Source organism: Gigantopelta aegis, chromosome 3, assembly GCF_016097555.1.
Source record: "Gigantopelta aegis isolate Gae_Host chromosome 3, Gae_host_genome, whole genome shotgun sequence".
Lineage (NCBI taxonomy): Eukaryota > Metazoa > Mollusca > Gastropoda > Neomphalida > Peltospiridae > Gigantopelta > Gigantopelta aegis.
The window spans coordinates 68,807,635-68,924,392 of NC_054701.1; the positions used below are offsets into that span (position 1 = coordinate 68,807,635).

The 116,758-nt window shown below is 34.8% G+C and overlaps 3 protein-coding genes and 1 long non-coding RNA gene across 7 annotated transcripts; 2 read left to right on the forward strand and 2 right to left on the reverse strand.

Moving 5' to 3' along the window:
- Positions 1-5,304: 5,304 nt before the first annotated feature.
- LOC121368971 lies at positions 5,305-33,857 on the reverse strand. Its single transcript, XM_041493747.1, has 6 exons — positions 33,700-33,857; positions 26,030-26,109; positions 11,194-11,693; positions 8,741-8,873; positions 7,665-7,897; positions 5,305-5,630 (listed from the first exon to the last, which is right to left on the reverse strand). Exons 3-6 carry the CDS (start codon positions 11,591-11,593, stop codon positions 5,617-5,619), a joined length of 780 nt encoding a protein of 259 aa, XP_041349681.1. The 5' UTR covers positions 11,594-11,693; positions 26,030-26,109; positions 33,700-33,857; the 3' UTR covers positions 5,305-5,616.
- On the forward strand, positions 31,343-89,646 carry LOC121368970. 4 transcript variants are annotated; one of them, XM_041493745.1, is made up of 15 exons: positions 31,343-31,471; positions 56,534-56,656; positions 58,012-58,440; positions 64,080-64,161; positions 64,967-65,016; positions 65,575-65,615; positions 68,494-68,617; positions 69,319-69,365; positions 72,787-72,922; positions 74,804-74,859; positions 78,719-78,813; positions 82,848-83,003; positions 83,997-84,124; positions 87,826-87,959; positions 89,482-89,642. In XM_041493745.1, the coding sequence occupies exons 1-15, from the start codon at positions 31,417-31,419 to the stop codon at positions 89,542-89,544; spliced, it is 1,719 nt and encodes a 572-aa protein (XP_041349679.1). In that variant the 5' UTR covers positions 31,343-31,416; the 3' UTR covers positions 89,545-89,642. The 4 variants fall into 4 exon arrangements, with proteins under 4 accessions (XP_041349679.1, XP_041349678.1, XP_041349680.1 ...); XM_041493744.1 differs by lacking the exon at positions 31,343-31,471 and adding an exon at positions 42,850-43,059; XM_041493743.1 differs by lacking the exon at positions 31,343-31,471 and adding an exon at positions 46,482-46,659 and having other exon boundaries at positions 89,482-89,641.
- A 7,739-nt stretch (positions 89,647-97,385) lies between these two features.
- Positions 97,386-106,758, reverse strand: LOC121392006. Its single transcript, XM_041523422.1, has 5 exons — positions 106,202-106,758; positions 105,512-105,626; positions 102,424-102,467; positions 100,313-100,369; positions 97,386-99,659 (listed from the first exon to the last, which is right to left on the reverse strand). Exons 1-5 carry the CDS (start codon positions 106,623-106,625, stop codon positions 99,571-99,573), a joined length of 729 nt encoding a protein of 242 aa, XP_041379356.1. The 5' UTR covers positions 106,626-106,758; the 3' UTR covers positions 97,386-99,570.
- A 4,253-nt stretch (positions 106,759-111,011) lies between these two features.
- Positions 111,012-115,836, forward strand: LOC121392016. The gene is made up of 2 exons (XR_005960402.1): positions 111,012-111,237; positions 115,672-115,836. It is a non-coding gene; the product is annotated as an uncharacterized LOC121392016 (long non-coding RNA).
- Positions 115,837-116,758: the final 922 nt, after the last annotated feature.

Sequence of the window (116,758 nt, forward strand, 5' to 3'; positions counted from 1 at the left end):
CAAAATGGATAAATAAAACGAGCATAGAGGGGAGAAAGAAAGGGAAAGAAAGAATTGAAAGGAAAGGTTATACAATTAGTGTTACATATTAAAGAAACAAACAACTTAAAAGGAAATGAGGAATACATATGTATTTATTACCATTATTCTTCCATCCATCCTTTTAAGGGTCATATGGGCAACCTAGGGAGACACCACAGCATCATAAGTCTAATTAACGAGCTACTCTCGATTCACTAATGTCAAAACCTATATTAGCTCTGGAACTTTCTTTTTGGCCGACCGTACAAAATTGTGCCCAATTTCATCAAACCAAATTGCGCACCTTTTCTCTTTGGCATAATACTCTGCTCCATTCCAAATTCAATAGCACCATTACCTCCCGCCTCCGCCTACTACCGACCACGGTCGGGCTGCTGGTGCTCCCTTGCACCTGCCAGTGCAGGCGGTCCCTCCTCTCCCCCTCCCCCACCTTTCCTGTCCTGGACGGAGGAGCCGGCCGAAGCCGGCTCTTGTGCCCAGGACAGGCGTGCGCTACAACAGCTTGCTCTGAATGTGCACGTAAAGCCCTATGACCTGACCTGACCATCCATCCATTACACATATTTCTTTCTATATCATGATTCTACAATGAAAGACCTTTTTGTTTAAAAATTAATTTTCTGTAATTATAAACAATTTTGCGATTGTCCAACAGGTTGACGTCTATATTAAGGCTTCTCACAGCAGTTTACAAAAATACAATATTTCTATCAGTATGAGATGTACATGGTTTCTCTAGAATGTTTACATTTTTGGAAAAAGGGGAAAAAGAAGAAGAAAAGGTAGAGAAGAAACATAAAGGAGGAGGAATGGTTCACAAAATAATATATACATTTGATATACTTTGTACACAATGATTTTTTTTTACTCGAAACGTTTACTATTAATAATGAATAAAGTTCTGGACGGATTTAAATATCAAAACATTATCTTGGACACTGAAGTTTGCATCTCCAAATAACAAGGTATTACAATTATAATTAAGACATATTACTACTAGACACTGTGAAATCAAATATTTTCACACAGAATTAAAAATATTTTAAAATGAGTTACACTCGTATGGTACTCTTACAATCTATTTATCTACCAAGTAAATTGTTTTTGTAATTTCCGAATCAATTTTAATTTTTAAACTCGTGGATTATTGTTTTGAATTTATTAAAATATTATTAACCATGCTATTGTGACAATTAAAGATAATATGATTTGTAGCACGTAGTACGTATAAAGGCAAGTAGTTCCAGATCAGCGTATGTAATTTCGGATCACGCTGCCTATCGGTTCTTGTATACACAAAATTCATTTTTAACAATGTAAACAAATTGATCTTACACCATAGCAATCAAAACGCTTGTAAATAATTTCATCTATAAGGCAAAAAAGTAATGCACTGAGGTTTAAGTCAATATGGAATATTCTAACCAGAGGCCCATGGGGCCTAAATTGATCACCTAAAATTAAACTAACTATAACTCTGAAAAGTGAGCCATAACAATAATGATTTATCACAGATGGTCGTTTGGTGACCGCTGATTTGACAATAATATAACAAATGAAGATGTGCATACGTATGTATTGTAACCCGAATCAATAAATTACCCAATTTTATCACAGCATACGCCTTGGAATTTTGCAAATTATAATTTCACCTGTGACATAATTAGGGAATACATGATGATGTAAACTGGTGATTATCAGAGTCCTGAGACAATCATTTGTACCCGGTTTGGTTGAAATGTACATGGTGGAATATGAGAACAAGTCAAAAATCTATCTCGGCCAATCGAAGGCAAGGACAGCCATATTAAATTTCAAATCGTCAATACAAACAACAACACATGGTCAGGGTTATGGGAGAATCGTTTGTACCAAGTTTGGTTAAAAGCTGTGTGGTGAAAGATGGCAGTCATATTGGATGTTTAAGTAAACCAAAATATAACAACACTTGCATAAGAGGATTATTTGTACCAAGTGTGGTTGAAGCCAACCTGGTGGAACTTGAAAAGTCGAAAAAGCCTCAGTTAATGACAGGCCAGGTGGCCATTTTGGATATCGAATCTGCGAAAAAAAAGAACGCTTGATAAGTGCCATGGGAGAATCATTTGAAACAACTTTGGTTGAAACCAATCTAGTGGAATATGCAAAGTCGAAAAGGCATCAGGTAATTAGAGGCCAGGTGGCCATCGTGGATATCAAATCGGCGAACACTTGATAAGAGCCATAAGAGGATCATATATACCAAGACTGGTTGAAATCTTTCTCGTGGAACTTGATAAGAAGTCGAAAATGTCTCAGTGACTCAAATGATAGGATGACCATTTTGGATGTTGAATCTGTCCGAAAAATATCAACACTTGGCCAGGGCCATGAGTTGATCTCTCGGAACAAGTGTGGTTGAAATCTGCCTGGCGGACCTTGAGAAGAAGTCGAAAATGTGAAAGATTAGCAGATGCCAGGCGCCGAGGCTGAGTAATCACATACGCTCTTATACAAATGTAGCTTTTTGGGCCAGGTGAACTAATTGATTGAAACATATATAATGTACAAATGGATTGAACACAAGTTATCTAACTAATAAATACGAGTCAATCAACGTTGTATTAAAGGGACATTCCTGAGTTTTTGTAAGATGTTTCCGACTATTAAAACATTTTAACGTCTAAAAATACACATTAAATAAATATATTTTCTAGTTTAGAATATCAGTGTGTATATTCAATGTGTTTCTGGTCGTGTTAATATTTGTAAGAAGTCAAAACTGGGTTTTGTCTTCAAATAATTTCGTATGTATGAAAAAATAATATTTTAGGAAATAAAATGAAATGTAATCTAGTACAAATACTAGAACGATCAGAAACACGTTTAATATACAACCACTAATATTTTATGCAGAACAATATATTTGATAACATCTTAAAAATTGCAGCAAATTCAGGACTGTGCCTTTACGGGCAAAGCAAAAATAACGGCCGTTCCATCTGCAATGCAATATAAAACCTGCATAGGTCTAACAAAATCCTACACAACTATATCACTCTTTAATGTTTTCTTTTCTACGTCTTCGAAAAAATAATGTTTTGTTGACAAATATCACAGCTGAGCTACAGGATTACTCGACTACATCAAAACAATCACCAGAACATGTCTCAAGCTTTTAGAAAACAAGTTTCATTTAATATACATTCAAATTCTTCTATTTTACGATTGTCTGAAAGTAAGACTTTGGGGTTACCCAGGTTCGCAGTACGTTTTGGGGTTATTCTATTTCCTGTCCTTTGTCTATCACTATTGAAAACCACGTACGTTTCCATATCGCAACCCAGATCCGACTGAATGAATGGAATGACAGTTTGGCAGAGATCCTCCTCTTAAGGCAGGCGACATAGCCATTTATTTTGAGATCACCGACTTCGATCATACTGGATGAATGAAATGACAGTTTAGCAGACGTTCTCCTCTTAAGGCAGGCGACTTAGCTGTTTATTTTGAGATCACCAACTCCGATCATACTGGATGAATGAAATGACAGTTTGGCAGACGTTCTCCTCTTAAGGCAGGCGACATAGGCGTTTATTTTGAGATCACTTGCTCCGAACATACTGGATGAATGTAATGACAGTTTGGCAGACTTTCTCATCTTAAGGCAGGTGACATAGCCGTTTATTTTTTGATCGCTTGCTCCGATCATACTGGGTGAATGAAATGACAGTTTGGCAGACGTTCTCCTCTTAAGGCAGGCGACATAGGCATTTATTTTGAGATTACTTGCTCCTATCATACTGGATGAATTTGATCAAGACTAACAGCCGTGTGTTTTATTTGGAACAAGGCAGACCCGATTATGAGGTGAAATGAAATGGAAAGTTGACTGGCTCATTTGAATGTGTCATAGACTTCAAAGGACTACTCTTGTTAATTTGTCACAACCGGTTTGATAATGTATCTGCTACAACAAATGTTTGCCGGAAGTTATTTGGTAGGTAGGTAGGTAACTAGTTTAACGTGCTCATATGCTCATACCATTAGTTTGGAACATGCAATTATTTGGTTTAGTGCTTCCTACACTGATGACATACATTTTTCAAAAGGTGGCGAACCATGTGTATTTATGACAACCAGGATCTGGTGTATTCTGACATAAACTGACAACCTCACTGAAACTGTTGTTTCTACAGTGCAACCTAATATAATGTACACTCCATAAAGCAAATACACACTGTGTACAGTTTTGTAAAATGCAATATGTTATTTAAAAAATAAAAAACGTTTTTTAACATAATACAACTGAAGATATTTAATGTCATATGGGTGTAGTGCTCAACTATATATGTAGACACACCATATATATTCGGAGTACCTTAACTCCTTAAACGTATTCCATTGAAACACATGTACTTGACTGACCCCTAGATTATGAAGACCTTAACAGCCACATCAAAGAAATATCACTATTAAAAAAATACAATGTCTGAGGAAGTAAACATCAACATGACTGCATCTGTATGAAGTAATGACTTAATGTCCTTCACATCACTGTTGGTGGGAAATCCTGTATGTTGAGTGTGGGTGTTGTCAAGTTACCAAGGTGAGGGAATTTCAAATCAATCAGCTATACTGACCGTGTATGGACCATCAAAACCATTGGCAGCCACCAATTATCATGCAGCTTTCACATATTTATGCTTGATTCATTACTAAAAAAAAACCCTGTTTTTAAATGACATAATTACCTGAACATCTAATTTATGGCATTATTTTCGAATCCAGATCAATACAATATGTATATTGGATGTATTCCTCCAGCATATTATTTAGCTAGTGACATTGGATAATACAGCTTTAATAATAAAATAAATTATCAACTTACTCCATGGTACATAATCAAATGTGGAAAAATTGGTTCTGAATCTAGTATACACTTAAAATGCACTTCATGGGAGCAAACTTAATGATTATTAAAAAATATATATTTGATCTGGAAACCTAAAGATATGTTTAACAAGCTCATTGTCATGTATAAATGAGACAATGTATAAAGGCACAATAGTGACCAAAAATTTAATTATGGTTTTGGTCAAGTTTTTCTTCAAATTTAATTTGTTTTGCATAAAACTACAAATTTGTCTAAAATATGACTTAGCACCCTATAAATATGTCAAAAGGACAATAAAATTCAAGGTCTTTAAAAAGTTAAGCTTTCAGAATTACATACAGGAAACATTAACTATGTTTATAGAAATTAAAGACATTAATCCAATATTGGCACGTTATTTTTAATATAAAAATAAATTGCTATTAAAATCTAAGTTCATGTTGCATAGATACCAAGGTACTTCAAAAAGTTCAGAAAGATTGTTCTTGCATTATTTTTCAACATAAGTCTCCTTTAACTTCAGTGCTTGAAATTAGCAACCCACTTCTTTATAGTAGAATAGCAAGGGGAGTCCTCAAGTGTGTTGACCACGTCTTCGTGGATTTCCTTGGGGGTCATTCCCATTTTATGCAGATACTTGATCACAGCTCTGGCTTTTTTCTTGTCCATTTTTGGGTTTCCCTCTCACCTACAGATTTTCAACAGGCGTCACCTGCAAAGAAATGACGACAAACATTGAGTTTTTGTGGACAGTGATATGCCCAATAGTTATAGTATACAGATATGCCCAAAATGGGAATTACATCCCTTGTTTCCGGGTGAGGCCGATAACTTTTTGAAGTACCCTCGTATATTATCATATTTAAGAGCAATTGTATATGGCAAATCAAACACTATGTTAATAAAAATATTCAAATCTTTATAGTATGAATTATAGACCAAAACCAACTTTTCCTCAGTGCTAACTTTTATTCAAAATCAATTCAGAGCCATGTACAGTAATTATTGTCAAGATCAAGGTCATTGTGAGTTTGCATGGCAAAGTGTCGGCTAATTCATCAAATAGTATAGTTTAATTTAATTAAATGACAAAAAGCATAATTTGAATATGTGCTATTGGTAGTATTATACCTATACTGTACCTTTCATGGCTCATTTTCGGTATAACCAGATGTTACCCCTAGTTTCACACAAAATTTTAGTACTTTGTTTTACAGGTATACATGTTTCAAGCAAAAATCTACTTGACACTGTGGTACTAGATCAAATAAAATTGCAAACATTATTAGCCCAGATGAAACTAATTTTTTTTAAACCAACACACTTACATTTATAACCAATCACAGGACTTGTGGTGTTATCTTCTCTATCAAAACTTCGGTGCATCTCGAACTTTGACCCAGTCGGAAGTTATTTGGTTTAGTGCTACCCATAGAGTTTGTTGTCAAATATTGTTTTATCTGGACAGTAAATGTATGCCATTTTATTTAAACTAGTATCGCTGTGTCAAATAACCATGTGCATGACCCGTGTTTGGGGTACCTATAAAATAAAGACTACAAGTTGGTGCTAAACTAGGAGTGTTGTAAAATAGCCGGTTATATCAAAAGATTCCAATTTGTGCAGTTAATAATTTCTTTGAGGGGTTGAAGTATTCATATTTATGGATTTTTGTTTGACTGATATATTACATATGGAGTGGGTTTATTTTTTTTTTACCAGATACATCAACATTGTCACCTATGGATTTGTTTTGGTATAGTGCAACCTAAAACCCCCACCAGTTTCTGTATATTCTATATCTTTTGGTCGTTCTAATATTTGCAGTAGCCCAAACTGAAGTTTACCTTCCAGCAATTTCGGACTTTTGAAAATATATTTATATAATATTGGGAAATAAAGTTAACTGCAAACACTATGACCATTAGAATCACATCAAATACAAACCCGTTGGTGAGAACAGAAGTCATTATTTTTGATATCCCTTACTTGTTTACACATGTACGTATGTTAATAATTTCAAGAAATACAAGTGGCTGCTCCTAGGTGATGACCAGGTCACCAATGCTATACCATCCAATGACAAAACAGCACGATCGAAATCGATTAAACTGTGACGTATTATACCTGACAATCAGTTGTCTGTGACGCGTAAGTTAGCAACAAGTGCAAGGGCCGTAAATAACTTTTAGTCGAAAACGATGTTAAAATTTGATTAAAACCTTGTTTTTGAGGATATGTAGGAAATAAAATACTGTACATTCATGGCCGTTAGATATCATTTATCAAACTCGTTGTATGAAAATGTATCCAACTCGCTTTCGCTCGTTAGATACATTTTAAAACAACTCATTGTAAGATAAATGGTATTTAATGGCCACTCATGTAGTATTCTATATATTTCCACCATCCTATAACTCAAAATAATATATGCATTCTATTTACTATTTAAAAGAGGTTAACCAAGACGTCAGTTTACAAAAAAAAAGAAGTTTGTTTTGTTTAACGACAACACTTAGAGCACATTGATTTATTAATCATCGCCTATTGGATGTCAAACATTTGGTAATTCTGACATAGTATTAGAGAGGAAACCCGCCACATTTTCCCACTAGTAGCAAGGGATCTTTTGTATGCACCATCCCACAGACAGGATAACACACACCGCGGCCTTTGATATACCGGTCGTGGTGCACTGGCTACAACGAGAAATAGCCCAAATGGGCTCGTCAGTTTACATTCATACCTTCCACCTCATCATCAGTTGTAGCGTTTTCATGAGAGTCCTTTAAAGCATTCATCTCGACATCATTTGTAGCATTTCCACAAGAGTCCTTTAAAGCGTTCATCTCGACATCATTTGTAGCATTTCCACAAGAGTCCTTTAAAGCATTCATCTCGACATCATTTGTAGCATTTCCACAAGAGCCGTTCAATGCTTTAGTCTCGACATCATTTGTAGAGTTTTTATGACTTCGTCTGAAAGAACAAAAACTACAATTGTTACTACTGCTATACTACCACTACTACTACTCCTCATACTACTACAACTACCCCTGCCACCATAAATATAGTCTAAAGCACGAACGTAAAAATTAAAATGAGTACATAGCATGCATTCATGATGACTAAAAATATAAAAAGTTGTTGGTTGATAAAAAATATTTTGTTTTCTGTATACCACGTACACATACCAGCCAACATTTTCTGCATATTTCTTTAGGTCAGTCATTTCAGATTAGCTTGGCATAAAACAAAAAGGAAAACGGTTATGGAAATAACAGAAAATTCTACTTTCATATGCAATTAAAAAACACATTGATCAGTATATAAGCAGCAAAACTGGATCATAGTGAAAAATATCGCCTGCTTATGAAATTTAATGTAATATGTTCTTGATTACGTTTTCCTTCTAAATTCTATATTTAATTAATATATTGTTTTGGTAATCTCTCTTTACTTGTAACTTGTTGGAGATCCGTATTTTATGTTTGTAACATTAAACAAAACCCCAAAAAGCTATCGAAAATAATAATTTTAAACTCCATAAACAGACACCTTGCTTCACTGTGGGTGTATATTGCCATTTAATTTCTATATTTATCAATGTTTTAACAATCTATACATAAAAATAACACTTTGTTTTTACTTACAAACCAGTTTTCCTCTAAAAATTGAACGTATTAAAAAATAAAATTCACAATTGGTTTTTAAACAGGCCATATAAACAGTTAAATATTAAAACATTAACAATCATTAAGTTATAAATAAACGTTAAAAATATAAAAACAACCTCATCAAAATAAAAACCAAAGTACATACCTACATATATGTAACCAGTCGGTATTCACGTAGCAGCAATACAGAGATAGTGACACAATCACAATACCCATAACTACGGAGAAGAGGATGGTGCCAATGGTGTACCAAGGTAGCGGTGGCTTCACAGTAACATCTAATAAAAAAACAGAAAGACTCAATGAATAGTGTTTTATTGATTACGTTTTAGGTTTTACTTTTTAGGTAGCCGTGAACCAAATGATATCTGAGTGGGTCAAAGTTCAAAGTACACCCAACTTTTCATCTCACATTTGAGGCTACCTGTCCTGCCATTGGTGATAAATGTGAGTGTGTGTGTTGTGATATATGTTGTTTCATCTGACCACTAAATTCCTGTAATTTAATTTTAACTAGTACGTCAATGTACGTACCAACTACCGTTGTGTTTGAAACACGTGCGGGTTCCCACTTAAACTAGCATGACAATTTTTGTGTGGAACTAGGGTAAACATAGACTAACTATTATGTTTGAAATAAGCATTTTAACCCACTTTTTTCTGATTTACTTTAAGGGTGGGGTGTGGTAGAATTTATATCCATGGTGTTTATGACGATTGATACGCTGCATGCAAGAGTTTTAGCCACATGTTACAGTTGTCGTCTATGGGATATGATTTGGTGGTATACACCTTTTATAAGGCTTCTTGTGTACACAGCGATGTCAAGAACGTAATCCTATCCTCCCATTTAATATCAATTTCTCGTTTGACAGCCAATTTCGATAGACTAAACCATTACCAAAGTATTAAAATCTGTTGCAAGCACACATAATAGATATAATAGATATCGGTACATGTGACTATCTGGTTACCTGGAGTACGAATGGTATACATAAGTGTACAGGATGAGGGGTCGGGGTGGGGGTTGCAGTTGCCCCCCCTCCCCCTCCCCCGCCCAATGCTGGAGTAATGAATAAAATTCGGGCAAAAACGATAGAAATATTCGGACAAAATTTGCTAACCTGAGACCTTTTGAATATGTATTTTCATTATTTTACCAGCAAAATTAGTTGTAATCTATGATTTTGTAGAGTTGTTTCCAAGCAATATCGAATTGTTTGAAAGTGTACCAAACGAGCAAAACCTTTTTATCGAAGCAACATATTTGTCCACAATGAATTTTGGAACATTTGATGCTTTAATACCTCCATTTTTAATGTTGTAATTAATTTGTATACATTTACTCTTTTCAAGTTTTCCTTTTCATATACATGTAGAAAATGAATAGTAGTGGGATGGTGTCAACTGTATTATTGAAATTTAATAAAAAATTATGTACTTTAAACTTTATCTGCGTATCTTCTCAGTCTTGTTAAAGGTCTACCTGACTGGCTTCCTACAAAATTAATCATCATTACAATTTTTTTTCTGACCCCTATCCTGTGAAGGTAAGAATGGGAAATACCGCAAGCCTGAACAGGATAAAGCCTATATCCTGCGTCTTTAACTAGTTATTTTTATCCCGCAATCCATAAAAAAATAATGAAAAAACTATTATTTCTGTTATTTCACCTACATTGTACGATGTCTTCGAATTAAAATGAACGCTTTTGTAACATATCTATGCCTGTTATATAACCTGACATGATGTCAAAGGTCATAATCTGCTAGTATACGATTATGACTTTGCTGTAATCGGTTATCATAATCGGCCAGTAGAAATAGTGTTTGCAGGATACATTTATTTTGTGTATATACTAACTGATTATACAGTTAAAATATATTCCACAAGTAACGAAACAGATAACAGAAGAGCAAGAAATAACCTTTTTATAACATAAGTTTAGAAGCATAATGGCCGACTTATTAGAATATGGTAAACAAAAGTATGAAATATTAAGGGTTTCTTTCTTGTACTTCGAAGCAATATCTTGACAAAAAATATTACAATACAAAAAGGTTTAGCTTTAAAGTACAAGATTTATTCATTGATGTGGCAACTACATATTTCAGTTTGTATTGAAAATCTACTGTTATTTATACACCCAAATGATGCTTCAATTAAATATAGTTTCTGATTTCGCTTTGAACGTCATGATTTTTATTTATTTCGTTTCAACTTATTTCGTGCTTATATCCAATTAAGGTTTAAACACGCTTTCCTGGGCACACAAATCAACTATCTGGGCTGTCTGTCCAGAACAGTGAGTTAGTTGTTAGTCGGTTAGTGGTTAGTGAGAGAGAAAAGGGTGTAGTGCCTTACACCTACCCATTGAGCCCTCAAGAACACCCTCTGGGTTGGAGCCGGTACCGGTTTGCGAACCCTGTACCTACCAGCCTGTAGTCTGATGGTTTAAACACTGCGCCACCGAGGCCGGTATTTATTTATGCATATTAACTAAATTGCTAAAAAGGTTGCCTTAGTATATAATATTGTATATTCTGGAATACTGAAAGGACAAAAAAAAAGAGAAAAAAAAGAAAGCCTGCACGTACCTGGATTCATAGGTGTGGTTGTCGTGAGGCTGTTGGGCTGAAGAATCGGGGTCTCACAATGCGGGCCTGTAACATTGTTGTTTTTACAATTCACACAGTTGCCAGAAATATCACAAACACGGCAATTTTCAAAGCACAGGAGCGTGCAATATGGTCCATAATGTCCCTCTACACACTTTCCTTCACAATGCGAGGTCTTGCGATTACATGAAAAACAGTTCATATAACACTGTATGCTGCAGTGTTTTCCTCGATAGCCATCTTGGCACCCATGTTCACAAGGAGACATGTTCCTTGTTTCATTCGGAAATTTGCATTGAATCTCATGTTCTCTAAGAGTCTGAGCTAATTGTAAAATACACATCAAGACAAAGCACACATATCGAACTTGGAGAGACATTCCGGTTTTCGAAGGCTTTTATTCTAATGGCAATAGCGTTACAAAAATAAGAAGAACAGCAGATCTATTGGAAGGTGGGCCAAAGAGTAGAACAATGTTCCTAAAAAAAAAAATGCATACATAATACAAATCATCGGTTTAACAAACATTGATATCCGTGTACCACAATACATCAAGGTTTAACTGAAAACAATATATATATATATATATATATATATATATATATATATATATATATATATATATATATAAGAATTGTTTCTCATTTTTTAGGAATTGATCGATGTATAAAAGTCACAAATGGTATAAAATCGCGTAGCCATGTTCTGTAAATAAGCGTAGGAATACATGTATACATACTATTGGATGTTTTGGGTTTTTTTTTAACAGAATAAAAACAAATAAAAAATATATTGTAATTTTTTTTAATTTATAACATGAATATCTCATCCAGTTTCCCTTATTTTTTTAATCGAGAAAACAGGTCACTTCCTTGTTCTATTTTCAAAACGATCACCGAACTTCTCGCCCATCCAGCTAAAAATAGTTCCAATCGATCTTGGTCTTCCGTGATGACGTATTTTTATGAGGTTTATGGAAGGATAACGCTTGGTTTTTTTAGTGACGTCAGCCAATCAGAATACAGTAAATCGTATAAATTCGGAAAGTTTGTAATTATATATATATATAGACACACACACACACACACACACACAGGGGCGTAGGCTAGGGGGGTTTGAGGGGTTCGAATGGTCCTTCCACCAAACCAAGCCAAACAATTTTACTCTTCGTAACTCTTTATTTTGTTAAATAAACTTTGCAAAGATAAAAAACAAAACAACAAAAAAAGGGTTCAAACAATTGAAAAAATTAAATAAATTCCTAGTTGTTTTGCCGTTCATTGCGGTAATTGTGAGACGTACATGTAAGCTATGAAAAGGAGCTCAATCAAATTCACAACTTAATCTAACTTTGTAACAATCGAGCTCATAATAAAGGGAGTACATGTGTTTAATCCAGTTATTTAAACATTAAAGCTGTTAATCCCTTAATTGATATTTGTAAACTGCACAACAGTGATACTGGAGCATGCGCACATATAATTAGCTCTGCGTACGCAATCACGTTATCAGCTGAGTGGGTATTAAAAGTATAAGTAATGCAGTAATGATTGACGCCAGTGTGACCGTCCGATTTTCTGAGGTAAAATTTGCATTAAAGCAACACAATGGGACCGGATAATTTCGTCCGGTGCAGTTTAGAGAGGTTTCCGGTTTAGAGGGGTAAATTTTAGTGTTAAAAGATACGCATATCACGGGACCGTGTAATATATAATATATATATATAATACAGGGTTCGATCTTAACGGTAGTCCGGTAGTCTGAGACTACCTGAAAATTAACAGGACTACCTGAAGCTGCAAACACGTAGTCCGTCGGACCACCTGGAATTTTAAAATGTATTTAGCACAAATGAATTTTTGTGTGGATATATGCTAACCTATTTCAAACAGCATAAACAGGCTTGTTCAGAAAACAATTGTATCGCAATTAACTTGACTGGTCCCCCATCATTATTCATATCACATTCATTTACAGTACGCGATGCAGTTTTCGTTTTAACTGTTACCGCATTCTGACTAAACTGAGCATGCGCAAGTTACACATGTTGTAGTCGATGCAGTCTTCTGCCAAAATACAATCATCTTGAATTTGGAACATAACGGGATTCCTCGCACATTTTCATGGAATGGTAGTTTAATTTACCAACGTCACATCGAATGAAAGAACTGCGAAGTTGACCATTCTCCGCAAAATAATAATTATGCATCGATCGGCAATTGTCGCTCGTTTTCGTAAAACGGTACATGCGTCACCGACGTTAAATTTAGACGAAATGTTCTGATTGAAATGCCGTCATGGAAATTGCCGGTACATGCATATTAATTTTCATGGAGTTACAAAGATGTCATTTTCCCCATTTTAACGCAAAACCGCTTGCATGTTTCAATCAACTTTTCATCTCAGATTACATCATTTAACAATATTTATTATGTTTGATTTATTATATCAGGGCTGGCCAAAATTTCCAAACACAAAATGCCTGTTTATCCCTTTTGTACACTTGCAATTTTTGTAATTGCGTAGTCTGCAGCAAGCATGCGTCCGTGCATATGTGTGTGTGTGTGTGTGTGTGTGTGTGTGTGTGAGGCCCCTGATTATTATATCGAGTACCATATTTGACCGGAAGTAGGCCCACATCTTTGAATAAGCGCTCAGACATTTAAGAAATTAGGCATTTATTCGTAAATCATGGTATTTTATATCGGTGTCTGTGAAGTAAATTGCTGAAAACGTTGAAGAATCGAGAAAAAGCTGTTTAGAACATTACGATCCAGCACATTACTAAAATGGATAAGTAGACTCTTTGTAAAGTTAGTTTTGGCTTTATCTATGTGAGCTCGCGCAACACACGTGCGACGTAAAACGAGGTCAGGGAATTCCCACCGCACAGTCGGTTTTTCACTAATGTAGTAGCATTTCGTATTACAAAATTAGGTTGTCCATCTGCAAGTAAATTGATGTATTAAATATACATGCAATTAACATTTAATTGACTAAATGTTAAAGAACAGTGAGTAGACGCGCGTGCAGGAAAATTTGAAACGGGATCAAAGCAGTCTCCGACTGAGTATGTGTGTCGGACTAACGTCGAGAGCGCTAAATGCCGGAATTTCTAAGGAAAACCGATGATATACTCCTGCTGAAAATTGTGACAATTAAATGTCAAGAAATGCAATGTCTTGCATCTACAAGTAAAATTCATCCTGAAAAATAGAGTGGTATACGTTTTTTAATATTTAAATGTGTCTGTTATGAACCCTCCGCTCTCAAAAAGCAACAAAACAACCCAGACCCCACCCCCTAAACCCCCCCCCCCCCAAAAAAAACCCCCAACAATTTGAAATGAAATGAAACAATAATAATAAATAATAATAATAATAATAATAATAATGCTATTCACCGTGAAATCATTAACCCAAAGTAGCATATTTTAGATGATCATTCTTCGATCTGATTAAAATTAGCTCTACTGGTCTACCACATTGCTCGGACTCCCATGTCCAGGTGACATTTTATCTATAAATATCAATTTAAATATCGATCAATTACACTTCGTCTTTAATAGCGTTATTAGGGAGCATACAAATTCTAAAAATATTGGGCAAGTCTATTAATGCAATAGATGAACTTGTTGGTCTATTTCAACATTGAAAAATCAGGTGGGAAAAGTGCAGTAATAAACTCTGGATTGTATACTAGTATAAACAGATTTTATGGCTATACCATCACGGGTATTTTTTCGTCTTGAAACGAATTTTATTTAAAATTTTATATTGAAATTAGTTTCCGGCATATTTCGTAATTCACCCGGATCATTTCGCATACCCTCGGCATAATCCCGTATGTTTTCAAATTCTTTTCAAATCGCTGGCATGATTTTACAAGTAAGGTTTTGATTGGTCGAATGAAAGGTCAACTGGACATGAGCTCCAACAGGCTGCTGTTAGATCCACATGTAATAATGTAGCTAATTTTAATTAGATTGATCATTCTAAGTGTTAAAGTTTAAAAAAAATCATAAACTCATTCCCAATTTTGCTTCATGCTGATAGCAATTTTTGTTGTTTTGTTTTTTACATTCACAAATTAAAGGAAATAAACATATTTAGTAATACATGGCTTATAAGTGCTTTGTGTGATGTGAAATTGTTTGAAGCACACAGTTTAATTTTGATTTAAACTGCTTATGTTTTGGGACTATGTAATTTTTTTGTCGGCAAGTGAAATTTGAGTTACTTGCCCGGTGGGCAATTGAACATTTTAGGATATGAAATTATTTGAAGACAAAATCCAGTTTGGGCTTCTTTCAAATATTAAGACGACCAGAAACACACTGAATATACTGATACTGATATTCTAAATAAGAACATATATTGGAAGACAAGACTGGTCAATTCAGGCGCGTAATGTGTACTGGCATGTGCGTCATTTGGTTGGGAGTGTCAGGATATGACAACCCCACCCCAACAGATTTTCAATGTGTGTCCTAAGTAGGTCTATGTCTATGCCCTGTAGTTAAATATTAAAATCACACCCAACACCCCGTAATTTAACGCTGAACTACTTTATGACGAGATGGAACAAAGTAAAACTGTTGTGTTGAAATAAAGTTTCACAAGCGCATGTACGTGTTCGCCATTTTCCGAGTTGTTATACAGACCGACATCGTAGAAGTAGTCAGGGATTATAGTGCCCTGAATTGTAATAAATTGCCTGAATTGTAATACCTGCCTTGAATTGTAATAAAAACTGCCCTGAATTGTAATACTGAATTGAATTGTAATAAAACTGCCCTGAATTGTAATAAACTAGCTGACTTGAATTGTAACAAAGAATTGCCCTGATCTGTAATAACCAGAGCTGCATTTAATTGTAATAAGATACCGACTTGAATTGTAATAACATTATTAGTGTTCACTCGAATTAATGAATGAATGAAGGAAATGTTTTATTTAACGATGCACTCAACACATTTTATGTATGGTTATATGGCGTCAGACATATGGTTAAGGACCACACAGATATAGAGAGATGAAACCGGCTGTCGCCACTTCATGGGCTACTCTTTTCGATTAGCAGCAAGGGATCTTTTATATGCACCATCCCACAGACAGGATAGTACATACCACGGTCTTTGTTACACCAGTTGTGGAGCACTGGCTGGAACGAGAAATAGCCCAATGGGACCACCGATCAGGGATGTCATTAATAGCCGGCACCCGGCGATTTTTCGCCGGCTATCGAATCAATTGTCGCCGGGTATCGAACTTCCAATAAACAATGCTTGTCGACATTTTGTTGATTAATGGCCGCCTATAATTTGATTTTTACCTGCTATTTTTATTTTTAATGACATCACTGCCGATGGGGATCAATCCTAGCTAGTCCGACCGCGCATCAAGCGAATCACCCGAATGATGTCATATGTTCCTAGCCATGATGCTCAGCGTTCCGTCAATTCCATACAATTCAACAAACTTTCCAGATGAAACAAAAAATATATGTTTAACAACATGACTAGAGCACACTGAGTTTACAGTTTAAAGTTTGTTTTGTTTAACGACACCACTAGAGCATTTATAAATCATCAGCTATTGGATGTCAACATATGGTAATTTTGACATGTAGTCTTAGAGAGGAAACCTGCTACATTTTTCCATTAGCAGCAAGGGATCTTTTATGTGCACTTTTCCACAGACAGGAAAGCACATACCACAGCAGGGGTTAAAAAATCCCATCGCCCGACGCCCGTGCCAAGTGGAATTTCCATGCCGGGCAAGTAATTATGTTAACTGCATATGCCCGATGACAAGTGACTAATGTTAACTGCATATGCCCGATTACAAGTGACTAATGTAATACCTAAAACATTTTTTAAATTTTATTACAAATCTTGGTAAAACCTTTGGAAAGAGTTCCGATCGTACGAGCATTTACATAGCTCTGAGGAGAACTAACCCTAACCCTAAATGCTGGAACGATCGGAACTCTTGCCAATGTGTTGACACACCAAAACAGAAAACAATGTGTTGAAAAGTTCGATAACTTTAGAGTTATTCCCCTTTTACTATCGACTAAGATCGGTAATATCCGCCACTGAACGTTCGACTGAATTCATACAAACAATCGGTTAGATCATCTTCATTCAATACGCTTTACAGCTTATATAAAAATAAAGTATACATGCCTTGTGTGTGCAATTATAATGTTTAATCCTTGCAAACATGGTAAATGAGGTGGGATACAGTTTAAAATTGTTATATTCAAATTAAATTAGATGTTAACATGGTTCCGGAATCTGCTCTTTGCAAATGAACGGGGACGTAAAGCAAGTTTATAATTTCCGAGTTCACTTGAACAGGGCATACATATTATGAACTGTATTCTTATAAAAGTTGCAAAACATTCTAGTTTAGATATAATAAACCTTGTAGCAGAACATACTTAATGGGGTTTTTCAGTACTTTACAAATTTAAATCTACGTTCGTGTAGGTGAAGTTATTTTTCATTAGCCCTACGTCATAATCGTGACAAGTTAGATTTCATTAGCCCTACTACATAATCGTGATGGTGCGATGCCCTCTAAGCATGCATACATGAATATATTCATTGTTTCTGCTTTATTAATAGTTTTTAACAAATAAATTATGCTCAATAAGTTAAAAATACAAGGCTGCAATCGATGTACACCCCCTCCCCGGCTGTTGTTTACCAAGCCTGCACTATTTAAAAACATTTCCAAAGTAAGAGCTCATGTTTACTTTGAGCCCAGCTATGACTGCTTGCGAGAGACTTTTCTCAGCTATGAACAGGGTAAAAACACCTCAGAGAAGTGTTTTGAGGCAAAAAATGTTAAATAATATACATACAATAATGACACATAGGCCAAAATCCCTAAATATTTTTGAACCAATACCAGCCATAAAAGAATGGCTCACGAGTGGAAAGGGATCTCACAACATCCACAGCCATACAAGTGGTCACCAAGGCATACATCAACACAATAATTATATTTAGATGAACAAGTGGACACTACCAAACAAATAACAAACTTTAAATCAACAAATGGACACTATTTAAAAAAATAAAGTTTAAATCAACAAATAGAGAAGACAATTAATTGATACTACTGGACAGACATATACATTTAGTACTTCCTGGGTAAGTGTTGTAACCTATTGGCAAAATTCTTTATTTGTGCAATTAAACCAATTACTTTCAAGATTATTACACTATTAAGCACTGTATTAAATTAAATAGGAGTAATACATTTGGTTACCTAAAGAAGTATGGGCAAGTGGAAAAATATATAGGGCAAGTGAATATCTGATTGGCACTTGCCCTGTGGCAAGTATTTTTTGTTTTTTAATTTTTGAACCCCTGCAGTCTTTGATCAGTTGTGGCACACTGGTTGGAACGAGAAAAAAAACAATCAGTTGAATGGATCCACTGAGATGGTTTGATCCTGCGATTCAAGTACCTCAGGCGAGCACTCAACCGACTGAGTTAAATCCCGGCCCTATCTTTCGAGACATAGTAAGCTGTATTATTTAATTAAACTCTTGTTAATTGTAATATAGAAAAGTCGTATGTAATAAATACAGAACGTTTATAGTGCACAACATTTATTCCACTCGACCACTACACAGTCTCGTGGTATAATATTTTTGCGCACTATTATAAGTAATTTATAGGACCGGCGGGGGATGGGGGGCTTGTAAAGATTTTATATGAAATATATATACAGGCGCAGATCTAGGTGTCCTGACTGGAGAGAAGAAACGCCCCTAATAATACCAAGGCCACTGAGCAATGTAGTAGGCGTACTAATCATTTTAGTTCATATTTAACAGGTCAAGCAACATAATTTGATATAATAACAGTGTCACTTCCAGCCTGAATATTGATTTGATGTGTTTTAGTATGAATTGATATATTATAATTATTAATAGTATGTACAGAACATGCATGATGATTTACCCAGTACTAAATTATCAAAATAACAAACCATAGCGTTATTTTAACTTCGAATTATTACAAAATATGGACCACCTGAAACTTCAAGGGACTATCTGAAATCAAAGCCAGGTAGTTCTGTTAACACCCTGAAAAAATGGTGAAGATCTAACCCTGTAATATATAATATATATATATATACATATACATATACACATATATATATATATATATATATATATATATATATATATATATATATATATATATATTTATTTTTTTTTTTTAATTTTTAATTGCCACAAAATATATTAGTAATGTTAGGATTAGGGACTCCTAAGTCATCACCTTACAAAATAATAGGGTTGGGTACCGCGAAAAAAAACGTACCACGATATACCGCAGTTTTTTGTAATGTACCACGGTATACCACATTAGTAATGACATCATACTAATCACTGCGAACCAGTGATACAATAATTGCTCAACATACAATGTCATCTATGTGCCTTTGAACTTAGGGGCCAAACAAATATGACATACTACAATGAAATACCTACCAGTAGAGATTTTGACTGATTCAGTTTACACTCTATTTTCCTCTAAAGTTGAATAAGCAGGACTAAACATCTCATTTAGAGAATAGCTAATACTTATAGGTAGAACATAGTTGTAGAGCCTTGTTGTATTTTAAGACCTTACAATGTAAATGTAATAAGCATAACAGATGAATAAATTCTGTAGTTCAGTTGAACTGGAAAAATAATGAAAATGACAAAGTTTAAACGAATGTATTCTATTATCACCATTTTAATTCTACCAGTAGCTATTAACTACCAGTAACTTTTATATAGCTACTTTTATTTCAGGTGATGACCCAGGCAAACAGGTCCCTTTATGTTTTCAATTTGCTACAATGTATTATTGTTCAAGTTAGTTCAAGTTAAATCGTCTTAACACCAATTTAGTTTCAAGAATAGACAAACTCCATAAACCTATGAATGTCTGAATAAATCATGTAGTGTGTCAATTCCAGTCATTATTATCTGGATTACCGCACTGAATTTAGTTCATGTTCTTGTTTGGAAACATTAGTGCATTAGTGATTAATATGTGAAATATTTGTTATCGCGAACTCAAATATCAATGTAATGGTATTTATAACGTCAAACATAGGATCATTGTGGTATTAGAGCGGGAATCTTTGCCTGCCCGGTGGTAGGCAGAAATTCTGTGTATTCGTTATCTCTGACTGAGAGAGCGGATGTAACTGTCCAAATGTTCGTCTAGCTCTAGAACAGTAGGCCTTCTTGGGCTAACCACTTATGATAGATGAGTTATTTGAGAACAGGTCCAAGCAAACCAACACTGCCTAAGGAGTAACAATCGGACATTTGGGACATACGTTTTAAGCTACGGTAAGTTTAGTAGCACACATATTTCAAATCAGTTTATAATCATTGTTTTGTGTTTTCAACTAGCTATTACTACCTACGTTAAAGTTTAAACAGTGTTGCTGTGACATAGCGTTTATGACAAAAAAACAAACAAAAAACAACAACAATTAGTAATAGAAAATAGTGTTTTACGTAACGTTGTTCAGTACACTCACCAGCGCCCACCACCTGTAATGCTACAAAACGTACACCCCCACCCACCCCTTCAGCGTTACGTAGTATTTGAATGGCCCCTGATGTCTAGGACGGGTCGTAGCCCAGTGGTAAAACACTCGGTCGGACGCATGGTAAGTCTAGGATCGATTCCAGTTGGTGGGCCCATTGGGCTGTTTCTCATTCATGTATGTGCACCACGACTGGAATAGCAAAGGTCGTGGTATGTGCTACTAATGAGAAAAGGTAGTGGGTTTCTCCTCAAAGACTATATATCAAAATTACCAAACGTTTGACATTCAGTAGCTAATGTTTTTTTTCTGCTCTATATAAAGATAAAAAATGTAACCTGTGCCACCAAACCAGAGGCTCTGCATACGTCCCCAAGCCTCCAGATATCGTACCAATTCCACAGGCCCAAATGGGCCATATATATATATATATATATATATATATATATATGTATAGTCTATGTGCTATGGGCCTGTATGTTTAATCTCTTTGGTAATGAATTCATGTTTATAGAAGAAAAATAATTTAGAAACAAAATAGCCACACTGGCAGTATTTTATTTTATGAATACAAATGAGATAGTTGGGCTTTCGTGGGTGTTTTTTTTTTAACCTTAAATTCTGAGTACTGCAGGCGAGGTATCTCGCCCGACGTCACGTCAGTCGACATATTGTGTACAGTGCATTCCCCAATTCATATTTCCCGCCGTTTTGCACATGACACTCAACGGAAACAGAAATATAATAAAAGATAAAAAAAGTTTTTTTTTCAAAATGGTGGCTTTTGTTTTGATTTTTTCAATTGAAAATACCTTGAAATTTTGAGTTCAAAAAGTCGTTTTCGACAAGTATTTTCGCTTGACAACAATGGCGGCACGTCGTGGTCATTTTCAGGGATCGATAGCTGATTGTGACAGCTAATTTGATAATAAATTTAATCGTTTTACCAAAACCAAAATCACCAAATACTGCAATATGAATCGTAGTTCGGGTTTAAAAAAAGATTCTGGTCAGAAAACCACTGTTATTGGGAATAATGGACATAAATACTGGACAGCTGGCCACAAATGCCCGCAAGTAAATGCAACCTTTTTGATTTTTTGCCTAATTTTAATGACCATTAGCTGATCTAAAAATAAAAATTACAAAAACCCACGAAAATAATACTTACCAATTCATATATGAACTTTATTTCATGTATTTATAAAAGATTTAAGTGAATATATGTGAGTAAAAATTATAAACTTGTACCCACTCAACGTGGGTTTTGTTAAAAAATTAATCCAGTAGTCCAAAGGTTAAGTACGTAACTCCCCTCCTCCTGTAGCTTATATGTAGGCCTATGTTTTAAACTGAATACTATTTATAATTGTTTTCGTATCCAACTCAAGATTATAGCCATGCAGTCACCCAAAACAAAGACAAAGAAACGTCATTATATGTTATTGGTCTCAAAACACTGGCGTGTGACTGTCTTTCAGACTTTCACAACTGGAAAAAAGCTCTTTCAGTTTCATAAATTCATTGCAACGTGATCCGAGACTTTTGTATGTTTTTCTGCCAGGGGCGGATGGATGTATCATGACGGTGCTAATATTATATCAGTAGACATAGCAGCAATAAATTATAATTCCCCCACTGAATATGTTTAAAATTAAATCTGTAAACTTTGATTTTTTTTTTTACTAATAATGATTGTATATATGTGAGAAACAATATGTAATCCTCATCAACGCACCCACTTCAGTACAATGAACTCAACCACGTGACCTAGATTTTACAACATTATCTGATACTACAAAACGCTAGAAACATGACAAATAAAAGGTACACCTTGTTGTAGCTAGTAATAAAACATTCAGTATCAACAATTCAACATGTTTTGAACAGTATTTCATATTATTTGATAGCATTTTGTAGCTTTACGAGAAGCGGTTCACTATTGAATAGTAGACTGGTCACCCGGACATGCAAATGGCGCTTATGCATACCGCGAGGCATATCTGTCGAACAAAATTGGTTGAAAGCATGTTTGGTGACTAAAAATCAACATTAAAAAACTTTCTCCATTTTTTTCGCCAAATCGAACATTTTATTGCCAATTTTAATTATTTTTCGTAATTTGCGACTTTGACGAACAACATGGCTAGCTCTGCAAATGTCCAATATCGCACGAGTGTTTTTGTTAGTGGCAACGTTTTGAGATTCTAGATACTTTGGGAAATTCTGTTATTTTTTTCAAAGATTTGTAAATGGAACACAAACAATCATTAACATTGGATACTTTTTAAATAATTTCTCAAAATTATGTATTTTGTTTCATGACACTGATCATTTATTTCTCGGAAATACTGGTATACCGGTAATACCGCACACCTCTACAATATAAGTACTCAAAAAACTATAGTAATACATTTAACTAATAAAGACATGTTAAAAACACTATATTCTGTACAACAATTTGAGAACAGTATTTGTTACTATAAAACACACACTCATGTACGATTACTTCATTAGATGTTAAGCTTAATTTTTGTAAATATATTGTGAGATGTATATTGGGAACAAGTAATATAGTTGGATTTATAATATACCATTGGATTCCAGAAAAAGAAGAAGAGCAAAGACAAAATTATTTTCAACAGAATAAATAAAATATAGTAGTATATAAATATATACTTGCATAAGAATTATACAAAAGGAAAGAGAGGAAGGGTAAGAGAAAGATATTTGTAAATAATAAAAGCCTTTTCTCTGTATTAATACAAGTTGATTCTTGTTTGATATATTAAAAAACAGTCTCGTCTTTTTAAACCAAAACAACAACTATTTAATGAAATGTTTGTAGATCGACCACCGTTGATCAGATTTGGTCCAGTCACAATTGTAATTTTAATTAAACATTGTTATTATTTTTTAATGCTTGCACATTTGGTACTACCCCTATATACTTCAACCTGTATATATACTGCTTTGCATGTAATATAATGAAATTTAATATATCATCTGCCATATGATTATCATGTATTTGAAATGTTATATGTGAAACTGTAAAATGAGGAAAACCCCCCCAATTATATTGGTGACAGAGATGTTTCGCAATCACACCATTACTGTTGAAGATACCGACAGCTACTTAAAGATGGCGGCATTGTCAGAAGTGTTACTTTTTATTATTATTTAAAACTTATATATTATCCAAGAAATGTATTGCAGAAACGAATCCCATTAAAAAAGAAACAAGAAAAAAATACTGAAACGGTCTTTGTTTTACTCATGGATATCCCCAACAATTTACTGGAAATGGTCCTTTTAATATAATTGTAAATGTTAATATGATACAAGAGAAAGGGGAACCCACAACCTTCTCATCCCATCGAAGAACACCCAGCTGTTGATAGCACAGTTAATACTACCAGTCATGCCATTGGTAATTCACGTGCCAGTGCTTGTTGCAAAAAATAAGTTTCATCTGAATAATAATTTCATGCAATTTAATTTCATCCAGTACCACTGTGTTAAGCATCCTCGTCCTTGAAATATATGTGAGATACTTGTAAAACGAAGTACTATATTTGTGTGCAAAACTAGTGTTGTAAACACATCCCGATATACTGAACATGAATCGCACAAACATTTCACTTTCTCCAGTTACTATTTTGAGAGACGGATTGTAGTATTAATTTTTATGGGTCAAAGTTAGGTTGATTTATTGCATAGTGTTTTAACCACCCACGTTAACACTGTGGCCTAGGGGATTTTATTTCTGTATTAATAAAATTGTTTTTACTTTAAATAAGCTAGAAATCAAACTGCAATTCCAGAAGATTTCATGCATCAATAACAATGTCAAAAGCATAATTATTTTAACTTTGAAAGATGTCCTATATGATTTCCATTATATCAAGGAGTGGAACATAACCCAGTGGTAAAGCGCTCGCTCGATGCGCGATCGGTTTAGGATCGATCCCCGTCGGTGGACCAATTGGGCTATTTCTCATTCCAGCCAGTGCACCACGACTGGTACATCAAAGGCCGAGGCATGTACTAACCTTTCTGTGGGATGGTGCATATAAAAGAACCCTTGCTGCCAATCGAAAGGAGTAGTCCATGAACTGGCGACAGCAGACTTCCTCTCAATAAAATGGGCCGTAACAGTGCTCCTTAATGGTTAATAACCATATATCCGACGCCATGTAACCGTAAATAATATGTGTTGAGTGCGTCGTTAAATAAAACATTTCCTTCCTTCCATTATATAATTTTGTTGCAAATAAACAATGCAGTATGAATTATAAAAATATTAAGTGCTATAGTTTTGGAAATAGGTCTTAATATATTTACAATTTTGAAAATGTTTCAGGAAAAATATACAGAAAGCGGTTTTATCAAAGTTACATTATTAGCTTCGCTGGTGTAGTGGTTAAGCCATCGCACCCAAGCCTGGTAAATACTGGGTTCACAACCTGGTACCGTTTTCCCCCTCGGGGCTGTTTTTACGACTCAGTCAGTAGGCGCACAACCACAACACTGACTTACCTATAACAACTAACCACTAACCCTATGATCTGGACAGACAGCTCACATAGCCGAGGTGTGTGCCCAGGACAACATGCTTGAACACTAATTGGATATAAGCACAAAAATAAGTTGAAATGAAAGGTTGTCTGCCATTTGTTACACATCCCATTTGTTACACACCTGCATATTCCCAGTTCTTACACAGTCAGCTTAGGGACTAATTAAGCAAACCCCTATAACCTTAGTGGAACAGTCTAGTCCAATTCAACTTTATTTCATCAAACCAATCACACTGGTACATAATGCATGTATGCATTTGTAAATTGATATGCATACTGTAAATCGGGAAAATAACACGTGTTTAAACTAAAAAATCCAAACGCATGTGATAAACGTTTACAGTGTGAATTTTAACAGACATTGAATATGAAGTTTATGATAATTACGTTTATGATAATTTGTGTTTTTATTGTAATAATGTGTGACAAATTGTTATCTACCATGACATAGTAAACTGATATATAATTTATAATAAATAAATGTGAATATATGTTCTGTTCTTGTATCTTAATTGTTAGAAGGTGAGTCCATTATTGCACATTAGGTAGAAGGTACAGGGTTAGCAGTTCACTCAACCATGACCTATGTTGTTATAAAGTGTGTAAGAAATGGGACGTGTAACAAATGGGAGGATACCAAATGAAATGACTTACCTCTCACTAACGACTAGTCCACTGTCCTTGGCAGACAGTCCAGATAGCCGACGTGTGTGACCAGGATAGCTTGTTTGACCCTTAATTGGATATAAACACAAAAGTAAGTAAAACTGAATGAAAGTACTTATTGCATTACAAAAATACCCTTCAGATATATGCCCGTAAACTATTACAACATAGTAATTTCAATTTACTAGTACAAAAAATATATGTTGGAAAATCTGTGCAGGATATTCAGACATGTTTTTAGGTGCACATGTTTTTACACAGTATATTTTCATATTTCTTTTTGCAGTAAAATCTAAAAGAAGATCGAAAGTACATAGAACAGGACACTGCACACCAAGGATCCTTTGGGAAGCTACAATTTACTTCCCAGAGGCAGCAAAATTAAATTTTGATATTCTCGAGTTATATATGCAAATATTATATGTGAAATTGATAAACTTTAAGTAATTTCAATGTATTTGTCGCAAAATATACCCAAATACATGCATGACACTGTCACACTTGGGACTTTTAAAGTGCACCTTTAAAGTTAATTAAAAGCTCCATGGGTTCGAGCTACTTTCTGTGTGTACATAAAGAAAATAGACATTAAATTTTAAGGCAACATTAAGGAAATTCGTATTACGATTTGTTACAAGGTAGGGAGATATTTTATGAATTGGACAAACATGGGTACTACAGAGCTAAATGTGAAGTCAAAATGTTCAGAATAATGAGGTAATTTTGACCAAAATGTCGAAAAGTGCCCCTAAACCGTCACAATTCGATGGTGTAGAAATGTACCCATTATTTCTTATTTATATTATATCTTGAATATTTGTATCTCACAATAATCCCAAATTATTGCAAAATAGAATTACAGCAAAACATTTTTTAAAACGAACAAAAAAACTAAACAATAACAAAAAAAGTACCACCATCACGAAAAAAACCCCAGAAGCCTAAATAAAGCCTTGCATTGGTACCCCTTAGAAATACAGCCAACCCCTTCCCTATAACATGACAAATGATGTACAAAACACTTTTAAAAGGATATATCCTTAACATTTAGCTTTCAATTGATATGCCTAGTTAATACATAAATAATGGTTTGGTTAGAACAAGACTTACTATATATATATATATATATATATATATATATATCTATATCTATATCTATATCTATATATATATATATATATATATATATATATATATATATATATATATATATATATATATATATATATATGTGTGTGTGTGTGTGTGTGTGTGTGTGTGTGTATATGTGTATATGTATATCTATATATGTATATATATTGTCGAAACCTAATGCTGCTACGTACCTCGTGAATTAGGCTAAAGTACTGTCGGAAATAAAATAAAAATGATTTTCGTCGATTATTTCTTACATATTAAACAGACAAGTAAATATTTTTTAAATATCTATTTAAGAATAGTCTACCTAATTTAGCATTTACTTGGTTTGGCTCTCATTGATGCACAAGGTGGTGTTTACTCTTGAAATTAAAAGAAAGATGTCAGTAAAGAAGTGATTTGTGCTTGCTCTTTATTGCAACAGACTATAACACATTTTGGTCGATATGTGTCAATTTCATTGCTGTTACAATATGTGAGGGACCGTTTCTGATTACAGTTTACCCCTATTTCTCTCCAAAAAAATATTTGTAGACATTCATAAGTAACTTTTGAGCAAAACTGTCAAGAACCATTTTGAATTTGTGATCTATTATACCGGTATTAAAGGTGTTATCTCAAGTTGCATAATGACAGTTATTGCAAATCATGTTTTTATTAAATTTTGCTTTAACATTTAAAGACTACACCTTTAACTATATGCCCATAAATGATTATAGGAAATAATTTGATCTACTAGTAGAAAATATGTTTTTATTGGAGAATCTTTATCACAAACAGATGCTCACATATAACTTCTGATATAGCACCTTTAAATGGTTGCAAGATTGTGCAAATTTCTAATGTACTAATATTGAATTTATGTTCACTAAATATGCTGGTTATAATTAATAATTTATGCTGCAATTCAAAATAATCAGTTAACTTGCAGTTTTAAATTAAAAGTTTGTTTAATGGTAAATGAAATTGACACATATCGACCAAAATGTATTATAGTCAGTTCCAATAAAGGTCACAAATCTCCTGTTTACTGACATCTTTATTTTTAATTTCAAGAGTAAACACCACCTTGTACATCAATGAGAGCTCAAACAAGTGAATGCTCAATTAGGTAGAGTATCATTAAATAGATATTTACAAAATATTTACTTGTCAGTTTAATATGAAATAAATAATTGACGAAAATAATTTTTATTCTATTTCCGACACTACTTTAGGTGTCTGTGACTTTAACAAATATATGTCGCAATCCGTTGAGAGCGACCGCCCTTCTGTGTATGCAATTTCGATAACTAGACTTTTAAAGGGACATTCCTGAATTTGCTGCAATTTTTAAGATGTTATCGACCAACAGAGACTTTTTAACGATTGTAATTACATATCACTATCAAATATATGTTCTGCATAAAATATTAGTGGCTGTATATTAAACGTGTTTCTGATCGTTGTAATATTTGTACTAGGTTAAATTTCACTTTATTTCTTAAAATATTTTTTTTTCGTACGCACGAAATTGTTTGAAGACAAAATCCAGTTTGGGCTTTTTACAAATATTAAGATGGCCAGAAACACATTGAATATACAGACACTGATATTCTAAACAATAAAACCTATTTAATATGTAAGTTTAATCGTAGAAGTACTTTATTAGTCTGAAACATCTTACAATGCAGCAAACTCAGGAATGTCCCTTTAACTGCCGAAGTTTGCCCATGGAATCGGGACACGATTACTACGCGGAGTGTTATGTTATATTATAATTCAAAGCGAGACATTTCTAAATACTTGTTATTGTTGCGCTTGACTACTCGTTTGTTTTCATACATTATTTTTGGTTTTATTCCTGCCTCTGTTTAATTTACTAAACTTTGTACAGGGGCAGGGTGGGAGGGAGTCAACAAAATTATTATTGTTAAATTTGGATTTTTTAAATGAAAAAGTACATTCATGATGATGGCCATAGTTAATATTATTGTACCAGTGCACTAAATATAGAGACAATTAAGCCATAATTAATCATTACAAAATGATATATCACCTAAACAAATCCTCTTTTTGTCTATTGTGTGAAGTATTTATACCATTTAATAATACAACAAATGTAAAATGAAATAAATAAAATAACTAAAAGAAATCTATAAAGAAAAAATAATTACATACTTATTAGAAATACATAACAAGAAATAAAGAAACAAAATAATAATAATAAATTGGCAACTGCGTTTAATTTCTGACACTTGAAAAACGCTATTATATATGTTCAAGGTCTAGATATATTTAATTAGCAAGCTGTTGAATAAACGACACCCAAGCATACACAGACACACACAGGAATACACACACACATGCGCGCGCGCACACACACACATACACACACAGAGATAGAGAGAGAGAGAGAGAGAGAGAGAGAGAGAGAGAGAGAGAGAGAGAGAGAGAGAGAGAGAGATCTTAAACACCCTTAGATTTGAGGGGACAAAGAGGCAGGATATTCACATTTAAAAAATAGACTTAAATGCAACATTTGATACCACCCACCCCCCACCCAGCCCCCCCACCCACCCCCATTGGCAGTGCTGTCAAGTTTCACGCATTCGGCGTGAGACTCACGGATTTGAACGTCTTGCCACGCTCTCACGCCGGTACATGATTTTCTCAAACATTATAGCAAAACAAAATTTATATACATATATTTTTGTTGTTGTTGTTGTTCATTCGATCTCGACGACCGACAAACAAGCGTACGACTGCTGGTCGGCCCGGTTAAGCATCGTAAGGCATTAAAATCATATAATAGGTATCCACGTTGTTTATTGGTCAGAATCTCGAACCATGACCAATTGTCGGCGCGCTTATTTCCCGCGCCGGTTTATTCGGATTCACGATGTCGGACTCCGACCAGACAAATTCTCACTCCACTCCTTGCGAAAGTTCCAATTTGAGAGCTCTACATTGGGCATGGCGATGGTAGTTATTTACTAGCCCAACATTGAATATCACTAGTCATGGGAGTGGAGCTACCATAATCTAGAAGCCCTGAGAAATACATTCTAGTTATCGGCTATTTTAATGTATTTCCGTTCTCCACAGCTTATTTTCGTACACTATGGTGACAGTTTTATTCGAATTCGATGGCAATAAAAATTGTAAGTAAGCGACATACTTTATTATGATATACTGATCTTTCCGCCACCTTTCGATTTTCGTAGGCAGTCGATTATTTAGTCAAAAGTAAGAAAAACTAAAAAAACAACAACAAAAAAACCAACAACCCAAGATCGCGGCTGGAATGTTTCAGAGTGCGAGTGCGAATAATTTTTACATACTCATATACCACTAGAGTTTCCAGCATGTCCGTCCCGGGGCCTGTCTCTGGATAGCCAGGTGCTTGTCCCCGGACAGAAAAAAAGTAAGCGGATAATTTTGAAATTTACATCCAAAAATTAAATAGTGGGCCTTTAAAATTTTGATGCGCATCTCTAATTAATATAATTAATAAAGAAAATTCTACTCATTAAATTTGGTCGCTAGATCAGATCGGGTGGTCAAAAAGAAATTAGATAAGATCGGTGGCCTGACTCGGGATGGAGGGGGAGGGGGTTAGAGTTGAAAATGGGCAGAATTTTGAAAATAGCAATTAGTAAAAAAAAGTTAATAGAATTTAAAAAAAAAAAAAAAATTACAAGCCAAAAATAAAAAGAATTGACTGCTCGGTCGAATATTTATATAATTTGGAGCATTTTAGATGGACAGTCCAAAAATAAATAAGAGAAAGAAGAGAGGATCGGACTATTAATAATATTTTAAAAAAAAGTAATTTCGACATAAAAATTTTAAAAGTACAGAGCGTTTCAGAGCGTACATAGTATAGCAGAAAAGAAACTTATATCACATTTAAATACAAGTTAAATAACAACAAACGCAGTGTCTGTATAGGGAGAACGAACATGATTGTAGTAGGGATATACGAGTATACCTACACTACCAACCCAGCTGAGTCAACATGTCTCTGCTACAAGCCATGCCAGTGATAGTCTACCTGTTTTGTTATCAGCAGGTGGTGGGAAAACCCAATAGGCTTCTATTAATAGCTGATCAGCGATCGGGTTAGTACGCATTCTTCGTGGTCGACACTTATTTCCCGAGAATGGTTTTTTACAAGGAAAGAGTTGGGACGCAACATTTCGTAATCATTTGGTGGCAATTAATGTTCTGTCACTGTAAGTGCGTGTAATATTGGAATGGCTAATACAATACTAATTATAATGTTGTTTACGTTTTGCAGAAACATGGAAGGTAAGCATATACATGTATATTGATACATAAACGGATACGTCAGTCTCTGGATAACATGAAATCTGTCTCTCTCTGTCTCTCTCTAAATCAATCTCTGTGTAACATATTCTAAAGTTTTCTCTCTCTCTCTCTCTCTCTCTCTCTCTCTCTCTCTCTCTCTCTCTCTCTCTCTCTCTCTCTCTCTCTCTCTCTCTCTCTCTCTCTCGCTCTCTCTCCACTATATATAAATAAATATAAAAATATGGTGTCTTTCCTCCCCCAAGACTTTCCCCATTTACTAGAGATTTTGGCCCCTCCCCTACACCAGATATCGTACCTACGGACCAGTGTAATAGCCCCAATGTATAATGTATTAAACAAAAAAGGTATACTTATATTTCTGGAACTAAAATAATTGACTAATAATGTGTTATTTAGTATTTACTTGGGGGCAGAGGGTAATAGTGTGTGTGCCTTTATTTATATATATATATATAACCTTTTTTTTTACTGAGGTAAGTTTTTGTGTTATATGAATTTCTACTGACGATGTCAACATTTAGTTGACGAAACGTCGAGATTTTAAACTTGTGGTTTTAAACAGACTTGTGACCGAAAATTTCTGCATATCGTATTATGTATCAAATGCAAATAACCAATGTTTTTAAGAGATCGGAAAGTTATTTTATATTTATTATTAGTATCTGCGCAACCAAACCCATATATAGGCATAATAGCGACCACTTCCCCTGTCTATTGAACAGTCTAAAACCATTCGGAATACCTCGGCTGGTTTTGTTTATGTATTCGGGAAACCTTGGCCACGTAAATGTATTTGTAGGTTCAATCGGAAGATGGCCATGTCCATCTTTACTTTCCATTTAGTTACAATCGGAACAACTCGTCACATACCGCTACGCTGTTTCGCAGAAAGATTTTGTTTACGAGCCTGAGGTTTTCCGAAGTTAGATTGTGTTCGAACGTTTTCGTTTCTTACGGAATATACCGAGTGTACTATACCAAACACCCAATCGTCACTGCGAACGATGTCAACATAGATTGCTGTCAGCTTAGTATTTTTTTTTTAATTCCTCGTCATGATGATGATGATAACTAGTTTAACCATCACGAACAGAAACACAAGCATTGATAAAGCCTGGCATTAGTAATATATTGGTACCCCTTAGAAATACAGCCACCCCTCCCCTATACCATGACAAATGATGTACAAAACACGTGTTAAAAGGATATATCCTTAACATTTAGCTTTCAATTTATATGCCTAGTTAATACATAAATAATGGTTTGGTTAGAACAAGACTTACTTGTATATTTTTTTGTAGTTAATTTCATTATCAATAAGGTTAACAGTAAACGCATGGATAAGACTGTCACCGATTCAGTACACACGTAAAAATATTTGTATCGATACAGGAAACACCACATATACGTATCTATTATCGAAACCTAATGCTGCTACGTACCTTGTGAATTTACCTTGATGTTTGTGACTTTAACAAATATAATTCCCGGTCCGTAGAGAGCGACCGCCCTTCTGTGTATGTAATCTCGATAACTAGATTATTAGAGCCGAACTTTGCCGACGCAGTCGGGAATCGATTACTGCGGAGTGTTGTGTATTTTTTTTATTGTTGCGCTTGACTGCTCTCCCTACTCTCAGCTTGACTCACGATGAGATTAGACGTGACATAGCGAGACATTTCTAAATACTTGTTATTGTTGCGCTTGACTGCTCGTTTGTTTTCATACAGTATTTTTGGTTTTATTCCTGCTTCTGTTTAATTTACTAACCTTTTTACGGGGCAGGGAGGGTCTGAGCCAACAAAATTATTATTCTTAAGTTTGATTATTTTTTTTAAATGAAAAAGTACATTCATGATGATGATGGCCGTAGTTAATATTGTTATACCAATGCACTAAATATAGGCACAATTAAGCCATAATTAATAATTACAAAATGTTTGATCACCTAAAAAATTCTCAAACAAACAAAAAACAACAATAACAAACAAAACAAAAAATACCACCATCACGAACAAAAACACTAGCATAAATAAAGCCTTGCATTAGTACTATATTGGTACCCCTTAGAAATACAGCCACCCCTCCCCTATAACATGACAAATGACGTACAAAACACGTTTTAAAAGGATATATCTTTAAATGTAGCTTTCAATTTATATGCCTAGTTAATACATAAATAATGTTTTGGTTAGAACAAGACTTACTTGTATATTTTGTAGTTAATTTCATTATCAATAAGGTTAACAGTAAACGCATGGATAAGACTGTCACCGATTCAGTACACACACTCAACCGCCAGCGGCGGTCCCTTCTGCGTCACCACCCCCGACTCGACCCAAGACGAAAGGGCCAGTTCATCCGGACCCGCCGTCAACACCTCAAAACGCCCGTCAACACCGAGGGATGCTCTCTTGCCAGTTCGGAAGCCGGCGGTCCGGGCAGGAGCCGTTGCGAAGAGGAAGGCCGTCGCTCAGCCGAGCGACCAGCCTGACAAGGCAAGGCCTCCACCTTCACCAGCACCGTTCCCCTCCGACCCGGAAGCCGTCTGGAAAATTCAGATCGGGAAAATCGTGGCCGGCTTCCTGAAGTTCGTGCAGGGGGACACCTCGGATCCGGCATCACTGATGGACGGACTAGTGGAACCAGAGCTACAACAACTGCCTGATGGAAGCGCTTACGAGCTACACACCATCAAGTCTACAGCCGGCAAGCCGGGGTTGGTACTAACCCAGCGCCGAGACGGAGTCTACCGACAAGCGGTCCTGGTTAGAGAGATGGATAGCCACACCATCCACAGGATCGTCAAGGCCCTTTTCGGCAACGACTACCGGAGTGTCATCACCATCCTCACCGACCAGAGATGGAAGCACTTCATCCCCGCTTTTGCCGGTTCTCCGCTCATCAGTTCGCCGTAGGTCAACCTCCGTACCCTAACGGCCTTTTATGTCGAACTTACTATTTTTTTTAATATTACTAAATAGTCCGATCCTCTCTTCTTTCTCTTATTTATTTTTGGACTGTCCTTCTAAAATGCTCCAAATTATATAAATATTCGGCCGAGCAGTTAATTCTTTTTATTTTTGGCTTGTAACCTTTTAATTATTTATTTATTCTATTAACGTTTTTACTAATTGCTATTTTTAAAATTCTGCTCATTTTCAACTCTACCCCCCCCCCCCCCCCCCCCCCCGAGTCAGGTCACCGATCTTATCGGAGGTCGGACTCGGGATGGGCGTGTTCGAAACCCTAGTGGTATATGGGTACGTTAAACTAGTTATCATCATCATGACTACTCGTTTGTTTTCATACATTATTTTTGGTTTTATTCCTGCTTCTGTTTAATTTAGACCGCCCTCGGTGGCATCGTGGTTAGGCCATCGGTCTACAGGCTGGTAGGTACTGGGTTCGGATCCCAGTTGAGGCATGGGATTTTTAATCCAGATACCGACTCCAAACTCTGAGTGAGTGCTCCGCAAGGCTCAATGAGTAGGTGTAAACCACTTGCACCGACCAGTGATCCATAACTGGTTCAACAAATTCCATGGGCACGTGACGCGTCTTTATGACGAGCATAGTACGATTATACGGGAATATCGAGAAAGATTAGAGAGGCAGATAAATTATTTATTTAGGTCTCACCTTGTGTATAGATAAAAATAACATAATGTTTAAAAAAATGAATATGCTCTGATGCTATCATTAAACAAAACAAACAAACTAATGTGTTGTTACTTATATCTCTGGAAGTCGGTATGGGGATGCGAACTCAATGCCTACCAGCCGATGGTTTAACCATTTGGGCTCATTTCAGCTGCTAGTCAGAATATTAAGTGTGACAAGTGTGTTTCTTCTCTGATATTACCGGCCTCGGTGGCGTCGTGGTAGGCCATCGGTCAACAGGCTGGTAGGTACTGGGTTCGGATCCCAGTCGAGGCATGGGATTTCTAATCCAGATACCGACTCCAAACCCTGAGTGAGTGCTCCGCAAGGCTCAATGGGTAGGTGTAAACCACTTGCACCGACCAGTGATCCATAACTGGTTCAACAAAGGCCATGGTTTGTGTTATCCTGCCTGTGGGAAGCGCATATAAAAGATATCTTGCTGCTAATCGGAAAGAGTAGCCCATGTAGTGGCGACAGTGGGTATCCTCTCAAAATCTGTGTGGTCCTTAACCATATGTTTGACGCCATATAACCGTAAATAAAATGTGTTGAGTGCGTCGTTAAATAAAACATTTCTTTCTTTCTGTTTAATTTACTAACCTTTCTACGGGGAAGGGTGGGAGGGAGCCAACAAAATTATTATTCTTAAATTTGGATACATTCATGATAATGGCCATAGTTAATATTATTGTACCAATGCACTAAATATAGACACAATTAAGCCATAATTAATAATTACAAAATGTTGGATCACCTAAAAAATCCTCTTTTTTGTCTATTGTGTGTAGTATTTAATACCATCCACAAATGTAAAATAAAATAAATAAATAAAATAATTAAAAGAAGTCTATAAAGAAAAAATAATGACAAAATTATTAGAAATACATAGCAAGAAATAAAAAAATAAAGAAACAAAATAATAATAATAAATTGGCATATGGATATATTTGCAACTGCGTTTAATTTCTGACACTTCAAAAACGCTATTATATATGTTCAAGGTCTAGATATACTTAATTCGCAAGCTGTTGAATAAACGACACCCAAGCATACACAGACACACACACGAACACACACACACACACACACACACACACAGAGAGAGAGAGAGAGAGAGAGAGAGAGAGAGAGAGAGAGAGAGAGAGAGAGAGAGAGAGAGAGAGAGAGAGAGAGATCTTAAACACCTTAGATTTGAGGGGAGAAAGGGGCAGGATATCCACATTTAAAAAACAGACTTAAATGCAACATTTGATACCACCCCCAACCCCAACCCCCCATTGGCAGTGTCGTCAAGTCTTACGCATACGCCGTGAGACTCGCGGATTTGAACGTCGTGTCACGCTCTCACGCCGGTACATGATTTTCTCAAACATGGCAACAAGAAAAAAATTATACATATATATTTTTTCGTTGTTTATTCGATCTTGACAACCGACAAACAAGCCTGCGACTGCCAGTCGGCCTGGTTAAGCATCGTAAGGCATTAAAATCATATAATAGGTGTCCACGTTGTTTATTAGTCAGAATCTCGAACCTTGACCATCGCTGACTGCAACTCCGGACATCGGCTCACCGTAGTCGCCAACCTCTCCCCTACCTACCTTAACGAGGCCACTCGCGTGGACATATAGACCGGACTTTAAACTTTTAGACCTTCGTTCAAAATTTTATGTCGAAATTTACCTTTATATATATAGTATATATATATATATATATATATATATATAATATATATATATATATATATATATATTAATAAATAGTCCGATCCTCTCTTATTTGTTTTTGGACTGTCCTTCAAAAATGCTCCAAATTATATAAATATTCGGCTGAGCAGTCAATTCATTTTATTTTTGGCTTGTAAATTATTACTATTTTTTTTTTTTTTAATCCTACTAAGTTCTTTTACTAATTAGTATTTTCAAAATTCTGTGCATTCACCCCCTCCCCCCCCCCCCCACCCACCTCCCGTTAAACTAATTATCTATCTATCTAATTTCTTTTGACCGCCCAGTCTAATTTAGCGACCAAATTTAATGAGTAGATTGTTTTTATATTAATTATATTAATTAGAGATGCGCATCAAAATTTTAAAGGCCCACTATTTAATTTTTGGATGTAAATTTCAAAATTGTCGGCTTATTTTTTTTTCTGTCCCGGGACAAGCCCCTGGCTATCCAGAGACAGGCCCCGGGACGGACATGCTCGAAACTCTAGTGGTATATGAGCATGTAAAAATTATTTGCACTCCCACGGTTGCCCGTAACCCGGTGTACGCGATGCGGTATTTGAGTAAGTCCCCGTAGCTTTGTATCAGTCCCCCCCCCAGGTGGGGGGTAATGCGAGAGAAACTGACGACATGTCTAATCTCATCGTGAGTCAAACTGAGTGTCCTCGTCATTATGGCCATAAAAACAGCTTATTCATTTCAAGACCGAGCCTTGGTAAAACATTCGAGATGTTTGATTGTGTGGGTCCCGTGACAACATAATAATTACAATTTAATTACAACAGTTTGTATTAAAACTAAAACAAGTTCTGTTTCCTTCTTTTGTGTTGTTATAATTGTTTGTATAATATGATAACATGTTTTTAAGGTGCAATTTAAGCAAGTTCTTTATTCAACGAAATTCGGTCGCGGGCCATTCAGAAGTTGTACGGGCGAGTCAGTGTTACTGTTGACTGGCCCGATTGGCCAGTCAAAAAACCCGAAGTGTATACCCTGGTACAAATGTACCCATTATTTCATATTTATGTTACATCTTGAATGTTTGTATTTCACAATTTTTGTTTTTTTAAACACCAAAACAAACAAAAAACAGCAATAACGAACAACACAAAAAATACCGCCATCACGAACAAAAACACAAGCATTGATAAAGCCTTGCATTAGTAATATATTGGTACCCCTTAGAAATACAGCCACCCCTCCCCTATAACATGACAAATGACGTACAAAACACGTTTTAAAAGGATATATCCTTAAATGTAGCTTTCATTTTATATGCCTAGTTAATACATAAATAATGTTTTGGTTAGAACAAAACTTACTTGTATATTTTGTAGTTAATTTCATTATCAATAAGGTTAACAGTAAACGCATGGATAAGACTGTCACCGATTCAGTACACACGTAAAAATATTTGTATCGATACAGTAAACACCACATATACGTATCTATTATCGAAACCTAATGCTGCTACGTACCTCGTGAATTTGACTTGATGTCTGCGACTTTTAACAAATATAAGTCCCGGTCCGTTGAGAGCGACCGTCCTTCTGTGTATGTAATTTCATTAACTAGATTATTAACCGCCGAACTTTACCCACGCAATCGGGACTCGATTACTACGCGGCGGCGGAGTGTTATGTTACATTATAAATCAAAGCGAGACACTCCCTACTCTCATCTTGACTCTCGATGAGATTAGACGTGACATTCGCGAGACATTTCTAAATACTTGTTATTGTTGCGCTTGACTGCTCGTTTGTTTTCATACATTATTTTTTGTTTTATTCCTGCTTCTGTTTGATTTACTAACCTTTCTACGTGGAAATATATCAAGAAATAAAAAAATAAAGAAACAAAATAATAATAAATGGGCAAATATATCCATAATACATATGCCAATAAATTGGCATATGGATATAATTATTTGCAACTGCGTTTAATTTCTGACACTTTGAAAACGCTATTATATATGTTCAAGGTCTAGATATATTTAATTCGTAAGCTGTTGAATAAACGACACCCAAGCACACACACGAATACACACACAGAGATCCAAGTCTATACATTAATTAATTTTAATAATATAAACATTCTAAACAGTGCCAATCCTTTATAAAATGTACGGCGATTTCGCCCAGTAGGAAATAGGATTTACGGCTATCTCGCCACGGGTGAGATCGACTGGGCGAGATCGACGTTGGGCGAGATCGACGTACTTCGAGATCTTAAACACCCTTAGATTTTCACATTTACAAAATAGACTTAAATGCAACATTTGATCCCCCCCCCCCCCCCCCCAAAAAAAAAAAGTCAATAAAAACAAAAAAAATCACTAGCCATTGGGTATGGCGATGGTAGTTGAATATCACTAATCATGGGAGTGGGGCTACCCTAATCTAGAAGCCCTGAGAAATACATTCTAGCTATCGGCTATTTTAATGTATTTCCGTTCTCCACAGCTTATTTTCGTACACTATGGTGACAGTTTTATTCGAATTCGATGGCAATAAAAATTGTAAGTAAGCGACATACTTTATTATGATATACTGATCTTTCCGCCACCTTTCGATTTTCGTAGGCAGTCGATTACTTAGTCAAAAGTAAGAAAAACTAAAACAAAACCGAATAAAAAAATACCAAGATGGCGGCTGGAATGTTTCAGAGTGTACAACGGTACATAGTATAGCAAAAAAGAAACTTACATCACACTTAAATACAAGTTAAATAACAACAAACGTAGTGTCTGTATAGTGAGAATGAATATGATTATAGTGGGAATATATCACATTAAGCCAAATATACCTACACTACCAACTTAGCTGAGTAAACTTTTGTCTCTGTTACCATCCATGACAGTGATCGTCAACCCGTTTTGTTATTAGCAGGTGGTGGGAAAACCCAATACTATTAATAGTTGATCAGCGGTCGGGTCAGTACGCAATCTTCCTGGACGACACTTATTCCCTGAGAATTGATTTTTACGGTGTCGGCGCGGAAAGTAGAAAATCCTATTTTGGCGGTAAGCCGAATAATAAATTTCCCGGAAAGTAGAAGAGTCTTAATTGATTTGCATGCTCTTAGATATAAAAACAGTTGTGTACTTTTTAAAAAGCATTAGACTTGACAGGAACAACAATGTCCTCTAAGTGTGCAAAGGAGTATGTGAAGTACTTAATCACATTTGAATTTGAATTTACTGGTATCTTTGAATTGCAAATATAGTATATGAAGTACTTAATCACATTTGAATTAGAATTTACTGGTATCTTTGAATTGCAAATATAGTATATGAAGTACTTAATCACATTTGAATTTGAATTTACTGGTATCTTTGAATTGCAAATATAGTATATGAAGTACTTAATAACATTTGAATTGGAATGCACTGGTATCTTTGAATTGCAAATAGAGTATGTGTGGTAAAGACTTGTGAGTGACATTTTCAACTATATCTTTAGAATTAATTAATTTTTATAGACTTGCCTGCCATAAAGACAGTAATACATTTACCAGTAGAAATTTTACTTACTGCTTATTCTTTTTTGTTTTAACAAGAAATAATCCTTCAAATAACGTTAGATACAGAAACACTGACCACAAAAATCCCATCATTATTTAATGTTCAAGCATAAATAAACCACAAGAAGAAAAAAACATGAAAAAAGAATTGGCACAAAATGACAATAAACCATTGCAAATAATTCGCCTTGATGCAACATGCAAATGTTTTATCATTATTTCTTTAATGTATGCAAACACACACACACACACACACACACACACACACACACAAATTAATAACCAATAATGTGTGTAGTAATGTATGTTTGTGTGTGTGTATATATATATATTTATCATATATTTTCTAGCATATCCAGTGTAATCAAAGTATGTGATATTTATCAGATCACATACTTTCAGAATTTGATAACTTTATAAATTGAGGTCACAGCACTACGTTTATTGAGAGAGAGAGAGAGAGAGAGAGAGAGAGAGAGAGAGAGAGAGAGAGAGAGAGAGAGAGAGAGAGAGAGAGGGGGGGGGGGGGCTATTTTAAAAAAAATGGACAAATAACGGTAAAGAATAAAAAAAATATATATAATGTTTTTTTGTGTCTTAAAACAGATATTTGCAGTGGTGCATAATTTCAAGTAGCAAATCTAGAGATGGATAATTTGTTTAAATGTACATAAAAAGTTTTTTGTGCTTTTGTTTTTACTTTTACCCTTAATCGTAAGGCATAATAGTAAACCACTGTCTTTACTGTTTTGTCTTTACCATTATTAATAACAAAGCAAATTAATAATGGTAATACTTTTATAAATGTATATAGATATCCATAATTGTTACTATTACAGGCATATATAAGATATAATTCTAGACTGGATGATTGTAAAAAAAGTGTCAAATCTGTCTTTTCCATTATTCAATATAGATATCAATAAAATTGTTGGTCCTTATTGTAGATAATATAATGGTAAAGACAATAAAATAAAAAAATAAAGTTGTATGCAGTGTAGTTTTATTTTCATATTTTAAATTGAAATTTAAGAAACTTTGCGAGTGGTTTACTTACATTTTGCAGTTTAAAGGTAGTTTTGGGAGTTTTGTGATTTCATAATGATAACGTGCTTTTGTACACAATAACAGAGTGGACATTTTGGGTATATAATTTTACCCACAAGATTTTCTAATGCATCTACATGGCCAAATATCACATCAAGAGCATCAAGTGATGGTGATTTTTATGTGCATCCTTGTATATATATATATACATTATATTCTGTTTTGTGGAAAATATTGGAGTATTTATCGTTATTTGCCCCTTATTGTGAAAATAGCCTATATATATATATATATATATATATATATATTTAGCAGTTCCTTTCTGAAGATATTAGATGAATGTCTTATATTATTTTTAAACATATACTGTACACTTGCTTTCTTTTATCATTATATATATATATATATATATATATATATAATATATATATATATATATATATATATATATATATATATATATATATATGTGTGTGTGGTGTGTGTGTGTGTGTGTGTGTGTGTGTGTGTGTGTGTGTGTGTGTGTGTGTGTGTGTATGTATGTATGTATGTATGTCACATTTGACAAGTTACAAATCGAATCTAATAAATACCTCTTACAATACTTATAGTCCGTCCAATCCTCCTTCAAAAATGTTTATTAAAAATAATTTAAGTTTTTGTTTAAAGTAAGAAGAAAAGTAAGTGTTTTGGAAATTAAAAAAAATAATAGAAATTGTGTGCAATTTAGAAAACAATCTGCTCTAAAATAAATAACTTGTAATAAATTCCACAGTATGAAAAAAGGCATTCCCAGTGGGAATGACAATAATGTAGCCTACTTTGTCATAGTATACAGTTTATTTAAAAAATTGTAAATAATAAAATGTTTCAAACAAAATTTATAGGGCACATTTCTTAATATGACATGTACTACAAGTTATTATTTTTCAGCCTATTGTTTTCTAATTTGCACAAAAATAATGGGTTTGTTTTTTTAATTTCCAAAACAAATGCAATTAATTAATGTCACACAATGTTGCTAGAAATAATTAATTTTAATTATGACAATACATAGTGATCTTAGCTGGAGATTCTATTAAGAATGAGTATACATCGCCCCACTGTAACTCTGGCCATTCCATCGGTTGGTTTTTCCATACACCAGCCGGAAGTCTATACGGGCACATATGACAATTAATAATTGCCAGTTTTCCATCGTATCTGCCTTTGGTCTGCCTTTCCAAACTATCATAGTAATCATAAGACATTCTACATACGTGTTGCACATAAGAAAATTGCAAGAGGGAATGTGCGATATTTTAAAACAAGCGAACAGTTTTACGTTTTCCCCCATGATTGCAGTAATCACTAAGGCTGCGCTTCACCGCCAAAGACCCGGATGAGACGGTAACTAGGTTGTTATGCAATGCGTGATGTCACGCCGGTTCCGAGAATTGCCGTCTTTTCTTTAACAACGTTTTTACCAGGAAACAGCTGGGACGCAACATGTTGTTATCATTTGGCGGCAATTAATGTTCTGTCGCTGTAAGTGCGTGTAATATGAGAATGGCTAATACAATACTAATTATAATGTTGGTTACGTTTTGCAGAAACATGGAAGGTAAGCATATACATGTATATTGATATATTGATACATAAACGGATACGTTAGTCTCTGGATAACATGAAATCTGTCTCTCTCTGTCTCTGTCTAAATCAATCTCTGTGTAACATAAAATCTCTCTCTATCTCTCTCTCTCTCTCTCTCTCTCTCTCTCTCTCTCTCTCTCTCTCTCTCTCTCTCTCTCTCTCTCTCTCTCTCTCTCTCTCTCTCTCTCTCTCTCCACTATATATAAATAAATATAAAAATATGGTGTCTTTCCTCCCCCAAGACTTTCCCCATTTACTAGAGATTTTGGCCCCTCCCCTACACCAGATATCGTACCTACGAACCAGTGTAATAGCTCCAATGTATAATGTATTAAACAAAAAAGGTATACTTATATTTCAGGAACTAAAATAATTGACTAATAATGTATTATTTAGTATTTACCTGGGGGCAGAAGGTAATAGTATGTGTGCCTTTTTACACACACACACACACACACACACACACACACACACACACATATATATATATATATAAACCATTTTTTTAAGAGGTAATTTTTGGTGTTATATTAATTTCTCCTGACAAAGTCAACATTTAGTTGATGAAACGTTGAGATTTTAAACGTGTGCTTTTAAACAGATACTTTACTTTTATTAATAAATATACCATGTTAAACACCATTTGTAAAACATTTGTATGTTTGTTGAAAGAGATAACACAATGTTTTAGTAGGCTGCAGACCTTGACATGAACATAACTGAGGTGAGTGATTAATTGCTCCCCTAATTTAGATTATGGATGGCAATTTAAGATATTACCATATTGATACCATATATACATTCATATGCCAAGGCAGGGCTGCAAAAAGTACTCGCCCGCTCGCCAAATGTGAGTAAACATTCTGACGGACGAGTTAAAAAATGAAACTACCAGCCCGACGGTCTGTCTTTCTAATTTGGTTTACCACGTGTTGTTGATCACTTACCAAATGTTCTCAATTATGTTTTGTCAGTATATCTCTCGCTATATAAAATTTGAAGTGAAGACACTGTATATTATAATAGTGTTAATAATATATTGTTCTATAGACTGCCGGACTAGTAGAAATTCTGGCGGGCTAATAAAGTTTAGTTGGCTATATTTTATTATTGCTATTTTCTTTTCGCTATATTTTATTATTGCTATTTTCTTTTCGCCTGCTTTGAACTGGTATTTAAAGGAAGGCCAAAATCATGAGATAATTTCACAATCTGTTAAAACAAAACCATTTTATTATTGCAATTTTTTTTTTTTAAAGAATAAAATAATTTATTCAATGGAACCTTTTCACTGTTGCCATTATATCTATATTTCTTATTCTCATAATTCCCAGTACATTGTAGTTATGGCATATACAGCGGACACTAAATGCATCCATTTTATCTGTATCTGATACAAGCATACATAAATTTGCAAATAAAATTTAAAAATAAATATAAAAAGAATGACAATAATAATACTGTAATTTAAAGTTGTAAAGTAACAACTTTGCAATTAATTATTAAATATTATCTGGAAATAAAATAAATATGCTGAATCATAAAAAATTATTACCTTATATCATGCATACAAACTGTGTTATTATACATACAAATTATATTATTTTGTAGCCCACATCATAATAACAGTGGCGGATCCAGGGGGTAAATAGGGTGGCTAGCCACCCCCTCCCTTCCTGGTCAATTTTTGTTTATGTTCATTCCAAACATATACTGTTACTTAATTTTTTTTTTCAGGAAGATGCAAATAAAGCCATTCCGTTAGCAAAAATAATATGCATCGCCCTGTTGTCAATCAGGTGTACAATTGAACCGAGTATGGCTTGCATCGATAGAGACAAAATTAAATCGTTTTCTATATATTTTGGTGTGAATCAGGAAAACGGCAACAAATTTATCAACTTTATGGAATTATTAATTAGGAATTAGTTTCTCGGAAATCAGTGAAATAAGGCTCTAAAATGTCCAGCATGCCAAAACTTCAGGGGGCTTTGCCCCGAAACCTTCACTATGGCTCAGCCCCCGCCGGTTCACTCCATCCCAATCCTGGCACTCCCTCTTATTATTTTCTAGATCCGCCACTGAATAATTTTTATAATATTAATAATTATCTTATCATTTCAAAATAGTTAAAATTTACAATTAATATTACCTAGAAATTGCATCAACAAAAATATATTCTGACCAACCTGCCTCTAGCCAGGTCACCTCGGTACTGATTATAGATTATACTAATTCGGATTCCCGTTGTTCGTTTCTCTTATATGACAACCCAAGCTGTTATAATACTCACAAGGCATGCTGCAACTATGTGTTAGCTGCAGAAAATACATGACAATATGCAAGGTATGGAAAAAGCTAATATGTTAACTTTATTCTCAGTAAAACAGTAATCACTAAGGCTTTGTTTCACCCCCACAAAGACCCATATGATCGCTAACTGGGCTGTGTGACGTCACACATGTTCCGAGAATACAAATACAGTACATTTAGTTTTTACCTGTTTCCTGTCGTTTTAAATCCCAGCGAGCGATAGAGTGTCACAAAGTTTGTGGACAGCTGCACATATAAATGGATGTATTACAACATTCCACATTTCTTTAAGCATACATGTAGTTACTCTGGCATCTCCAGTAAACCTATATCTTTCTAGAGTATTCCATGTTCCAGACGTCGGCGAAAGCAGTTCAAAGGACGGTTTTAGGGTACATGACGCCATTTGGACCAATCCAGGCATTTATAACAAAAAAGTATATGTGCACAGGGCTTACTCCCATTTGGTCGAATTCCCAGTTGGTCGAACTGCTAAAACAACAATAGATATGGTTCAATGGTCTTACTGACATGCATGTTGTTACCTCAGTCATTATAATGAACTGTTCCAGATTATTTGGAAACCGATTATTGTTGTATAGATGGTATAGATATCGCTTAACGCATAAAGTATGCAAATATAATAAATATCGAAATAATCCATGTACTGACTAGTGAATGTCCGTAAATAATTATAAAAGAAGGTCTCCATCTAAAAATGTTTATTTCACAAAAAGCAAAAGAAAAACAATTTCAACATTTTAAAATATTCATTCCTTCAAGTACACATACAAGTACAAATGTCCACTTAAGCAGCAGTTTCTTTCAGAATGTTGCACTCACAATGTCACAATCACTGCACAACATGAAGAGGCCATGTTCATTACATACACAGGTAATCAGGTAGTGGTTATATAACAGATGAGTACTTATTTTTCGACCAATTGGGAATTCGACCAAATGGGACGACACCGTGCACAGTGGTGGAAAAACCAAACTCTATTAATAGCTGATTGAGAGATTGGTTATTTCTGGGAAATGCAATCTTCCTAATCAGCATTTCCCGAGAATGAGGCTGTCACATTATGTTTATTTCACACAAAGGAATTATTCCCTAGGATAGCTTAACATCTTGACATAAACTGTTCAGTAGTTGCGTACAGACTTGTAGGTAGGCCTACCTGCCGCGTCCAGATGGCTAATATAATCCTATTTTTTAGATTGGTTACGTTTTGTGTTTTGAAGACAAAAATGGAAGGTATGCATATGGATCAATACAAAAACGAGTACATTGGAAATGTCTATGATGTAACATGACATTTGTAAAATCAGTATTAATATTCTATACGGTAAAGTACCCTTATAACGAACTGCAAGGGACCAGGAACATCGGTTTGTTATAGCAGTAGTTCGTTGTAAACATTTAGACGTTAGACGTTTTCATCCAGGAAGTCGGCCATTTTGGATGTTTCAAATTTAAACACCATAAACACAAGAATTAGTGGTGTGGGTTTTTTAATATTTCATTTATTATCACCATTAGAAGCAAACATGCAAATAAAAAATACAGCATGTTGAATCAAATGAGTGTTCAGTCAGTCACGTTTTGAAACAAAGTTGCTTATTTTTGTCTGCTTAGTGAGCGTTTTTTTAATATAAAAACCTCAATGAAGGAGAGCCGCCTGAATCTGATCACGAGAACGAATTAAATCTTGACGATATCGATATAAATAACGATAATATCTTAAACAGAAAAACTGAAGAAGGCGAAATAAGAAATGCAATTAAACAACAAAAAATGGCAAAGCAACTGGAATAGATAACATTGTAAACGAGTATATAAAATCTTCTATCGATCATTTATGTTACAGGACTCGTCCGTAAATGGACACAACTACACTTGGATTCAAACAATTATTTAACAACCTAGGTATGACTGATATATGGTTGTCTCGAAGATTTTTAACAAAAAAAACCCCAACTTCTTGAATATATCAAACTGAGGCAGCATGACCAGTACCTTCAAACGTGGAACAAAAAAATAGCATCATCGTCTAGAGGAAAAAATTATACAATTTTTAAAAATCAGCTAATTTTTGAAAAATACCTCACTATAATGCCTGAAAAACTATGGATCATTATTCTTAAATTCAGAACATCAGATCATTATCTCCCGATTGAAATAGGACGGTGGAATAATACACCAGTAGAAAATAGATTATGCACACTTTGTGATTCTAACGATATTGGTGATGAATATCAGTATCTCTTCACTTGTGCCTTCTTTACTAAGTCTCAAAAAACACTCCTAAAACAATATTATTATGTGAACCCCAGTACCCTAAAATTTAAAGAGTTAATGATTAGTAATAAAATAGGTGTCCTAAGAAAAGTCAGCAAATTAATTAAAGAAATTAATGATAAATTTAAAAGACCATAGCTATTTGTATCAACATATACCACATCTCTCGAGTTAAATATGCATATACCACATCACTCGAGTTACATGCGCCTTATTATTATATCACAGATATCCCTATTTTAATAAATCGAAATATACTAGTACATGTATAACAAGTTATATAATGAACTTCAATTATTCTACTATACCTAATATTACTGACTTATTGTATATATGTATTTTTGTTATGTCCACTCGTATTTCTGTATACATGTATTTATATAATTTAACTATTCATATACTATATTATTTACTATTTAATGTTCTCCTGTAAACCCTGTCCTGTCTTGTCACATGTTATATTATGTAATTATTCATGTTTCCCCATATGCCGTTGCCTAACGGCCTGGGTGTAATAAAGTTCTATTCTGTTAGTCGCATAGCCTGCAAGGCTATTTAACGCTAATTACAATGACTGTATAGTGAGTTTCACGTGTCAGTCGTATTGTTTAATACCGACACTTAACGCTAATTACAATGACTGTATAGTGAGTTTCACGAGCCAGTCGTATTGTTTAATACCGGCACTTAAACAAGCATACTTCAGTAGTGGAGTGAGAACAGACGGTTCATTGCTCACTGCATTAATCCCTTATTTGTTACCAATCTAATACGTAACAACAAGCGGACGTTATCTGATTGGACTTATCAGATTAGATTAGATATGTTTTAAACGTGCTCACATACCTTTATGGTTTCGAGCACACCTATCCCCAGTCCGGCCTCCGATATAATCGGTGGTCTGACTCGGGGCAGGAAAAACCTAACTATAATAAAATTTTGAAATTTTAAACTGGAGGTCAAAAAGAGTAAATATATTATGTCGACATTAATAATTTTGAATGCGTTCCCAAAAGAAATACAGAAATCCCTACTCTACACCTATATAATTATTTAAAATTAACGCAAATTTAGATGGGGAAGTCTAAAAGTAAAAATACAAACATTATAATTTATTTAAAAAAAAACAAAAAAAACAACAACATTTATTTAGTCCCCAGAGGCAAGGGAAAGGGTAGAGGGGTAAGCCCGGCCCACAGAAAAGTTATATTGAATTTAATATTTATTTAAAATGATTACCAATCGTATTTCGGGCCTTGGTGTGACCAGGAGGAAGGGGGGGGGGGGGGGAGGGGGCGAGAAGTGGGGCCGGAACTTTCACAGAAACCTACGGCCAAACCGCCCACGCCCTATGGCCCCAAAAAACCTAACCACCGGCACCACAACCACACACCCCACCCCCCACCCCACCGTGTCCAACCGCAGCTCGATCCAGTCATGGCAATCATTTGTAGAAGGTCACTAGTAGAGTGACCTAAAGCTTTAGTAGAAGGTCACTAGGAAAGTGTCCCAACCCAGTACCTGTCCTGTTTAATTATATAATTGTTTAATTAAAAAATCTAAAACATAGTTAAAAAAAATGATAAAAAATATAAAAACAGATTAAATGAGCGAGCATGCCAGTAACCTACATTATATTTTATTTTATTTTATTTTTAAAATAGATATTAAACAAATTAAAAAAGACGAACTATATACATGTATAAGGTGCAGTTTTTGGAACGGGGAGGGGATTACTGCCAGATAAGCCTCCCCCCATAATCCAAGCAACAATCACACATTCAATCATACAACATATATACATTACACAACAAAACAAGACAACAAAAATTAAAACTAATCGGCTAAAGATAAACCCCCCCCCAGCCCCCCCCCCCCCCTCCCCAGGCAAAACGGGGGGCAAGGCGGAGAAACCCCAACCAATCTAATACATTACACAACAAAACAAAACAAAAAATAAAAGTAATTGGCTAAAAATAAAACCCCGCCCGGCCCCCCAAATAAAACGGGGGGGGGGGGGGGGGGTTAGGGTTACTTATCAGTGCAGTCGTTTTGAATGCATTGACGCTAATGCTACTGATTGATAAGTTGCAAGTGAGCAAAATATCAATGAAGCGATGGAGACTTAAACAAGCGAACAATAGCATCGAAGTGAGATCATACCATTAATTGTTTAATACATTACCCCCTTAATTGATGCCAATCGACTACGTAAATCCACGCGGACGTTATCTGAGTGATCTTATCAGTACATGTGTGTATAGTCGTTTTTGATGCATTGCCGTTAATGCTAATGATTGATAAGATACAAATACGATACAAAACAATTATGATCAGTTTGTTGTATATGTACTAATTTACACTGAAATTCAAAATTTAGAATTTTTTTTAATTCGTTTTAACAGTTAATTCGCTATACATAGTTTGTTCTATATATAAAAATTTATTACTAATATAGTAGTTTGTTATAAGCGTGTTCGTTCTAAAAGTACTTTAGTGTAATTATAATTACATTTGCTTTCTTTTTTGTTTTTACAAAATAAGATAGATGTCTAAACGTGTACAGGTACCGAAATTTGAAAATTTGAATAATATTGTTTCAAAACTGCTCTGCTATGGGGCAACTGCCAACACTATTTATGGTAGACTATAGCTACAATTCCCAATCAAATGACAGCAGGAAACAGATACTAGTGGAGTAGCAAGTGCATTGTGCATTTTATGGTAGACACATGGAATTTGGAACAATGATTCTGTATGCCATATCGACCATTTTAAGATCGGGACCCATTGTTAAGGTCACGTGTGATGACCTTGCCGGCCATTTTGAATTTTGCCATATGTGAAGCCTATTTTTTTCTCTACATAGGTGCTATATATAGCCTTCTATTAAATAATTTAATGCAGTTCGAGTTAGTAAACCTATTTTAATATAATGCTTAACACATGAAGACATTAACTCTCGATGTTAACAACTTCCAAGATGGCCGACAAAACTCAAAATAGCCAGATTTGGTCATACATAGAACCTTTTGTTCCTTATTATATATCAACTATTAGACCGAACATACGTTTTGCCCACAGACATCCTAGTAAAGCCCCTGCGCGTGCTGTAACCTCACCGTGGTGCAGGGGTGTAACATTCTCTTTGAGAATGGCCAATACAGCACAAATTGAAGTTTAGAGTAAAATTCGGTGTCCGTAAAATTCTGTGATATTTGTATTTGTATTTTTGCACAGTTCTTACACTGTTTTTGTTTAAACCTTGAATTTTTATATTGATGTTGATCATCACTTTATTTATTTGCATTACCATAGTTTGACACCCAATAGCCGATGTATTTTTCGTGCTGGGGTGTCGTTAAACATTCATTCATTCATTCATTCATTCCTAGTAAAGAACCTTAGAAGAAATCAAAGATTCAATAGCATCCAAATTTATTATTTTTGCTGACTCACTTTCGTGTCTCCAAGCTTTACGTAATATGAAGCTGGACCATCCCTTAATTGGGATGGTGATACGAAAGTGTGTCTTTTTATCCATTGCCAATAAAGTTATTGTATTTTGTTGGGTGCCCAGCCATGTTGGCATCAGGGGTAATGAAAAGGCAGATTCAGCTGCCAAGTCTGCTTTGGATTTGCCTCATGCCAAGGTTGGTGTGCCTTATACTGATTTTAAAACAAATATCAACAAAAATATCTTTTCGACTTGGCAACGTGATTGGGACGGCGAGGTTGCGAACAAGCTTCATGCTATCAAGCCAGTCTTGGGAGAGTGGCAGTCCTCCTATAGACAGTGCAGGAAGGATGACATAGTCTTGTGTCGTGCCCGCATCGGGCATACTTACTTGACCCATTAATTTATCTTAAAGAAAGATCCTCCACCTCAGTGTGAGCACTGTCAGTGTACTCTGACTGTGCGTCACATTTTGGTGGAGTGTCAGTTTCTGAAAGAAATTCGAAAAGATATATTTGGACCACGAACTGTGATGGAATCCTTTCGATTCCATCCAGAACTTTTATTGCAATATTTACGTGATACTGAGTTTTATTCTAAATTTTAATTATATCTATCTGTGATATTTGTATCAACACACCGAAACACATTCCATAGTTTGCACGTGCATCACGCAGTTGCCCCGTACACGTGCGTGGGGTGTCGTTCTCGATTTTGACAATTTCCAGGAAGGTCGATTAATCACTGTGGAACATTATTTCTGTCAATGTTTTTCATTATTTTGATCATACAGTTGTTATTGGGGTTTTTTAGTCATTTTTATTGTTTGAATTTGCGATTTACTGATAAAAAAAAACTTTCAAATTTCACTTTTGACACCAACCGTCCTTCAAGATCTTTGGTGGTCATAAAACCTACTGTAATACTGAACTACCGGTTGTAATGTTTGCCCAATTAATTGACTATTATCATATAACCATTCCCCACAGCTAATATACTTTACAATTTTGGCAATTTTAAATTCTTATTAGAGTTCACCTACGTTTTTTGAAGAGTATAGTAACTGATTCCGTCTAGCAGATAGATTAGTTTAGTTTTAGATTGTAAACCTATGTTAATGTGACTTTAACAATACAGAACTATTAAATATCATTATTAATAAAAAAGACAGTAAAAAATAAACCAAGCATGAAAATAATTTCCATATCCTTCTGACTGATAAATTACTTCAGTTGTAGTTATTAAACTAACATATGCTTTTAGAATAGCTGGTGTGCATATACTACTAATTCTTAACAAATGTAGACATGAATTATCCACGTTAACAACTTCCAAGATGGCCGACAAAATACAACTACTGTCATAAAAATAACTGATTAAAGTATTGTAGTAACCATTTTCTAACATCAGATGGTTAGTTCAGTTTAGGGTGTATACTACCAAATCAAATCCCATAGACGACAATAGTAACATATGTGGCTAAAACTCCTACCTGCAACGTATCAACCGACATAAACGCCACGGATATAAATACTACCACCCCTCACACTTAAAGTGAATCAGAAAAAATTGGGGGTCAAGCTGCTCGTTTCTGAGATAATGGGTAGCATCTATGACTACCCTAGTTCCGCACAAAATTCGAGTACTTTTTTTTACAGGTACCCCATACATGTTTCAAGCAAAAGGTTACTTGACACATTGGTACTAGATGAAATAAAATTGCATCTTTTTTTTACCCAGATGAAACTATTATTTTTTACAACCAACACACTCACATTTATAACCAATCACAGGACTTGTGGTGTTCACTTCTCTATCAAAAGTTGGGTGCACCTCGAACTTTGACCCAGCCGGAAGTTATTTGGTTTAGTACTACCTTTAAGGTTGGAAACTTATGTATATATGATATGAATAATATAGATTGTAAAAGTAATAATAACTTCACAGTAAAAACCACGTGTCAAATGGCTTCAATATTATGCACATTTAAGCATGCATAAAAGTAACTTTATATATAGAACATTATGTTAAGAATTGTAGTAACCTTGTCTGCTAGCAGGTGGATTAGTTCGGTCTAATGTTCGAAACCTGTGTTAGTATAATATAAATAATATATAATGTAAATATCATCATTAATAACTTCAAAGACAGTAAATATAACTGAAAATGGGTGTCAATATCCAGATTCAATGAAGCATAAAATTAATTTATATAGCCATCTGACGGGTAAGACTGGTAAATTACTTCTGTTGGACTTATTAAAGTAACATTAATATGATGCAAGAATAGTTGACATGTACATACATGTTTGTAGTTTGTAGATTTAATTTATACATGCATGTAAATCATTAACTATTCTTGCATCACATTAATGCCAGTTTTATCAATATAACTTAAGTAATTTGTCAGTCAGAAGGCTATAGAAATTATTTTTATACATAGTTAAATTTGGATATTGGCAGCCATTTTTTAATTGTTTTTATTATCTTTGAACTTATTGATGATGATATTTACATTGAATATAACTAATATTAAATTAACATAGGCTTCCAACCTTAATCTGAACTAATCCATTTGATAGCAAAACAAAAAGGTTTCAATACGTAGTATATATGACAAAATATGAAATGTGGTGTCCATTTTGAATTTTGTCGGCCACCTTAAAGTTTGTTGACGTTGACAGTTCATGTATACATTTATAAAACATATCTAAAAAGTTTACTAACTTAAACTGCATTACTTCATCTGATAAAAGGCTATATGACACCTACGGGTAGTACTAAACCAAATAACTTCCGGCTGGGTCAAAGTTCGAGGTGCACCCAACTTTTGACAGAGAAGTGAACACCACAAGTCCTGTGATTGGTTACATATGTGAGTGTGTCTGGGCTAAAAATGTATGCAATTTTGTTTCATCTGGTACCACTGTGTCAAGTAGCCTTGTGTTTGAAACATGTATGGGGTACCTGTTAAAAAAGTACTCAAATTTTGTGCTGAACTAGAGTAGCCATAGACGCTACCTGTTATCTCAGAAATGAGCACCTTCACCTCCCATTTTGTTCTGATTCACTTTAAGGGTGAGGGGTGGTAGTATTTATAGCCGTGGCGTTTATGTTGGTTGATACGTTGCAGGTAGGAGGTTTAGCCACATATGTTAATATTGTCGTTTGTGGGATTTGATTTGGTAGTATACACCCTACAATAGAGCAAAATGAGCTTCCCATATGGCAATATTCAAAATAGCAGCCAAAGTCAATACACGTGACCTTCAAGTTGGGTCCCGATCTTAAAATGACCTTTATGTATTGTGAGAAATTTCTTGCTTGTACCATAAAATGCACAAAACCCTCTATAGTTTTAAGCTTCTCTGCTCCACTAAACCACTACACTGTCAACATTCCACGTTTTTGGGGTCCATTCGTAGGCGTATGGGGTGTAAATTAGAAGAAAGAACCTAATAATAATAACAAATAAAAAAATATGAATAGGTAGGCTAAAGCCAGGTTGAAGTTGAAATAATGCATTTAGACTTTGTTTTATTAATCATTGGTTATGGGTAATTCTGACATATAGTCTTAAAAAGGAGACCCGCTACATGTTTTCCATTAGTAGCATGGGGTATTTTATATGCACCATCTTACAGGCAGAATAGCACACACGACGGCCTTTGATATATCAGTCGTGGTGTACTAGCTGGAATGACGGGGATCGATCCTCGACCGACCGCATATCAGACGAGTGCTTTACCACTCGGCAACATCCCACCCCTCAATACATTTAAGTATTTCAAGTCAATGAGTCTGTAAAATGTGTCGCAAAACAACATTAGCTTCCAGTTTTAACTATTACCTGTAGGAATTGGATTAGAAACGTCTGTGGTGGGATGCCACAGTGTGTGGGCAGTTGCACATCAGTGCAGTTACAATAAACTATGGATCTATTACAACATTCCATAGATCTTTTGTGATAAACATTTCTATTTTTATTGAGTAATCCGTGTTCAGACTATTTTTGGAAATCATCATAGATTAACAGTAGTTGATTAATTAATTTTTCCATTTTGCTATTAACTATTAACAGTATTAAATTTAAAATGGTTTAATGTTTAGAATAATTACACTTACCTAAAATGTAATTTTTAAATCTACATTTCGTCTTGTATTTACTTTTAACAATATCAGTTTATAAAGGCATTATAGAATATCTAAAAACATGTTTACTTAAACAAATAAAAAATATATTTTTTACTAAACGTAATTATGATAGTATTGACTATTCATATTGTTTTCTGAATAGTTTGTACTATATACTCCTTATTTGTTGTAAAAATACACTTTTAAAATAGTATGTTAAAAGCAACAGAGCTCAGTTCCATGATAAAGGTAAAAATAAAAACATATACACTTTTGTATCATTTAGTGTTTTCACGGTATACCAGATACACGTTTTCAGACCTTGCCTTAAAAAAGAAATTGAGGGGAATTATTTATTGCTCCTGTAACTTAGATTGTGAGCAGCCATTTAAGCGTAACATATAAATTCACGTGCTAAGTTGAGCTAAACATTGTTCTCCTTGATATATATATATATATGTGTGTGTGTGTGTGTGTGTGTGTGTGTGTGTGTGTGTGTGTGTGTGTGTGTGTGTGACCCTTGCTAGTTCATGACAAAACACGACTCGGTTTTCGAGATTATTTTATTCCCGTAGGGAAAAGCTATAAATATATGAATGCGTCACTATAGTCAGTCAAGCGTAACCTATCACTAACCACAGAACTACAATCCATACCCAACTACCCATTCTAACTATAAGCTTATATATAAAAATAGCTAATGTATACATATTAAATTATTAAATAATACAGTAAAGCACTAACTCATCATGCGTACTAACAATCGTATTACAATATCCCTGGTTACAATCACACACACACACACACACACACACACACACACACACACACACACACACACACTAACTCACACACACACAATAACACACACACACATACACACACATACACAACACACATACATACATACATACATATATATATATATATATATATATATATATATATATATACCGACAGACTGAAAAAACAACAACAACATAGTGCACCCGTTACTTAAAGGTGCTTCGCTCTCAAAATATTTTCAGTAATATTTTTGTATTTTGAAGTAATATTTATCAAACTGTTATTTATAAAGTAATACTGTGACACAATATACCAAAGAGTGTTATGTATGCACTCATGAGGCAATATGAAAATTATTTCATACTTTATGACTGAACCTGGAATATTTCAATTAATTATAAGCTCCTTAGAAAAAAAAACCCCTCTATATCTAATCTCTATTCCATATTTGTAGGACATCAGTTAACGACCCGTGAGAGCTTACACCACTGTACCTATTGTGAAGGGCCGTGCTCAGCTTGCCAACCAGGATATTTTGGAAACCATTGTCATAAGAAATGCAGTCCTTGTGATGAAGGTATGACATGCCAGCGATTGACAGCAATGTGTACTGCAGGTTACAATATAGTAATTATGCCAAACGAGCATTCGTAGCATCTGATGTAACACATAGAGAATAATACACAAGTTGCCGTTAGATACCATTTATCTTACAACGAGTTGTTTTAAAATGTATCTAACGAGCGAAAGCGAGTTTCATACGTTTTAAAACTACGAGTTGTGAAATAAATGGTATCTAACGGACACGAATGTATTATTCTATTTCTTGCATATCCTCAAAAACCATGTTTTAAGCAAATTTTAACATCTTTTTCGACTAAAAGTTATTTACAGCCGTTGCAGTTACGCGTCACTGACACATGTATATCAGGTTAACTATACATCACAGCCTAATCGATTTCCACCGTGTTGTTTTTCATTGATGGATGCATGGCCTTGGTGACCTGGTCATCATCTAGGAGCAGCCAGTCGTATGTCTTGAAATTGTTAACACATACGTGTGTAAGCAACCCATGTGTTATAAAAAATAACGCATTGTATTCTCACGAACGGGTGTGTAAGAAATAATTGTAATCAACATGGTTTCAGATACAAATACATACAACGACCCCGTTCTCAGCCCTGCACCTTCACAGAAGTCTTAGAATATCCAAAACTTTTGCTTTTGAATACAAAATGGACATTTGCCAACAAAGAACATATAGACCACATTACAACAAATATATTTTTTTTTACATTTATGTCAGAAACGTTAGAAAAGAGGTATATTTGGGTTTCAAAAGTGGGTCTTCAATAACCGAAATCAAAAGGTGTTTTTTTCTCCGAAAGTCGACCAAATATACATGTTTTTCGTTTTGATCATTGGTCTCATGAAATGCGTACTGATAGCATGTATCTCACGACTACGCTGCAACATGTAGAATTGTGTATGTATGTATACTCAAATGCCTAAAAAAGGAAATAACATTCTAATATCTTCGGCATAAGTGTTTCGCAATGTTCTGGAATAATAATGATAGGCATATACTAATAGTTGTTGTTAATTTAATTAGATTTTTTTACCAGAAATCCGAGTTTTACATAATATAACCTATGCAAGGCTCGAACTTAACGACGGCACTGACGGCAATTGCTGTCGTTGAGATAAAAATTGCCGTAGGTCGGTAGCATCACCTCAATGATAGCAAAATGTTTACAACTGGTGTACATAAGCTGCCAGTATATAACATTAAATTGCCGTCGGTGGGCCGTTTCACTCACGGCAATTTTGTTTTGAAATTGCAGTGGGAGACAAATTCTTAAGTTCAAGCCCTGGTACCGATTGGTACAGCTGTCTGATGGCTACACTACCTTTAAAAATAATCTTTTCAGATAATTCTGTGAATATTAGTGCAACGTGGACATACAACTGTGCGTCATGCGGTGGTCATTGCAAGTCCTGTTTGTCTGGTTGGTATGGAGACAACTGTACACAGAGATGTATAAACTGCGGAAAAGATGGCTGTGATAAAACAACCGGTATATGTGTCCAGTGCAAAGACGCTTTTCATGGAACAAACTGTACGGAACGTTGTCCAGCAACGTGTTCCCAACGTGTATGTCACCGCCGCACCAGCGTTTGTTTGGATGGCTGCCAGAAAGGGACATGGGGAGACCAGTGTCATATGCCATGCAGCAGTGGGTGTTTGGATGGGGAATGCTTCTTTGATGGTACTTGCCACTGTAAGCCAGGATACCAGGGTTCTGAATGCTACCCATCTTACACTTATCCAGAGCTGAGCAAACCAACTACATGTATATGTAAGTTTTGTTTGTTTGTTTTGTTCAAAGAAAGAAAAGAAAAAAGAGAAAACTGTTTCATTTAACGACGCACTCAACACATTTTATTTACGGTTATATGGCGTCAGACACATGGTTAAGGACCGCACAGATATTGAGATAGAAAACCCGCTGTCGCCACTTCATGAGCTACTCTTTTCGATTATCAGCAAGGGATCTTTTATATGTACCATCCCACAGACAGGGTAGGATGTACCACGGCCTTTGATATACCAGTCGTGGTGCACTGGCTGGAACGAGAAATAGCCCAATGGGCCCAACGACGGAGATCGATCCCACACTGACCGCGCATCAAGCGAGCGCCTTACCACTGGGGTACGTTCTGCCCCTGTTGTTTTGTTCAGCGACACCATTAGAGCACATTGATTTATTTATCACTGACTAGTGGATGTCGTACAAGTGGTAATTTTGACATATAGTCTCAGAGAAGAAACCCAATACATTTTACCATTAGTAGCAAGCGATCTTTTATATGAACTATCCCACAGAGAGAATAACACATACCACGGCCTTTGATATACCAGTCGTGCACTGGCTGGAACGAGAAATCTATATGTAAGTATTCAGTACATTATTACCATTGAGACTACACTACCTATATCGGCCGTGTAGGTGGTATAGTGGCTAAGCCATCGCACATAAGGCTGGTAGGTAATGGGTTCGTCTCCCTGTATCGACTCCCACCCAGAGCGAGTTTTAACGACTCAGTGGGTAGGTGCTAGGCCACTACACCGACTTGTCGCTGACTAACCACAAACCACTAATCAATAATCTACCGTCCTGGGCAAACAGTTCAAATAGCTGAGGTGTGGGCCCAGGACAGCGTGCCTGAACCTAAATTGGATATCAGTACGAAAATAACTACAGATGAATGAATGAATTGTACCCACATAAATGTAAATATAACGAGCTATGGGTTTCAGTAATAAAACATTGAACGACCTGGAAGACATTTCGTGAGTGTAATATTAGATATATAGTAATAATTTACGAAAATGCGTATTATCGATCGCTTTACAGGACTTACCAATAAACGTTTTACCATCGAAATAAAATGAAACAATATGGAATATTTTATGTAATATAGTTTTTGTTGTGAACGAATAGAAAATATTACACGAACCTGGAACATATTTCACTTGTCAAAGACAAAACGTACATGGCCGTGAGTTAATGACACAAGCTAAAATGACCTTCACATAGCACTAGAGCCTGAGCCTGAGCCTAATCGATTGTTATGCAAATATCAAATAGCCTTAGATATTGATAGCAGAAAAAGGTTACATTCTAAAAATATACAGCTTTGTTTAAAACGATTGTAATTACATATCAAATATATTTTTCTGCATAAAATGTTAGTGGCTGTATATTAAACATGTTTCTGATCGTTGTAATATTTGTACTAGGTTAAATTTCATTATATTTCCTAAAAATATATTTTTTTCGTACGTACGAAATTACTTGAAGACAAAATCCAATTTGGGCTTCTTTCAAATATTAAGACGACCAGAAACACATTGAATATACAGATACTGATATTCTAAACAAGAAAATATATTTAATATGAAAGTTTAATCGTAGAAATATTTTATTAGTCGTAAACATCTTACAATGCAGCAAACTCAGGAATGTCCCTTTAAATATCGTGCCTTTTAAATGAAGGCTAATATATGGAATTTGTTGGGGTTTGGGTTCATTTTCATTAGTAAGCAACGGAAAAACTATACTGAATTGGAATTATATAATATTGACAACGAACTATAATCTCGAATTCTAGTTTTGAAATGTATACCATAAAGAACTTACTATCGGTAATATATCGGATTTAAAGTTCATTATTTCAGAAGTAACAGAACTAATGAATTATCTAATATTACTCACTTTTGTTTTCATTTATTATGAGTCCATATATATAAAAGAATTGGGACACTATCTAATGTATATTTACCATATCGATGAAAATAAACAGATTTGTCAAAACGTTTCATTTCATTTATTGGAAAATATGACAAGTAGCTCCACCACCTTCATAAGGGTAGGGCATAAGGGTGGGATTGTTGTATATTCTGCAAACGTGTACACGTAAACTGAATGATAAACTCGTATTCCATGACCAAAATCGTATCCCTTCACAAGGCGGAGTGCAGTCATGATTGCTTCCATGATTCACCTTAGGAGGGGCGGGACGTAGCCCTGTGGTAAAGAACTCGCTCGATGCGCGGTCGGTTTGGGATCGATCCCCGTCGGTGGGCTCATTGGGCTATTTCTCGTTCCAGCCAGTGCACCGCGACTGGTATATCAAAGGCCGTGGTATGTACTACCCTGTCTGTGGGGTGGTGCATATAAAAGATCCCTTGCTGCTAATCGAAAAAAGAGTAGCCCATGAAGCGGCGACAGCGGGTTTCCTCTCTCAATATATGTGTGGTCCTTAGCCATATGTCTGATGCCATATAACCGTAAATAAAATGGGTTGAGTGTGTCGTTAAATAAAACATTTCTTTCTTTCTTTCATCCTTAAGAGGACCGCCACTTACCTAGAAGATCCGTAAAAGGTTGTTTCAGTAAACGGAAATAAATGTTTAAACGGTGTTTTGAATGTATTAGTTGGAAAAGCTGGCGTCCTTAGAAAACTTTCTATGTTTTGTGGTTTAATATTATGAATACTAATATTTTTAAATCATCTGGCTGATATTCTGTGTATTTTTGTACTTACGTACGTTATTGTACATACACCATCGTGTTACAGTTATATTGATTAGTGTACGTAAATATCATCATATGCGTACTAGACTACGGTCTGAGCAGCGTTCGAAATAAGCACTTGTCCGTTTGTCCCGACAAGTGAAAATTTACTGGGAAAAGCATAATTTGCCGTAGTGGTTATCCGGCGGAAAAGTGAAAATTTATTTTTGAAAAAATCAGTATCATCATTTTTAGCAATAGTTGTAAAACGAAACCCCCAGAAAAATCAGCGGTGTCTCATCGCAAAATGTTATACAAATATCATGGTTTGAGAGTTAAATAAACATAGTCTTGATAACACAATAGTCTTCGTTCATGAATATTCGGAATATCATGAAGTTACCCACTCGGAACGTCTCGGCTGACATAAATAATGTATTTGATCAACACATTATATTCGATACCATTCGTATTTAAAAACTTAAAAAAAAAATTGTTTTGTTGTTTAAGTTTAAAACGAAGTAGTTGTCTGTTTACCACAAATGTGAAAGTCAGTTTTCCTTTGATTTGTGTGAATTACTGACTATATCATCGGTTATTGGATAAAACGAAAACCTGTTAAGGGGTTAAAAACATATTAGTTAACATTTATCATTTTATTATTTAGGTGTAAGCTATATTTACATATATCTCTGCAGTGAATTTTATGAAATAAGTTACTTAAAAATAATTGTGTATGACAGATGGACAAGTGGAAATATTGGCGGACAAGTAGATTTTGTGGCATACTTGCTCGGGGGACAAGTGAATTTTTGTTTCTTATTTCTATCACTGCTGAGTGTAAATAAAGTTCAGTTCAGTTCAGAATGTATTATGTTATGAATATGTGTACGTTTACAGTGTGTGTATACATAAGTCTGTTTTACAGTAATTATTATTAGTTACATATCAGGTTCTTCGGAACGACACGTCAGGTGAATGAATTAATGAATGTTTAACGACACCCCAGCACGAAAAATACATCGGCTATTGGGTGTCAAACTATGGTAAATGTAAACACAATGTGATGACACGTGAGGTGTGACACGCTATAGTAGGGGGTGCGTGAAACAGTAAACTGTTTGTGGTGTGTATAGTTTATATAGTAAAACAGAAAGTAATGTTTTCATTGTGTTCAGTGGATGACACATGTGATTGTAATCGGGCATTGCTGTGGTGATGTATGGAACATCCAAACCGCATAGTCTCACCGATATGCTCAAATTGTTTATCGTAACATATAGTTGATAAGGAAGGAAATGGTTTATTTAAAGGGACATTCCTGAGTTTGCTGCAATTGTTAACATTAACAGAGATTTTTTAACGATTGTAATTACATATCAAATATATTTTTCTGCATAAAATGGCTGTATATTAAACGTGTTTCTGATCGTTCGAATATTTGTATTAAAGTAGTGTCGGAAATAGAATACAAATTATTTTTGTTAACTATTTCTTTCATATTAAACTGACAAATAAATATTTAGTAAATATATATTTAATGATACTCTACCTAATTTAGCATTCACTTGTTTGGGCTCTCATTAATGTACAATGTGGTGTTTACTCTTGAAATTAAAATAAAGATGTCAGTAAACAAGAGATTTGTGACCTTTATTGGAACATACTATAACACATTTTTATGGATATGTGTCAATTTCATTTACCCGTAAACAAACTTTTAATTTAAAACTGCAAGATAACTGATTATTTTGAATTGCACCATAAATTATTAATTTTGACCAGCATATTTAGTGAATATAAATTCAATATAAATACAGTAGAAATGTACACAATCTTGCAACCACTTAAAGGTGCTATATCAGAAGTTATATGTGATCATCTGTTTGTGATAAAGATTCTCCAATAAAAATGTATTTTCTACTAGTAGATAAAATCATTTTCGATAATCATAATTATGGGCATATAGTTAAAGGTGTAGTCTTTAAATGTTAAAGCAAAATTTAATAAAAACATGATTTGCAATAGCTGTCATTATGCAACTTTGAGATAGCACCTTTAATACCGGAAAATAGATCACAAACTCAAAATGGTTCTAGACAGTTTTGCTCAAAAGTTACTTATAAATGTTTACAAATATTTTGTTTTGGAGAGGAATAGGGGTAAACCATCATCAGAAACGGTCCCTCACATATTGTAACAGCAATGAAATTAACATATGTTGACAAAACTTTGTTATAGTCTGTTCCAATAAAGTGCACAAATCACCTGTTTACTGGCGTATTTTTTTAATTTCAAGAGTAAACACCACCTTGTACATCAATAAGAGCCAAAACAAGTAAATGCTAAATTAAGTAGACTATAATTAAATAGATATTTACAAAATATTTACTTGTCTGTTTAATATGTAAGAAATAATCGACGAAAATAATTTTGATTCTATTTCCAACAACACTATAGGTTAAATTTCATTTTATTTCCTAAAATATTTTTTTTTCGTACGACATTATTTGAAGACAAAATCCAGTTGGGGCTTCTTAAAAATATTAAAAAGACCAGAAACACATTGAATATACAGACATGGATATTCTAAACAAGAAAATATATTTAATATGTAAGTTTAATCGTAGAACTATTTTATAAGTTGGAAACATCTTACAATGCAGCAAACTCAGGAATGTTCCTTTAATGTCATGACTGGATTCGAGAATAATCAAACTAAAGCTCTGTGGCATCAGACGTAGGAGAAAATGTATATTTTAGACAGTGTAGCTTCCGACCATTTGGTTGTCAACCATTGCCAAAGCATTACATAGAGTTTCCTCTAGCCTTCCCCTACATATCAATATCAATAAGGTGAGGGCTGGAGGTGACTCGAGCTACCAAATTACATGTGTATATGTATTTTGTTTTTACAGATCATGACGATAGATACAAAGTAGCCCTTTTCGTAACAACTTCAGTGTTTTTGTGCATCATCATTTCAGTGGTAGTCGCATGGCAAGTATTTGAAGTTTATTTTATGATTTACATAAGAGTATTTTATTTTACTTCATTTGCAGCCCTGTAATTTATATTATCAAAATAATCCTAACATGATATGATGAATCATTTTTGTATTTCTAATATTAATTTGTAAAATATGCTGTTTTAATTTGTAAAATATTCTGATTATTTTATCTTTTTTTAATATTTATTTCATGACAAATTTTGAGTTTTAATCGATGCCAACAAAAGCGAATTTTACCATATGCAATCTGCATTGTTCTTTCATTTCCCACTACTGACCAAAATAAATAGTTCAGGCCACAACCTTCCTCTGGGATATGGACATTGTGATTTAAAATTAGTCGAATACAATATCATTAACCATAAATTACGACATGCCAAATGTATCACGACAAACCGATTAGTACGTTTTATGACAACTGTTTCGAATGCATTTAGTTTTACATGCGACAGTCCTGAGAACATTTTGACAAAGATTTATGAACCATGTTTAATGTTAAACGGGGCTGGTGCCAAATAACAGATTCTCGGAAAAGTTGCTTTGTATGATGCTAGTGGTGATGGTAGTGGTGGTTGTGATGGGGGCGCGTTTCGAAATTATGTCACACAAAATCTGACACTTTTATTGAACCACTGTTACCACTATAACCATTCCACCGTCATATATTACAAAATTCTCGTCACCCCGTCCCCTCTATTTTTTCCGTCGCTGTCATGTACTTGGCAAGCATTACTGGATTTTCTGTTGTTAATTTTTTGATGATTTATTTGAATAATAGTTTTATATTTCTTACAGGCGAAGACTGGTCAAGACATCACGCAAATATCCAGGCTTTGTTGACGAAGGTACGTAAGATATATTGTGCATTCACAGACCTTTAGGGTGTATTCCAGAAATTCAATAGCACAGACAACATTGCTAGACTAAAAAAAGTATATCAATATGTTCACAATACATATATGGGTACTATAACAATTCACCCATGAAAGTAAAACAAAGATAATCAGGCAAATGCTAAATATAAATATATTAATTTTAAAACTTTAGCCAGTGTATATTACACACTCGATTAAAACACTTATTTCATCTGCAACACAGTTATTAAAGCACTTAAGACATATACTCGTATATGCATAGGTACGTACGTACGTATCTATCTACTAATTACGTACGTACCAACGTATCTGCATATTTATCAATATGTCTCACTTTTTACCTACCTGCATACATGCATTCATCCACACTCACACGCACACAAACAACGAACGTGCGTACACACATTCAGTGACATGCATACCTACAAACAAAGAAGCAAAATCCACTCGACTAGAACACAATATTATAGTCTTTTAGAACAAATAAAATATTCCATCATTATTGTGTTTTTTTCCTCATGATTTCAGAGGTGAAATTAGTCAAATGTGACACAGGAATCGGAAATGACGTAAGTTCGTTATCATCTTTACCGCCAGAAGTTGATGGCATGTGTAATAACGTTTAACCACTTTTAAAACAGCACCTGGAATTTAGAACACTGACGAATTTCAACTGTTTTACGATATACGACGTATATATATGCAACGTTAATAAGTAACCAATAAAATAGCATATAAAAATTTGAGTTCTGATAAACATGTATTATACATATATATTTACCGACCGGCTTAGGAAGTGTAGCAGTTAAGACATCAGACCTAAGGCTAATGGGTTCACACCTCAGTATCAAGAGTGAATTACAGACAGGCAGAACGACAGGTATTTTATTAAGGTATATACATAAACACACACACACACATACACACATACATACTCTTCAAAAAAGTAAGGGAACCTGAAATATTAAAGTTACTATCAACTATTAGACCAAACATACGTTTTGACCACAGAAATCCTAGTAAAGGACGTTCACGTCTGTTTATCAACACACCGAAACACATTCCATAGTTTGCACATGCTTCACGCAGTTGCCTCGTACACGTGCGTGGGGTGTGATTCAATTTCCAGGAACATTATTTCTGTCAGTCATTTTCATTCTGTTTTTTAAAATACGGTAACAGGTTTTGGCGCATAAAACGAACAAACGAGAATTGCCGAAGAGGACATACAATTTGTCTTCTTCCGTCATCGTTGTATTATATATATATATATATATATATATATATATATATATATATATATATATATATATATATGCTTGTAAACGCCTCAATGTAACATCGTATGGTGTTCCGAGTGAATAACTTTCTGTTTTGTCATCTATATACGGTAGGTGTTCGCTTACAGACGTATTTGTCACTAACCACTAATCATAAACCAACAAACACACAAACCGCTGAGGTGTGTGCAACAGAAGCGGCTTTGAATCTTAAATGTGTATAATCATGAAACAAAAAATAAAATCAAAATGAAACGGAATGACTACGCTCTAATGGGATTAAAATGGCGTGTGATAGTCTCATGAATTGCAGCAACATTAATAAAATGCGATAACATTTGCCTAACTTTGACAGTCACCCGCATTCAGTAAAAATATAAAAAGTAATGATAATGTATAAACAATAATATACCTTTGTTACCATACAGAATTAAACTTTCATTCATGTCACAGTTTTTTTTGTAAATATACAGGATTCTCGCGTGCACATTTACACAATTCTGAATACAATTTTTTAAAAATCGTTAATTTAACAACAACAAAAACAACAACCACGACTATTACTAATTCTGCTACTACTACCGCTACTACCCCTGTACTACAACTAATAATAATAATAATAAAGTAGTAGTAGTAGTAGTAGTAGTAGTAGTAGTAGTAGTAGTAGTAGTAGTAGTAGTAGTAGTAGTAGTAGTAGTAGTAGTAATAGTAATAGTAGTAGTAGTAGTATAATTAGTAATAGTTGTGTGTGACGGAACATGCTCTTAGTTTTGATATTAATTGTGTTAGAGGGCCGTGTGCAGTTCCAATTTGCACTTAGCCCAGGTGGGCAACTTGTTACGTAATACCTCTGCGCGACGGTCGTCGAGCTGTACTTTCTAATACACACCCAGCCAGATGCGGAGGCCATGTGGCCAGTCGTTACGTAATACCTCCGCGAGTGCGGTTTTTACAACCGTGATTTTGGGGACTAGGCGTCATTGAGTCTGACCATCTGAGACAAATATGCCGGCGAGTTTTAGAGATATCGGGGAGAGACATAGGAAGGTATCCGAGGGGAACGGTCGTTGTCCAACTGAACGATCTATATTAGTTCAGACGGGACTTTGGTAAATATATTATTTCTGCTCTGTTGTATAACCTTGATGTGATTGATGTGACTTTTAATATTTTAATACTGTATTATACCAATATTCTTTAGACAGTGTCTTCGGTCATCTGACGAAGTAAATCGTAGACTTATTGTTCTAACATTATACGAGTATTTGGTAATATAAAGCTTAGCCAGTCATCCTAGAGGACCTAGGTAAACTGTAGGTTATTGTCTTTATTGTGATAGGTACCAGTATTAATTCTGTGTTACAAGGTTACTGAATGAGTAGTTAAGGGTTAATTAAAAATTAACCAGTTAGGAATAGTGTTGTGATTCCTTTATTAATTAAGTTCCCCTGGCAGCGTTTCTCAATTATCACACGTGTGGGTGTTGTGTCACGGTGAAGTGATTAGCATATTGTGTAAACTAGACACCTAGAGATTAACTAATTAAGTGATCAGTTCTGGGTTGTTATTATTTGTTGTTGTAAATTAACTACTGCGGCAGTACATTTGTCAGCGTAGATTAATACAGATTCCAAAGTGTATTGTGTTTTTGTTGTGTTTTCTAGTGAACTAAACGTCCTATAATAATATATACTTTATATAAGATCTTATCTCTGATCATACCTAGACGAGCCAAAGCGGGTATAATTGCCTGTTACAGAGAGATCTAATAGAAATACAGTTAGGAGAGATATTTGGACAATCGTGTTTCATTCAGTTACGGGTATTATAGGATCCCCGTGACATCGTGGTTGTTATTTGTGTTGTTGTTGTAGTAATACCGCTACAACAACAACAACAACAACAACAACAACAACAACAACAACAACAACAACAACAACAACAACAACAACAACAACAACAACAACAACAACAACAACAACAACAACAACAACAACAACAACAACAACAACTACTACTACTACTACTACTACTACTACTACTACTACTACTACTACTACTACTAATAATAATAATAATAAAGTAGTAGTAGTAGTAGTAGTAATATTGTTATTGTTATTACTGATGTTGTTTACAAATCGGTTTTGGTACAAGCTTATTTTTACAGGCACCTATTATGAAAACACAGCCAGTGATTGAATTCGAAAGATCAATATTACTATCTGTTATAAAGAATGTGTTGGAAGAAAACCAGAAACTAAAACAGAATGAAATATCGGTACAGCCAAGAAGTACGTATCATTTGTAACGTTCAATTTTGGCAAAACAATCGTTCTTAAGATATATACATGTATAATATATTGATGGAAAGAAAAACAAGGAACAGAAAAAAAAAAAAAAAATAATAATAAAAAAAAAATGGAAAGACATAAGGTATCACATATACATGTATAGTAATAGCAAATAGTGATTGCAACGAACACGATCATGTTGCTGGCAGTCAAGTCAATTTGACACTACTGACATTTAATCCCCCAAGTCAACTTTGTATGAAAAACAAACAGTACACCGCTAGTTGCAAATTAAATGTGGTCTACAAATTCCTTTATTTGCTTTCCATCAGTATATAGGTACCACGTCACATACGTTTGTTATATGAACCAATCTCTGATTTAAAGGAATTCTACACTTAACTCGGCGAAACGTGTATCATGGTGACATGCTTTATATGCAGCTAAAACAAACGAAACATATGTTTTATTAGCTTTCCATAAGAGACATTGCTGTTACTATATTTTATTATCGATTTTGTATTGTAATTTATGAATAAGATTATTGTTATCATATTGTAAGACTATACCTTTGTTATAATGTATTATGACTGCTCCAGTTACAAATTATATTACGACTATTCAAAATTAGCACTGCCATCATGATTGTATATTTTATATATGTATAATAATCACGTCATCTAACACATCTAATATTTCAGTCGAAATATCGATACAATGGACGAAACAATCAGAATCATGTCTCAATGTGAGTTTTATTGTCTATATCTCTCTTATGCAATACACCTTCACATTTGTTCTTGTTTTTACTTTTCCAGCTCATTACAAAAACAAAACAAAACAACATGATATATAATATGTATGATTTATACATGATCGAGATGAACAGATAAAATGTAACATGCACAACACACACACGCACACACACACACACACACTCTCTCTCTCTCTCTCTCTCTCTCTCTCTCTCTCTCTCTCTCTCTCTCTCTCTCTCTCTCTCTCTCTCTCTCGCTCACACACACATACACACAAAGTGCGTAATAGCTAGTAATACTGTACAAGTATATCATTTGTTTACAAGACCATATCATGCAAGTCCATAGGATAATGACCTTGCCATTATCAACCATCTAGTGGCGTGTGTACGTAGATGGATAATAACACTTTTGTAAGTATTCGACAGTAAATCAATACTTGGATTAATGGGTTCTACGTATAAAAGTTTAAGTCTAATAGTAGCGAAGCTTTCACAACACAGGCACGGCGGAAGTAAGTAGACACGGGGGGAGGGGGGGGGGGGGGAAGGGGGTCGAGGGCGCAAAGCAAATTTTCTAGGGGTTTGGTAGGTACGCGCCTTCGTAAAATGTTGAAAACTAGATGTCCTGTAATGCAATTTCCTGCATTCTAAAATTCATCTTTGCCTTAAGATTTTTTGTGTATTGTCCCCAGAGCAATATGGCCATGCCAAGGTTAAGGTGCCTTGAGATCATGACCTTACAATGTCAAAATATCATCACATATACATTATATGGAAAGAGTAATAATAATATCTTGATATATATATATATTATTAACGTAATACAATACTGTTGAATATCTATAATATGGGAAGTTAAATGCTCCGGGTTCAACATGAAAATGAGGAAAAGAAGAAGGAAAGAATGCAAAAGGAGTAAGGATTAAAAGGAAAAGGAAAGAGGAATGGAAGAATCTCACTAAAAGGAATATAATTTGTACTGTATCTGTATTTCCAAGCAAGCTGTGTTTATATCTATCTATCTATCTATCTATCTATCTATCTATCTATCTATCTCTCTCTCTCTCTCTCTCTCTCTCTATCTATCTATCTATATATATATATATATATATATATATATATATATATATATATATATATATATAATTCACTCATTGATATTTATTAAATATACTTTAATTAAAAAGGTCAAGCCATTGTTCAATAAATAATTCATAGTTACAATTTTTTTAAAGAATATATTTTTCTATATCAAATTGTATTTGTAATATGTCTTTAACGCTGTTAAAATTAAAATAAAAAAACATTTCTGTACTTTCATACTATAAATATAATATTTGACGTTAATTGTTAACTAATTTACAAAATAACTATTTTTGTTATTAATCATACCAAATAAAACAATATCTTTGCTGAAATTAATTTCAGTTCCTGGTTTAGATAATATCCATGCTTTTACATTTTTCAAAATAGTATGAACCTTATCACATTTGAAAAATAGATGTTGCAAGGTTTCTGGATAATTATTACAAAAGTTGCAAATGTTAGAATTTATTTAAAGGATCATGTGTAAAAATTTATTAGTTGCCAGGATTCTATGTAAAATTCTATATTGAAACCAGGATAAAGTCGTATCTTTTACGTTATTAAAAGGTATAACATAATACATTTCCCATTCCTGTAAATCACATACAAACCCTTCATTGGCATACTTTATTTGTGCTTTTGGAGTTACTGTTTCGGTGCTTAGTATATTGTACATATATTTGCAGCCACGGTTATCTTTTAACAAAATATTTAGCTTAAAAGGGAAAATTGGATGTTTTAACATAACAAAGGTATCGTCGGTTAGGTCGTGTGAGTTATATATAAAATATTTAATAGCATTTATTAATGAAGCATATTGTAAAAAGTTTGTAGTTATTTGATATTTTTGTATGAATACACCATAAAATCTCCTAATTCATAATACCATTTTCCGATGGATTTATGCTAGAAAAAAGTTTTTTTTGTCTATACATATGTTGCTTTAAGATTTACTACCAATAATATTTTATTCAGAATTATTGCACCACCCCCCATCCCCCACCCCCCGCTCCTGTAAAAACTACTTAATATACTAATGATAATATCTAAACTTACTAATAAAATATGACTTTGTTGACAATATTTCATTAATAGAGAGAAACATGTATTGATAAACTTTATCTAGTCCTACCTCCTACATATTCACAAAGCAGGATGGCTGCCTATTACTACTTCATTCTAAAATATTTATATACCTGTTGACCTAAAAACTGTATTTAAAAAATCATGAAATAGCATCTATGTATGTATGTACGTACGTACGTATGTATTGATGTATGAATATCTATATATTGTATGTTTGTCGGGTTTGACTTTTACATACATAGATATTAACGCACTGGCGCAGGGGATAATTAAATCCTTTCCGGCCTCACAAATTGTCTCATGCCATGGCTGGTATTTGAACCTGTGACACCGAATCGCCCTGACCTTAAGGGTTTGTCATGATACGCAATCGGCTATCGAGGCATTCTTAAAATGAATGCTCTTTAACTCAACCATATGCGTGGGGTCTACAAGCCACGCAGTCGATCCCGCTTACGTGTATGAAACGTTGGGCTAACCTGACACTGGCTAGTATGTAGTAATGTATTAATATCTGTATATTGTTTGTTTTTCTTCATACATACAATATATTATATATATCCACACATCAATACATACATACATACGTACATACATACATGGATGCTATTTTATGATTTTTTAAATACAGTTGTTAGGTAAACGAGTGATGTAACAAGCAATAGTGAAAATATGGTTTTCAAACATCACTCGTTGATATTAAACAAATTAAATGCTCTATTTATTATAGGTACTGTACGATTGCTTAAAAAACATTTCTTAAAAATATGAACAGAGGTTGGTAATAATAAAGTAAAAAACGATAACGTAACGTTGGAACTCAGTAATTAAACCATAATACATGGGGTGGTGGGGAGGTGGGGTTATTGAAGCCTGCATTTTAACTTTCGGTAACAAAAATATAAATATCGTTTCGACATTTTCACTGTAGCTTAAATGCAATGAAATATGATTTGACAGTGAAAATATAACTGTTTATAGAATATCTCGTTTATGGTTTCTTAAGATCTATATATTTTATGACTATGTAAATAATTATTTATTTATTTATTTTAGACAAGACAAGACAAGACTTTATTTACACTCGGGCCGTTACACAACGGCATAGGACAATAACAACGACAATAACAGATGAATTCATAAGTGTTGCTCCACAGAGAAAGCAGCTGCTATGATAAATCCAATTGAATCTATATATTTTATGACTGTATATAATAATTTATTTATTTATTTATTTTAGACAATACTAGATGAATTCAGGAGTGTTGCTGCGCAGAGAAAGCAGCTGATGATAAATGCAACTGAAGCAATTAGAAATGAATTGAAAGACATCAGTATAAAAGGCAAAGTGCTGGTTGCCTTGCCAAGTGCTTCAGGTATTAAGTTCAAATACGTTCAGTGTATGCGTTCATTATTTTCGTCCAACCGCAAAACCTTTATATACTAACAATTTTGTTGTTACATATTACCATATATTCAATAGATGTCTAAGCCATTGGTACAATAAATACGCAGTGAAATAAATAGGTGTATATTATTAAATTTAAAATCATTTGCACAAATTCGTTGGTTATTAATAAAACAATGTGCTCTAGTCGTGTCGTTAAACAAAACAATCTAACGTTTACGTAAAACTCAATGGGTAGGTGTAAGGCAACTATACCCTCTTGTCTCTCACTAACCACTTGTCATCTGACAACTAACCCACTGCCCTGGACAGACAGCCCAGATAAGCTTGAACCTTAATTGGATATAAACATGAAAATAAGTTCAAAGTGAAAATGAAAAAGTATTCAGCTGTTAATGAATCACAAAAGGAATTATGTTACATTTAGAATTAAGCAGTTCACCAGTAAAAACAGAGACCTGGTACTGACAGGATTCGAACTTACTGCGATCACATTTGACAAAATGTTGTCTGCCTTTATGTAGATTATATACCTGAGATGCGTGAATCATAGCTTTGAGCTCCCCTCGGCGGGACCACTGTTGTTTTTTCATGTCAACCATATCAATGGCCATGGTATGTGCTGTATTTTTTTGTGGAAAATGCATATAAAAGATCTTTGGTAATAAAAGTCTATTGCGTGTTTCGTATGAAATGTTTACCGACACTACTAGAGCACATTGATTAATTAATCATCCGCTATTGGATTTCAAAATATTTAGTAATTCTGACACGTACTCATCAGAGAAAACCCGCTAGTTTTCCTAATGAAGCAAAGGATCTTTAATATGCACTTTTCCCACATACAATGGGGCGAAACGTAGCCCAGTGGTAAAGCGCCCGCTCGATGCGCAGTCGGTCTGAGATCGATCCCCGTCGGTGGGCACATTGGGCTATTTCTCGTTACAGCCAGTGCACCACAACTGGTATATCAAAGGCCGTGGTATGTACTACCCTGTCTGTGGGATGGTGCATATAAAAGATCTCTTGCTGCTAATTGGAAAGAGTAGCCCATGAAGTGGCGACAGCGTGTTTCCTCTCTCAATATATGTGTGGTCCTTAACCATGTGTCTGACGCCATATAACTGTAAATAAAATAGTTTGAGTGCGTTGTTAAATAAAACATTTCTTTCCTTCCTTTTTCCACATACAGGAAAACACATACCATGACCTTTAACCAGTTGTGGTGCACTTGTTCGAACCGGGAAAAAACCTAATCAGTTGAATGAATCCACCGAGGTGGTTCGATCCTGCGACGCATGCATCTCAACCGACTGAATTAAATCCCGCCCCTATTTCGTATGAAGACATAGTCCCAGAATCATAATATTGGACCGAACTTACAAATCCTGTTTATGTCTTACACGCGCGTAACTACATACATTTACCATGCTTAAACACCTACATTTAAGAAAACCGGGCTTCGTAAGTTCGACCCGATATGTTTTGAAAAATCATCCAGTCGCTGATGGTTAATTGATCTATGTGTTCTAGTGGTGTTGTTACACAAACATGAACATTTAATATTTAATTCTCATCTCGTATGCAGATTTAGTGTATGAAGACTGAATAAGTGAGTGAGTCTGTGAGTACAAGTGGGTGATTAGGATCATGTATGGATAGAATTATGTTTGTATCGATGAATGAGTATCAGCTACTTTTCAGCTACAGTTAGTTTTTTGGTTTTAATTTGTCATGTGTAAACTTTTCAAATAGTATGATTCAAGCGATACGATTTCCTACTTCTTGTTTGACAAATTTATTATAGGATCTATGTGTATATATAGATATCTTGCAATCACGTTTGCAGAGCTTCCCATAATTGAATTCACTAAGGAAGGGATTACAAACATGTGCCGAAAACAGGTAATGTAAACAATTATATCTGCATTTGTTGAGGTATCTATCATTTATAATGGCTATATATATAATTGCTCATGCCACTGAACTTCTAAATATTAACTTGTTTGTTACAGTATTAATATATATAGATAGATAGATAGATAGATATATAGACAGATAGATAGATAGATAGATAGATAGATAGATAGATAGATAGATATAGATATAGATATAGTTTTGCCGAGTTGTAGTAAAAATATTAGGGTGTGACGTATGTTTTCATTTCCAGTAAAGGCTGTTACAAGTTTATAAAAATACTGAAACAAGGAATAACGACCAATAATTGACTCTTTTGAATATTGACGACGTTCGTGTCATTTTCTCTTGAATAGTGGTATGATTTGTTTGATTTCTGTATAGTGTACGTGCTGAAAACATTGAAATAACGTCCCATGTACACTGAAAAAAGAAACAGTTTCATGTCAAACTATTTATATTTAAATTATAAAAAGATCTTATTGGGAAATCCAGAATTTAGTGAACATAAAAATGAAGAAATGACTAAAACTACTTTAAAATACATAACTGCTACTAAACCTTTTTGCTAAAGTTAACACTAATTTTAGGCTAGAAATTCCCCAATCCAATGTAAACGTTCTGTACCCACACCCTTTTCTCTAAACCTTCTCCTTTCCTCCTCTTTGTTCAAGTCTACTATGTAGGGCTGTGGTATTTAAACATGTATCCACATGTAAAATGTAGGGAGAGGTCTTAATGTAGGCTAAGTCTGTTGACCAATCCCAATGGCCGATTTCTCGTGCCCGTGTTAGGTAACACCAGGTTATAATATAACCATGGGTTAACCATGGGCTACGTAATAAGCTGAAAACCTTAGCCTACACACACAGGTCGGTGGTTTTTCTCATGCTTATAGACGTGTTATGAAAAACACGGGTTATCCATGGGTTACCTGCAGGTCTGCTTCGGTTGCAAGATATATAAATGCACAATACACATGTTACGTTTACAATAATGACTGAAAAGAGGGTGAAAAAAAAGTAAAATGTTTGTGAAGCTGACAAAACGCTTTTCTTAGAACTTATTCGTACAAACGTTAAAACAATCAAAAGTAAAAAATCTGATATGAAAACTAATATCGGCAAGCAAAATTTATAGCATGAAATAATTACAAAATTTAATAGTCAGTCATCGTTTAAACGAGATTTAGGACAACTGAATGAGTTATGGAAACGGCTAAAATACAAGGCCAAAGAAGATGTCTTTAAACTTAAGAAACACCAGAAAGGAACCGGAGGAGGGTCTCCTATGGCAGACATTAACGAAACAAGCCAAACAATTCAAGGGATGATTCCAGGTGAATTTATAGAATTACTAAATCCGTTCGATGGCGACAATGTCCTTCAAGCATCAATACTGCCTACAGAAGAGTCGACCAGTGTGAGGTATATATGTTAAAACATTCTTAATCATCCCCGTTTGCAAGATTGTAACATCGACTACACAAAAAGAAACAAAATTATTTTAATAGGTGACGTTTATCAATGCAATAGTTAATAGGTTGGTTGCCCAGTCTTCAATACAAAAATAAAGAATGTTTTTATTCATAAAATTGTTCACTACAACTAAAACAATCAGCAGGCGCGGATCAAAGGGAGCTGGATACGCACCCGGGCAGGGGATCGATTTTACCATCAAGCCTGTAGCCATGATTTTTAGAGAGGAAGGTCGTTTAGGAATTTAACGGGGTTATTATGATAACAAAGCAAGGCATGAAGTCTTGTAATATGCTCCCCGGAATATTTCTAATTTTGGGGTGTTTAATTTTGGTATTAGGGTCTTAGGACCTGCACTGTGTGTTGACTATTAGGGGTTCAGTGGCAACATAGGATAATGCCCCATCACTCATTTACACGTCAAATTTATTTACCAGTATAAAAAATCACTGACCATACAATACTTATACTTTTTAATTTTTATATAGCTTGAATGATACAGAAATTAATGAACCAGAGTCTCCAAAACTCCCCATTTCCATGCCAAAATTGCTCCATCTCCAATCGACAAAACCCACTGAAAATCCAGCCCTATAGCAGGTTTATCATGCAGTGCAATTGTAACCTGGTGGTAGCCTAGGGTTACCGAACCTTCTGCACGTGAAACGAGCAGTGAAAATAACCCATAGGTTAACCTGAAGGTAACCCGCAGGTTTTCATCACCCACCGAAAACCCAGGCATGAGAAATCGGCCCAATATGTTTTTGTAAAATAAATATTGTTTAAACCAAATGACATCATCCTTGTCTTCGGATAAAGTTCGAAATTTTTAGCGTAGGTATTTTGTAAAACATTTTGCAATGTTTGCAAAAGTATAATACTTTTTACTCATTACTGGAAGTACAAAGTTTACAGTAAAATAGATTTACAGCTCATAGTGCATAATGTTGTTATAAAGTTAACAGAAGACGGTAACAGAACAGAACTTTATTTACACACACACACATATATATATATATATATATATATATATATATATATATATATATTTTTTTTTTTTTTTTTTTTTTTTTTTGTTTGTTTGTTACAGAACTAGTTTAATACATTTGCAACAAAATATATTTTATAGTGTAATACATATACAGTAATTCGAAATATCTACTTTTTAAAAATATATTTAAATACAGAATTAATATTATCAATAAAAAGATATAGTTTTTTAATAACAGATACTTTTGGAGAAGTAAAGAGTTGTTTCCATTTCATAGTGTTTGGCCTAATACTGTAGTATATACCTATGTATAATTTTCTTTTATTATCAAAATATGGATAGTGAAATTCATCATCTAGATTGGTGTTACATAGAGGACATACATAGTCTATCTTTTCGATCAACATTTTGCCATCTCCCAGTTTCAACAGGTAAAAAATTATTACTTGTTCGAAGCGACATAAAATAATTAGCATTTTATGAGGTAAATGAAGAAGATGCTTTTCTAACGAGAATGTTGTCTTGAATACTCTATAAGAAATGCATTTTGTAGACGTATTCAAGTTATCACGCCAGATTTGCAAATATTGGTCTTTTAACCTTTGAGATACTATATTAATAAACACTTTTTTATTAGTTATGTTATGACTTAACCAATAGTTTCCCAATCCAAGTTTGTTTAGAGTTTCATTAATGTAATTTAACCATTTGAATTTACCCGTTTGTTCGGTTGCATTTGTTAGCATGTATTTTGTATAGTATAGCTGAAATTTTGCTTGATTTACTTGTTATCAATGCAGCCCAAAACCCGAGCATTCTAGTTTTTATTTTAATTTCTAAAGGGTAAATACCGAATTCGCCATAAATCATGGGTAATGGAGTACTTTTTCTAACTCTCAAGATATCTCTCAGAAAATTTAGCTGCATTTGCTCTATAATTTGGTTGTTGCCGAATCTCCAGATGTCTGATTCATACAGAAGTATAGGGACAATTGTGCTTTCAAATAATTTTTGGTAAATAAAATGCCAAGGTATTTATAGCTGTCTACTATATTTGTTTTTATATTATTTAAATACAATGTTTTGGCGGTGCCCTTGTTCCGAAGATAACAATTTTTGTTTTATCGATATTAACTTTTAATTTCCACTTATCAGAGTATTCTGAGAAAACATTTAAAGATTTCTGAAGATCGTCAGCATGCAAACAATATGTTTCTGTGTGTGTGTAATTATGTATACGGGTATTTGAAAGTGCCTCGATCATTTATGAAAGGCATCGTTGGGTGATGCGAACTCTTGATACATGACCTTATTATGGATGAAGTAAAGTGGCTGTAATTGTTTTCATTTGTGATTGTCTTTAGATTTTCTGTTTCAGAACCAAGAACCTCATTGGTTAACAGAATGGAAGAAAAATGTCACTACAAATTACTTGATAACAGAGACGGAGAAGTCTTTCCAACTTGATGTTTGGTATGTGTATTATTCCAAATATTTAACAAGTTCGATTAAGTATCAAAACGTTGCAGATTGTGACAGTAATTAAATGGAGCAGACAGTCATTTGAGAGACCATATTATATCATCTCTACCCTCTTCCACTACAACGTAATATCATGCAGTACGATCGGCACGAATTTACTGCAGAAATATGGGCAATCATTGAGGCCCTGGGAGAAATTAAGGATTCATATGCATACAAATATATTATTTTTTACAGACTCACTTTCGTGTCGTCGGGTATTACAATACATGTAGCTGGAGCATCCATTGGTTGAGATGGTGATACGGACGTGTGTCGTTTTATCCATTGCCAATAAAGATGTTATATTTTGTTGGGCACCGATCCATGTTGCACTGAAATAAAAAGGCAGATTCTGTTGCGAAATATGTTTTGAATGTGTCCCATGCCAATATTGGTCTTCCCTACAGTGACTTTAAATATCATATCAACCAATATATTCTTTCGACTTGACAAGATGATTGGATTGGTGCGGTTGCAAGCAAGCTTCATTCTGACAAGCCAGTCCTAGGAGTGGCAGTCCTACTATAGGCGGTGTTGGAAGGATGAAGTAGTCTTGAGCCGTACCCGCGTCGGCTACGCACATTTGATACATTAGTTTATTTTATTACCTTGAATTTTGTATTTTACAAAATGTTAATATATACTTACCTTGATTTCCCTTTAACTTGGCACAACAAAGGTCTAAAACCTGCTTGTAATTTAGTTAAACCACAAGGTGCAGTTAATTGTTGTTTTATTAGGAATATAACTTAAACGTTAATTATATTTATTTAGTTTCAAATAATAAGGAGACAGACTGTAACTTTGGGAATTCCAAATCATATTAAAAAACGAATACAACAATAACAAATTGCAAAATTATTTATTATTTATATATAGAGTTATTTCAGTCTCCTATGTCGCATATGGCAAATAATGATCACAGTAGAAACATTGCCACAAACACAATGGGCCAATTTCATATGTCTAGATTATCGGTGGGTTTTGGAAACATATGGTTTAAACCTAGGTTAAACCCTGGGCCATGTTTACTGTGCATTTCACATGTCTGGTTTTCAGTAATCCTAGTTTAACACTGGGTTACAATTGTATTGCTTGTTTAAACCTGCCCTTGAGGTGGTTTTTCGCTGGGTTTGCTCAAAGTAACTTTTCTTCATGGATAATTTCGGCAGCAATACAGGCAAATTAGGGGTGGTCAGTGGCGTACTCAATATCATTGTTTACTTGGCTGCCAGGTGCCCCCCCCCCCCCCAATACAAAATCCTGCCTACGCCACTGTACAGAAACGAATACAGGGTGGGGGTAGGGGGGTTCGAACCCCCTCCCCTTTTAGACAAGATGCCCTTTTTCCTGGGTTTTTTAGCACGACTGTATAATTAGATCCACCCCTTCACCATGTTCGTGGCGAATGAACAACAAAGCGCCTGAGATATATAGAGGATAATAAACGAGATACCAGTTATTATCATAATTATGTCCCGAATCAAATCATTTTTAGTTGTCGCGAGCTTTAGCGAGTGACAAATGAAAAGTATTTCACTCGGGACATACATTGATAATAACTGGTACTGACTGTGCTATTCTATTTATTACCCCAGCTATGTTTTCTCTAAACGCCTTTATTTTAGGCGCACATGCACGTACATGTAGGCTATAGAAACAATGTAAATCACTTTACACACTGTTCTGGGTATTGCTATAACTTTGCATTTTAATCGCGTTCACAGATAATTTTCAAAAATAAAAGTTATCGTTATTCTGCTAAAAATGTAAATAATGATTTGCGTTAAAATGACATTTTGTTATAAATTTAATATTAAAACAGTCGTGAACGCAAACTCATTAAAGTACATGACGTCATTTTGTGTGTTTGCCAAATCGCGATGATGTTATATTTAGTATCGACAAAGTCATTGGTTTGTAAGCGTCAAATCATCCAGTAATATTGTTCGTCACAACACTGCATAATATTTCTCATTGAGAAAATATGGAAAATATTTTCTCTGTTATGAGTGGTCACTGGGGGTAATAAATATAGTTATTTATTAAATTATTAAAACTACACATTTTCTTCATGGTGTATTAACTGCACGAAAACAGGAAGTACTAGTAATGAAAGTTGATCGGTTACCACCGGTATCAAAGCAATAAACGTCTATCATAGACTGCAGTCTTATAATGACATACTTTCGTGTTTGTCTCGTCTTAATAAAGGGGGAACAAGGCGGTACAGGCCCACAGTTTTGAAAATTTGACCATACGTTATCTCGGTGCCCTCAGGCATACGCGTCCCATCTTTTGTTTTTTAATATTATGTTAGAATTAAAGGGAAATGCCAATAGCAAAACGTTTATTCATATTTGCAATATTACCAACAGCTATGTAGGGATTATAACTAATATTGTGAGTGAAATGATGGAAATACATGGTGAAACGTTTTCAGGCCAGCTCATTTCCCCAAACATGTCCATCATTTTTGACAGAATGTAAAGGTTTGCTCCACATTTGGGGGGGGGGGGGGGGGGGGGGGGGGGGGGGGGGGGGGGGGGGGGACGGCGGGCGGGGAGGAGGTAGCTAATCCTCGAACGCGAATGCTAATAATATACCGGTAACGAGTTTCAACTACAAAGTGATGAAGTGTAAGCTATTTCTCGCTTATGTCTCTTTCCAAATCTGCGGGTAACCCATGTAAAAAGCGTGGTTTTTTAAACACGGGTAAAACACACACATATGAAATACACCACGAGTGTATGTCTTGGTCAGGTTTTTCAGCGCTTTACGTAAACCAGTGTTTAACCTAGGTTTTGATATAACCAGGTGTTTCGAAACCCAGACATATGAAATCGGCCCAATGTTTCGCAATCATACGAACAATTACCACATATACTAATCCTTATCTGTATATGTATTGTGTAAAAGCTGACGACAGATGTTTCTGTGGGAACGATCTGGGATCGTTTAAACATCTATTTGTCTCTTACACCTACTCCAATCACATATGGAAAGCATTTGAAACATGGTTTCATTCATAAACATAATCGTCAATAAACTTGACTCCTTTGTAGGTAGTCCATGTTTAAGTGTTTTAATAAATCATCTAATTGTTATAATAATGTCCATACATAGTTGTAAATATACAACTTAGGGAATTCAGGGTTAATTCCATTATGGTGTGTACACGTACATTGTTAATATGTTGTTTTCTGTATGGAGATTGCAGAATAAAATGACACCCACACCCACAAGCCACGAACAACTGTAAAAGTAACAATTCATTGCAACAAACTTTGTAAAAAACCCACAAAAAACCTTTACTCGATGGCTACCAGAATGCGTCTTGATTTCGTGGACTGAATCCTCAAGTCAATTAGTCTAGAAATTAATTACTGAATATCCATCTGTGATTATACAGCAATGTTGAATTGACCCTAGTCTAATTTAGTCACTAACTATGAAAAGAAACAGTATGACTATTATTATTATTATTATTATTATACATTTCACCTTCTCTTGCATATGTATAACTGTAGCTATGCCACTTAACACGCTTAAAGGGACATTCATGAATTTGCTGCAATGTTTTAAGATGTTATCGACTAATAAAATAGTTCTACGATTAAACTTACATATTAAATATATTTTCTTGTTTAGAATATTAGTGGCTGTATATTAAACGTGTTTCTGATCGTTCTAATATTTGTACTAGGTTAATTTTCATTTTATTTCCTTTTTTTTTTTTTTTTCGTACATACGAAATTATTTGAAGACAAAATCCAGTTTGGGCTTCTTACAAATATTAAGACGACCAGAAACACATTGAATATACAGACGCTGATATTCCAAACAAGAAAATATATTTAATATGCAAGTTTAATCGTAGAAATATTTTATTAGTCGGAAACATCTTACAATGCAGCAAACTCGGGAATGTCACTTTAACAAAAGGAAACTATGATCAATGTATTTAAAAAAAATATTTGTAGCCTGGAGACGCTGATGTCTGGACAGACTTTGGGTGTAATTGTCGGGGATTGCTTGGACCAAGCATGTCTTCAGAATAATGAGTTATTGGAGATGTTTGCTGGATCTGACAAATATTCGTCATGTTTCACAACAGATTTGGTGTTGCTAATAGCAAAGTAAGGCTCGGTGTGTGTTTGCGAGCGTGTGTGTGTGTCTGTGTGCGTGCGTGCCTGCGTGCGTGTGCGGTTAAAACAAATGCTAATGTCCTTCCCTTTACTATTTCTCATCATTGGTAGAACATTCGCTTATGTTGCGATGGGTCGAAGGATCGATCACCCATGATGGTACTAAATGTTTTTGTCCCAGCCAGTACTCCATGACTAGTATATGAAAGGTGATGGTTTGTACTGTCATTTCTTCAGCGATGCAGGAAGGAAAGGAGTAAGGAAGGAAGGTATGTTTTATTTAACGATGCACTCAACACATTTTAATTACGGCTATATAGCATCGGAATGGGGAACTAAAGTCAAATATGACAGATGTGTTGGAAAGTTACATTCCCAGACCACCAACACCTTATTGACCGTTTAAGAAATGAAAAACGCATAATTTTAGAATTATTAAAAAAAAGCCGTGATTATTCCTGCTAACTGTGTAGTTTTCGTCGCGTCCGGTACTCTAGCTTGGAAGGAAAGATGCATTGTCCAGTAAAGGATCTCCTTGGGAGAGGCTGACCTCCTATAGACGAGGCACCAGATGAAATCGACCACTATTTTCCAAATGTCCATTAAATTCTGCATTGTGCAGAGATACGATTTGATCGTGGATTACGGCTTTGTCGTTCAGATTAGAAAAAGGACATAAAATACCCCCTTGCTGGGGTTTTTGGTGTTTTTAGTAGGAATAGTATTTGTGGCGGCTGCGGGTTTTCGTTCTTTCTCTAAACAAGTGTTCAATAACGATATGTTAGACACCAATATTTAACAGCGGTAGTTTAAAAATGTGCAGTGGTTTTGTTAAAACGATTATTGTTCTTTCCTTTCATATTCACAACAACATTTAAGTTATAACTTACGTTATTCCAAAACTTTGCCTTTTGTATATAGTTGCTCACTTCAGAAGATCACTCATCAATCTTTTGTAGACATTATATCCGTTATACTTTACAGTGACCGTTCGTTAACTGCGCCCATACTATCCCAAATAGGAATGGTGAACCCATCGCAGTGTGCCTCTGACTTTGTGGCTAAACTTTGCGATCTGGTACAGCGCAGGGCAGCAGATATTACAGCGTCAGGTAACCTTTGTTTTCACTAGAATTGTTATATTTATTTTTGAAGAAAAAACCCTCATTATTTGTCGTTGAGAGGCTAAGTATTTAAGTATATCTAAATATGTTGCTGATTTAAGTATTATACATTTTGCGACTTGATTTTAAATTGCATTGTGGTGGCCTTTTTTTTTATCAAGACCTTTTGTGTGTGTGTGTGTGTGTCAAGCAATAAATACAACAAAAAAAAAACCCCACAAAAGCAAAGACAAAAATAAAGGAAAAAACCAACAACAAACAAGCATCCATCCATCCATCCATCCATCCATTCATTCATTCATTCATTTATTTATGCATTCATTCATTCAAGACAGGGCAAGGCAGAACAGGGGGGAAACCCAGAACAAAACAAAAGCAAACAAACAAAAAATGAGAAAAAGAAAGAAAGAAAAACACAACAAAACAAACAACAAGAACAACAGCCTTGGAAAAGACCCCCGCAACAACACACCTAACAACTAATTATGTATTGTTGTCATATTAACGTATAATATAAATATTTATTATCCACATGGTTCAAGATATAGAGGAATATATAATTGGTATGACACACGTGTGTCATAACGATTTCACGTGGACTTACGCGGTTTGCGGATGGTACATTGACCGCATTTGACCTGACCTGACCTGACCTGACAAATGACTACTTTTCTACGTCATTCATAAAATGTCATCAATGACTGTACAAAAACAAAGTATCGTACGTGCGAATTTTGACGAAATATTTTAATTCATCAAATGAAATAAGCTAACAAGACTGCAATAAACATTTTGTTTATTTTTAATAGTAATATGTCAAATTTACATAAATTACAGTTTGTATATAGCCTATAGTATATATTTACAATCGTTGCAGACGACAGATATAGCAACTTTATCTATACCAGATATTTCGGTAAATTCGCTAGTGAAAATTGACGGAAGACTTAGTGGAAGAGTTATAAAAATAATTCTACTATTAGATACATATAATATTTTTGTATGCAAAACGGATGAAGGTATCAAACAGGTGGCCAGATACAGATTACGAGTAACTGCGGAAAAAGTTTCCAAAACATTCCAAAACTCGCCAGACGATCCATCGGCTTAATACCTGACGAGGCAATAAATGACCTTATCACTGATGATTGTTTTTGACGAACTCGCACTCGGCGAACCTACACACGACAATAACTCGAAACGATTTCAGCACATATCCGACAAATTTGAATAAAAACACAAGCAAAAAACAAAATATGATACGAATATATTGTATTCTTTTCTCGCCGAAGTCGAAAACGAACGTCGATGTCTTCAACACATTCCACCATCTGATCGTGACAAGTTATTGTGCAAGTTTTTTTTATAAGCATTAAAAAAGCAAACGGCGAGGAGTACGAGCCCAGTAGCCTACGGTCAATGTTATCAAGTTTTGATAGACATTTAAAACAAAACAAATATGGCACATCACTGATAGTCGACCCAATCTTCGCACAAACACGTCAGGTGTTAATATCAAAACAAAAACAATTTAAAAAACGGAAGGCAAAGGAAATTTACCTTATCAGGCAGATACCATTTCGGATGATGAAATAGAAATCCTATGATCGCGTAATCAACTCGGTACAGACAATCCAGAATCCTTACTGAACACACTTTGGTGGCTAAACACTGTACACTTTGGAATGCGATCGGTTACTCCACACAGAAACATGTGCTGGGGTGACATCAGTTTAAAAATGGACACCGATGGAAATGAATATTTACAAATGAGCGAACGAGACAAAAACAAGGACAGGCTCCGATAGAAAACTCCCAAATAATCCATCTCGATGGATGCCCAGTTGAAATATACAAGATATACAAACGACTTCGCCCATCTGATTTTTGAATTACACTCATCCCTTTTACTTGGCGACTGCTTGCAAAACGAAACCGTTCCCAGGTCAGCTATGGTTTAAAAGGCAACTGGTTGGGAAAAACAAGTTGGGTACTATAATGAAAACCATGGTTTCAGCAGCTGGTTTGACTGGTAACAAAAAACTAACAAACCACAGTGCCAGGAAACATTTGATTCAGAAAATGCAGGATAACAACATGACTCAAACTCACATAATGCAAATTTCTGGACATAAAAACGTTCAAAGTATTAATAATTATTCTCGGCTGTCTGACGAACAACATAAAAACATCAGCAGTATCCTAACAAAAACAAAACACAACAGTCAATTCCCGCTTGTGTCAGCAACATATTCCTCTGTCCAGCCACTTCAGGCATCTTTGTGCAGCAATTCATCTTCGGATCTGTCTACATCTACAACGACATCTAATTCACGTGTCCACTCAATTTCATCAGAATTCGCGCACACAATATTTGAAGGGAACATTTATGGTGGAACATTTCATGTGAATGTGGGTTTTCAGCCTGCCAAGTCGCCTCCCGTTAAAAAACGACGAATCCTCCCGATATCAGATTCATCAGACGATGAATAAAAACACTGAAACAAACTCAATATTATGCTCTACGTTGTTATTTTTGAATTATCTTTATTAATTTTAATACTTGTTAAATTTTACAACGAAAATCCCTGTTTCTTTAATGGTACTTCCCATTGTTGACGTTTTTATGCTTCAACATTACAGGGTTGTCGGGAAGAATATGAAATGGCTGGGAAATCGGAGGGTTTGTTGCGGGAAATCTTTTTAAAATATATCAGTGTGAATATTGTTTTTTGATTCACTTTCGGGCGATTCAATGCCCCATTTAATTTTTGTATGTTTGATAAAGTACACGACGTTTTAAAGAAAATTATGAATTCCCAACGTTTATTTTTGGTTTCATCCGTTAATTAAAACCTATTTAACTGTTAGATTTGATAAATCGTAGGCCTTGTTATTTAAATTTTTTTAATTTAATGCTAACCGTAATATTTTCTCTACAGTTATTAATATTAAAAACATACAATTTATGGTACATTATAAAATATCCCTTTCTACTAATCTAAAAAAAGAAAAGAGTGGCCCATGGTCCCAGGGGATTTCCTCTCGTGATGTGTGGACTTTTGGGGAAGGGGTGGGGAATAGTGGTGGTTGTAAATTAATGTTATGATGCATAATAATAATAAAAGTACTACTACTAATAAATATGAATATGAACAGAAATTACGACAAAATTGGTTATATTTAAATTATTCTGTATACACCAAAACTATTGTGCAAAAAGTATCTGTCATGTCAACTAAAATTGACAATGAACAAATTTAAAATAAATTTGTATGAAATAATGCTATTTTCATTTTATTTATTAAATTTTATTGTGAAATATCAATTGTTTCCTTTTATTTTTCATTATCAGATTATATGGAACTATTTTCTATGGGTGCAACATTACAACGGTTGTCTTTCAGCGACCTGTCAGCTGATCTTACATTATGTGGATCCTAGACAACGCAATCGGTTCCGTTTCTTTAAAAAATGCTTGTTTTATCGTGTGGATAATAAAGAAATTAAAACACTCGCGCGAAGATCGCACGAAAATTATGAAACTCGTTTGTGAATTGTGTTATCCCCCTAGCTCTCGCTCGGGGAATAACACAATTCACAAACTCGTTTCATAATTTTCGTACGATCCTCGCGCTCATGTAATAATCTCTATGAATAACCTAATTGCAAACTGCATCTATCCACAGTTCTGTCAGCGCTAATGAATGTATCAGAAGGTTTTGCAGTTTGCCAAGTTTTTGGATCGTCTTTGTTTGACCACAGTGTCAAACATTTGGATAAAGTGAGAACAACAGTTGAACAGCTGAACGGCTCAACTAGGGTATGCATTTCTTACTTACATTAGTGGGAACTAACTCGGTAGAGTTCTTGCCTGAGGTGTTTGGCTCGTAAGATCGAATCTCGTATGTGTACCCATTATCTGACTGGTTTTCTCTTCACAATCAGTGTCCCACGACTGGTATATCAAAGACATTCGTATGTGGTATATGTTGTCCAGTATGTGGGAAAGAGCACATAAATGCACCCTTGCTGCTAATGGAAAAATGTAGGTAGGTATCCAGCGACTACGTGTTTGAATTGCCAAATGATCTACGTCAATTAGCCTCCGATTAATTAATCAATATGTTCTAGTCGTGTTGTTAAACAAAAAAGCTTTAAAGTGACAGAGCCTAGTTTTTCAAACACTAAGACCCTAGTTTTTCAAACACTAGGGCATATTTTTCACTATTATAACTTTTTTTGACAACTAAAATCATACTCTACTTAGAATTTGTTGTTTAGATTATCCATTTCCGTACATTCGAAGTGTCTCTGGACATCCTGGTGTTTTTAATATCACAAGATGCAATTTTCATATTATTAAAAACGCACTTGCGTCTGAGAAGTAACAGTTATGGGAGTCGACTTTTAGTCTACTGTTAAGGGTATTTTACCGATTTAACGTCACAGACTCTTGTTTCACTCTGTTGTAATTTTATCGTAATGTGTTACAGGTTTGTAGATTAAGTTTTTATAACTCAGTGTCCATTGTACTGGTTGAAACCAGAGTCTGCGCCTTTAATTTTGTTACATTTTTGTAACTCACAGGCACAGTTTTCACGTATGTATATAAATTATCATCTTCTGGTATGGTAAATATTAAAGGTACACAATATATACTAGTACATTAAACACTTAAAACATATTGAGAGAAAATGTTTTAAAATACAGTTTCGTTAAATGGGTGGTCTGTGTCTTTTTTTCTTACATTGAACTACATTTGGTCGAATATGTCTCTAACCAACCACTAAACGTTAACCCAGACGGTTTGCTTGAACCTTTTAAATTTGGGAATAAAAGAAAATGAATTACATGCTGCCATTGTCTGCACTGACAAATAAGATCGTACATAACAAAATATTTAGTAATTCACTTGTATAGGATTGGCTTGAAAGAGATATAGCCCAATGGGCCCACTGACGGGGATCCATTCTAGATCGACTGCGCATCAGGCGAGCGATTTATTTCAAAGGTTTGTGAGCACAGGGCCTTGTATCACAAACGTTCAGGAACCATTTCGTTTCTGTGACCACGCAAATACATGTCTTAAGACTACACCACACGATACGAGTGCATCGTACGAGAATAGCCTCAAAATAACCGATTGCATAGCAGCTGATGGAATCGTAATGTCGGTTTTGTCAATCGGCTATTCTTGTACGAGGCAATCGTATCGTGTGACGTTTCCTTTAATCTGAGCTACGTGTATGTGGTTATCGTCATTTTGTTAATCTCTCTGACCTATGTCAATTAGCTGAGTTTACGGCTGACCACTAATATAGTCCTTTTTTGTTTTATTGCAGCTAACACAAGTGCACCTTGAAGACCATATTCTCATCACAGCTACTAGAACAGATATTGCTTAATACAATGTATATCAACCTGGGTGTTTTAAAATTGTCTTACCATGTACAACTGCTACGATGCAATTATTGTTTAGTTAAAGTTTGTTTATATATATATATATATATATATATATATATATATATATATATATATATATATATATATATTATATACCATGAGTTATATCGATATAATAGTACACAGCCAGCAAAGTGGTGACATTTGGAAACTGTCATGGTATACGATTGATTAGTTTCTCAAATTGAACCTTTGAATCATTTAATGGAAATTAGCATTAAAAATAATTTTAATGATATTTCTGTAAAACAAATATATACATAATAAAAAAATTAATACATAAATAGAAATAAATAAATACATGAATTAATTAATTCTTTAAATATTTTGTTTGAATGAATGAATAAATTAATGAATATTTAATAACGACACCCCAGCACAAACATACCAATCGGCTATTGGGTGTCAAACAAAAGTAAGTATATGAATAGGATAAACATTGTTTTATGTACATCCGTGTCTCATTGTTTATGGAAACTGTAGAAAGTTTCTGCCTTTGATATCTGGCTTAATTTGTTCTCTCTCAACTTTTAGTCTTTAAACTGGACACCACGTGTGCATAAATGTCTTACAAAGCCAAGGCAGACATTTGATAACTTATTAAACCAAACCTTATTGCTTAACTAGTTTTATATTAGTGGTAAAGATATTTCCATTCAGTAATGGTGTGACATGCCCTAAAAGGAGTGAAGTTATGGAATACATTGTAGAACGTTGCAGGGAGTGTGATGTTATTTATTTATTTCGATGCGTGTTTTTTGGATTTGTTTTTTTATTAACATGTATTTGAAAAAAGAGTTAGCGTATACATAACATTTTAGCAGGACCTCTTCTGTAGTGTTGCATAATTGTTTCTAAAAACCAACCTACCAAACCTATTTTTAGGTACGTTCCCTGAACACACTTTTTTTTTTTATTGAATACAGTTTTCAATCGCTATATAAACAATTACAGAATAATCATACTTTAGACACAGCATCTGCAAACCGGCTTTGTGTTGAAAATTATACAATGCACGAAAATCCTCGCTGTGTTTGAACAACTTTACAAAAGTCTATAGGCCTACTGCTATGTGGTTCAGCCATTTGGGGTTTGTATATCCATGATTCAGTTAACACAGTTCAGAACCAAGCTTGTTGCTTTTTCTTATGAGTTTTGGGAGAACAAGTTCCAATGTGGCTATGCATGTCAACATGACCTAGCGAGCGTTGTGTAACGAACCAACGAGTTGAGTTGTTCAGCCTATCATTTAAATTAAAACAAAAACCCAATGCGAATGAAAAACGTTTGTGAAAAATTCACACGGGGTCAAGGCGAGATCCTAAAGCATGGTCAAAAGGTATTTTATATTGCCTCAAAAAGGTCGGTAATTATTTTAAATTAGAGCTAGGCAAGTGAGTCACATCAGCATTGAAGTCATTTAAATTACTTTAAACAGCACTGATGAACAGGATTGGTTTTATAAATTCTGGAAAAATAGGAACCAGTTAAAAGGAAATGAATTAAGATGATATAGGCTGTTTAAAAATACTTGTTTCCTGAAATATATACACAGGTGAGCATAATCAGCCTACCACACAGAAACCGCTGGTCAAAATTTAGAGCTGGGGCCCATTTCACTAAACATCGTAAGTTTGCGTCTGATACTAGCAGTTATTCCGATCGTGCGTTTACACGTGTTTGGCGTCTATTTCATGCAGAAAATTACATCATTACGGAAGACAAAAGAAAATGAAATATGTGTTCTTCAAACTATATTTTTTGTACTATAATAGTCATAAGAATTGTAGTTTAGTCGTAAATTTACGTTTACGTGCAAAACTAGACTTAAAATGTTTTGTGAAATTGGTCCCTGATAACCTCCCTTTGTCAGGTGAATCTTGAAGATATAACAAGCCTCCAAATCCCTTAAGCGGACAGACCCACGTTTTCAAACACTAAGGCATATTTTCACTATTAGAGCCGTTTATAATCGTTTATAATCGGTGAAATCAAACATTACTTTTTTGTTTAGATAATCCTTGTCCGTACATCTGAAATGTTTCTGGTCATCCTGGTATTTCTAATACCACAAAATGCATTTCTCATAGTTTTAAAACGCACGTGCGTCTGAGAAGTAATTGTTATGGAGTCGGGTTTTAGCCTATTTTAAGGGTAGCTCAACGTCACAGACTCTTGTTTCTCTTTGTTGTATCCAAATTTGTTACAGGTTTATAAACTGACCAAACTTAGTGTAATTTTTTACGGGTTGAAACTAGTCTAGGTGAAAAATGTGACTTAGTGTTTAAAAACTAGGGTCTGTCCTTTTAACAGAACGTGTTTGTTTATTTTCTCCATGTTGTGTTGACAGTGACAGAATGTATTGTCCTGTCGTAGACTATGACATGCGTCATTGTGACGCCATAACTTACGACGGGTGGGGGGTGGGTGGTGGATACTTATTGAATACGAGTTCATATTGTGCCTCCCCCAGTTTCAGAGTTTCCTACGCCTATGTACATTTTCGTTATTATTAATCTTTTTTTTTTTTTATTACCGTTGAAGTTAGTATAATTATTATTAGTAGTAATAGTATCAATATATAGAGGATATCCCCGAGAGTGTCTTGTGATATAACTTATCAGCACGAGTTGATAAAAGTACGAAATCCGAGACTTGCCGAGGATTTTATACTTTTATCAAAGAGTGCTGAAAAATTATGATATCACAAGACACAAGGGGGTATTATTTTTATCATCCATTATCATTCTTTTCATTTGCGACAGTTGTAAACAATGTCAGTAATGTGGGTTGAATGTCAGCTGTAGACTCGTTAACTAGCAGAACGGCAGTGGCGTGACGTCACTAAAGGTAGGTTTAGAGCTGAAACAAACACAGTGACGTAACAAAACATTGTCTTGTGATTAAAATTTGACCAATCAGAATTATAAGAAGCGATATCTCCTGCAAAGATATCGCAATTTATAGTGCCAGCGATATCTCCTACAAAAACCTTTAATGGATGATAAAATGATGTATGCGCGCACATCATACAGACACACACACATACATGTAATACATATAATGTATAGCGGTTATTACCAGTCACTTTACACACTGTTCTCAGTATTGCTATAACTGTATTTTAATCACGTTCACAGATAATTTTTAGAAATCAAAGTTATTTATTCTGCTAAAAAGTGCATGAAAATGGCATTTTATTATAAATTTAACACTAAAAACAGACAGCCGTAAACGCAAACTCTTCAAACTACATGACGTCATTTTGTTTGTCAAATCGTGATGACGTCATATTTATTACCGACAAGGTCATTGGTTTGTAAGCGTCAAATCCCCCAATAGTATTGTACATTACACCAATGCAGAATATTTCTCACTGAGAAAATATGAAAACTATTTTCCCGGTTATGAGTGACACATGGGGTAATAAATGACCATATTTTCACTTATGCTTTGGCCTCTTTGTTTTAAGATATCATTCGATTGTGTTTGTGTAATACACTTGCAGACAGTCTAGTTTGTGTTATTTGTCGGTGTTATTTGCCTTAAAGACAGTCTAGCAATGTGTCTGTGTCGATCGACTAACAGCTTGTATGTTCCGTGCAACTGCACGTGTTTGTTGTGTGATCCAAGCTGTTGTAGAATCATGCTGTTCTTGTACTCGGTTTTCGCATATTAGAGGGGATTTTGTAGTTGTCTTTCGCCTGGGAGCGTTTCGCTTAAGTATAGTAGAATCTTTGGGAGGCTAATTTAAGCTAATTTGCAGCAACGTTGCGACGGGTTATTTTTCTAGTAATTGTAACAGCTTGGATCAAGTAATTTAATAACTCTGTGTAATAAATATATCATTGTCATTATAGTACGAATTGTTGTCTATTATGTTAGTTTAGCGGGTTTCATTTCTTACCATTTCGGTTCATTACATATATATATGTTATTACCAGAGTGTGTTTCGGTATCGTCAGTATCATATATTAGGAATAACAATTGTATTATGCGAGCATAATACATTATTTTTCTTCATAATACATGATATTGACGATACCAAAACACACGAGGGTAATAATCTCTTTATCATATAATCGCAAGTTTAACACAACGTCTTTTTGTAAACTGTTATACGCAACTTTTATTCCAGTCGGCCATTACGCTACATTCAAATAACGTAAGAATATGTGACGCGACGTCATTTTGGATATCCTTACATAAAATAAACTAGTGGGTATCGGGTTTTCTGAACGCTGGACAGGTTTCTGTGTAAAGTTGCTTTTGAAATGTTTTTGTTTGACGACTATGAATGCATACGTCAATTATGCAGTGTCACCGTAGTACGTTTAAATGTTAATAAACGTAGAGGGGCGGGACGTAGCCCAGTGGTAAAGCGCTCGCCTGATGCGCGGTCGGTCTGCAAGCGATCCCCGTCGGTGGGCCAATTTGGGCTATTTCTTGTTCCAGCCATTGCACCACGACTGGTATATCAAAGGCCGTGGTATGTGCTATCATCTAGGATGGCGCACATAAAAGATCTCTTGCTACTAATGGAAAAATGTAGCGGGTTTCTCTCTATGACTGTATCAAAAATGACCGCTGATGGTTAATAAATCAATGTGCTCTAGTGGTGTTGTTAAACAAAAACAAACTTATAATTGTAGTGCCGTGACCTCCATTAATTTACATCTAATTTGCAAAGTTATCAAATTTTTAAAGTATGTGATCTGAAAAATATCTCACACCTTGAGTACATCTAAAATGCTAGATATTATGATTATATATATATGGTCGTAAGTCACTAACTAGTCACCCTAAACAGGTGAAGCCGTTGCAGTTTTTCTAAAACACCAGTTTTTAAATGCTGCTACAGCCCATAATAATGGTCCTTTTACAATGATTTTGGTATTTGAAGAAAGGGAAATCTGTTTAGTTTAATGTAAAAAACCCTAAAAAAACAACAACAAAAAACGGGAAGAAAAAATAAATAATAATCTGCGAGTTATGTAGAAAAATATGAATTAAGACACGGGTGGAGCAAGCAGGCGGAGAGGGTGGTAGTGGCGGAGGGAGTGGTCGTGGTTGTATACATTTATTACTACAGGCATTCTATGGGTGTTAAACAGTTTTAGTTTCATGTTTTACCACTAGATGTCAGTTAATAGCCATAGAAGACAATAGTGGGCAGGTAATTAAACATATCAAGGTCATTTTCTTCAAGCCATGCAGCTCCATGCCTTTGTCTTGAACTTTTAATGACGAATTTGCTCATTCTTACCATTACTCAATGGTAAATGATTACACTTGGTACATGATCATTTCTTTTGATATATCAGTTAGTGAAAAGGTAATAAAAGTAATAGACTATCCTGTTTTTATCCTATTTCCTTCTGCATTTAACTGCATGTGTATTCAGAAGGGGAAAATGTTATTGAAGGATTTTGCTACAGATTTGTGAAAGCCAACCGACTTGGGTGCTGGCACAAAGCTGTGAAGGAGGAAACAGTGATAGTCCCTGCTGGAAGTCTTGTGTATGTTGGGGTGGAACTGCAGCAACAACTGGACGGAGGACTGTTACTAAGTTCATTTGATCACGAAAATATAACGCGTTTCCTTAATTAAAGAGAAACAAAATGTTTCTCATGCTTTTTTTTTTTACTGAATCTTTGGGGCGTCATAAACATCAGTGGTTGAATTTCAAACAAAGAAACTGGGAAGTTGTCATATTTTTTAGGATAATTTCTTCTAAATAGGACATTTTTAAAGATTTTGGTGAGAAAAATGTATTAAAATTCCAGACATACTTCTAGGATGGAACAAACAGTTGAGACCCACTTTTGTTGTACAGATATTTAGATAATTTCCTCAGTCTCTGTTAGTCGATAACATATTAAAAATTGCAGCAAACTCAGGAATGTCCCTTTAATATCTTTGCTAATTGATGGATTTTTTATTTCTGGTTTTAGTTTTCTGACCACTTATGTCCTAGGTGTTCATACCAAGAATAGTGAAAATTTGTCATTTTGACCTCGCAATGCAAATTAGGACCAGTTAGTGATTCATGGCCATATATATTGGGATTGATACTATTTTGACACATGCACATGTTTTATTTAGTTTAAAGCTGGCGAAAATGGGTGAAGTGTTGATGAAGTTTGGTTAAACTTCATCCAATTGGCTTTAACTGTTGGACTGTTGAATGGATGATTTGGTATTTGACATGGTTATTCACTGAGAGATAAACTTTCAACTGTACATCCCCCTGGTTCACAGCTTTCACAGTGTATTGTTTTTATAAAAAATAACATGAAACAGTATAAAAGATAACATAAACTTCAAAAGAAAAATATATAGTTACAATAACAATATTTTTATTTATTTTCTTAAAGAAAGAATAGTACATTATAACACACACACACACACACGAAAGAAAGAAAGAAAGAAATGATTTATTTAACGACGCACTCAACACATTTTATTTACGGTTATATGGCGTCAGACATATGGTTAAGGACCACACAGATTTTTGAGAGGAAACCCGCTGTCGCCAATACATGGGCTACTCTTCCGATTAGCAGCAAGGGATCTTTTATTTGCGCTTCCCACAGGCAGGATAGCACAAACCATGGCCTTTGTTGAACCAGTTATGGATCACTGGTCGGTGCAAGTGGTTTACACCTACCCATTGAGCCTTGCGGAGCACTCACTCAGGTTTTGGAGTCGGTATTTGGATTAAAAATCCCATGCCTCGACTGGGATCTGAACCCAGTACCTACCAGCCTGTAGACCGATGGCCTGCCACGACACACACACACGCGCGCGCGGAGAGGGAAAGATTCAGATATGCATGCACATACACATACACACACTATTAAAAGCAGGCAGATTTTAAAATATATATATTAGCTTTTTTTTAGCATTCATAATATATATACAAATAAATAAAATAAAATATGGTGGTATAATTATTCCTATACTGTTACTGCTATGAGAGCTAAAACATGCTTGATGTCCCTATTCGGTGTTCCAGTAGGATCCCTCCTTTTTATACTGACCGTCAATTACAGATATGGTATCATTATTATGTCTACAACGAGCAAGAATATGACTACGTTTAACAGCAACAGATGACAATCATCTGACAATTAACAGTCCCTACTGAACTTTTTTTGTTTGCAGACGTGATACGTATGTATTAGGGCCTGCACAAGTACAAAATATTTGACTCGAGTACCTGAGGGTCAAACTCGACCCAGACCCGACACTAGATGATAATTAGATTAAAGAATCAGTAAACTAGCGTTATGCATCTTAATTCCAGCGCTGAGCATGGATGCCGAATCATGCCATTGTATTGCATTCCACACATCCTCATTTGTTTTCCCTCCGTGTCTCATAGCTCTATAATGTAACCGGAGGCAAACATATGGCAAAATTACGTTAAAACAATATAATCAAATGAGAGTTCTCTTTCTTAAACCCCACCTCAGTGTGAGTACTGTCAGTGTACTCTGACGGTACACCACATTTTGGTGGAGTGTAAGCATCTTCATGAAATTCGAAAAGATATTTTTGGTCAAAGTAATGTGATGGAATCATTTCGATTCCATCCTGAACGCATTTTACAATTTTTACGTGACACCGAGTTTTATTTTAAATTTTAATTATATCTATCTGTGATATTTGTATTTTTACACAGTCCTTTACACTGTGTTTTTATTTAACTGTTAAGTTTTTATATTCATGTTGATCATAAACCAATTGTTTTTGCATTTACCATTGTTTGACACCCAATAGCCGATGTATTTTTCGTGCTGGGGTGTCGTTAAACATTCATTCATTCATTCATTCTTTCTTAAACTGTGAACGGACTCGAGTCTTGCTGCACCCGTTCACGAGTACTCATGGAGACCCTATTGTGTATAAAACATGAACTTCCTGGACAATGGTCATGAATATATGAAAATGTATTTCTTAAAATCTACAGAAAACCCTCCCCAACCTATCAGCAAGAACGAGACAAATGCGATTCCATTATTATACGACCCTACAGTCATTTAGGACACTGTCAATAATAAACAATATAAAATAGTCATCACTATTATATTAAAAATTACACACATTCGCACAGGAACGTGCCTGTGGCTTTTGCTGTGTTTTGATATCACAGATATAACTTATCACAGCCTAGCTGGACGGATTGGCTAAAAACAATAACATGAACATTCATTTAGAACGGTGAGACGGTTTCATGGTTGGGCGACACAAAAGGGCAAGGTAATCTGTGTCGAGGGCATGAGCTGCTTTCGTTAGCTGCTTTCGTTAGTTGCTTTCATTCCACTGCACAGGATTTGGAAAAATGCGATGAACAACCTACACAAGTACGTCAATAATCCTCTGTGCGATGTAGAGTCCCATAACATTATACAATATGGACATAGAAATGCATTCAAATACAAGCCATTGTCTATTTTACAACAATGCTCCGATCCAGTACGCTCACCTTGACCTCGGGATTACTAGTTATAAATTCGGAAGAAACCAAAAAGCCAGAAAGGAAACGGCGATGGAATGTTTCCATAAACGGTTTGGATTAACAAAATAAAGAATGTATCTTATCTTAACTATCGAAAATGGTTGATCGTTGCCAAATTGGTGAGACATTATTTTAAAATGTTTTTGTTTTGTTCAATTTCAATGGGAAGTGACGTGATTTATAATTCGAAAGCATTTTAATTTCAAACACTGAAGAGTTTACAGGGCAGTCTCGAAGATACATAATGACCAAAATCTTCGTTTTTCTTGACAAAAGATTATACTTTAAAATGCATAACCATCAAAGTAATATCATTTACTACTGTTTATGCATTTCTATTACTACAAAACCCAATACTGATGACTGACAAGTAAGTGCGTGACGTCACAATATGAATTTTATTTTGCATCTCCCTATTGGCAAAGAACTGGCTGGTATTTTAATGAAAACGCTATGATTTAGCCAAACATTCTTGAGAAAATTATTGTTTACACTGGTTGGATGACATTATTATAAATAGCGAAATATGACACTTTTAACTTTGAGAATGCATATTTAAAACAAATTGTTGGAGGAGCAGACCCAGACTTTAAACAAGTTAAATCTTTATAATAAGATTGATTTCATTATTAGTAGGTTAATAACCAGCTGACTTTGCAGTGATATAACTGGCTGTTGACTATTTTAGGGGAACCGGTACCCCTATCCTTACATGTACACCAGAGCGCATGATACCAATTTGTCGCGGTTTACAAAATACTAATTTATTTGGGCGCTATATGTAATGCTTCTAAATGTAAGTGTCCACGTTATACTGCTTCACTTCATAATTTCCGAAGTGGAATACTGAAGAATCCGTAAGCAGCCAAGGTTTTCCGAATGATTACGATGGTCGCCTCTTCGCCGGAGAAGTCTTTACACAGAACTAAAGCTTATACCTAACCAGAATGCTTGTGGCATAAATCTTTCCAATTATTTATCAATTGTATTTATCATACTTTCGAACACTGACTAAAACAGAAGTCCCCAGAAAGATAAGCGCTGACTAAAGGCCAATTCCCCACAGGATTTGATTTACAGACAAAAATTGTTTATTAAAGCACCCTGTAGCTGACGTGAAAGGTCTTGTCTGACATTTGTAATTATGATGATATATCCTAGTTCCGTGTTGATGATCACAGCTCAAATCCCGGTATGTTGTCCTAGACACGCAGCTATCGTATTAACTTGCGGTCAATACGGTGAACTAATCTCTTTGTTCTTTGTGCCACGTGATTGTAATATGGTTTATCAGATATATACGTTTAAATAGGCTATTAATTAATATCAGAAAACTACAGAAAAAGAAAACTAAATATCACTCTAACTAAATAGCAGTAATGTCAGTCATCATATTACAACTGTTTGGAATTCAGAAATCTTGTCCATGCCTTAATTTGATAAGTTAGCTAGTTTGTATTTCGTTGTTATGACATGTAGTGTTGTCGTCATCTTCTAATGGAGTGGATTCGTGTGGACGTTCGTCTTGATTTTCTGCAACAAAAACAATAATAATAACAATAACATCGATAATAACATGAAGATAAAATTACATATTCAAAGAATTGAGTGTGTGTATGTATATATACACAGACTCATTTCTGTCCTCACAAACTGTCCCATGCCGTGCTGGGAATCGAACTTATGGTACCGAATCGCCCGCTACTTATAGGCTTGCCACGATACCTTTTGAGCTATTGAGTCGTGTATGTATGTATGTATGTATTTATGTATGTATTGTATATATCTATGTATGTATTTTGCCAGATCGGGAAAAATGAGATGGAAGTTTTATATTAAATTAAGATAATGAAAATGAGGGTGACATATATATCTATATATATATATATATATGTACATGTACATGTACGTATATGTACGTATATGTATATGTACATATACGTGTACGTATATGTATATGTATGTATGTATGTATGTGTGTAGTTAGGCAGGTAGGTATGTATGTAAGTGTGTGTGTGTGTGTGTGTGTGTGTGTGTGTGTGTGTGTTTTGACATGATTTTACATGTATATGTAAAAATTAATTTTAGTTGGATGAAGAATTCCACATCATTGTAAATATGGACATAAAAATATATTCAAATACAAGACATTGTCTATTTTGAGATAAGGTAAATGATAAACATACCACTGATATCATTCATCTTTGTTTGTTCGGCTTCTGTTGCTGACTGTTCGTGAGTTTCTTTTGTAATAAAAAGGTGAACATAATTAATATACATACAATCACAACTTTAAGTCAAAACATGATATAATATACCACAGAAAAATATATTCAGTATCTACTATATGTATTAACCAATAATGGTTATTTGGGATATGGACTATTCGGAATGGGACTTACTATCAAAGAAATTCTTCAACGGCACGGTCATGAGGATGAGTTAAAAAAAAATAGGACATCTCGAACTGTGGAGAGCAAAAAGCCTCGAAGAAGTCCATTTTATCCATTCATATAAAAGAGCCCTTGCTAGCGGGTTTCCTCTCTGAGACTATATGTAAAAATGACCAAATGATTGACATCCAATAGCCGATGATTAATAAATCAATGTGCTCTAGTGGTGTCGTTATACATAAAATGAATGAATGTTTAACGACACCCCAGCACGAAACATACATCGGATATTGGGTGTCAAACTATGGTAAATACAAAAACAATGTGAAGATCAACATGAATATAAAAAATCACCAGTTAAATTAAAACACAGTGTAAAGAACTGTGCAAAAATACAAATATCACAGATATATAAAATTAAAATTTAGAGTAAAAGTCAGTGTCGCGTAAAAATTGTAATACAAAAAAGTAGTTTGTTTTATTTAACGACGCCACTAGAGTACATTGATTTTTTTTATCTTATCATCGGCTATTGGACGTCAAACATATGGTCATTCTGACACTGGTTTTTTTAGAGGAAACCCGCTGTCGCGACATAGGCTACTCTTTTACGACAGGCAGCAAGGGATCTTTTATTTGCGCTTCCCACAACGGGCAACGGGCAACTCTATTAACGTGCCCCTATCCACAAGGGTTCAGGCACGCCCCCCCCCCCCCCCGGATCTAGCCTCTGACTTCGCCAGTGACCACCTCCGGGGCGGGGGGGGGGGGGGGGAGGGGGAAGGAGTAAATGTAGGGGATAATTTAGAAATGTGGTATGACCACTTAAAAAACAGAGAAAAGAAAACAATTCGGGAGCTACCATTACCTTGTATTTTATATTATGGATTAATAATAGTCGCACCAGTTAAACTATATCATACTATACTTTTAATATATAAATTAGTAGGTGCATAATAAAATTATTTTTCAAGCGGGCTGTTCAGAATAAATATGTTATACAAACAATCTAATAAATTAATATAATTTAAATTAATTAAATCAACTTGGGCCCTAGAGGTTCAAGGATTCGCAAATGGGGGGCCTCGCGCCCCAGTCGGTCCGGCGCTCCAACAAGCGGGTTCCGGTTAGTCCAGATTTCCATGGGGGGGGGGGGCGTTCCGAGGGGGGGGAGCTCCTACCAGGCATCCCTACCGGCCCAAACCGCCAACGCCCTAACGCACCCAAAGAGCACCCTACCACGGCGTCTCCCCCCCCCCCCTCTCCAAAGTTATCCATATAACACAGGTGAGCCGTATTTAGAATGATATGAAGTGATTTGTGATTATGATTATGAACAAGCCCGCGAGCCGCCGTCCGGAGTGGTGGTGAAACGTATGAGTAGTTGTTGTTGATGTTGTTGTTGATGTTGTGGATTGATCCGATTATTGGGAGGCGTCCTTGCTGTTTTCCTCAAGCTTTCGCGCTTCCCACAGACAGGATAGCACAAATCATGGCCTTTGTTGAACCAGTTATGGATCACTGGTCGGTGCAAGTGGTTTACACCTACCCATTGAGCCTTGCGGAGCACTCACTCAGGGTTTGGAGACGGTATCTGGATTAAAAATCAAATGCCTCGACTGGGATCCGAACCCAGTACCTACCAGCCTGTAGACCGATGGCCTAACCACGACGCCACCGAGGCCGGTATAACTTGTAATACACATTTTGGATGGAATCGAAATGATTCCATCACATTTGTTTGTCCAAATATATCTTTTCGAGTTTCTTTGAGATGAGGTCACCCCATCAAAATGTGGCGTACCGTCAGAGTACACTGACAGTGCTCACACTGAAGTGGAGGATCTTTATACATAAACAAACTTCTTAAAGCATTTATTTGAGATCGAGCGTTAAAATCTCACCGTGAGGTCCAGATTGCTGACGCTTTGAAAAACAAAACTTCTTTCTGAAAAAAAAAAAAAAAAATCATTGTTATGGATAATAACACGCATTTTTATGTTAATGTGTGCATTGCTATTTTGGTTTATTACCCTCAGCTAGCATTAATAACCGAGGAAATAAAAATAATACTTTTTCATGCATCGGTTTAACCGGTCATTTAATTGGGTAGTTCAGTTTACTGCGACCAATGATCGGGCACGTACTGAAGCAGATGCAACATATACTGACCTTGACCAAGCGGTAGGCGTAGCAGTAGTAGTTATTTATGAGAACTGCTGGATTACTTGACAATATATACAAATCTCGATAAACAAAGGACGATGATAGACGGCAGGGGTTCAAAAATGTTCAAAAAGATTACTTGCCACAGGGCAAGTGCCAATTAGATAGTCACTTGCCCCATATATTTTTTCACTTGCCCGTACTTCTTACGGTAACCAATTGTGTTACTCCTATTTAATTTAATACAGTGCTTAATAATGTAATAATCTTGAAGGTAATTGGCACAAATAAAGAATTTTGCCAATAGGTTACAACACTTACCCAGGAAGTATTAAATGTATATGTATGTCCAGCGGTATCCACTGTCTTCTTTATTCGTTGATTTAAACTTTATTTTAAAAATAATTTCCATTTGTTGGTTTAAACTTTGTTATTTGTTTGGTAGTGTCCACTTGTTCATCTAAATATAATTATTGTGTTGATGTATGCATTAGTAACCACTTGTTGTATGGCCGTGGATGTGGTGAGATCCCTTTCCACGTGTGAGCCATTCTTCTTTGGCTGGCATTGGTTCAACAATGTTTAGGTTTTTTTATCCATGTGTCATTACTGTGGGTATATTATTTAACATTCTCTGCCCCAAAACACTTCTCTGGGATGTTTTTATCTTGTTCATAGCTACGAAAAGTTTTTCGCAAACAGCCGTGGCTGGGCTCAAAGTAAACATGAGCTCTGTTATTCTGCAAATGTTTTTAAATAGTGCATGCTAGGTAAACAACAGCAGGAGAAGGGGTGTACATCGATTGCAACCGTGTATTTTTAATTTATTGAGTATAATTTATTTGTTAAAAACTATTAATAAAGCAGAAAAAAAGAAGAATATATTCATGAATGCTTAAAGGGCATCGCACCATCACGATTAAGGCGTAGGGCTAATGAAATATAACTTGTCACGATTATGACGCAGGGCTAATGAAATCTAATTTCATCTTATCCGTTTATTTTACACGAACGTATGGAAGTACTCAAAAACATTAAGTATGTTATGCTACAAGGTTTATTATATCTAAACTAAAATATCTTTATAAGGATACAGTTGATAATATTTATGCTTTGTTCAAGTGAACTCGGAAATTATAAACTTGCTTTCCGTCCTCGTTCATTTGCAAAGAGCAGATTCCGGAACTACGTTAACGTCTACTTTAATGTGAATATGACAGTTGTAAACTATATCCCACCTCATATACCATGTTTGCAATGATTAAACATTTTGATTGCACACAAAGGCATGTATAGTTTACTTTTATATAACCTGTAAAGCGTATTGGATGCTATTTCCAAGTTTGAAGACAATCGAACCGATTACTTGTACGAATTCAGTCGAACGTTCAGTGGCGGAAATTACCGATCTTGGTCGATAGTATAAGGGGAATAACTCTAAAGTTTAACATGCATTAATTAATTCGATTGGAGCGATACGTTTCACAAACTAAACGCAGATGAAAGTAAATATATATTCACACCGGTTTTGTTTTGTTGCAGTCTGTTTCTATGTAATCTGCCCCACAGACTAATCAGTTTGAGGTTAACCTATACTTCACAGATCAATCAAATTCGATCATGTTTAGTTTTTTTCATTGGATGGTATGGCTGTCGCAAATGTACCGGGTTTCATCTCTATGACTGTGTTAAAATAACCATATGTTTGACATCCAATAGCCGTTGATTAATAAATCAATCTGATCTAGTGGTGTCGTTATAAAACCAAGTTCTTTGTTATCACATGTATATATGCTATCGGTTTGTGTTATCGTAAATAACGAATGGTGTACAAATGATTTTATAGCTGCAACGTTTTGACACAGAGAGAGAGAGAGAGAGAGAGAGAGAGAGAGAGAGAGAGAGAGAGAGAGAGAGAGAGAGAGAGAGAGAGAGAGAGAGAGAGAGAGAGAGAATGGGAAGAGAGATGGGTGAGAGAGACGGGAAGAGAGAGAGAGAGATAGAGAGACAAATTAAGACATACATGCATACACATATTAACATGCATTGTATAGCTATACACATACACTCATACCTACATGTTCATATATTCGTACATAGAACGACCTTTGATGTGCCAGTCGTGGGGTGTTGGTTGGAACGGTAAAAACAATTAAATTAGTTTATTTAGGGAGATTGATCCTGTTACCCATCACATTATCCAAAAAATAGTTGTCTACAAACATCCCTAAGGAGAGCAGAGGTTTGATATTTGACACATGGACTAGCAAACCATAGGTACTGTTATATTGGATCAAGAAGAAGTGTGTTTTAGTTAACGACACCACTAGAGCATATTGATTTATTAGTCATCGGCTACTGGATGTCCAACAACAAGGGATCTTTTATATGCATCATCCCATAGACAGGATAGCACATACCACGTTCTTTGATATATCAGTTGTGGTACACTGGCTGGAGCGAAAAAATAGCTCAATAGGCCCACCGATGAGGATCGATCCCAGCCCAACGGCGCATCAAGCGAACGCTTTACCACTGACCTACGTCTAACCTCGTATTGGATCAAGAAACCACGATTAAGCATTCTGATTTACCTGGAAAGTTTGGCAGTCTTCTGCAATGAATTGTCGGTTAATGTGACATATATCATTTCATTCAGAAAGATAACTCGGTAAACTAATTTTGCTGCCATTTTGTTCTTTTGTTCTTTTTTTTTAAGGATATAGCTTTTATCGTCGTTTGGGCTTAATTTCTTAACACGTTTATGTTAGACCATGGTTTAAGACATAAAAAGAAACGCTATTTTAATTTTTAAAACCAACATACTTGCGCCAAAGGACGATGATGACAATGCCGATGACTATGACAATGCCGATGACAACAGGAATGATAATAGCCACAAGATCCACCGAGTTGGTACTGGAAGCTGTTCGAGTGTCATCTGGAAACAAATGTATGTTACAACACTGAATATAAGTAATGGGATTGCATCTTGAGTCCAGTAATTTATTTAAAGTAGATGAATACTACTCCAAGTTTATTATCATGTTGTGCTACATCTAATAGATTGTTTTTGTATCTCACAAGCATAACATCAAAATTAATACAACAAGGTTATTCAATGCGTTATAGTACAGCTCCAGTGCATGAATTTAACGCAGGGAGTAGCTGTATCATTTCCTAAAAACAAAAAACCCTAAACAAACCCAAAAAACAAACCCAAACATTTAAAATACAAATTGCCAAATTCCAGTAACTACGAATGCGGTTTGGTGCTAGGTATTTAAACTAGTTTGCTAGTATGCCAGAAGTTAAAAGTACTGGCCTCTACGACTACATCTGTATTGGGAGTGCATAGAAACATTTCCTTTAAAACGCATACAGCTGTCTTGTAAATGTGTAGTGTTAAATTGTATTTATTTCTGTAATATGCATTTCTGTATTATTACATTGCCCTAAGGGCGGAGTCTAAAACTGTATGAATAAAAACAATGGAGTTTGGAAAGAAATACGTACTGAAATCCTTTCGTTGTGTCGTCAGATTTATCTTACTGTTTGTGTTACGCAGTTCGGTGTTATTTATACAGGCACCTTTTTCATTGCACTTGTCACAGTGATAGCAAGGTTTTGTACAGTCGTTTCCATAATATCCATCTTGACAGTGTCCTGAGCAATTCTTTGTGACTCTATCGCACTTTATGCACTTTGATGGACATTTTATGCTGCAGTACGATTCTGCATATCCATCTTTGCATCCACTTTTACATACTGGAGGTACTGCAGGATCTGAAGCATTATTGTGAATATGTTTCTCTTCAGGTAAATTGCAGTGGATGTCTGACCATCTAAGTCTTTCAAAATGTGGTTGCTCGTTGCAAACACACAATATGTGTGCACATATGACAGTACAAGCCAATAACAGTTTTCTAGAATGTTCCATCACAACAACCTATCTGGCAGTACCTGAAATTACATTTAATCATGCAAGTAAACATCAGTACTCAAATGAGAAGAGCAAATTAAGGTAATGAAAACAATGTTTTCCAATATCTATTCACCCGTCAAATACATTAAAACAGAAAATTTACTTTAATCAGTAGGGATTGACCCCCGAACCCCAACACACCCAACCCTCAACCTCCGCTGCACATGCGCCTGCTCTACCACAAGACATAAAATTCAAAACTTCGTTCCATAACTGTTATGCAACACGCCCGTTCATGTTAAAATTTGTATATAATAAATGTACCTGGGGAATTGTTAATGCATCCGTTATTGACACGAATTTGAAACATACATGCAATTACCATCAACACCAGCACGAACAGAAGAATCGACGTGAATACACTCGACGAATATAAATTATCCACTAATATAACATGAACTGTAATTTGACACACACTTACATTAACCAGCTACCTAGAATACCCCGAACAGCCACTGACCCGTTTCTAGCTCGTATCGTCAAGGAAGTATTTCCTGGAAAGGACCGTGGGGGGTGTTTAACATCACGTCCATTCTGTTACATGTTTTGTTTCAGTCTAATTAAAAATATAGTGTTTCTTGTTCTTATTACCTGTTAAGTGTACCATCAAATGACACACACAGGACTGATTATCTTAGTAACGCAGAAAATGGATAAAATAACAAGAGTATTGATACCCATTACAGTGGTGGCAGCATATTTAACAGGTATGTACACAGAACTTTATGTGTAACTATTTTATTTTCAAATTATCGTTATCATTAACTTGAATATTTAATTATTTTCCAAATACAATGTTGTATTTACAAAAAGCCACACAGTAACAGAAAACTAACAAACAAAGAGAAAAATCGCAAACCGATTGGACTCTCAAGATGAAGAGGCGAACTAAGGCAATACAAATGCAATACACTGGCCTAGTTACGGTTTGTATCAACAAATATTTCCTGGAAAGACGTTTCGTTTCTGTTTAATATCGGGTCCATGTTTAGATCTGACAGAGTCTTACTAATCAACGAGGAAATATTGCAACTTGAATTTGTATGATTTCGTATGGATAGCACCATTTATTTGGTCTAATTCAGAAAATGTATATCATTGTGTTATTGCTGGTGATCATTATCATTGGAACAGTCCCAGGTAAATAGGGTTTAAAATGCCAGTTTTCTAATTGTAACATTTTTATATTATTATTTAACTAATAAGCTACTTGTGGCTTTAATTTATTATACATGTATATTTTTCAGCCTGGTATATTAGTACAATCACACGTCTAACACCATCAGTAAACAAAGGAACAAAGAGAAATGTCGCATTATTTATGTTAATAAAAATTCTTTATTGATTTTTGTACAGAATAAACAGTGCGTTTTTTAATTATCAGTAAAAGTGAGTAAAATAAAAAGTTGAAACATCACACAAAATAGTGTGTAAAATAGTTTCCACTATTTAAATGTATGTATAACTAAAATAAAAGTTCTTATAAATAAAGAAGTTGGCGTATTCACAGAATAAGAAACTGTACCAATTAGTATCAAGTTTAAAGCTTGTAACAAGTGAAAATAATGAGTGTAAGTAAGCCATTTATTATCTTTCATACATTATAGAGGTAAACAATTAATTACAATTAAAGGGTGCGGGGGGCAGGGGCTATCACCTATTCCTAGCAAATGCGGTCAGTCGAGTTATAGAAATGAAATATTTGTTTAAGGATGGCTACATACATGTATCTAAACGTGGGTGATTATTTCTCCAGTGGAAACATCTACTTCTATTATTATTATTATTAGATACAAACCTTGTTTGAGGTTGTTAGGGCCGTATCTTGAAAAATAACTTAATCTAATTCGTACAAAAGTCTTAATATTTAGTGGCAACAAGAAAGATTACAAAAAGGACTTTTACCTTGGAAAACCAAAACTTGATAACGTAGAAATTTATAAATATCTTGGTATTATGTTTCACAAATCGAATAGATTTACTAAGGTAAGAAACAGATATATACACAAGCACAAAAGGCTATGTTTTTCATTCTACGACAAGGCCGTTGTCATAATCCAGTTCCAATTAAAATTATTTGACTAGTCCTATTATATGGCAGCGAAATTTGGGGTTTTGAAAATGTGTCATTAATTGAAAAATTATGTAACCAGTTTATAAAGTTGTTATTACCTGTGAGAAAGTCTACACCATTGTATATATTATATGGAAAATCTGAACGTTACCCGGTATATATTACGGTAAAATTAAGAATGATCATTTACTGGTATCGATTAATCACTGGAAAACAGTTGTCAGTATTGGCACATTAGAATGATGTTAAAATTAACGTTTTTAATCACAAATGGATTATGTATGTTAAATCTGTTTTAGATGATATTTGTTGTACATATATATGGTTATCACAATGCAATGATATTTCTAGTGGTTCCATGTTGAAAACATATATTAATATAAGGCTTACTGATCAATACTTACAATAACTGTATACTTATATTGATATCTCATCCAAATTATAAATTATTTTAAAATGCTCTTAAACGTGACAGACATACCTCACAATAATAGAAAGAAAACACTGATTCCCATATTAAGTTTTTGACACTTGCAACTTTGAAAGCCAAATACAAACGTCGGTAACCGACCATGCCGCTTTCGTGGAAAACGCAGGTAGAAACCAGTAGTAAATATATCGACTTTCCTTTGACATTTACTTTGAGTTTTTGTCACTGTAATAAAATAGAAACACGGACGGGTTTTAGTCTGCAACGACACATTTGTAAAAGGGTGCATATGTGACCTGTTAACCGACGATTCATACCCGAAACGAAAAGTAATGTTTCTTTTTGCTCACCGACTTCCCGGAAAATAAGCTGCCCTACATAATCACAAAGCAGTAAGAGGCTATCACAGTCTCAAAATAGCTGTTCTTCATATAATATAACACTCATAAATGTTATATTAGTTTGATAAAAAAACCTATTACTTTCCTTTTGAATAACGTATTGCATCAGGTGTATAATGAACACACAACAACAAACAGTATAGATTTTTTTTCTGTAAAAATGTACCTCACAATAATAGGAAGAAAACACTGGTGCCCATTATTACGTCTTTGATTATCAAACCATAATCTTTCAATTGAAACGGGCAGATGGAAAAATGTACCACTACAAAATAGAATATGTCTATTGTTTAATAATTACGTTATCGGAGATGAATTTCATTATATATTTTACATGAATGTTTTTAAAAAATTACAGAAATCGTTACTTACCATCTTTCTGTGAATCTAAACCAAATATATTCACACACAAATACTCTATCTCAGATTACTGTAACTGTATAAAAACCACAGCATTAAATAAATAAAATCATCACTACCCGAATCAAATATTGCAAATCCTTTGTACTTTATATATTTTTAAAGGTATTCGTAGAACAATAATAATTTCAAATTATTTGAATGAATTTTATCTGTTCGTTAGAACCTTCTTCACTTGAACTAAATAAATTAACCAACGTCATGGTAAAAATCACTACTTGTATACTATTATTTACAGAATATTACACTGTTGCATAATTTAAAAAAATTTATGACGTCTCGTAGCAATATTGTGCTAAGCATTTGTCATCGATATTATTATTATCATTATATTCAAATCATCAGGGATAGAGAGAGAGAGAGAGAGAGAGAGAGAGAGAGAGAGAGAGAGAGAGAGAGAGAGAGCACTTAAAAATAAAATACATTGTAATTGGATTTGTGTTATAATTATATAACAATAGCAAATAAAATTCGAACTACATAGTACTTGTGAAACATGATGGCGATATTGGAGTGGCCTGTAAACGGACCTTGTTTACATTTATGGAAAGTCGTATTATTCCCCTCGCTCTCTAGGCTCGTGTGCAAAAAAATATGCAGGAGTGGGTGTGACGTGCAAAGTCACATATTCACCCGGCAAATACCTTAAAAAAGAAAATTTACTTTAATCAGTGGGGGTTGACCCCCCGAACCCCACCACCCCAACCCTCAACCTCCGCCGCACACGCGCCTGCTCTCACACAAGACATAAACTAATTCAAAACCTCATTTCATAACTTTCATAACTCCCGTTCATGTTATAACTTGTATATATTAAATGTACCTGGGAAATTGTTAATGCTTCCGTCATTGACATGAATTTGAAACATACCCGCAATTACCACCAACACCAGCACGAACGGAAGGACCGATGTGAACAAACTCAATGAATATAAATTATCCACTAATATAACATGAATTGTAATTTGAGATCTTTACATTAACCAGCTACCCAGAATTCCCCGAATAGCCACTGACCCGTTTCTAGCTCGTATCGTCAAGGAAGTATTTCCTGGAAAGGACTGTGGGGTGTGTTAAATGTTTTTGTCAGTCTAATTAAAAATATAGTGTTTCTTGTTCTTATTACCTGCTAAGTGTACCATTAAATGACACACAGAGGACTGATTAGCTTACTAACGCAGAAAATGGATAAAATAACAAGAGTACTGATACCCATTACAGTGGTGACAGCATATTTAACAGGTATGTACATATAATTTTATTTGTAGCTATTTTATTTTCAAATTATGTTTATCATCAACTTGAATATTTAATTATTTCCCCAATACACTGTTGTATTTAAAGAAAGCCACACAGTAAAACTAACAAACAAAGAGAAATATAGCAAAACGATTGGACTCTCAAAGCGAGGAGGCGAGCAATACAAAGTAGTTCACGCGTTTACGTCGTGTCCCAATTGACTTTTACACTGGCCTAGTTACGGTTTGTATTAAGAAATAAATATTTCCTGGAAAGACGTTTCGTTTCTGTTTAATATCGGGTCCATGTTTAGATCTGACAGAGTCTTACTAATAAACGACGAAATATTGCAACTTGAATTTTTATGATTTCGTATGGATAGCACCATTTATTTGGTCCAACTCAGAAAATGCATATCATAGTGTTATTGCTGGTGATCATTATCATTGGAACAGTCCCAGGTAAATAGGGTTTAAAATGACCGTTTTCTAATTGTAATATTTTAATATTATTATATAAGTAATAAGCTACTTGTGGTTTTAATTTATTATACATGTATATGTTTCACCATCAGTAAACAAAGGAACAAAGAGAAATGTCGCATTGTTTATGTTAATAAAAAAAATCGTTATTGATTTTTGTACAGAATAAACTGTGCCTTTTTTAATCTTCAGTGAAAGTGAATAAAATAAAAAGTTGAAACATCACACAAAATAGTGTGTAAAATAGTTTCCACTATTTAAATGTATGTATAACTGAAATAAAGTTTCTTATAAATAAAGAAATTGGCGTATTCACAGAATAAGAAACTGTACCAAGTTTAAAGCTTGTAACAAAGGAAACTAATGAGTGTAAGTAAGTCATTTATTATCTTTCATATATTATAGAAGTAAACAATTAATTATAATTAAAGGGTGCAGTGGGCCGAGTTATAAAAATGAAATATTTGTTTAAGGATGGCTACATACATGTATCTAAACTGGTGGATACATCTACTTCTATTATTATTATTAGATACAAGCCTTGTTTGAGGTTGCTAGGGCCGTATCTTGAAAAATACTGACGATCACCCTATTTACTGTGAACTAATGTTATATTATTGTCGCCTTCCTAGTTATTTGTTCAAACAGATAAAATACAGTCTTACGTCTTGCTATATGATACAGTATTGGATGGCAAACATTTGGAAATTTTGTAATATAGTGTTCGAGAGAAAACCCACTACATTTTGTGTACAGAAACGTGTTTGTTATTGTTTTGTTTTGTTTTGCTACATGTATATGTTTTGACTATAGTAACACCAATGACAGCATGTTGATATTTGAAGCAAACATATTGGCGTCAACATATGAACAAGTTTGTTTGTTTTGTTTAACGACACCACTAGAGCACAGTGATTTATTAGTAATCGGTTGTTGGATGTCAAACATTTGGTTATTTTGCCATACAGTCTTAGAGAGGAAACCCGCTACATGTTTTCATTAGTAGCAAGGGATCTTTTATATACACCATCCCACGGACATGATAGCACATACCACGGACTTTGATTTACCAGGCATGGTGCACTGGCTGGATCAATATGAAATCAATGGACCGTTTAGGGCTCGCGTATGTAGCTGCAATTCTACAATGTTAAGCTGTTTGTTGCATTAATTGTGTGTGGTCGTGATATGCAAAAACTCTCTTAATCTATTTGATTCGTATAAAAGTCTTAATATTTAGTTGCAAGAAGAACGATTACAAAAAGGAGTTTTACCTTGGAAAACCAAAACTTAATAACTCAGAAATTTATAAATATCTTGGTATTATGTTTCACAAATCGAATAGATTTACTAAGGTAAGAAACAGATATATACACATGCACAAAAGGCTATGTTTTTCATTCTACGACAAGGCCGTTGTCATAATCTCGTTCCAACTAAAATTATTTGACCAGTCCTATTAGATGGCAGCGAAATTTGGGGTTTTAAAAATGTGTCATTAATTGAAAAATTATGTAACCAGTTTATGAAATTGTTATTACCTGTGAGAAAGTCTACACCACTGTATATATTGTGTGGAAAACCTGAACGTTACCCGGTATCTATTACTGGTATCGACTAATCACTGGAAAACAGTTGTCAGTATTGGCACATTATTACTGAATTATGTTAAAAATAACGTTTTTAATCACAAATGGATTATGTATGTTAAATCTCTTTTAGATGATATTTGCTGTACATATATATGGTTATCACAATGCAGTGATATTACTAGTGGTTCCATGTTGAAAACATATATTAATATAAATCTTACTGATCAATACTTACAATCATTGTATACTTATATTGATATCTCATCCAACGCTTCAAATTATAAATTATTTAAAAATGTTCTTAAACATAATAACAAAGCAGTAAGAGGCTATCACAGTCTCAAAATAGCTGTTCTTTATATAATATAACACTAAGTGTCATAAATGTTATTACTTTCCCTTTGAATAACTATTTCATTAGGTGCATAACGAACACACAACAACAAACAGTATAGATTTATTTTTTCTGTGAAACTATATCTCCAATAATAGAGAGAAAACACTGGTGCCCATTATTATGTTTTTGATTATTAAACCATAATCTTTCAATTGAAACGGGTAGATGGAAATATGTACCGCTACAAAATAGAATATGTCTATTGTGTAATAATTACGTTATCGGAGATGAATTTCATTATATATTTCACATGTATGTTTTTAAAAAATTAAAGAAATCGTTACTTACCGTCTTTCTATCAATCTAAACCAAATATATTCACACACAAATACTCTACCTCAGATTACTGTAACTGTATAAAAACCACAGCATTAAATAAATAAAATCACCACTACCCGAATCAAATATTGCAAATCCTTTATACTTTATATGTTTTTAAAGGTATTCGTAGAACAATACTAATTTCGAATTATTTGAATGAATTTTATCTGTTCGTTAGAACATTCCTCGCTTGAACTCCTAAATAAATTAACCAACGTCATGGTAAAAATCACTACTTGTATACTATTATTTACAGAATATTACACTGTTGCATAATTATTATTTTTTATGACGTCTCGTAGCAATATTGTGCTAAACATTTGTCATCGATATGCTTAACATTATATTCATCAGAGAGAGAGAGAGAGAGAGAGAGAGAGAGAGAGAGAGAGAGAGAGAGAGAGAGAGAGAGAGAGAGAGAGAGAGAGAGAGAGAGAGAGAGCACTTAAAAATAAAATACATTGTAATTGGATTTGTGTTATAATTATATAACAATAGCAAAGAAAGTTCAAACTACATAGTACTTGTGAAACATGATGGCGATATTGCAGTGGCCTGTAAACTGACCTTGTTTACCTTTATGGAAAGTCGTATTATTTCGTGGAAAACGCAGGCAGAAACCAATAGTAGATATGTCGACATCCCTTTGACATTTACTTTCAGTTTAGTTCAATTCAATTCAGTTTAGTTGTCCAAACCCTATGGTATTATAGCAAAAATCTGTGGTTCATAGACGGACAAACAGACATCAGTACTGTTTAACATAATTATTATAGTGTACCGGCCTCGGTGGTGTCGTGGTTAAGCCATCGGACAAAAGACTGGAAAGTACTGCGTTCGCAGCCAAGTACCGGCTACCACACAGAGCGAGTTTTAACGACTCAGTGGGTAGGTGTAAGACCACTACACCCTCTTCTCTCTCGCTAACCACAAACAACTAATCCACTGTCCTGGACAGACAGCTCAGATAGTTGAGGTGTGTGCCCAGGACAGCGTGCTTGAACCATCATTGGATAGAAGCACGAAAATAAGTAGAATGAATGAATAAATGAATTATAGTGTTCGGCATATGTTAGATCAGAATGATTATACAAAATAATGTGCTTAATATGGATATGTAGTATGTAGTGTACATTATATTGCAATATATTTATTGATACACGAGACCGACACTGGAGAAAAAAGAAAGAAAACGTTAAACGGACAAAAATTAAGTGTGCACATAATAGAAACGATTAAAGATAATATTTTCAACCAGAAAGTAGTCAAATTTGTGTTGTAATAAATATGTTTGCAAAAATTTGTAATCATATACGGCTTCTAGGTATGTGAATTTGAAGTGCCAAAATTTCGTCATATAGTATATATTGAATGTAATTATGAGGCAATAATTTACAAATACAATTATGGTTTTTCCTTGTTTTTTAACATCTATAAAAATTGCTTTCAATGATCCAATATTTCTTGTACACACACACACACACACACATACACACCTTTTATATAATCATTCATCAGTCCAATTAATTTAACATTAGCTACCTTTCTATGTGCACATGACACTAAAATACCTTTCTTAAAATAATAATAATAATAATAATGTGCATTATGTTCTGTATGTCTAATCTCTGTTTCGTATTACTAGGACAACAGGGGAACACCAGTCAGGGTCTACACCACTGTTCATATTGTGAAGGACTCTGTTCAGCTTGCCAGCCAGGATACTATGGACAACACTGTATGAAACAATGCAGAGTCTGTGACCAAGACGAGATGTGTGACCATCAGAACGGAAACTGCGTCAAGAGAGGTAACAAAGGTTATATCATGGCCTGGTTATCCCTAAATAAAGCTACTCACCTGACAGGATCTACGGGGACGTGGTGGTTATTGTCTATTCCATCTCACCCGGCGTATATTTTAGTAGGAAAGGCAATCCTTGTAATAAAAGGATGGCAATGCAGTGATTGCTGGATACTACAGCGGATGTAAGGAAGGACTGTGTTATTTCATGTCACACTCAACACATTTTAATTAAGCTATGGTTAGGTTTCGGACAGATAATGAGGAAGGAAACCCGCTGACACTACGCAATGGGTTACTCTTTACCATTACCAGCAAGGGATCTATTATATGCAACATTCCACAAACAGGATAGTACATACCACGGTCTTTGTTACATCAGTTGTGGAGCACTGGCTGTAATGAGAAATAGCTCAGGCGGCCCACCGACGGGGATCGATCCTAGACCGACCGCGTACGAGGCGAGCTCTTTACCACGTCTCACCCGTATAACAGAGGGAGCAATCTATGTTAAATGCTATTTTATTTTACACAGTGACCTTTTTTCAAGTAGATTAAAACTATATAAAACTTTACAAAAATAAGATATGACCACACACGCTGCTTAAAAGAACAATACTTAAAAAAGGGGGAAAAGAATAGAAACAGACCATCCCCCCCCCCCCCCAGAAAACAAACAACGTCACAAAAAGAAAAAAAAGAAGAAAAGGTAAAACCCCAAGCTACTACCCCCCTAAAACCCCATAAACAACAACAACATGTGCATGTTTTCCAGGCGATTAACAATTAATTTATATTATTATTTATTTATTTATTTATTATTAGTATCAGTATTATTATTTAGGGGTGTTGTAAATTTAATTACACTATGTTTTCTCATATAGTCCCAGTGGCTGTAGCAGTTTTATTAATTTTACCAGGCCATTGAA

Coding starts and splice junctions, on each gene's coding strand:
- LOC121368971 (XM_041493747.1), bottom strand. CDS start 11,593: ATGTCTCTCCAAGTTCGATATGTGTGCTTTGTCTTGATGTGTATTTTA. Junction 8,874..11,193: donor AACCACACCTATGAATCCAG/GTACGTGCAGGC, acceptor TTTTTTTATTAG/ATGTTACTGTGAAGCCACCG. Junction 7,898..8,740: donor GACTGGTTACATATATGTAG/GTATGTACTTTG, acceptor TTGTTCTTTCAG/ACGAAGTCATAAAAACTCTA.
- LOC121368970 (XM_041493743.1), top strand. CDS start 46,596: ATGGCTAATATAATCCTATTTTTTAGATTGGTTACGTTTTGTGTTTTG. Junction 72,923..74,803: donor TGCCTTGCCAAGTGCTTCAG/GTATTAAGTTCA, acceptor TCACGTTTGCAG/AGCTTCCCATAATTGAATTC. Junction 78,814..82,847: donor TCTTTCCAACTTGATGTTTG/GTATGTGTATTA, acceptor AAATATTTGTAG/CCTGGAGACGCTGATGTCTG.
- LOC121392006 (XM_041523422.1), bottom strand. CDS start 106,625: ATGGAACATTCTAGAAAACTGTTATTGGCTTGTACTGTCATATGTGCA. Junction 105,627..106,201: donor GACACAACGAAAGGATTTCA/GTACGTATTTCT, acceptor ATTTGTTTCCAG/ATGACACTCGAACAGCTTCC. Junction 102,468..105,511: donor ATCATCGTCCTTTGGCGCAA/GTATGTTGGTTT, acceptor TTTTTTTTTCAG/AAAGAAGTTTTGTTTTTCAA.